Source organism: Vulpes lagopus, chromosome 3, assembly GCF_018345385.1.
Source record: "Vulpes lagopus strain Blue_001 chromosome 3, ASM1834538v1, whole genome shotgun sequence".
Lineage (NCBI taxonomy): Eukaryota > Metazoa > Chordata > Mammalia > Carnivora > Canidae > Vulpes > Vulpes lagopus.
Genome location: NC_054826.1, coordinates 39,255,634 through 39,399,812, shown reverse-complemented (window position 1 = coordinate 39,399,812; position 144,179 = coordinate 39,255,634). Strand labels below are relative to the sequence as shown.

Sequence of the window (144,179 nt, the reverse complement as noted above, 5' to 3'; positions counted from 1 at the left end):
TTTATTTTGCAATCAAACCATAATTTTTCCTGTATATAAAAGAATAATGTTATAAGGTAACACATAGCTATTTTCTGCCATTTTTATATTCTGGTTCTTTTTGATAAATGTGGAAGATAAAAGGACATTTGGCTAAATATCCTATTTCACATTGTAAAGTTGCTTATCAAATATTTCTTTATAAACTAACAAACATGATTGTGTGTTTGTTTATAATTTTTTAAATTAATTTTATTTATTCATGAAAGACACACAGAGAGGGAGAGAAGCAGAGACACAGGCAGAGGGAGAAACAGGCTCCATGCAGGAAGCCCAACATGGGACTAGATCCGGCGGTCTCCAGGATCATGCCCTGGGCTGAAGGTGGCGCTTAAACCACTGAGCCACTCAGGCTGCCCTGTTTGTGTGTGTTTAAAGAGTAGATTGTTCATGAATACTTTTCTTCCCTTAGGAAATTTTGGGTAGTAGTAAAAGCTTTGGAACAATTTTATAACTTTAATATGATGCCATTGGGTGAGTTAAGCTGAAGATTACAAAGTCGTTTGCTTTCTGTCAGTTGACCTTGACACCACAGTGTCCTATTCAAAGCTTCATGAAATCTTAATTTATGTAAAGAAGGGTCCTAAACAGCAAATTTAAGTGAATTCTGAATAAGGTTTTAATGTTAGTTAATATTGTATATGTAGAATACAGATCTCCAAATTCTTATTTCAGGGAAGACTTATTTCTTAAGAACTTTTGACTTTATTGAAGCAAAGTTTAAAAAACACTATTAAAACTTTGTTAGACAAAACAGGAGAACTAATGTTCTCAGTAAAAAAGATGTCATTATCTAGCTAACCAAAGGCTTATATTCACTAAATGTACTGAATTTTTTTCTAATGTACAATTTCTGTATTTCAATGACTTTTTATTAGTAAAATGAGCATTTCACTTATTAACACCTAAGTATACATTTTTTTTTCTTTTTTTCTTACACGGGTTGTTTTTCCTTCTGATCTATACTTATTTGGTAGCCTTGAAGAATAAAAGATGCCCTAAATCTTATAAGATCAAATTTGATAGTAAGGAGTTAGTTTTAATAATCAAACAAAAGTTAAATAAGATCTCAGTTATGTATCTTAAAATGAGACATAATTTTAGAAAATAATTTGAAGTACAATGAACTTAACAGAAAAGTTATAGGTAGCTTTGACAAGTGAAACTATAATTCCCCTGATTACCAAATGTCCAAACAGTTTCATTAAAGTAATCTATGAGCGCAATTAGAAGAGGATCTATGTGTGTATGCTTACATAGTCTATAGAAATAAAGCTTAAATGCCCCTTAAATACGAAATTCCATTCCTTGGATTTATTATGTTGCATTTATATCATTAGGTAATTTAACATATATTAAAATTTCCAATGTGACATTTTAACACTGGAGTTCCATAGGATGCTAGTTCTTATTTCCCAAGCTTAACAGGGGAGTTAACTTCCAGTGGAAAATTTCTCTATGGTAGAGAACATATTCTTTATTGCTCAGTATTGGCATATTTTACTAAATGTTCTAGATAAACATATAGCATTTATTCTGCATTCGATTAGTGTAACATTGGTTCTCATAAATCAAGTTTCTTCATCTATTCTTACTGATAACTTATTTGCTTTATTTCCTTCAAGTTACAGAAAGAAAAGAGTTATCTTCGGTTATGATTGTATATTGATCTATTTACCATTTCAGTTACAATGACTATGTATTATGTTAATAACACTTACCATGAGATGTATCTTCTTATATTTTTTAAGTGTACAACAAAATATTGTTAACAATAGACAAAGTGTTGTACAGATCTTTGGAACTTTTCATCTTTCATAATTGGAATTTTCCATTGGTTAGCAATTCCCTACTTCCCACTCCCCCCAGTTCTTGCCAACCACCATTCTATGCAGCTTTAATGAGCTTGACTATTTTAGGCACCTTGAGTGTAAGTGAAATCATATAGTATTTGTCCTTGACTGGCATATTTCAGTTACCATAATGTCTTTAATGTTTGTCCATATTTTTACATTATGTTAAGGGTTTCTTCTTTTTATTTTTATTTATTTTTTACTTTTAAATTTTGATTAGGGATTTCTTTTTAAAGGTTGAATAATATCCCATTGCACACATATACTATACTTCATTCATGTGTTGATGGACATTTAGGTTGTTTTCACATTTTGGCTGTTGTGAATTATGCTGCAGTGAACATTATAGTGCTATCGTGATCCCTGTTAATATCTCAGTGCAAATATTTATAGAAATAGATTCTAAAATTCATATGGAACCACAAAGGGTGCTAAAAATACAAAATAATTAAAGAAAATACAAAGCTGGAATCCACATTTCTCTACTTCAAAATATATTCAACAATATGGTACCAGAATAAAAAGCAACACAACAGACCAATGGAACAGAATAGAGAGGCCAGAGATAAGTCAACAATTATGATCAACTGATCTTAAATAAAAGTGCTGAAATTACACCATGATAAAAGGAAAGTCTTTTCAATAAACAGTGTCGTGACAACTGCAAAAGGTGCATACTAGAGGCAAAAAAAAAATGAAATTGGAACTTTATCTTGTACCATACACCACAGTCAACTCAAAATGGATTAAAGGCAGATATAAGACCTGAAACTGTGTAACTCCTAGAAGACAACATAGGGGGAAGTTCCAGGAAATTGGTCTTGGCAATGATTTCATAGAGATGACAACAAAAACAAAAATAGATACACGGAACTACATTAAACTAAGAAGCTTCTACACTGCAAAGGTATCAACATCAGTGTGAAAATGCATCGTATGGAATGGGAGAAAATATGTGCAAACTATATTTGGATAGGGGATTAATTTCTAAAATACATAAGAAACTCCTACAACAAAAGTGAACAAGAAAAGCCTTAACAATCCAAATTAAAAATGGGCTGAAGATTGGAATAGACATTTCTTCAAAGAAGACCTACAAAAAACCAGAAGTTATGTAAAATGATGCTCAATGCCACTGATCATCAGGGAAATGGAAATAAAACCCATAATGAAATATCACTTCACACCTGTTAGGATGGCTATTATCAAAAAACAAAAGACAGCAAGTATTGGCTAGAATGTGGATAAGTTGCAACTTTTGTACAGTGTTGGTGGAAGTGTAAAATGGTGCAGCCAATGTGGAAAACAGTATGGAGTTATGGAGTTTCCTCAACAAAAAAATAGAACTAGGATATGATCCAGCAATCCTACTTCTGAATATTTATCCAAAAAAAATGAGATCAAGATCTTGAGGGAATATTAGCACTTCAGTGTTACTGAAGAACTAATTAAATTTACTGTGTATATCTTAAGACTACATGATTATGTGCATATAAGTCTGGCATGGTTGTATTTGCCTGTGGAATTAATATCTTTTTTTCTAGTATGGAAAGTTCTTTATACTTATAAAATTTCTTAAATTCTAGTTCATCCGATGTTATAATAATTAAGCAACTCTCCAGCATTCAGTGCTTTAAAGATGATTTGATATTCTTCTGCCTTCCACTCTTTCAAAGTCCTGCTGTGGTCTGCTCCTTAGAATAATTTGTCCTTTCTTCTCCTACTCCATCTCTTTAAGATGGTCTCTAAGATTTCAAGAATTTTAATATAATATGCTCAAGTGTTGTTTTCTTTGGGTTTATTTTACTTAGGGTATCGAGAAACTCTTAGCTATGTGAGTTTTAGCTCCCCAGTTTTAGAAAATAGTAAGTCTTCAAATATTATCCAGAGCCATCCACTCTCCTTTCACTTATGGGTTTCCAATTTTAAAGTTTGTGGAATCTATGCTTATTTCAACATTAAAAAAGCACACGAGACATTTTCTTTATGTTCCAGAACATATTTACTTTCTTTCTTGTATTTTCCATCCTTTTCTTACCGAGCTTCAACTTTGACATTTTCTACAGCCTATCTTGCAATTTATTCTTTTTCTGACATGTAAATAACTATTAAAGTCATTAATTATATTTTAGTTTCATTATACTTATTCTTATAGCATCTCATTCTGACTCTTTTAGAAAGGTATACTCAGATGTAGTAGCATGGGCAACAAAAGCCACTCATTTTCATAAAATGGAAAGTAAAAATATTTATGCTGTCAGCTCTAAAGATCCAGTTACTTAAACTGGATTTAGTCAATTTAAAATGACTTTATTATCAACACAATATATTTTCCTTGAACTCTAGGGATGAATCATAGGCTAGAATTTAACATAATTCTAATGGCTAAAAGGTGAACTTCTCTGACTAACATAAGCTGGGGGTGGAAGGGCAGGCAAGGATATTGTTTTTTTCTTTTCACTGCTGTGTTCCCAGCACCCAGAGGAGTGCCTGGTATAGAATATGTGCTTTTTATTGTTTGAGTTGAATAAATGAATTCCTGAATCAAAGTGGAGGTAAATGAGCAACCCAGTTTGTTTCATTTTTTCACCATCTTGTAGAATAAGAGTTCAAATTAATCTTTGTGAGCCGCTAATCTAATTAATACAAATAGCAACATTAAAAAATATTATAAGGTATGTGTGGCCTTGATTCTGTAATTTTAATGAAATAAAATAGATTTTTTGATAAAGAATATTATCAGAGACAAAAATGGCATTTCTTAGTATTAAAAAGGATCCATTCATGTAGAAGACATAATGTTGAATATACATGTGCTTAATGAGATTTAAGCAATTATAAAACAATAAAAATTGATAAAAACAGTAGAAAATAGAAAAATAGACAATCATGGAGATTTTAATAGCATTTCTCAGTATATGATAAAATATATACACATCAAATATTCACAAGAATATTGAAGATTTGAGAAGTAACATCAACCAACTTCTGACATTTTAAAACACACCAAACGACTGTAGGATACATATGCCTTTCAAATACATAGGCAATATTCACCAATATAGACCAGCAATAAAACAAGTTTCAATGTATTTCAAGGGTAAAAATAAAACAGACCTTATTTTCTTGCCAAAATGGTATTAACTTAGAAATCATTAATAACTAATTAGCTTTCAAGGTCTCCGTGTATTTAGAAATCAAACAACGCACCACTAAATAATCTATGGTCATGTGAAGATATCACAATGGGCATTAATAGTTGTTTATTTATGCCCTAGATATTACTAAAACCATGCTATTGAACTGCTGTCAGTGAGGAGCAATAGATGTTTTTTCCAGGTCTTTCATTATTAAACAAACCCCAGCAACCTCAGATATGCATTTACATTTAAAAAAAAATATCTAAAAAATTTTAAAAGGACTGAGATTAAAATGAGCATTGCAAAGATCTAGGAGATAATATAAATTGCAAAAGCATGAATGAAAAGGGTGGCTGCCTGACTTGTAAATATCCTGGTCATCCCTACCTCAGTACCAACTGAAGGAGGTTTGCCTGACAGGGGTCTTTGACAGACACATTCCAGCTTCACAGTTTAGAACTACGCTGTGCAGGATAAGCATTACATATTGGTGGGCTCTCAGACTGATTTATAAGAAGAACACTGCATCACTAACAACATAAAATCTTCACAAAATGCATCGACATTAAATCCAGTAAGTGGATTCAAAATGTTTTTTTGGCAAAGAAACTTGTAGTTTGATTTGTATTATTGGAAAATAACAAGACTGTCCTATAGGTTAAAGACATTTCACACTGAGATTAATGTTCATTTATTGGCAGGATTAGTTTTCTTCCCTTCAATTAAATCAATAGATTTCATTTCTCTCTTATCTGCTTTGTTCACCAGGTCAGGCGTTTTGATATTCCAAGCCTCAGTCAAAGTACCACTTTTTTACAAACCCATTCCTGATTTTGCACAGGCACAATTGATGGTTATTTCCCATAAGTTAAATAAATGCTTTCCACTCTATATCACTTCACTAGATACAGACACTGGCAGTTGTATTATCATTTAAACCTCTCTACAACCCACATGACAGTATAGTGGTTTTAGCACACTCATTTTCCCAAGGAGGAAATGAAGCATATCTACTCATTTCCAATGAGCAATAAATATTAGAGATGGGATTTTAGACCAGATGGACCAAGTCCAGAAAGGATGCTCTTGTCCACACTGGATGCACCATCTACTCAACTGTACGTTATAAAAATATGTATACATACAGGGGTGCCTGTGTGGCTCAGTCTGTTAAACATTTGCCTTTGGCTCAGGTCATGTTCCCAGGATTCTGGGATTGAGCCCTGCCTCAGGTTCCCTACTCAGTGGAGAGTCTGCTTCTCCCTTTGCTTTTCCTCTTTGCTCATTCTCACTCTAATAAATAAATTGAATATTAAATATATATGTATACAGATATTATAACACAGAAGATAAATCAAGCCATGAAAAAGGTATATATTGTAATACTGGTTCTTCCTCCTACCACATCCATTTATCCAAAGATTCTCCAGGTCCTCTACATATTTGCCATCTGATTCTATAAATCTGTAATTCTTTGTGACCAAAACATCCTTTCTCACCTTGAGAGCCTCTTGCAATATCCATCTGATATTTTATTTCAGTCTTTCTCTCAGATGATCTATTATCTACGCATTAGCAACAACGGATCTTTTAAAATGTAAACTGTTTTATATTACCCTAACTTAAAAATTGTCAAAGGCTTTCCACTGGTCCTTGTGTAAGGTCTGATTCCGTTTCCTTTTCCAGCATCATCCCGTGCCACATTAATGCAATATTGTTCTAGAGTTCTGGCTTTCTCTCTTTTCCTCAAAAATTCTAAGATTCCTGCCTTGCCTCATACTCTGACTGCTGTTCTTTCAGCCTAAAACATGATCATGTTCAAACTGACCTACTCCTCCAACTCAGGGTCATATTCAAATCCACAAATGACTATCTCTTTTTCATCTTTCAAATTTAAACTTAGATACTATCTCTTCAAAGATGCTTTTATTGTTTTTCTGTATCAACTTCTGTATACAGTTTCTCAAGTAAACATATTAAACAGGCCAGCATTTGGGAGGCATCCTCTTACTCACCTGGTAGCCAGTACACAAGCATAGGGGCCACCCCCCACATGCCACCCCCTCCACCTGGAGCTTAGTGGTCAACTCAAGATTTCCCTCACCGATAGCTTTTTCCCAAGCCCCATTTCTGTGGTCTCTTAGCTGGCTCTGCAATTGTTGGTTAGCAACCTCAGGAATTTCCTAGATGAAATCTAAAATTAACTTCTAAACACAGAGCAGAGAGAGACCAGAGAAAGAGGTAGACCACTCCAAATTGGTAGATGGCAGGTTTAATAAGCAAGGGAACTTACATATGAGATTTGTCTTGGGCAGCCACAGATAGATCTCCACATTTGCCTGCTGGAATCTTAAAGTTTATATAGAGATCTTAATGAATTTTAATTATGTAACCATTCCAGGTGATCTCAACAACACCTTACTCCTTCAAAGGTACTTCCTTAAAATGGCTTCAGCTGTGGGAATGGAGGGCTGAAGTACCCTCCAAGGCCAGAGAGGGGAGGAGGAGCCCCCAGCTGCCTAGGTCCAGATCCGAGGTCAAATGAAAGTCACATCCTCTGCATCACAACATCCTCTTCCAATAGAATAGCGCTCCTGGGCATTTATCCCAGAAAAATGAAAACTTACATGTACTCAAAAACTTGTGCAAGATTGTCTTAGTAGTTTTATATAATAGTAAAAACTTGAAATTAATACAAATACTTTCAATAGGTGAATATTTAAACAAACTCTGGTACATCCATTACTTGGAATACAACTCAGTAAGAAAAAAGAATAAATAATTTGTGCTGAGTGAAAAAAAGACAATCTCAAAAGGTCAAATACTCTATGATTTCCTTTATATAATGTTCTCAAAATTCCGAAATTATATAGAAGAAAACAGAGTCATGACCATAGTTTAGGAAGAGTGGAGAAAAGGGTTGGGTGTAACTGTGAAAGGATAGTAAGAGATCTTTGTGTAGCTGAAATACTTTTGTGTCTTGATTATGATGGTGGTTACACAAATTACACATATGATAATATTACATACAACTGTATACACACATTGTAGTTATGTCAAATTCCTGGCTTTAATATTATACTATATATTAGGAAAAATGGGTGATAGGCACACAGGACCTCTCTGTGCTATTTTTCAACTTTCTGTATATCTATATTTATTTCAAAATAAAACATTAAAAAAGGAATTAAGGGGAGTATCTGAGAGACTCAGTCAGTTGAGTGTCCAACTCTTGATATCAGCTTAGGTCATGATCTCAGGGTCCTGGAATGAAGCCCCACATCCAGCTCCATGTTCAACAGGGAATCTGCTTGAGATATTCTCTCTCCCTCTCTCTCTGCACCTTTCTCCACTTGTGTGTGTGTGCACACACGTGCACACTCTCTCTCTAAATACTTCTTTAAAAAAAAGAAGTAAGGTACAGGTAGTAAATAAAAATGCTGAAATATTTACAATGCAAATTGACATTTAGGGGTAAAGGGCATGCTACTATGATTTGTGTAACCATCACAACTAAGACATCCAATGAGGATTTTTAGCAAAAACTTTCTAGCAAAATCAACAAAGAATTGCTCTTTCCAAAATTGGAGTTGTGCTGTCATATCTGCATGTAGGACTGGAGTAAAACCTCCAGTTTGAGTTTGAGTACCGTTATCTTCTCATGTGCATTTCATTTTAATAAATTTAAAAGGCCTACATTTTTCTCCCAGATGTTTGATTTTCTATATATGCCCAGTCACTAAAGTGAGCAATATCTAATTAAAGATGTTCCATAATACAGCCTTATTAAATTCAAATTTAGTATCACAAGACTCATTTAAGTTAATGAGGACTGTGTAATGGTTACTAGGTAGCAAAAAGATTGGGGGAAGAAAAAGATGATAGAATAGGACACATTATCAGACAAGAAAAAAAATGTAATTAAACTCTAGTATGCCAGAAAGTAGTTTAATACTATCTACCGTGTTTTTAGCTTCAAGTAAATTTTCAGTGATATGGAACAAAAATTTTAATATACCATTTTTCTAGTTCAGTAACGCTTCCATCTACACTTTTTTTTCCATCTACACTTTTAACCAAACATTCCCTGGATGTTTGAAACTTGGATTTCCCAGTACTTGATATTCAATAATCACTCAATCTTTAAATGGATAATCATATACTCATTCAGGACATCATGATTACTCCAAACAAAATTCAACATTCCTACAAAGCATCAGGAACAAAACTGTAAATAAGGAAGACTGGCCTCCGCCATCAAGGGGCTTGTGGTCTATGGGGAATGAGAGATAAAAAATTGTGCTTTTTATAAAAGTTACAATGCAGTGTTACAAGAACTATGATGGGGAAATACAGGGTACCACAGAAGCACATGGAAGGTCATTGGACAAAGGTTGGCAGTAGGAGAGGAGAGAAAGAGGTAAGTGGGCTGATATCAAAAGAGAAGTTTTCTATATGGAGAAAGTGGAGAAAATGTTTCAGGCTTCAAGAAGAGTATGCATGATGACCTAGAGGTAAAAACAAAAACAACAACAAACTGTTCATCAATGAATACTTATTGGAATGTTATAAAGAGAGGGGTGACGTCTGGTTGGTTTGGAGTTTAGAACAAATAATATCTATTGAGCTTTAGCTGGAGAAGTTAAGGTCAGCAACATGGAGTGGCATCAGAAGGCTATGGTAGTAATACATAGCAGTGAGAATGGCAAGAATTACTTGACTTTGTGAGAAGTTAGACATGAATCAAAGACATTAAGAATGTTTAAATATGAATGAAGAGGCTTAAAAGTTGTCAATGGTGTCCAAGACGTTCAAAGATGATGTGTTATGGTATCTGTTATGCCCTCTGCTTCAGTGGTCATAAGATTATTTGTGGAAAAAGAAGTAATATTAATCATATTTGGAAACAAACAAGTTAATAATTGTGTATGTGTATTTGAGTATGTGGGTACACACTCATACACATGGAGAAAGAGAAAGATAATTTTGTTGTTGACTCAATAGCATGTAGCTGGAAAATACAAAGCACAAATATGAGGACTATGGGAAGGTCTACAGAACAGCTTTGTTCTTATTTCTTCTTTCTAAATACCTTTATTTCCTCAATCCAAACTGGCAATAAGCCTGTGAATGTTCTCTGAGAACGTTCACTGACTATAGGTATGTGCACTCTGGACACAGAACAGAATGGAATTGCTAGAAAAGTTACTGTCCCAGGAGTAACCCTACACCAGGGAGGGGCCAAGTTGGTGAAAAAATCAATCAGCTCCTACATTGTTCAGTGAGATAATTCTAATATGCGCTCCACACAGCCTTTCAGAGCCTCATTTCCCTTTTTTAGTCATCTTTGGATCATATCTCAAATAAATTGCTTGCAACTAAATCCTTGCATTAGGTTCTGTTTCCTTCTTACTGTAACTTTGTGTATATTTTGCCTAATATTTTCTGTCAATTTTAAAACAACAGATTTTCTTGAATTAGAAAAACAAACAAGTATGTGTAGAGAGGATGCCAAAGTTAGGGTAATTTACTAGGTTTCTTATTTTAGAAGTGCCCTCATCTGCTGTGTAGTGAAAGTACAGTATCTTTAATAGGCAATATTTCTTTTGGTAGAGAATATTTGGTAGGTTGTTTGATTTTGTGATTCAATTTTGTTCTATAGGAGCTTTTTTTAATTCTAAATTTCTAGCAACATATATTTTTTTAGTGCTTTCATGTGTTTGTTTATAAACTGAGGAAACCCTGATGAAGTAAAGGGGTAGTTGTGGTAACTCAAGGTAAAGAGCCTAAGGTAAAGAGCCAGATGGACTTAAGACTCATCTGTAAGTTAATTAAGACACTTACCAATGTATAATTTAATTAGAGCAAATGTCTAATAGAAAAATATTTCTATCATCTTAGGGGAGACAAGGCATTTACTTCTTCGTTTTTCCTTCCACTTTTAAGATTATAACACCATGTATGTCCATTATGGGATTAGTAGAGCTGTGTGAGTTTTATATTCCAGGAGCCTGTGACTAACTTCATACTTACAAGAGTTGAACTCCTTGCTGAGGCTTGTAATTCATCTTATTCTGCAGATTAATTTCCAGTACCTGTTTTATTCATTCCCTTTAACACAAACTTCTAAGATATGTTAGAAGCACTACCCTTTCAAAAAGGTCATTTATTGTTCTGACCAATTTTGAGGCCCTTTCTGTTGATTGCCCTGTAGACTATGGTTGGATCCCGTGCTATCTTGGGTCTGTTATTATTTCCTCACTCTGGTGTGTCTTGTTCTCTTAGGGAGTGCCTTCACCTGTCTGTCATTATCACTGGGCCCCACTCAACATGGGCTCTATGAGAGAAGGCTGTGCCAAGCTTAGGAGTTTGTCTTCCACTTACACAGAAATTGAGAGCAGTAGTACCCTATATGCTCTGATTATACAGTATGAATGTTTCTTTTTTCTGTTTTAACAGATTTTAATGTAATTATATGCCATTATACTATGAACCTGAAAACCTACACTTAGGAATTTTGAAACTTAGCTTAAGGAACATAAATATTTGTTCATAGTCAACTTGGGATGTTAAAAAATGAGACAATTTCACCAGAAACAACAACGACAATAAAATCAGGTATCTTTTAGCATCAGAAATGAAAGCAATAGTAACAAGATAATTTTTCCAATTTCATTTGATTAGTAGAGTGGTAAAAAATAATTAGAGTGGTAGGAGAGGTCTGGGCAAAAAAATATCTTTGTGAACATTTTTGAATAATAAATAATGCCACTCGATGAAAGCCAGATTTCTCCCTTTACTAGCTGTGTAATCCCGGCAAGTTACTGAACTGTTTTAGTTGCATCATAAGTTATTTATAAATAAATTATATAAGTTCTAGCAAATCCTGAGAATGGTCCCAGTACATGGTAAGGGTTCAAAATATTGTAGTTATTATTATATATATAAAAATCTGAAATTAATTTTATTATTGAATTTCACTTAAGAATTTGAGTGACGTAATTTGCTTACTTAATTGGCTACTCAGGTTTCTACCATTTCTTTTGCCTGTGATACTTCCAGCACCATCTCTTAGTGCTTCAGAAAAATGGACTTGGTTATTGAAGCCAATATTCTTGAAGAGGCCTTTTGCATGTATCAACAGAACCAAAGGAATGTGTAGACTCTAAGATGTTATACATTAAAACAAAACAACTCCTCTCAAAGAAAAAAAAATCCACAAAGACTTTGCTGTTACATAGACAGGGAAAGCACAGAAAATGCATGTGTTCACTATGTTTTATAGCACTGTGAAAATGACTAGCTTCTGAGGCTTGCCAAGTTAAACCCAGCTGGGCCAAATATTGCTGGAGCTCCTCCTAATGGAGGTAACTGGATGGAGGTTAAACTAAGTAGTAAAAACTCCTCACTTCCTATTTGCAGTTAGTGAAATGGTTTAGAGCAAGACCAACATTTCTTTCGTAATATGAGAGAGAACATTTCCAGTTCTAATGAGTGAGGAAAACTATCCAGTTAATCCTCTGGATATAGGAACACAATTGCTTTTAATAGAAAGGCAGCTGACTGAATGTCATCTTAAGATAATCACAGTAAAAAAATAAAATAAAATAGATAATCACGGTATTTTTCTGAACTGCCTAAGACATCCCATAGCAATTCATGCATACAATATTCTTTTCAAAGTTAAAAAAATCTGTATTCAGAAATATACATTCAATTTAAACATAAAAGACTGTCCTATTAAATGTGATGTGGAACTCATATAAAACTTCAGGATTTCCTATCTTACTGCAGGTCAAATGCAGTATGCATGTTTCCACTTACTAACTCTGTAGAGGGGCAAGCACAGTCTTAAGTTGAACTATTTCTCTTCTAGATTGGCATCAGGGATGTTATTTAAGATTAGTGAAATGGCATATCTAGATTTCATCTTTATGGATAACAATTATTTATCCCCTTAATTCATTTAGATGCTTTTGTGTTTCTCCTTTTGAAAAAGAAAGTCATCTTTTTTTTTTTTTTAAAGAAAGAAATCTTGAAATACTTTCTAAAAAAATTGTTTTGGAGAGATAAAAAGAAGGGTGAACTACTACAATACTATGAAATATTCTTAAATGGAAGTTCCTGTCAGATGAGAGTAAAAAAGACATAAAAAAAAGTGACATTTACTTTATACCTAATGGAAAAGTAAGCATTTTATTCAAAATATGCTAATAACTATTTTCTTTTTTATGTACAAAAAAAATGCTCGAATAAGTCAGAAATCAAAAGGACCACTATCATTTAGGAACAAGGACTTTATCTGAGAAATTCTATTGAACTTTGTACAATGCTAATGCTTACATTTAACTATACTTCACCTTGGAAAGGATTTATCTGATTGTTCTAATTGAGAATAAGGTTTGCTTCTTAAGTGCAAAACATTTACCCATACAAAAGTAGAGGCCATCAATTTTCTCTTTAAGAATTATATCAATAATAAGGGGGTCCCTGGGTGGCTCAGTGGTTTGGCGCCTGGCCCAGGGCATGATCCTGGAGACCTGGGATTGAGTCCACAAAGAGCTTCCTGAATGGAGCCTGCTTCTCCCTCTGCCTGTGTCTCTGCCTCTCTCTGTGTGTGTGTGTCTCTCATGAGTAAATAAATAAAATCTTTAAAAAAATTCTATCAATAATAAGTAATAATTCTTGATTCTAGATCTAAGAAAGGCCAAACTACTGATACTAAGTTTTTAAATATCTACTTATTAATTTGAAAGAAAGATCTCCATGAACAAAATGTCAATGGATAGATATATCTCCCTTTTCCTTTTAAGCGAAGACAAATATTAATTAGATACTAATTGGATAGCAACCAAAAAATCTTTTTGACCATTGTGGATTGAATAACTATCAATGCTAAATATTAGGTTTAGTTATTAGGTCATTTAAATTTTAGAATTATAGGGGTACCTGAGTGCCTCAGTACCTTAAGTATCTGCCTTTGGCTCATTCATGCCCCCAGTGTCCTGGGATGAGCTCTGCAAGCCTGCTTCTCTCTCTGCATCTGCCATTCTCTTCACTTGTGCTCAATGGCTCTAACTTTCTGTCAAATAAATAAAATCTAAAAATAAATAATAAATTTTAGAATTATCAGATAACAGAAATATATCTGTTCCTTTAGGGCAGGGACCATTTCTTGCTATTCTGTGTGTATGGTTGGTGTCTGACACACAATGTACCTAACACACAATGTGATACATAAAATGACAAAATATGAGTCTTGATTCAGCAGATTTTTGAAAATGCATCACATATAGTAGACATTCGAGAATTTTTTTTTAATGAAATGCAAAATGTGCAAAAGACAAGTTTATGAGGTTATAGGTTGATTAAGAGAATTGATTATACCTGAAGATTTCATTTTCATTTTAAGTAATTCATCTTATTTTTCCCATTAAATTTCAGCCTAATTTCTGTTGTATTTAACTTTTTACGGAGCCTTAAAATAAAGAAAAAATCAATTTTAGGCATCTTATTGTGGAAATCAACAAATAGTACATTCCACTGATACCATTCTAATTGGACTTACTGGCTTCTTGAACAGAAAGCCAGTTCTCAAAAAGGTTCAGCAAGAGAGCCAAAGAATCTCTTTAGCTTTCCCATTAGCTAAAACTAATGCCTACAAGTGCTTAATCTACACTTTCAAAAACAAAACCAAAACAAAACAAAACATGTATGAAGCCAAATTCTGCTACTGACAAGCTCTATCACTTGACCGAGTTATGTAGCATCTATGGGTGTTGGTTTTTCCATAAATATTATGGGGAAAATAATATACATGCTTAGATATTTTGAGGATTAGTCTCTCTCCTTTCTCTTGCTTGGAAGAAAGTCTGGTAAATATAAGTGCTTTAAAAGTGTTTGTTAAATATAATAAAATATAACAATGAAATTAATTTAAATAAGTGACTATAAAGCATCAAGTAGAAACTAAATAGAAACTAGGCATTGTTATCTTCAAAATCTAATAATATCTCTATTCTCCTGTCTGATCACTCCTGTCCTTAGATTCTTGTAGTTTGTGCTAAACTACTTTTAGTTACTGTAAAATTTTAATTTTGTTCTCAATGCCTGGCCTTGCTTCCAGAATCTGAACAACCTTCTCCTCTCTGTCTTTTCCTCCTTCCTTACTACTGCTCTTTAACATCATCATAAACCATAATCATTATCATTATCAATTACTTAGTTTTTAACTTAATGCTCACTTTCTCTGGGAAGCCTTCTTTAGGTCATTTTAGATCAATATGGCGGCCCTCACTCCATGTTTTCTATACTGACCCACCAGTCTGTCCTGTAATTGATTGCCTGTTTGCTGGCCTGTCATTTCTCCTCATTTAAGCATATTTTATAAAAATGTTCCATCCCTGAGGCACCAATCACAATTTGACACATAGCACTTTTTTCTGTATGTGTATTAAGTAAATGGAATGCTTCTTTTTTAGTCTACTGAGAACAGGCTCCAGATCAGTGGCCTTTAAAAGATGGTCTGTGGAAATATTTTCTCAGCCAGTGAAAAAAAGTAAATAAGAAAATGTGGTCAGTTTTCATAGAGATAAGTGTAATTATTATTATTTTAAATTTCTGAGATATGCTTTTCTTATTCTAATGATAAAAACTATTCCTTTAGGGCACCTGGGTGACCCAGTACATTAAGCATCTGACTCTTGGTTTCAGCTCGGGTCACGATCTTGGGATCATGAGATCAAGCCCTGTGTCAGGCTCTGCACTCAGCATAGAGTCTACTTGAGATTCTCTTCCTCTGCTTCTGCCCATCCTACTTATGTACTCTCTCTCTAAAAAAAAATTAATAAATCTTTAAAAAAATTATGTCCTTAATTAAATGAAAGCAATAATAAATGGTTAGTTTATTTATATTCTTTTTACTTAGAAAATTAAAAACCTGGCAACTTCTACTACTGGGATCCCTGAAATGTACGGCCATCTAATATTCGATAAAGGAGGAAAGACTATCCATTGGAAGAAAGACAGTCTCTTCAATAAATGGTGCTGGGAAAATTGGACATCCACATGCAGAAGAATGAAACTGGACCACTCTCTTTCACCATACACAAAGATAAACTCAAAATGGATGAGAGATCTAAATGTGAGACAAGATTCCATCAAAATCCTAGAGGAGAACACAGGCAACACCCTTTTTGAACTTGGCCACAGTAACTTCTTGCAAGATACATCCACGAAGGCAAAAGAAACAAAAGCAAAAATGAACTATTTTTTAAAATTTATTTAACTAATACATGAGATGCAAAATTCTAGCGGAAATAGAATGAGGCATAAAAATAAGGACATAAGTAGATGACACAGAAAAGTAAGCATGAAAGAGGCTCTAAAAAGGATAATGATATATGGTATCTTTTTTTAAAAAAGATTTTATTTATTTATTCATGAGAGACACAGAGAGAGGCAGAGACATAGGCAGAGGGAGAAGCAGGCTCCCTATGGGGAGCCCAATGTGGGACCCCTGGGACCACTCTCTGAAGTGACGGCAGATGCTCAACCACTGAGCCACCCAGGTGTCCCTTTTTTTTATAATAATGCTTAGAATTAGTGATAATTTTTTTGTGATAGCCATGCATCTTGAGCTATCTATTGTAACCTACGTGAATATTCTATTTGTTGCACCTGTCCCCAAACTGAGGTTTCATAGACTAGAAGTCATAGTGCTTCTGCATTTCAGTGAAGCATTTGACAGATTTCTAAGAAATGTTATTGGACCAGGTATAGAAATATATCATAACTAATAATGTAGAGGGGTGGATCACAGCCTGAAAGTGATGAGGTATGTCAATGTCAAGTTGTAACGTGATGGCACTTTCTTTGGCTCTGGCACATTCAAAATTTTATTAATGACTTGGATGAGGACACTGATAGCTTACCAATCTAATTTTGAGGTGACAGATATTGTAAAGAAACAAAAATGATCAATTACAGTATCAGATACAAAGAAGTCCTTGAGAGGGCAAATAATTGTCCATTTTAAGAAGAAAAATATTAAGTGACAATACAAATGTATGCTTTTTTGCCAAAAGGAAATTCACAAAAGTTAGTTAGCCATTGAAATAAAGGTAGAAAAGACGTAGGGATTTGAATTCAATACAGGCCAATAGTAGAAAGTATTAAAATGTAGTTGTGATCTCCTTTGTAACAATAAATGGAAGGAGGAACACCTGGGTGGCTCAGTGGTTGAGCATCCTCCTCCAGCTCAGGTCATGATCCCTGGGTCCTGGGATCCAGTCCTGCATCAGGTTCCCCATGGGGAGCGGGATACACTCCCTGCCTGTGTCTCTGCCTCTTTCTATGGGTCTCTCATGAGTAAATAAATAAAATCTTTAATAAAATAATAAATGAAAGGATAAGGTCAACAGGAGGGAGAAAACAATTCTTGTTTTGGCTAGTGGATATTACATTCCAAGATAGTTTGATAAAGGCAATGTATCTATAGATGGGCTACCAAATGTTGAAAAGAAGTGACCTGAAAAAAGAGACAGTTCAGAAGAATTGTATCTATATCTTCAAATATTGATTTGGTATAACTATCATTCTGGGGAGTGTGTGTGTGTGTGTGTGTGTGTGTGTGTGTAGAAAGGTATCTATGAAGGAAAATGTTTTTTTATTTATTGTAAAAGTATTTCAGGTTATGTAATGTCAAAGTAAATGATTATAAAGACAGTCTATTACAACCAGAGGAAAGTAATAATGAAGTCATCTTCCTACAGTTGAAGGTCAGAAAAAAATCATATTTTAATTCCTCCAAGGAGACTGTTGAGAAATGCAATTGCTGTTCAAACTTATTTAAATATTGTGAGCTGCAAAATATACATCCATTTAATAAAACTACATTTGATTTTTGCAGATAAATAATGTCATAAGTGAAGGTGTAAGCCATATTTAGAGGACAATAAGTCTGATTTGAATACCTTTTATACATTTCTGCCTCTGAAGATACATTTTAATCATAATAACTAAGGAGAGCAAACAGTAGAGAGCTTAGAAAGTGATGTTATAAAATATGTTTGCATTTGGTTAGTGTTGACCGGAAAATTCAATCAGAGGACTAAAGGAAAAGGAGAAGTCTAAAACTCATATGTCACTCCAGATGACTTTTTTAACCCCAAATATTGCTTTTCCATCTTTTTCCTACTTACTGTAATAGGCCCATGGGACAAGATGAGTATACTGGTAAATCTGGAACTACGGTAGAAGGGGAATACCCTTTAACATGAATAAATTGACTTTCTTTCTCTATTTTTTTTTTACTACATTTCTTTTATTATGGATGTCTTACTTCATTGGTACAGCCTACAGGTAATGTGTCACCATGATAAATGCCACCTGCTTCTATCAGACAGTGCTGTCTGGTGAAATGAGGGCTCCATTACGAGCTGTAGTTCATTTCTGATTTTAACACAGATTGGTTGACTGACCTTGAATAAATTGGGTCATGTCAGCATATTGGAGCTTTTTGGCTGCATCCTTGCCTGCCTCATATATAATGAATGTATTGCATATGGTAGCCTTTCAATATGAATAATCAAAGTTATCACTAAAATAGTGACAATATTTCACTATTTTATAACCAGCATTGCTGATTTCCTAACTTCATCTCAATAGCTAGCTTCTTTATCAAGATTATAGGTATGTTTCTCTTTCTGTCTGTGATGTTATATATCTTCATTTAAATATTTTTGAATGTTTTTCTTTATTAATATATAATTGAAAAATAATATTATAGTATTGTAGAATACAGTGTGATGATCTGATTGCTATATATATCAATATATGTCTCTACATAAATGTATGTACGTACACACACTGGGAGGATTTCTCCTATTGAGTTAATTAACACATCCATCATCTTACAAATTTACATTTTTCATATTTTTTAGTGAAAACATTTAGTTCTACTGTCTTAGCAAATTTCAATTATGCAGTATAGTGTTATGTATGTTATATATCTTCCATTGTCTTTGGTAGAAGTTATTTGCGATGTTCAGCTTAGAATTTATTTCTGAACATGATTACACCAGTAACTTGTTCAGATACTATAGTTGCTTGAAAGACTTAAGTACAAATATTTTAGCCAGATGGTATTCAGCTTGACTTGTTTTTACACAAATTACCTATTATAATTTAAAAATATATATTTGAGATTGTCTCACATCAAGATCACATAGATATACTTCTTTTTTAATGATGATATATTCTTTAATTGTAGTAATGTACCATAATTTATTTACTCAATTCCATATTGATGGATATTCAGAATTTTACACTATTTTGTAATCATAAACTATGCTGCAAAGAATATTCTTGTATAGATGTGTGTGTGTGTGTGTGTATATATATATATATATATATATATATATATATACTTTAAAACATTAAGTGATTTTTAGACTGAACCTCTTAGAATCAATAAACCTGTAAAATGAAGAGGTTGAGAATGCTATAGTATAAGCATTTATTTTGACCAATAGATATGTTGCCATTCCATGAAATTCATGTTAAGAATAAAAATACTGCAATATTAAATATATTGAGGTCTGAGTGTACTATGTCTACTAGCTATTTATAAGACAGTAGGGGAAAAAAAAGTCTTCTACTTCTGGTTATTTTTATTTTCCCACGTCTTTGATCTTTCACCAAGTAAGAGATGAGCATTGATCAGTAGCACTGATTATATTGATACCTTACATTAAGGATGTATTTGATGTGATATGTGCATATTCCTGATATCTTTTACAGGCACCCAATTTTAGCAGTTGTATTGGAAGATAACCCTGAAGGTTGATGGTATTTAAATTACACTCTGCTACTTTTTCCTTTGAACAATTCAAAGGATAAGCCAATTGGAAGTTAAACAGCAATTTTACTTCATGAAATTTTTATAAAAAATACATATGATTTAACATAAATTGATGATAGAAAATGTTTTAACCTTATGTCTTTGCTTGGGGAGTGCAACTAAAATAGAAAATAATTTTCTTGCCATATTGATTCAACACTGCATTCTCCCATGCCCTCTTTTATTCACTTGACACCACACGTAGTTTATTTTAGATGATGTGATAACAATTCTTGAATGGTTTACATATGTGATAACAGTTTCTGAATCGTTTACCTATTCTGCATTTGGAAATTTTAATATGTTATTTTTCAATGTTCGTAATCAAGGATTAAAAATATGAGTGATCCTTTTTTGATTAAGGTTATTCTTTAGTGTGAATCAGAGTAAACACAGGCATGGTTAAGTGTAATTAGATTTAGTTACCAAGGAGAATGTGTGAAAACAAATAAATGAACAGAAATACATTTAGATATGAAATAGATATCCTGGAAATGCTGGTAGTATGTCACCTATTCTTCATGCATACAGGTTATAGTACCAACGAGCTAAAGAATTTCCATTGGCTGTCTTAAAATGGTATAGAGACCATGCCAATATAGAAAGTTGCATTTTATTTTATTTTCATCATTGTTTCTTGGAAGACATTTTTCTGTACTGCCTTAAATGCAGTTAACTAGTTACTTCTACATTTTGAAAAAAAGAAATATATTACAGATATTATTGTACTATTACACAAATAATTCACTATTTGCCTGGCATTTTTATGTGTCTTTTGGAAAGTATAGCTTTTAAGTTTTATATTTATTCCTAACCTTTCAACTGCTTTATTCTTAAGTCTCTAGTTGAAAGACACCACAAAAGGAGGACATTGTATGAATTTAGGAATTAATCTTAATTTTATTAAAGATAATGACCAAAAAAAAAAAAGAAAAAAAAGGTAATGACCATAATAAAAAATCTATATTTATTAAATATGCCCCTTGCTCCAAGAACAGTGCTAAGTGGTTTTATGAATGCCATTGGCCCACACTACAACACAAAAGATATGGTAAGATTATTCCCTCAATTTTTCACTAAAGGAGCTTTGAGCTATCAGGATTAAGTAACTTAAAAAGATCTTACCATTAGTAAATGGCAGAGTCAGTCTTAAGCTCAGGTCTGCCTAGAGACTTGGATATAGTTATAAGTAGAAGAAATGTATCAGGAATATGATGGAGCTTTTGTTTATAACAAATTATGGGATTGTGAGCACAGAAAGATACAGAGACTTTCAACAGCATTACTCATGGTTTCATTCTTAAGCTATAAGGGGTTCTTGTTTTTAAGTTGCCAAATATGACAGTATTTTAAATATATATACATTTCTCAGTCTAGAATAAGTAAGATTGAACACAATATAAATTAGATGTGTAATTATATTTAATGATGTTTAATTATTTCTAATTCTCCATAAAAGAAAACTAGAGATCAAGTAAAATGTATAGCATGATACTTTCTATTCAGCATGAGTGGGGAATGAGAGATGTATGAAATGAAATATGAAGTTTTGTTCCTGCTCTATTGACCTAGAACCTTTAAAGTCTCAGTTTATTAGGGAATATTTTAGCCAAATTATACCAATATTAATGGATTTTTACCAAAAGGTATATTCTGATATTTAATGCAATTAAGCAAATCTAATTCTATGATCAATATTATGATACCTGTCAAGAGAAAGTTATTTTCTGACACATTTTAACAATGAAGAGTTACTTAATTTAGTGAAGTTTATTTTGAATCTTGCTAACTGTAGTTCTTATGTTTTGTTTCTTTTCTGTTATTTGTATCATTATTCCAAAATGAAATTGATAGGACAATAGTCTGATAAGGAAACAAACCGCAGAGAAGTCATGTTGAAGTCATGTTTTGTCTGTAAAATTTATTCTTGTCCCAATACTTATTTTACCAAATAGTTTTAGAAATTGTAAGTTTCTGTTGATTGTTTCTATAAAGTTAATTTTTACTGTGTCAGTTAGTGTAACTTCTAAATGGTATTGAATTTTTTTTTTATTTATGTATGTCAAATTTTAACTGCCTGCAGTCCTAGTAACTCCATTCTTGGTTGATGTTCGTATGTTGTTACGTGGCTTATGAACTGAATAAATGATTTATGATTTCTATTTATTTCTTAGCTAATTTACAAAATTTTGAGCAAATTATTTCATTATTTCAGTATGGAACTGTGATTCAAATGGATAGATTATTATCACTGAGATAGTATTTTTTTATATATTTCTGATCACTTTGAATTCTATACTTGACATGTACATACTATTTTCAAAATGAAAAGCAAATGAATGATGAGATCAAAATGCCTTCATAGTAAAGAATGTCCTTATGACCAAATTATTGTAGGTAGAAAGGCAATGTCAAAACCTGGCTTTACTGGAAAAATGTATGCTGAAATGTTCAAAGTGAATCACCTCTGTCTGAATAATGCTAGTATAGGTGATTTTACTTTCTTCCTTTTGATAATCTGCATCCTATATTTCTGTAATACACATACATTACTTTTTCAAATGAGGAAAAGAAATGAAACAAAAAGCAAGCAATCAAGTAGAGACAAATGATATATGTATGGACTTAGAAAATCCTTCTGGGTGTTTTAGAAATGGCAGTCAATATGTCACAATTGCAGAGGCAGATTCAAGTTTTGAAGGAATCAGTAGCTACAGTGCACAAAGTTCCCAAAAATAGGTCATTCTGGAGCCTGGGAGTCCAGTTAAGGAGACTATCAGGACATGGAAGATGAGGAATAATGATTCCTTGAATTAAGCAGGCAGGGGGATGGGGAAAACTTAGCAGACCAATGAACAACTAGAATGGTTGAAAGAGTTAACATTGTAGAAATAAGAAATAAGAAATGCCCAAATGGAATGTCTCCCAATAGTCTTTCAGTGTCAAAAATAAACAAAAAATAAAATGAAAGAAATGGTCAATGTGTCAAAAATTCTGTAGAATAAATTCTTAGTATCTTTAGATACTTGATTTTGCATTGGAACAATCAAATTTCTCAAGAGAAAGGTTTTCCAACACGCTACCTGCGGTGGGCTGGAGGTGGGAGCTGAATTATAATTTCTTATTTATTACTCTAAACTACATTCTTTTTTAAAAAAAAATTATTTATTTATTCATGAGAGATAGAGAAAGAAGCAGAGACATAGGCAGAGGGAGAAGTAGGCTCCTCACAGGGAGCCTGATGCAGGAGTTGATTCCAAAACCCTGGGATCACACCCTGAGCCAAAGACAGATGCTCAACCACTGAGCCACGTAGGTGTCCCTCTAAACTACATTCTTAGAAGTGTGTTATGATATATGATTTACTCAAAATGTATCTAATCTAAGGATCAGTAAGAGAAAGGTTGTGGAAAAAAGTGCTGAACCTGGAGCAAGAAGCCCTGGATTCCATCCTGGCCCTATTCACTGACTACTTGTGTAGCTATGAAACATTGGATCATAATTGTGCTGTAAATTACAAAAATGAAGGAGGGCAAATGGTTCCAGGTTGACTTTTAAACATCTGTATTTTCTTCCGCTTTCACATTTTAGTGAATGTGCCTAAATCAAAAACTTGAGTGCAAATTACATACTCAGCAATGAAGACTAAATACTGTAAACTAACATTTATTTAGTGAATATTATGTCCTAGTTTTCTACGTGTCCCACTCTGCATGGACTGCTGTAACAAAATACCATAGACAAAAAAAAAATACCATAGACAAGATGGTTTAAACCATGGTAACTATTTCTCATAGTGCTGGAGGCTGGGAAGTCCAAGATCAGGGTACCAGCATGGTAGGGGTCTGGATGAAGGCCCTACTCCTGACTGGTAGATGGTAGTCTTTCCCTGTGTCCTCATGTGGTGGAAAGAGGGAGACAGAGACAGAGACAGAGACAGACAACAGCAGCCTTGCTTTCATGATGTCATGTAAACCTAATTATCTCTCAAAGGTCTCACCCTCAAATACCACCACATGGGGGATTAGGGCTTTAACATATAAGTTTTGGAAAGACAAAAACATTCAGTCCTAGGTCATCCAGCTAGGAAAATGTATACTCAGAAACGCAAATTACAGAACTCACATTCTTAACCACATTGCAGTATACAATTGTGATTAATTACATGCTGTAGCTACTCAGAAAAATAAGTTAAATCTCTATCTTTCACATTAAAGTTGTCTACAGTGTACTATTTTATTCTCTTCAACAATTGGCTAATTTCAGGGACTGGAATGTTCCTAGATATTGAATATGCCATGACTGTAAAATCTAATTCTTATACTAAGCTTTGTGTTTTTCTGAGATACCCAGGTAAATTTTTAAGAATAAAATTTTCCAAAAAATAATATATGTTATATTAGAACATGTAGCTCAAAAATGATAAATATCACCTCTAATGTGACCATGGAGGGAAAACCAAACCAAAGCACTGTAATTAATTGTGTGTTACAAAATAAAGAAAATGACATCCTAGTAGCTAACAAGCACTTAAACTGTTTATATTTTAGGAAATATCAACAAACATTTTTATTTTAAATCTATTTAGCAAATACTTGTTCTTGTTTCTGGCTGCATTCATTGTTTATTTTAGTGATGGAACTAAATGCTCTAAATCTCAGCTTCATGAGGGTCTGTACTAGGAAAACCTTTTGTTAAGAACAAATACTTTATTAGTTTCATTGCATTCTTTCTTTCTCTCCCTTTCTTTCTCTCTACCTCTCTCTCCCTTTCTCTCTTTTGCAAAGAACAATTTTTAATTTAATTTTATTAATTCCCAGATCATTTGGTCTGACAACTCAATTTTCCTCTATGGAAAATGTTGAAATTACATAATTTTATCCACCATCCACTGATATCTGGAAAATGTTCAGAAATACTTTATGATACAATTATAAAATGCTCTTTTAAAACATTATAACCAATAATAAAATCTGGGCTGCTAGGTTAAGAACTTGATGATATCTGAGCAAGGCGTAAAATAAACAGTTAAACTTCTTAAAAAAAGCATCTTATCTTCAGATGCTTGAGGATAGGCTCGTCATCTTTAAACCAGACCAGAGTATAGAGGAATTAAGCAAAATAAGAAAGTTATCAAAAAATAATGAAAGCAAAATCTTAGTAAAAGAATTTATATTAAATATGATGAAAGAACTAAACATTTACATTAATATTTAATAATATAAATTCGGTTTTTGTATCCATATCTGGTAAAACTACAAGGCTATGTATACGTGGATGAAAAATAAGTCTGTAAATGTAAAATAGGTTTGAAAACTATGCTGAAAATAAGACTTATTATTTTAGAGGTGGGACTATAAACATACTTGCTACTGGGGCTCACAAATATGATGAGCAAATGAATTAGCCCCAGTGTAAGAAAAACTGTTAATTTTATAGGCCTGTCCTCTGTTTTCTAACTTTTTATAAAGACATGAAGAAATATGATTTTAAGATAAAACTCCAGTATCTTGAACTTGTTCAACTAGAGTAATATAAACATCTGTGACTCAACACATGATTTACAAAATATGACATTATCCAATTTGCTTCAAATGTTTTTCAAAGAAAAAAGTGAAGATAAATGTTGAAAGAATTAAAATTCCCTGTGTAACTTTCCCAGATCAAATCAGGCATTGTTCTAAGACTTTACATATATTACATATATCAACTTATCTAATGTTAACATTTTTATGAAGTAGCTTTACTCATTATCCTCACTTTACAGATAAAGAATCAAAAGTTTATGATAAGTAGATCAGAAGGATTTGAACCCAGGCTATTTGACTATAGGTCATTGTTCACATAGCTCTCTGGGGTTAGCATACCCCCAAATATATAAGAGATTGTCCACAGCGGTTTTATCAATGAACACTCTCACATCCCAAGTATAGAGATCTCATGATTCTCCACATCTTTGTCTACAGCTGGTATTTTCAGACATTTTAATTTTTGTAAATCTGATTCTAGTGTATTATTACATTTCCCCAAATCCTGGTAAAGTTGAACATCTCATATGTGTATTAGCTATATAATGCTTCTCTAGTTTTTTCATCATTACATTTTAATGAACTATATTAAAGTATAGCTTAAAAACAATGAAAGTGTGCAGTTTCTACAAATTATGCAATAATTTGCCTGTTTAATCTCAATAAAGCTCATTTGCCATTAATCTCTCACTTTCTTGGACCTAGGCAAATACTAACCTTCTTTCTGTCACTCTCAATTAGATTTTTTTTTTCTAGAAATTACAGACTACTTATCCATATTCACTTGTTGGACATTCGGGTTGCTTCTCTCTCTTTTTTTTATCATTACAAATACAGTTTCTACAAATGTCATGTGCAAATTTTCACATGGACATGTTTTCATTTCTCTTGGGCAAATGCCTGGGACAGCAAGTGCAAGATCATATGGTGAGTCCACATCCTTCAATATTTTTAATTTTAGTGTCTTTGGTGGGTTTGTAGGGGTTGGTATTTGTTTTGGTTTGATTTTTTAAAAAAAGATTTGATTGACTGATTGATTGATTGAGTTAGAGCACACATGGGCAGGGAGGCAGAGGGAGTCTCCAGCAGACTCCCTGCTGAGTGCAGAGCCCAACGTGCGGCTGGATCTCTCAACCCTGAGATCAGAACCTGCGAGGAAATCAAGAGTCACACACTTAACTGACTGAGCACAGTTAAAACCTGTGTGGTTTTAATATGCATTTCCCTGATGACTAATGATGTCGAGCATCATTTCAACTCAGAGAGACTGCCATACTCCACTTAACAGGATCTTGCTGAAACATTAAGATATTGAACCTAGACAGAAAGCTGGTGTAATCACAGGGCTCACCTCATTTGCTTCCCTTTTTTCTCTGTGATCATGATCCTTCTTGTTTTTTAATGTTTGAATACTGTGGAGTTTTGTGTTATTCCAGTTTTCTAATTGTTTGCAATAAGAAAGTATGTTTGATCTTAGTTATTCCATTATAGCCAGAAGCTATTGTTCTTTTACAAAATAAATTCTATAAATATTATTTTTAAACAATTAGGAGTTAATGGAACTTAGTTTTGCTAATGAAAGTAGATTTAATTAAATTATATAGAGTTTAGGAGTTACTGGGTTTTTTCGTTATTTATATTGTTTTCTTTCCTTCTGGATTCTGGATTACATTGATTAATAACTACTTTAGTAAAGTTAATTTGGTGGTAAACTCCCACATTCTTTATAAGTCTGAAAATGTCTATTTTTTCTCACTTTAAAATGATAATTAAATACGTGCTAAATTCTAGTTTGTTGGGGTGTTTTTTTCAGCATTTTGAAGATAATAGTTGTTCTCTGTCTTCTTGTATTTATTTCTTCTGTTATCTTATTTGTCTTATCTTCTTAGGTTTTAATAGTTTTGTTAGCCTCAATAATCAGTAGATTGATAGCAGAGAGTAGAATGGCAGCTTTTTATAATATATATTATAACATATATCTCAACATTAAAAAAAGATAGTAGAGACTAAGAGGGGGAGAAAAGGAGAGGTTTACTGCCAGCTTGATCAATGAGATTCTTTTAAATTTGAAGAGTTCATTTGAATTGCAACGGTGTGCCAAAACTGCCCTTACAATCATATTCCTTTAATCAAGAGTAAGCTTCAGTTATGAGAATAGATCATTTTTTCCTCCTTTGGGGTCAACTTGTTACAGATGGAACAGCATGGTACTGTGTTTATAGTGAAATGGGTTTTTGAGCTGTGCAGGAGCTGAGGTGGTAATACATGGCATGATTACATTTAATTTATATTTCAATTCTGACTCTCTTGAGCCCTAGCTCTGCTTTCTCATTTTCCTCTTTTCGTGACAGTCATGCATAGGGTGATGACTACAGATTTTCATCAGTAACTCCCAAATCCCTACTGGAGTCAGTATGCTACAGCAACTTTCTCTTTAGAATGTTTTCCTTTCTTTTGTTTTGGAACTTTGGCAATTTTCTTTTTCTTTTGGTCACCTCCCTCTGTTCCAGAAACATAAAATTATCTGTAATTTGGGCTGCTGTTACACTAATGTAACAAATAATTCATTAATTAATATCAGATTCTATTAAAACATTAATATCCGTATCTTCCAATTAATTGCCATCAAAGTCCATGTGCAGAGTCAATTATTTCTTCCTCTCAGAAATGCGTAGGGGTGCCTGGTTGGCTCAGACAGTTAAGCGTCCAACTCTTGATTTCTGTTTGTGTTATGATCTCAGGGTCATGAGACCAGCTGTGTGTTGGGCTCAATGCTGGATGAGGAGCATGCATAAGGCTCTCTTTCCCTCTGCCCCTCCCTCCAAGCCCCTCAACCCAGTGCATGTGCACACCTGTGCTCTCTCTCTCTCTCAAAAAAAAGAAAAGAAAAGAAAAGAAAAGAAAAGAAAGAAAGAAAGAAAGAAAGAAGAAAGAAAGAAAAGAAGAAAAAAGGAAAAATGGGAAAAGAACATTGCTGTGTTTATTGTAGTTATGGAAGAGAGAGAAGCTGAAATTTGATCTTTTTACAAATGTAAATTTTTAGAATATTTATCTCAATTTTTCTTTCTTTTTTTTGTTTTTTTTTTAAGATTTTATTTATTCATGAGACACAGAGAGAGAGAGAGAGAGAGAGAGAGAAAGAAAGAGAGAGAGAGAGAGAAAGCCAGAGACACAGGCAGAGGGAGAAGCAGTCTCCATGCAGGGAGCCCGATGTGGGATTTGATCCCCCGTCTCCAGGATCACACCCTGGGTTGCAGGTGGCGCTAAACCGCTGCGCCATCAGGGCTGCCCTCAGACAAAGATTCTCATTTAAATGGAATGGTTATATTCTCCTTATGAACAAGTGTGCGTTTACTTATAATTGGGCAACAAACTATAAATGGTGGGATTAAAAATAATTATTGTAAATGATATGTAAAATGAAGAACAAGTTGGAAAAAATGTAGATATTGTGATGCACAGAATGTATACAAATGCCAAAATTTACTAAGCACCTCCTAAGCCAGAGGGTTTGCATTTAAGTCACATCAATAGATATTTGCTGGGTTCCTGCTTTGTTCCTGGAAATGTGCTAGCTGCTGTGATACATATAGCATCCTCTTGCCCTTTTCATTCTACAGGATTAATGTCTCTTGAACCAATTCTTTTCTCTCTATACCTCCTACTCTTCCTTTGTACAAATCTCCATCCATCCTCAGACCTGCGTACCTGCAGTCCCCAGGATGGTCCACCCCTATCCATTCTCACAACTTTCCTTGAATACAGACCTGTTTATCATTCTCCTGTATTAACTCTTCTGTATCACTGCACTGTCCTCAGTTTAGCATTCACATTTCCCATCATGATGTAGTAGGCATGTCTTGAGTTTTTTGTCTTCTATTCTTTATAACTCCTTTTGCCAACATAGCACCCCCCAACCATGCATATTTGTGATGGAAGAAACCACCCTCCCATTTCACAGTATTCTGTTCACAGAACTGCCAACTACAGTGTCTCTTTAAGGAGTAAATACACGACCGAAGCTAGATCAATCATAACCTTCCAAGAATTGAATCCACGTTGTGGCCAAAAGGACCTAAGGTAGTTGAAGCTGAGTTAAAGCAGTGACTGTGCTTTAAAGAAAATACTATGAATTCCTGCTACTGAGTTTCCTGAGAATCTCCTATTTCCTGTATTTCTTGGGATTTGGCTATATAGCTCCCCCATCAATTATGTGATTTACCCAGTTCAATAAGTTCCCTTATTATCTAAAACATTATCCACATATGGTTTAGATTGCTTTCAAGAGCACTTATTAATAGACCCCCTTCATGGACATTCAACACCATTTCTTGCAATGCTCCACCTTACATCTGAGACTGAAATCTCCATCCTCCATTAATTCATCAGCTTGTTTTTCCCATTGTTCTCACAAAGTGCCCCAGTTGTTTTTCATCTGACTAGATATTTACTCCCCATGCCCCCCACCCCCTTTATTTGTGGGAATGCTTATCTGTACTACTCTAGTTCCTACATATCTTCTAGAATTCAACTTGCATTTTCTCCAGAAACATTTATGTCACAGATGCTTCTGCTATATGCTCCTATACCCCATTTATCACTCTTTTCAGTTATTGCTTATCTGCTGTGAAAGAGGAAGTTCCATAAATGGAGAATCTGTGTCTATCTTCTTCATATTTTATTCATGGTGCCTAGGTCAGTGCCTACCACATAAAAGCAAATTAGCAAGTATTTGTTGAATAATGAGCAAAAGAATGAACATAAGAAAACTTATTTAATTCTACAAGACATTGTATAATCATGTTTCCCACTGAATATAATCAAGGTCCGGACAATGAGTTTTCTGGCTATTAAAAAAAGAGAAAGGGATTGAGAGAGGGGGAGAGAGAGAGAGAGAGAGAGAGAGAGAGAGAGAGAGAGATCTGTGATAGGTCAGGTTACCAGGGATGGATGCAGGAAGGACATAAGAACATTTTGGCCCTAGCATTGCAACCTTTGCATTCAAAATGGTACATGTGGGATGCGTGGGTGGCTCAGCATTTGAGTGTCTGTCTTTGGCTCAGGACGTGATCCCAGCATCCAGAATGGAGTCCCACATCGGACTCCCTGTGAGGAGCCTGCTTCTCCCTCTGCCTATGTCTCTGCTCTGTGTGTCTCTCATGAATAAATAAGTAAATCCTAAAAAAAAAAAAAAAAAGGTACTCGTGAAATCTGCCGCTTTTTGTGAGGTAGCATTTCAGCACCATGTAGATATGTTGACAAATAAGTTTTATCTCACATGTAAGTTTGGTTTTTAGTAGGATAATGAGGCCTCATCCAGTCTTGCTTGGCATGAATGAATATTGTGATTGATTAGTAATATCTGCCTTGGAAGAGGAATAAGAGTTTGAACAGGAGTGATAGGTATTTTCCATTCACATGCTGGTGTTATCCATTATCTTCTAGGTGCCTTTTTGAATTAAATGGTTCCAGGAATTTCCCAGCGAGATGTAGAAAATGTCAGTTTGAGAAATGTATTAAAGACTCATATAAAATGATAGAAACATAAAATTTTTAAGATGTGTCAAACATCGATTCATATTATAGGTTTAGAAGTCAATGGCTGGAGAGAAGAGGTCTTGCCCGTAAATGCCCACCAACTGGTTAGCAAGAAACTTACTTTTTCTATTTTTTGGTTTGGACTTTTCAGGCTACATAATTGAAATAAGGGAACTTATTGAATTGGGTAAATCACATAATTGATGGGGGAGCTATGTAGCCAAAACCCAAGAAATACAGGAATTAGGAGATTCCCAAGAAACTCAGTAGCAGGAAATCATGGCATTTTCTTTAAAGCACAGTCACTGCTTTAACTCAGCTTCAACTACCTTAGGTCCTTTTGGCCACAACGTGGATTCAATTCTTGGAAGGCTATGATTGATCTAGCTTCGGTCATGTATTTACTCCTTAAAGAGACACTGTAGTTAGCAGTTCTGTGAACAGAATACTGTGAAATGGGAGGGTGGTTTCTTCCATCACAAATACACATGGTTGGGTTTGTTTGTTTGTTGTCAAAGACTCTGAATTAATAAAAGTCACTTATTACTTGTGGTGACTTTACCAAATTACTTTAGTCCCTCCATTTTTAAATAAGAAAGATATAGTTAACCATTGGATCACACTATCCTATATGAAGGTATTAGCCAGTACTTGTCACATGATAAAAAATTAAGTGCTATTGGATATTCCTATTGTGACATTTTAGTTCTAACATAACATTCAAATGACTCAACTTCCAAATCTCTTAAAGAAATTTTGTGTCAGTTTTCAAGCCTTGATAAAATTAGCTGTATAAGGGAGTAGGCTCCCATGTCATAAATGGCAACCCATTCCATTGTGACTTTGTTTATAAGACCTTTCCCCCTACTTCATATAGTTACAGGGATAAAGACAGTCTAGAAAACTGTGGGCAAGTTGGGGATCATGGAAGAAAGTGAAGAGGAGAACTAGGGAATGGAGGGAAGTCTAGAGAAGGAAGAAACATGGAAGATAAACCAAAGTATCATGCATGGTATTTAAGCAAGGTTTTCTCTAATTCTTTCTTTTTTGTAATCTGGTGTTTCATTTTCAAGGTTAAGTTTTCCTTTTCTCAATATAAATTTTATGAATTATTACATTTTATTTACACAAGCAAAGGTGGTGACAGCAGCAAGCACAGCTTTGGAATTCTGCCCAACACTCTTAACTCAAAGTTATTATCATTAATAAAATAATGAGTGATAAGCAGAGCTAGAAAATACAATCTAGGCACTGAGCTGATTGCTTATTCACATTATCTCAGTTAATCACATACTTCTATGAGAACTGTCTTCATCTTTTTTTTTTTTAAGATTTTATTTATCTATTCATGAGAGACACACAGAGAGAGGCAGAGACATAGGCAGAAGGAGAAGCAGGCTCCCCATGGGGAGCCCAATGAGGGACCCCAGGACCTTGGCCTGAGCCAATTGCAGATGCTCAACCACTGAGCCACCTAGGTACCCCAAGAGCTGTCTATATTTTATGGATGAGGAAAATGAGGTTTGTAACTATTAAGGTGCCCAAAGTCACAAAAGTAACAACCAACTACAAAAACACAAAACATGAGTGTTTCTCAAGTCCATGCATTTAGCTGTTCTAGCAAACTAAATGAAGCACTCACCTCTCTCCTTTTTCTCTTTGTGATTTTCACACAATAGGTCACATCCTCCACCATCCCCACTCACATCAATATGAACAAAAGGCAGATCCTTGGGAAACCCTCCAGCCCCATCTGTCCTAGCTGGGTGTGCTCCAGGTGAACTGTTTGGTGGGGCCTACTCTGAACTCTGTGAAGCCTCTGCACCTGCTGTTGCCTCAGCTTGGAAGACTTTCCTGGATCTTGTTAGCTCATCACTTCTAAATCTTGGAAACCTTGCTTTGACCTCACAAGCTCTGAGTGAATGAATCAGGGAAGTTCTTCAACCCCTCAACCCCTGTGGCTGCTCAGTCCACTGCAGCAAATCCAGGGCTTTTGTACTTACCTTAATCACATTATGCCTGATATGGTATGAAACCATTGGTTAAATTTCCACTTTCTTCAAATAGATAATGAGGTGAGAACAGGAAATCAATTTCACTCATCCTTCTATGCTTAGTGCCTAGCACAGCAAATGGAACCTAATAGATGCTCCAAAAAGAGAATTGGATGATTTAATAATATAATATGTATTAATTATTAGCATATTATATATTAATATAATTCCTGAAAAATTCTATATGCTAAGCATTGTACTTATTTTTTTCCCTGCATTACCTCATTCGATTTTTCTAGTCAATCTGACATCTAAGTCATATTATTCTCACTCTAAATCAGGAAAACAAGACATAGAGAGGATATGGAATTTATCCTTGTTCACACAGATAGTGCCAGAGGAAATTTGAGTTTTGATCTTTCTAAAGTAGAATCTATACTCATAAGCACTGCACTTTATTAGATCCCTTCATGAATGAAAATAAATCAAACATCAAGCACATGATTTTAGAACATGATCTTACAATGCAAGTTTCCATTATTGCTCTCCTAGTTAAAAATAAAATAGCTTAAACAGCCCGTTTTTCATTATTCTCACAACACACTGCAGATGTCCCTGAATTGGCACCTTTGTCTTGTGTTCTCCCTCTGGTGATGGCTCCCTACTTTTGGTCTGTTTATACGGACACTATCTGTTTGGGGTGGCTGAAGTCACATTCTTTCCTAATTTTCTGAACTCCAGCTGATACACCTGCCTCTGAATGGACAGTGCATTTTACCCCTTTCATTCATTCTTTTTCTTGTGTTTCAATGAAATTCTGCTGAGGTTAGGAGTACAGTCTTTGGAGTCAATCAGGGTTGAGGTTGTGGGTAATTCAACAGCATAATAGCTTTACCTTTGGGGTAATGCTGACTTTAGATGTTAGATGCCTCCACTGTGGGTCACTTGGCCAGTGAAGTCTCAGGATCCAGGGATAGGCAGAGAGAGTGAGGCTGTGAAAACTGGGCATGTCAAATGGAGCCTGGAGCCTGGTGAAGAGAATAAGGAGAATAAGGAAGGGAAAACCTACCATTCAATGGGAGGAAATAAGACTTAGAAATTGATCTAAATCAAAAGTTCCACCATAGAGGTTGGAGAGGACTTTGGAGCAATTGAGGTATACCCTGTAAAGCAAATATTCCCAGGGAAGTTACATTTTTGGTTCTGGGAATTGTTCAAACAAATGCAGGAGATAATCCTCTCCAGGGCAGGGAAAGGTTAAAACCACACACCCTATCTATAATATCTATAGAAATCTTTGACCTTGTGGTTTTCTCTGCCCTTTTCTGCTTCTTACAAACATGTTTATTTGTTGTTATAATTTTGTTTTGCTTTTCCATAAGTTTGCATTTGTTTTTTATTCTTATGGATAAAAAAAAAAAGAGGACATTTGACCTCTCCTTAAAAGTAGGCCTCCTTGCTCCTGAGGATATTTGTATCAAATGAAGAATAGCCAAATTGAACAGGTGGGAGGAAATATTCACTCTTTCTCCTGTGTTATGTGAGGGTGCCCTGATCTCCAGGCCACCTGCATCCTTTAGCAGTCTTGATGAAAGAGCACAGGGCCTGGCAGTCTTGGAAGTTTTGTTCCCTGGTGCTGTCTGGACTGCCGTGGGCTGCTACCAGCCTTATGGTCTCCACACAATCTGTCATTTCTGCTTTGTCCCAATAACCTTTGGCAACAACAAAACAAAAAGGTACCTGAAAGTCAGGGAAGCTGATATAGTGAATTTGCTCAGACCTTTACTTTAAAAAATGCAGGTGTCATTGGCACCGCAAGAAGTCATTAGCTGTTGAGAAGGTTCATTTAGAATCAAGATCACCTATGGGCTTGTTATAATTCTAGACCAAAAAAACCATGTGGCCACCATCGTTGTTTTACATTTTACCCTCTTTTTTACCAGGTTCTGCAAATTGGAGGAAATATGTGAGGAGATAATAACTCAGAATGTATGTATGTATGAGTGTGTGTCTGTTTGCATCTTTTTTTATTTATTTATATCTGTATCAAGAGAGAGATACTTACATTACATATCATTCACATATATACATAGTTATTTTTTCCCCCCCAAAAAAGAGAGAAAGAGTTAAATACCTAGATTTATGAAGAAGGTACTATATCAGAGAGTCTGACCGCTCAGTTTCCATTGAGATGTGCAGTGTTATACGCTAGTGGCCTCTAAATGCCCACAAAGTCGAGAATAACATCAGTGAATGAAGCCAGGCATCTGTGCTGGGTGGTACAGAGCATACAAGAGGGTGGTGGGATTGTGAAGAACTGGAAGTTCTCTGTCTAATCTAAGGGGCATCAGACACTCACTTTTAGTTTACTGTTGCCTTGCAGGATGCAGGTTTATTGTTGGCAGATTTTCATATCTAATAAAACTGGAAAAAAGTGTATGTAAAATTTTAAATTCTTTTTTTTAAAGATTTTATTTTATTTATTCATGAGACATACACACACACACAGAGGCAGAGACACAGGTAGAGGGAGAAGCAGGCTCCATGCAGGGAGGCCGATACGGGACTCGATCCTCGGTCTCCAGGATCACACCCTAGGCTAAAGACAGCGCTAAACCGCTGAGCCACCCGGGCCGCCCAATTTTTAAATTCTTAAATTGTGAATGTGTATTTCTCCCATCCCAGCCTCACCCTTACTCATTATTCAACTGGCCCTTTTTCATTTATATTGGCAGTCTTTCTTTAGATGTCTAATTTTACAATAAACTCCAACCTGTACCTACTATTTTTCATATGTCCATTCTTCTCATATATTACTTGTTTAATAAAAAATGAATAAAACTAGAATATCAATATACATCCAAGCAGGAGATATATTGTTTAAATCTGTAAATAATTTAAAGACCTAATAATCTCATGGCTAGGTTTTCTAACTGTCCTTCCCTTTGGAAGAAATATGCTTTCTTTTCTTTCTTTCCTTTTTGTCTTTTTTTTCTTTTCCTAAAATATGTGGTGTGTGATAATTATTTTTTTTCCTGAAGCAATTCATATCTATTTGTCAACCCTACATGTTCCCCACACACCCTGGCTGTCTTATGAAAACCAATGTGGGATATATTGGTAGAATTGAAAGGACCTGAATTTTTAATTCAGACAAAGAAGCCTAACCAGTAGCATTTCAGTAACTGCAACAGTGTCTCATAAACTTAAAATTAATTCCGGCCTCTTATTTATAGTCTGTAATACCCACCAAGGTATGATCCCCACATACCTATCCACCCTCTCCTACAACTCCTACCCACAACACTTCAGAATATATATTTTATTTATCCTCTAGAATTTTTACCAGCTTCTCCTAGCCATACAACCTTCTGTCTGGCATAGATTAACAATTTCTGGCTTTTCCTTGTCAATTCATGTCTGAGACCATGTGTTGATCTCCCACAGAGACCAACTATAGGCATTATGTACACTGGTGAATGTTCTTTGTACTTATTATCTTAATGATTTCACTTTTTAAAACATTTATTTATTTATTTATTTATTTATTTATTTATTTATTTATTTGAGGGAGAGAGAAAAAGAGAGAAAGAAAGTGCACATACGTGCCCATGCATGAGTGGGGATGGGTGGGGGCGGAGGGAGAGAGAGAAGCAGACTCCCCACTGAGCAGGGAGCCTGAGACATAGGGCTTAATCCCAGGACCCCTGGGATCATAACCTGAGCCGAAGGCAGATGCTTAACTGACTAAGCCAGCCAGATGCCCCAGTGATTTCACTTTTAAAAGCTACTTTCTTTTTATTAAAGGTTTATTTATTTATTTTGAAAGACACAGACAGAGAGAGAGAGAGAGAGAGAGAGAGAGGCAGAGACGTAAGCAGAGGGAGAAGCAGGCTCCTCGCAGGGAGCCCGATGAAGGACTTGATCCCCAATGCCGGGATCATGACCTGAGCCAAAGGCAGGCGCCCAACCACTGAGCCACCCAGGTGTCCCTTAAAAGCTACTTTATTGAGGTATGACTGATATACAAAAATCTGTACATATTTAATGTATACAACCTGATGAGTTTGGTGATAAGTATGTACCTGTTAAATCATTGTCCCACTCAATGCCATAAACAATTTCATTATGCTGTGTGTAAATATCCAGTTAGGGTTTTTTTGTAAAGGAGAGAGGAAGGTTTGTGTTAGTTACATAAAACTTAACTATTTGCAAGACTATTTCAAATGTTTACTAAGACCATTCCCTTTCTGAAAGAAAAAAAGTACACTATATTTTTTTTGGCCATCGTGCCCTCTGCCTCTACCCTCTGTAAACTGAGTTTTCATGAGGAGAATGACACAGTAGTTTGTACTGATGAGTGTAATATTTATATTCTTACAAGTACAGTTTGAGTAATTATTTTCTTGCTAACACTATTGCTAGCATTGTGATTCTTACTTTTGACAGAACGTATAAAAGAATCATAAACCTCTATACGACTTGACAAGGAAGTGTAATTCAAATAAATAATCTTTTAATAGCTTGGCAGGCTTTAGGAGATAAGACCTGTGTTTTGACTAGAAACCCTTTTCTATGTGCTTTCAATGGGGCAGTAAGAGAATTTAGTAATATCCTAATGCCATCTAATAGAAAATACTGCTTACTGAGATATCTTATTATTTTTTAAGCCATCAAAATCATTTCCAGATACCCATGATTGCTAAATATAATTTGGGCCACTATTTGCATATTAATTTTGTTGTAGTTACATGAAACTTGTTGATACTTACAATAGAAGGATCTTCTCCCTAAACAAATGCCTGCAATAAAGCTTTAGTTGTCTCAGTAACACTGATACTACAATTGTTTAGATAATAACATGCAAATAGGACATTTTAGAAATAGCACTGACTGGGAAGTTGGAATCATACTTCAGATACCACCTCTACCATAAACTGCAAATTGGGTAATTCATGTCTCTGTGCTTTAGTGACATTGTCTATGAAATGAGGCTATTGGCCAGAATGTAGCTTTCAAATTTCATGTCCTGCATTTTCATTCTTAAAGTAAGTGGATCTAATTCCTGTTATTCAAATGTTTAAAAATAACCCATTAAAGTTTATATGTAATACTTTGGGGGGAGAGTTTCTTCTTCTTTTTCTTACAAGTTAGTGTTACTTCTATATGTTGACATTCTTATTCAGTACCATCCATGACATAGGATTTCAGTAAATGAAGGATTTTTTTTTTTTTTTAATGAAGGATTTTTGGATGATGACTAAAATGATTTGATTTTTTTTAAAAAAGGGGATGATGTGAATGTTAGTTTGGTCAAATGATACTATCTCCCTCTCAGTGAGACACAGTTTAAAGAGAAAACAATGCTTTTACTTATATTGTACCTTTATTAGGTTTTTAAATTTATCGTAAATAAAGCTTGTGTGCTTTTGGATTTAGGAGAATTATTTGATTTCAAATGGTGGCATAGGGAAGAGCTATTATATACCATTAAATAGGTTACTATACAATTATATATTACTGTGATAAAATCTTATAAATATACTATGGTTCATAGTCAACAGTTGTCAATACTTCTAGACTCAGAATCCCTTGTGTAATAGGTAATTAGTAAGTTTTTTAAATTGGAAGCTTTAACTCTGCCTTGTTTTGATAAATCTGTTCACTATCTAGATCACTGACACATGAGGAGGAACTTAATGACAAATCTACTTAAAAAATGTTGCTTAGAGAAAACATGTCTTCTTCTAGGTCTAGGAAAATCCATTTATGTTCTGGGTATTACTTTCCTAGGGCAACTGTAACTAATTTCCACAAACCTGATGACTTAAAACAACAGAAATTAAAAAAAAAAAAAAAAAAAAAAAAAAAACAGAAATTTATTTTCTCAAAGTTTTAGAGGCCAAAGTTAAAAGATTAAGGTATCAGCAGAGCCACATACCCTCTGAAGGCTTTAGAGAGAGAAGTCTTTCTTGTCTCTTCAAGCTTCTGGTAACTTCAAGAATTCCCTGTGGCTGCATCATTCTGCTCTCTGCCTCTGTCTTCACACGGCCTTCTCTTCTGTATATGCTATATCTTCTGTCTGTGTCAAATCCCCCTCCTTATGCTTTTCTTATAATGACATAAAAAGACTTGTCACTGAATATAAGACCAGATAATCTAGAATGACCTCATTTTGAGATCTTTAATTTAATTATGTCTGCAAAGACCGTTTTTCCAAAACAGGTCATATTCACAGGTTCTAGAGGTTAGGATGTGGACATATCTTTTTGGAGGTCATCATTCAACCGATTACATTTCCCCATATGTACGTTCGTAGAAAATCCTCTTTATTGTTCCTGGGAATGAGGCCCATGTGAACTCTGCTCAGTGGGGAACATGCCTCTCTCTCCCACTCCTGCCCTTCCTTTCCTAATCCACACCCCCACCTGTGCTTGCTCTCTCCCATTCTCTCTCAAATAAATAAATGAAATCTTAAAAAAAATCCTCTTTATTCTATTACCCTGCATGCCATGTTTGTGTTCTTAAAACAGAGTTGTTCCTAGGGCAGCACCAGTGTCAAGCACAGTTCCTGTTACATGTCGACTCATAACACATACCTGCTTAATGAATGGATTTCTTGAATACCCATAGCTTTCAACACCTTGATTGGATTAAACATTCTTTTGGTATCATTTCAGTTATATATCTCTCTTCTCTGTAAAGTTTAATAACTAAAGATTAAGACAGTACAGTGGGAAGTTCAACATAAAAGAACAAGTTTATATTTTTATTTCTTATTAAGATTCAAGAAATGTATACTATATAGTCTTGAATCCACTGTTAGCAGGGAACTTACCCATTATGGTTTCCAAAATATTTTTTATTTATAAAATAAAGGAGCTAATTTAGATGATAAGTCCATTTAAACTCATTAAAAGTGACCTACTTCTGATTTTGTTTCTAATCCTGGTTTGGCATTTTACAGCTATAAAACAACTGGTGAGTTCTAAAATCTTTCTAAGCCTCCGTTTTCTCATCCGTAAAATGAGAATTGTTATTAGTGCATCACAGCAATATGAAAATTAAAAGAAATGGTGTATCAAAATAATATAGTGCAATCCCTGACACTAAGAAAGCAATACATTATTGGGAACTAGTAATTAGTGATGACTATTCCTGTTACATAATACAATTTTTCTATGGAGTTTTGTTTAGGATCCATGGAATACACAGATATGATCGAACATCAAGATTTAACTTTATCCTGGGGCACTGGACAAAATTTGTTGAAAAGAAAAAGTCTTGGGCAGCCCAGGTGGCTCAGCGGTTTAGCGCCGTCTTCAGCCCACGGCCTGATCCTGGCAACCCGGGATCAAGTCCTACATCGGGCTCCCTGCAGGGAGCCTGCTTCTCCCTCTGCCTGTGTCTCTGCCTCTCTCTCTCTCTCTCTTTGTGTGTGTCTCTCATGAATAAATAAATAAAATCTTTTTAAAAGAAAAGAAAAGTCTCTTTTCTTTGGGTCACATATCATTTTAATCTTATCTGAATAATCTCTTACTCAAGAAGATTGTTTTTGAATGAAAAATGTTCCTGAGAATACTTCTTTACTGGGTACTACCTAAGGCTTGAATTTAAAAAACAGTTTTGGCACATTATTTCTGTTTCTTCTATTTTTACAGTGGCCATGAAGGGAAGAAGCAGAACTTAATGTGGACAGCTGACCTCCAAATATGTGGATTCAGTTTCCACATGTCAACTAATCAACTCCCAATGGTAATCTGTGCAGAAATAGGACTGCTGAGGAACAGAGAATCACCAATATTAATAAAACCAAATTTAAATGTTTAACCTTTTAGTACCTGAATAACTTTTTTGTTTTTGTTTTCTTCTGAATAACTTTGTTAAAGAGAAGTGCTCAATAGTATTTTGAAGAGACCCTTTATTGCACCCCTCACCCTGCACTCATTGTGAGGCCTGAAATTCTAATTCTATTCAGCAGTGTCATTTCATAACCTTCAATGTGGGGAAGATCTAGGCAGTCTTTCATTATTGTGTACATATTTGCTACCTTCTATAGATCATTTTGAACATAGATTGTACTTCATCTTTCAAGATTATACCCTTTTATAATAATTATAATATCCACAGACATTATTCTGCTCTCTGATCAGTTGCAAACTGCAGCTCATGGTCAAGTGAAGAGAGCTGAAAACAGCAGGAGCAAATGGCACTGAATGACTTAAAAACAGCTGAACTAGAATATAGAGAGAGGAATATAGTCTCGTTTGTAATGTCCGAAATTGAGTTTTCTCTTTAAAGGAAAATGCAATTTAATTTTCAAAAATATTTGAATTTTATTATGTAAGAAAAAAAATCCTCTGTTTTCACATGTTCATTGAATTTTATTTCTTCATTTTACTTGTACTCACTTTTCCATTTGTGGGTGGAATTTATTATAGTTCCTAGTTTTACATTGAATGAAATAAAATTTCTAAGATTTATTTCAATAAAATTTTGAATTCCTTGTCATTTACAGTAAAATGTATATACTTTCTGTAGTAAGGCCATCCTTTGTTGTTTAAATCCTCTTTTCCCTCCTTCCTTACCCCCAAATATTGTTACTTAAGTTTTTTTAAATAAAATTATTGAACCCACAAACATAGGCTGTGAGTAATGTGGATATCACATGCAAATAATAAAATAATAATCCAAATTTGCTTTTGAGCTCTTCTAGTAACTGTACCACCTCAAATATTTTTTAAAAGACTTTTTGTTTATTTATCTGAGAGAGAGAGGGAGAGAGAAAAAGAGAGAGAGAGAGACAGCATGAATAGGGGTAGGGTCAGAGGGAGAGAGAAGCAGACTCCCTGCTGAGTGGGGAGCCTGATGTGGTACTTGATCCCAGGATCCCAGGCTTAAAACCTGAGCTGAAGGCAGGCGCTTAACCAATTGGGCCACCCAAGTGCCCCTCACTTCAGTTTATTTCCAAGTCTAGATTTGCCCCTTAGATTTACTTTTTTAATAATTTCTATCTGTTTATTGAGATTCTCTATTTAATGTATCAGTGTCATAATACTCTTATGACTTGAATATACCTTTTTGATTCTTCAAACACACTGATTATACTGCTTTGAAGTCAGCCCACTCTGAATGCTTTATTTTCCTCACCTTCCTGTTAAATTTCCATTTCTGTTTCTTCTGGTCTTCTGTTTGCTCTTAGGGGGATTGTAATTTATGATTACCTTCAGTATTAGTCTTCCCATTCATTTGCTTATAAGATTGCTACTGTACTTTCTAATAGTATCCACAGGTATGGAACTTCTGCATACCTTGCCCTAAATTAAGTAAGGATCTCTTCAGGAGGGAAAGTGTTTGTTAACACAGCTTGTCCTTCACTGGTAACATTATTGCAAAACTGTGGATAAAAGATTCATGAGTGTAATTCCCCATGAAAATATAGCATACAAACATTCTTACAAAAGTTTCATTCCTATTTTGTTTTGAATAAAGACTCCTTACTTTGTTGCATGGCTTTCATTGATTTCTAGAGCCCTGAAATTGTTGTTTTAGAGAACCTGTCAAGTTTTATTTTATCTTGGGTAGGTGTATTTGCTCATGTCTTTACTCTGCCATTCTAGCATTGTTCACATTAATTATTATAATTCCTGTTTCTTGCATAAATAAGGCTCAGCAGGAGCTGCCCAATGGTCCCTGTCAATATTTAAAGTGAGATCTCTGACTTCAGGGGCTCTTTATGCTAAGGTGGATACCAAACTGCCCATATGAACACCCTAGTTATCTCTAGCTTCTTTCAGATGAACTTTCCTTTTGATATGAAATGACTAATTGTGTTGTTTGTAATATTTTATAAGATTATCATTTTTTCAAATAAGCATAGACCATTAGTCAAGGAAATCCAGCGTAAATTTTTTTTAAAAGATGAGTTTTGAAAGCATCAGTGTTATAATGAAGGCAATATTACTTACATAGTGTTTTAGGCAAATCAACAGTCTTATATAAATTTCTTTATAACTACACTGCTTATGGTAAGAACCAAAAAAGAAATATTATCCACAATTATACTTTGATGGACTATTGATGAAGAAATCATTCCATAATAAATGTGCCACATGTTGCAGTTAGAGAAATACAGGTAAATTACCAACCCAAACCAGAAAGAATCTTAATACTTTACAGCCCCATGCAGATATCGAACTTTTTTTTTTAGGATTTTATTTCTTTATTCATGAGAGACACAGAGAGAGAGGCAGAGACATAGGCAGACACGAAGCAGGAGCCCTGCAGGGAGCCCGATGTGGGGTTCCCAGGACCCAGGGATCACGACCTGAGTCAAAGGCAGATGCTCAACCACTGAGCCACCCAGGTGCCCCCCGAACTTCTCTTTAGACCACAAATGTTTTGTTGAAAAATAATGTGACTTTAGAACATGTAGAAAAACAGAATTGTTTCAAATACAGTTTTAAAGTTTGCTCACTAATAATGAGGAACACCTTCTCTTTCTCTATGAAATAATTCTTGCACCAAACACAATACAGCTGATTAATTAATGATTATCAAATGAATATATTAATCTGTATAGATTTTCTGAAAAAGACTTTCTCATCAGTTGAGTTAGCCAAAGTCAGCTGGCTCATATATTATATTTAACAAATACAATAGTTTCAAAAGTAGTGTTAAAAAGCATTTTTAGTTTTTGTTTTTGTTTCTTTTCTTTTTTTTTAACATTGGAATACATGCAACAATACATGGCCTCTTTCTCCACAAGGCACGAAATAGCTGCAGCTGAGGCTCAGGAGACAGTTTCTCACAGGCCTTAGCTCTTGCTTTAGTGTCATATTTGGTCTACATCATACACATATGTTATTTCTCTAGCAATAGACTTTGTGACTCTCTGAGTTAAGTGCTAATACATTACTATCATCTTTCAATGAAAGACCTGTCCCTCCTCATCATCAGCCATTCCCAACAATAGGATGCCTCCTACCTGAGTCATCTTTTAAAAACTCAGCTAACACTTTCATTTGAAGCTTACCCTTATACCACTTTCCAAGTTATAAATGCCCCATACCTTGTGCATTTATTGATAGATGTACATCTTGTTTAAAGTGTTGTAACTTCATGTTCACTTGGATTCTTTGTGAATTACAGCTTTCCAAGATCATCTTGTCATCTTCATTTCTATAATCTCAGTACCTACCATAGTAGCTGAGGGATTCTAAGAGTCTCGTATTAGATGGTAGTTCAATGGTTCACAATACATAGGGCCGGCATTATAACCTTGGGCCATTGACAAATGGTCCAGGACCACTTCAATTCTTCTTACAGTTCAAGTTTTATCTCGGACAGGATTAGTTTCTACAGATATAACTATGTAACTCATGAAGAGTGCCAAGTTAGCCCTGCCAATTGTCTCTTAGCATCCTCTACCTACATATTTATATTATTATCTTTTCCTGATTCTCTGTCTTCCTCCTCTATCATAATTGCAATTTCCTTAAGAAAAAAAGCCATGAAATATTTATGTCTACACCCCTATCATAGAGCACAATACTTAACACACAATAGAGACTTAGTGAATGTTATAAGAATTTAGTTTAATTAAATTAACATTTGGAGTTTATTTGACTGAAGTGTGGCTATAATGTAATTGAGTCAGATGCTTGTTCTTGTTGGTCACTCGAGTTGGAGATATTTTAAAAAACTCCAACGGAAGGTCTTAACAAACAGGTATAATGAAATTCAAACAGATGGTCAGCAATTATGCCAACTCCATTCTGATTTTGATTCCTAAGCTAATTACTATGGTGAGCCCCGACATGGATATATTTTGATAGCCAAAATTACCATCGTTCACTACATTCGTTTTTTGTGAGAGCCAAGAAATCAATGAACGTGGATCCAGCTAATTTATATGAGCAGTTTTATTTGGATTGGATATGCAATTTGGTTGGAGGATTTTAAAATGATTAATTTTGCTAAATCCTGAATCTTTTAAAAAATTTTTGAAGATTATTTGTAGAGACATAATTTATTTTGTTTTTGCCTGGCCACCATCTGACATGGAAAGATTTTGCCTCACATAGTCTCGTCTGTAGAAACCAGGTACAGTTTAATGTCTGTCATAGAAATCATTTTTTATTGTCTTTCAAATGATTATAAGTATTTTGTACTTTAATCTGACTTCCTGGTCATAGAAACACTGAGGAATATAATAGCTCCAGAGAAGCTTTTAAAATGACAATGCTCAGACTCCTCCCTCAAAACAAATGAGGTCTCTGCACAGTAGATCAGAAAGCAAATTTGCTGTTGACAAGATATTCTACTATCATTTCAGCATTTTGATTCTGTTCTATTTATGTTTTATAAATTTTGAGCTGAAGTTACCAGATACTGGGTGTTTAATAATTCCTCTTTTTAAAGTGATTAATTTAAAAATCATAGTTTAGGGTCATACTGTTGATACATCTTCAAAAATATTCTTGGTACTTTAGATCCTTACTAGCACTTGGCACCTTATGGTGCTCTACGTGAAAATGTTTAAAACAGGTCAATGGTAGGTCCTATTGATAGTATGAAAAGAGAGTCAAGCATTCCATTTGGTTATTGAATAATGTTAGCTTTATTATTATAATAGAATACAGTATGACATAAAATTAAGAGCTTTTGCTAAACTCTGTAAAGCAATACATGCATCTGCCATAAACAACCTCGATTCATGTTAGGTTTTATTGCCACTTCACTGCACTAAGGTGCAATAAACATTCAGTGTCATCTTTTAAAAAATGTTCCTGGGAGTAAACAGGAACTGTCCTCTATAAGAGTGTATCTTTATTTTCAAGGAAGACTTAACTAGTATTACATGGTTTAGCAAAGCACTGTAGAAAAGCTACATAGAATAATTGGTCTTTGATAAACTGTGCAATCAATTTATACAATAGAATACTATCACACATACTAACAAACTAAGAAATGATAGAAATGCAATCATTGCATAGCAAAAAGCAGACTAATAAGAAATATTCACATCTAGTGAGCAAAATACAGACCAAATGTTATCCATGAGGAGCCTGGAAGATAAAATGCTCTTTATAAACACATTAGGTTAACGCCGAAAAATAACAGATATAAACAGCAACACAGAAGTTAGAGCCATATTTTATTTTATTTTCTATACATGATATCTACACATGATACCAGAGGATGAAACGTCCTTGGTTCAGTCTTTATTGGCCTAGCTCATTGAATTTAGGCAGGACCAAATCAAACAATAAAGCACATTTAAAAAGAAAACCAGAGTTTGCTTAGGAAAACACAAACTGTGTTTTTTCCTACATCATTGGATAGCAGCTTTTTGAAAGAAACATTGCTCAAAACTTGGGTACGGATCCCAACAGACTTATTTGGCAATTATGCTGATAGGTTTATGCTGTAGTATTCTAAATGTGGTTAGACTATGACCTGTGGATTCTGGATGCTAATTTTAAACATCTCTGAAATTCTGTCAGACAAAAGGAGACTTCAAAAATACCTTCTGAATAAATATTCATCTCTAAAACATCTGGGAAGTAATGAAACAGACCAGAATTTTTATAGGGAGTATTAATGGACCTCTTGTAGTTAAAGCCCTTACATAGTATACCTACAAATATATTGCTACAGTATAAATGAAATATAATAATGTTACTCAATAAAAGCTATTTCCTGTACATTCTTTCATGTGTTTTTATATTTAATGCTACATATGGTACAACACTTATTGAGATAGTTGGTATCAGCAATTATAGCAATAATATACAACTGATTTTCTAGCTCCAACTAATGCTTTTCCATTTTCTTTCTATTTTACAAGAGCCTCAGATAGGGAAATGTGGCATGACTTGAGCAGAGAGCAACTGATTTACTACTGTACACCGGGTGATAGTTTGAAATTATAAGCTTTCTCTACAAAAGCAGACTTTATACCCATCTGTTTAAATTCCATCTGATTCCCACAGGCTGTTCTGTTTTTAATTCAGGCTCTAAAGGTATTTCCATAGCACTTTACAACATTCTAACAGCTAAGAGCGGTGAGTCCTACACAATATTTTAAGAACATAACTTTAAAAAAGTAAAAAATGTACAATCTCATGCTGTATATTTACATATATAATTTATATATTCTATATTTGTTTACTAGTCATAAATTTCAATCTAAAGCTTTTAATGTACTGTTATATAAAATAATACATTCAACAATTCTAGAGCTTGCAAAATATGTTTGCCCCTCTAAGAACATCTTTTTATAATGAGAATCAAGTGATTATTGGACCCATGTGCTATCTGGATATAGACAGGGTGGCAAAGAAAGTATTTTTTAAATTGTTTTATTTAATTTTTTTTTTTAGTTTTTAGTTTTTATTGAGTGTATGTCTGTTAAAATGATTCCTCATTGAATCTAGTGATAAAAGGTCAGATGAGGGTGAAGTAGCCTATTTAAAGCATTTGTCTCTTTTGGACTAAATGTGCTTAATGGTAAGGAACTGCACATTTGCGTATGCCATTTCCATGAATTTTAAAATAGCCTTTAACAACAGAGTAATGCATTAGCTATTTTTAAGAGGAGAAAAATTGGGGGTCTTCAGCTTTGGAAATGAAGTGTTAAAGCTATACATCAGTTTAAAAAACAAAACAAAATGTAAAGCACACTGAAGTTTGTGCAATAAAGACAATAGATTTTTAAAATTTCTTTCATTAAACATTTATAATTTATTCTTTGAAACACCTCCACATAAAAATATTTTTGACATATACAGTATCTTTTTTTAGAACATTTGGAAATATATATCTACAAATGACCTGGAGTTATAGAGTTAAGTTTTATTTTCCTTCTACTTTTCCCTACAGTCTGGACCTACTCACATACCTTTCCTCTCTCATTCTGTCTCCTTCTGTCGTGCTTTTTCTCTTTTGCTTCCTCTCAGAATCCTGTCTCTCAGCTATATGTTCTGCTTTGCTCTGGACTGCTGGACAGGGGTCTGTTGTTCTTCTATGAATTATGGAAATAAGGAAACCTTCAAATTCTTTAAGACAGAGGCAATAAAGCAGGTGGGAATCACTGCGTTGAGAACAGAAAGCAATTCCCAGTGCAGAGGACTGAACAACAGGATGTGAATAAAAGGACCTATTGATGTGGGGTAGGGGCTTTTAGCTGAGGCTCTCTGTTTAAATATGTAGCCCAATAGACCAAGTTAAAGATTCCAAATAGCAGCGGGAAAGCTATTCTTGACAGTCGGTCAATTTTGCTGACACTGTTAAAGGTTTTCTTGGGTTCTGGTGGTTTTGTTTCCGGCTTGACTTCTTTTGGTTCTATGGTTGCACTTTTAGCAATCGTGGCTAAGCCAGGGTCACCCCTGGCCAAATTAGGGGTGTAGCTGGTTGCTGTTGGAGCATAAGTGTTGTTTTTCTTAATGAGAGGATCTTTCACTTTCTTTGGCTGTAGAAGGAAAGAGTAAAAGCATTTCGTTCAGTAGACTGTGGGAAGGAAGTTTATAAGTTGCTAAGTAAAGTGACCTTTACTTTGAAATCCAAATCTATGCTTTATTTAAATTGTAAGAAATATAATGTATGGCTGTATTATTGAGACAAATTAAAAATGCAGACACAAATGCCCAGTTATAAGATTGACAAGTTAGGGCATCTAACCATACAGTGATTATAGCTAATAATAAATATGTATCCTGGACTTGAATCTTGCTAAGACCAAATCTCAAATGTTATCACCACAAAAAAGAAATGGTAACTATGTGACAGGATAGAGATGGTAATCCATACCATGGATGCTATGGTAGTAATCTCCATACCAATCCATACCATACCATGGATGCTATGGTAGTAATCTCTTCACAACATATAAGAATCATATCAACCACATTGTATATCTCAAACTCACACAATGTCATGTGTCACATATTTCAATAAAGCTGGAAAAGAAGGGCACAGTATTTTCCAGGATTTCCCATCAAGAGGTAATGTGATGTCAGTTTAGGAATCTATCCTCAAGAAGCTTTGTAGCCTCAGCCTTTACCCTCTAGAAACATGTTACTGCCACATGAAGAAGCCTGGACTAGAAAACTGGGAGACCAGAGACCAGCCAGTATCAGGCCCCAGATGAGTGAGAGGCCATTGTGGATGCCTCCCCCTGGTGGAGCCTCTAGTTGTCTGCAAGCATGTTAGTGAGCCATATCCTACTCATGGAAGTACCACCAGGTTGTTCCCAGACCCAAACGCCTGGTGGTTACTTTAGGGCACTAAGTTTTGGAGTGGTTTGTTTTGCAGCAATAAGTTGCTGAGTCAACTGTTATTTGCTCCTTCTCCTCATGTTGCAAGTGGATTGATAAAGCAGAGTTTTTTCAGGGTATCCTGAAGTCAATTTTTGTTCAATGTCAGCTGCTTGTCAGTGTTATTTGTGCAATGAGTCACAACTGCAGCATTTCTTGGGGTTTCTGTCATATAGAAATTTCTAAAAAATGAAGTGAATCATTGTTTACAACTATGTGGTCTGATACAATTGCCACCAGTCATTTGCAACTACTGAGGACTTCAAATGTGGCTAGTCTGAGATGTATATAAGTATAAAATATGTATAGGATTCTGAAGGCCTACTATAAAAAAAGAGAAAAAAGTAATATATCTCCTTAATAGTGTTTTTTTATTGTTTACATGTTGTAAGTATAATATTTTTGATATGTTGGTTAAAAGCATATTATTATCACTAAATTCTATACCTGAAATTAATATCATACTGTATGTTTACTAACTAGAAATTAAATAAAAACTTGAGAAAGAAAAAAAGAAAAAATCAGCTTCACTGGTTTGTACCTTTAAAACAAAGTTATTAGAAAATTTTAGATTACATATTGCTCACATATTTCTGCTGGACAGCACTAGCCTAGGAGGGTAGTTCTCATTCTTTTGTGCACACTACATCACTAGTTAAAATTTTTAAGAACAAATATTGGTCTTGGGTACAGCTATATTTTGAATTGGAATTCCTCAGAAGTAGAGCCTTGCTACTGATTACTGCAAAAGGGTATACAGAAATACTTATGAGCAGCTAAACTTGACCAACCAGGCTCAATGCTCTCTGAATAATTCATATTTTTATTGTTGAATCAGAATAAAATATTACTACCAGATCTGCTGCTTTTCACAAAGCACACTAGTCAGGAATTTTAACAGGTTAATTTCTTTATTATCCAGCCCTGTGACCTATCTGCTACCTTTTTCCCCCTCTCTGAATCCTTAAGAATTACATTAGGACAACAACAAAAAGCCCAGAATTTTTTCTTTCTGGTATTACATTATTAAAAGTAAGGTCAGTTACTCGAAGTGATCTTATAGTGAAGACAGATTTGGTTAAGTTTTATGAAGTTGACAGAAATTTGCATAATTATATGTAAAAAATAAAGCAAGAAAAAATGATTCTTTCAAACGTCAAAATTATACAGGTCAAAAATAGATATGGTTTACTAAGTCACACAAAGACTAATACCATATGATTTCACTTATATGTGGAACTAAAAAACAAAACAAATGAATAAATAAACACAAAGCAGAAACAGATCCATAAATACAGACAGCAAATTGTTGGCTGCCAGAGGGGAGGGCATGGAGGTAGATGGGCAAAATGGGTGAAGGGGAGTAAGAAATACAGGCAGGCTTCTGGTTATGGAATTAGTACATCATGGGAATAAAAGGCATAGGATGTGGAATAGAGTCAATGATATTGTAATAGCACCGTATGGTGGGTGACACATGTGGTGAGCACAGCATTAATGCATAGAGTTGTGGAATCACTACGTTGTACACCTGAAACGAATGTAACATTTTGTCTCAACTATACTGGAATAAAAAAAAATAGATAGGATTTATTTCAATGCAATTAAACTGCCAAATTGAACTTGTATTAGTCCATTTTCCTTTAACAAATAAGACTTCTAACATTACAGACTACATGAAAAAGCATACATGTCCTTTAGATAAAATGGTATGTACTCCATTGTTGAAGAGAGGCAGTAGGTTCCAATCTAACCAAAACTTGTTGAGTGACAGACATCCTGTTAGATAAATTGAAATGAATAATCTGCAGCAGGGATAATTCTTGGAGAAGAGTTTGTATTATTAATAGATTTCATTTCTCCCAGTGCCAAATTATGATAATACTCCAGTACTAAAGTTTCTCAAGTTAGGTGCCTTTATTTGCAAAATATGTTGAATAAAATATTGAGAAATATCTGGTTGGCTTATTTGGGAAAGAATACTTAATAATCTTCTTTAATCTTTGAGAATGTTGAGCTCCTCCATATTCTTTTAAAAAAACTGATATTTCTTCCAGCAGTTTACCATACGAGAATGGATCTTAAGCAGGCTCCTGAAGGCTCACTTGTTAATGTGATGCCTTACAAAAAAAAATTTTTTTTCAAGTTATACCATGTCAGAGATTGAAAATTTAACTCTCCTGAACACTCACCTGGTCATAGAAAGCATATTTTATTCATACTCTCTGAATGTCAACATGAGACCTGGATCACACTGTGCTCACACTCCCTATAATAAGTAAATCAAACCAGTAAAGCCCTGGGGAAGGTTTTTAGAGGCATAATTTACAGAAAATATTATCTTTCTCATTAGGATGATAGATATATATGAATTATTGATAAATAATATATGTGTATGATAATGATAATGATAAATAATATATGATACAACTCTACCTAACATCTATATTTTTATACTGAATAACATGGACTGTAGATTAATAGAGATCAGAGTATTTTCTTTGAGACATGAATACAGGGTCTGACCTGTATCACCTTCATTAGAGGTAAATACTCCAGAGATAAATATAAATTGAAAGGTGAGTTCAATCATACCTCAACCTAAATTCTATGCTTTCCAGACCAAATTCATCTAACGAGTTGCTAATAACTGATACTGATGAGAAAGAATCAGAAAGACACTGGCCTCTTGCAACAAAGAAAATATTAAGATAGAAAAGCAATTTTCCCCAATGTTGGCACATCACTTTCCACTTAAATATCAACCATGTTTAGATATCACCAATTCTGAAGCACTTTAGCAGACTATTTCAGTGATTCTAAGATATGCATTTAAAAATGTTCACATCTGGGGCAGCCCCGGTGGCGCGGCTGTTTGGCGCCGCCTGCAGCCTGGGGTGTGATCCTGGAGACCCGGGATCGAGTCCCCACATCGGGCTCCCTGCAGGGAGCCTGCTTCTCCCCCTGCCTGTGTCTCTGCCTCTCTGCCTCTCTGCCTCTCTCTCTCTGCGTCTATGAATAAATAACTAAAATCTTTAAAATAAATAAATAAATAAATAAATAAATAAATAAATTCACATCTATGACTCTGGGCTATGTCTTATAATTGGTAGTTTTATATGATGTCTTATAATTGGTCCTATGATTAACCATTCTCCATGTATGGTTCTTTGGGCTGTCCTTCTACTCTAGGACAAATGGAGACCATCAATGGCTAAAGTAAGTATCTGATAATCATTCTGTCCTCACTCTCTTACTCCTCTCTCCAAATGGTATGTGCAATCCCTTTGTCTTGTCTCTTCTCTCTATGGAACCTGAGCCAAGGTCCTGGTTTGCAAATTCAGATTTTTTTTTTTAAATACTTGGCAAGTATGTTTCAAGGCAAGTGAATTTTGAGAGCTTGGTTCAAGTTCTGTTGGCTGCCATAGTGCGTTCTACACAGAACTTTCTTTTGCTTTTTACTTGTGTAGGAGATTATCAGGGTGTTAGCTGATTCATCGGTGCCTGAGGGGTATATCTATAGGAGCTTTTACTTGGCAGCATATTTTCTTTCTTACTTTTGCATATATTAATGGCTCATCTTATAGTCAGTAACACACTATAAATTAGTTTAAATATGGTAGATGTTTCCACTGCAAAAGATTCTCTTTTTTAGTACATCCATAGAGCTATGAGGAAAACACCATTAAATTAATTTCTTTACTATAGACTCTTTCAGATTCTTAAATACCCTGTGACTGTGATATGCAGCATTATTCAAGTGTATTCAACCACAGAACTTTATTCTTTGAGACTATTTCATAAGACTAGTACTCCCAGGAATAGAATTTGGGAAAAAGCTGCTACAGAGTGATTCCTCCTAGATTATTTCTAGATGTTTTACAATCTCTGTGTCTCTGACTTTGACCTTCTTTCCATCATCCCAAGGCTCGCTTACATTTTGACATATTTTTCCTTCAAGCCACAGGAGTAGAAATATCCTCCACACATGTGCTTTAAAATACACTCTAAAATAGGTTCTAATTTAGGCAAGCAGTAATGAGCTTGACTTAATAATTTTCTACAATGAAGAATTTTTCTGTGACTTCCGTGTATGATCCTTAAAGCAAACCTCTAATTTGGAAAGGAAATATATTTCTTGTCCTTTACTTCACTGAAAATTGGTGATAATGCATTTTGTAAACTCAATTCAATTGAGACATTAGAGTAATAATATTTATGACCAAAGTGATTAGGCTCAGAAATCAACCAAAAGACAATGATTTTCAAGTTCAAATTATAATGGCATAACTTTATTTGCTCCTAATGTCAAGTTGATTAAAATTGTTCTCAGAGACCATAGGAAAGCATTTTTGAGTAGGAATGTTTATCTTCATCTCTCCTTTATCTCTTTCACTCTACTCTGTATATTGGCCCACTTAAACAACCTCTCTCTTGAGCCCTACCAAAATTACCCTAGCATACAGTCACTTACGATTTAAGAAACATAGAATCCTCATTACCTAGTCTCTGCATTCTTCATCCATCCCTTGAGGTCCAAACATGCCATCTCACAGGTTTAGTAAGACATACCGGTGATACATACCACAGGGGATATTAAAGTACTTACCTTTTCTGGAACCACGCTTTTGCCATCCCATGCATAACCTCTCTTGGTGAAATAATTGACTGTGGCAAACTCAATCAGAGCCGAGAAAACAAAGGCATAGCACACTGCAATGAACCAATCCATAGCAGTGGCATAAGCCACCTTAGGGAGGGAATTTCTGGCACTGATACTCAAAGTTGTCATGGTGAGCACAGTTGTTACTCCTGTAAAGAAAGAAATGAAGTAAGGTTCACACTACAAAATTTGATCACTGGAGGTCAGCCTACTTGTGCAAAGGGAAACCAGCAGGACCACAGATACACTGTGTTTTTTAGTTCATCCCATTTTGGTTTGGGATGGATGCGTTTGCATTTCACAGTGTGGTGGGATTGAGGGGGACCTCTTGGAGGGATAGATTGCTCTGCTATTGAGAAGCTGTTAATATTGTGAGTTCCTTTAAATGGGCACATTGAATAGGGTATCCTGAGCAGGAAAGGAAATTATACTATCTTATTGTCCCCAACTCTTTAAACAGAAAGCGTAGATCTTTACTGTCTCTGATAACACAAGAAATTGCTGGGTCCTCAGCTCTGTTTAATATTATATCTGTATATACTAAATGTATAAACCAAGAAGCCCATAGCTTCTTGTTAATCAATAATTGATAGGTAATTGAATTATTTTAGGATAATATTTTGTTATATATTCTTCTGCTTTTATACTATCTTTTCCCCCTAATTCTGACACAGCTCCTTTTTTGAAAGAACTCCTGAAATGTGTTGCATGTCACTTGCTTGAGGCCACATGGCACAGAAATGGCAAAACAAAAATTTGAGCACAAGCTTCTCTGATTCAAATGTCCATAAGCTTTCCCTTTCTCTGTTAATGCTGCCTCATCTGGCCCTATTCTGCGATTCCATCCCCAGTGATTAAAGTTATCAATATTCAAAGCAGTTTTCAAGTCAGTTGTTTTTAGATTATTTAGATTATTAGTATATGTATTGCATTATAATAGAATATTGTAATATACCTTGTAAGCCATTTGAAAATATATTAATTAATTCACCCAATAGGCTGCATAGTATGGAAGAACTTCTAACCTCTTCCAATGACTAGTCCCAACTTCACCATCTCCTAGCACTAATAGGTAAAAGCATTCTAAAGATGATAAATTATTGCTGTGGAAGATACTGTCATCTGATGTATCTAAAACTCTTATCTATAACTACCCTTTTTGATTAATTTTTAGAGAATCAGCAGTGTTACACAGCTGGTAGGTGGTTGATTTTTCTTTTTTTTTTTTTTTTTGTATTTATTTATGATAGTCACAGAGAGAGAGAGAGAGGCAGAGACACAGGCAGAGGGAGAAGCAGGCTCCATGCACCGGGAGCCCGACGTGGGATTCGATCCCCAGTCTCCAGGATCGCGCCCGGGGCCAAAGGCAGGCGCTAAACCGCTGCGCCACCCAGGGATCCCAGTGGTTGATTTTTCTAAGCTGCTTTAAACCATCCAATAGTCCCTAGTTTTCCATGAATTTTTAAGGTAGATGATCTTTTTAACTATGTTAGGAAGTGAGAAGATTAAGAACAAACACAAAGACTTTTGTTAAATCATATTTTTGAAACATGGTCACAGATGTAGGGAATAGACTTAAACTTTGGCAGTGTTACAGAAAGGTCTGGGGCATTATCTGTATTATACAACCAACAAATGGTTTAAGAAATATTGGCTGGTAAACAGCCCTTAAATTTACATATCAATATTAACTTGAGCAAAGAGCAAAGGTAATTAAATGTTGGTATTTGAGGAACAGAACAACCCAGTTTCAAATCCCAGCTCTGTAATTGCTGAATGACCTTGGGAAAATTGCCTCACAATTCTGAACTTCTGTTGGTTTTTCAAAAAATTATTTCTTTGTAAATTAATTTTAATAAGTCTAACTCAGAGGGCTATTATGAGTATTAAATAAAATGCTGTAATAAAGTGTTTAGCATTGAGCCTGATACCAAGAACAAAGTTAATGGCTATTATTATTGACAACTTCAGTCCTTGTTAATAAATCTCTGCTACAATGAATTCCTTTTTTTTTTTTTTTTTTTTTTCAAATTTTGGTTCATGTAGGCAACTGTCAGAAGTAATTTGGGAATGAGTGTTCTTAAACTAAATATATCCATAAATTAAAAGTAAGAATAGCATAAAGGGAAGAGAGAGAGAGAGAGAGAGAGAGAGAGAGAGTGTGTGTGTGTGTGTGTGTGTGTGTGTGTGTGTGTGATATCTTACAATTCCTGCTATAAGTACAGGGAAAAGAACAAAAATGTGTTGAGCTCATCAACTGAGTTCCAAGAACTCAACCTGACAATTTACATATTTTATTTTATTCTTCTCACTTAATCTTTTAAACAGTACTATTTTACTTGAATTGCCTTCTCATTATATAGGCAATTGAATCTTAGAAAAGTGAAGATTGAACCTAAAACGTGTATCTACCTGGCAGCAAAATTACATAATCACATTGCCTCTAAATGACAGAGCATGACCATCAAGAAGATGATGTTTGAAGACATAAGAGACTTCAGCTTTGTTGCATTCTGGATGCCTTATAATAAGGCATCTGTACAACTTTTTTTTCTTTTTCCCTTGTGTATTTTTTCTTTAAGTATATGTGACCCTCTCAGGCATCTAACGTAGCACAGAAGAATGTGCTGAGTTGAGACTAAAAACAATAGAAACATGTGCACTAAGTAAATGTTAAAAGGCCAAAGGCCTTGAGAAACTGTATTTGTGATTGTACTGAACGAAAAACATTAGAAATATATAACTTGAAACAAGGAAATATTTGCCACAATGGAGTTTACAGATATGTAGTTTATGTTCACCAAAAGGGCATGAGTTGGCTGAGATATCAGATTGTTGAAAATGTTAAGAGCAAGATTTTTAACTTATAAAACATTTCAAAATGCTTTAGATAATTTCCAAAAAGGAAAGGTAGGATTTATTAAGGGTAAGAAGAGAGGAAGAGTTAGCATTAAAAAAAAATCCTTTTCACTATAGTGCTATTATTCATTCCACAAAAATAAACATAAAACCTAAAATGTGCTCTCTATTTTTTTCAATTTCCAGTGAATAAAAGGTTCACACTGAATATGCATACAGAAACACGTATCTTGACAAGAGTTCAATCTTCAGTTCTAGCAAGTGTCTTCAACACTAGTAAATACTAACAAATGGTAATAAAAAAAGAGTTTGAAATGAACTACTTTTTTGCTCTGCAGCTGGGGTCATTCTGGATCTTCATATACCTGCGTTCCTAGACTACTTGGGAGAGCAAAGATGTGGTTTCCAACCTAGAAGCACTTTGCTAAGTGCCAGAAAAAACTATTTTCTGGGCATTTGCAGCAAAGTCTTGCTTTTTTCCCTGAGAAAACTGATTTTTCAGTTATCTGAAACAGTTGGCTGTTATTGAAGAATGATACCATAGGGATCTCTGCACATGATAATCCTCAGTTTAGATTATAAACTTAAGCTTTTTATTTGGTAGTAAAGAGTCTTAAACATAGCGTGGGCCTACTTGATATTTACATGCATCTATTTACATGCATTAAAAACAGCTTGCTATTTAAAGAAAGAGTTTTTAAAAATCACACCATAATGAAAATGAAATGGTAATTCTTTGAACCTTCTTTCTACTGTGCTAACTTCAGATTTTAACCCATGATTATTGTTTCATTCAATTTACAACATCACCAATATAACTTGTCCTCCAGACCCTTGCCTGCATGTCCTGATTGTCACTTACCAAAGACAGTCCTCGCTGGTACAGACTCTCTGTTGAGCCAGAACGAGACTTGGGAGAGAATGACTGTCATTATGCATGGCAGATATGTTTGAATAACAAAATAGCCAATCTTTCTCTTCAAGTGGAAATGAGTGGTCATAACAACATATTCTCCTAGAGAGTGAAACAGACAGTAAGGTGAGCAATTTGACCTTGAAAAGAAGTTATCTCCAGATTTTTCAAACAGCAGCAAAAACCTAGACTTAAGACATCCTTTCTCTATGTGACATTTGGTTCCTGAGGAGAAAAACATTTATCCAGGAAAGAACGGAGACATTATAAAAACACCAAAAAGGCTTCGAGGATGAGACTGAGGTGCCAGAGATCTCATGGATATTGCTGCATCCTTATCCTGGTACATCACACATTTATGAGACATAGCTGAGCATCTATTTACAGATTGGTTTTAATGACCAAGAAGGCATTTAATGTGCAAGATCCTGATGACACATACTAATGGATTAGAACAGACCAAATCTCCAGTTTACCACAGCGGAAGACATTCAGGCTATCTAATGAAGTAGCTTTGATGTCCAAGTTAGGGGAATTCCAGTTCTCAGACCACACTTCCTTTTAGCAGCTCTGTGACCCTGGGTAAGTTATTTAACTTAGCCTGATCTTTGGAATGAGGAGAGTGGGTTAGAACCTAGGGTTTCTCAAAATTTATTTTGAGGAATACCTTCATCAGAATCACTTGTGAAGGTTCTTCAGGTCCCACCTAGATACACAAACCACTCTTTAAGAGAGGCCAAGGAAAATCCACTTCAATATAGCTTTTGAACCTGTCCCAATTCCTAGCTTGGGTTAGGAAACAGTGGACTACCTGGGCATACTTCATGATCTTTGTATACATCAAAGTCTGATTTCATTTGGAGATCCAAAGTGATAGATATACAACCCGAATTATAGGAGTTTTCTTTTTTAAATTGATGTTATATTTCCTCAATTGTAAATCGTAGAAACTTTTAGCTTTATCCATTCTCAATATATATTTAGCTATCTGTGGGTGGGCAGGAGAGAAATGTGTATTCATACTAAGAAAACATCACTTTCTTTGGTATTCACCAAACTTTTTCCTTCCCTTCATCTAAAAAATTTCCCCACACAACCTGTGATTTATATCTCAGCCCATGGCCTGGCCATCTACTTTTAGCTACATATGGATAAAACTGTCCATGATCTCTAAATATCCCAACCTTCACTTTTCTGCAAAGTAATTGTAGAGGTTCCTGGTGTAGTTCTGCTTTCAGCTTTCTTCCTCATTTTTTCTTGACTCTAACCAGGAATTTCCCTTCTCACTCCTGCCCTATTTGTATATAGAGGGCTGCCAAATCAACAGCTCTAAGTGACATTGATTTCAAACCTGTACTCCCAAATATCTACTAGACATCTCAGAGATGCTGATTTCTCATTGACATCACCAACTAAGTATGTTCAAAAACTGACATTCATTAACCTTTCTCATAAAAAAATAATGAATAGTGTAGAGCTGTGCTGCTTTTCCACTTAAGAGTCCATCTCTAAATTCATGGTCCTCTCATCTGTCTGCTCACTCAGGCTAAAATCTTAGAATTAAACCTTGGATGTTAAGTCGGGCTTCTGAGGGAGAGAGAAAGGAATCAGTTGATCATTACAATTTTAATTTCTCCTTTGCAGTATCTCTGGCTATGCCTTATCTCATGGTCACTGCTCTTATCTCCTTTGTAGATTAACTGCCTTGTTTATTTCCAGTCACTTCCTCACGCCAGTTTCCCTAAATTTTGATGCCAGAGTAATCTTTTTAAAGCATACATAAAATCTTAAAATACCTTAATGCATTCCCATTATCTGCATTAAGGTTTCAAACCTCAGCACTATTGACATTTCAGGCCAGTTAATTGTTTGTTGTGGGGGCTGTCCCACATATTGTTGGATTTTTTACTTGACCTCTATCCATCAGATGCCACTAACAAACACTCTGTCCTTCCCCAGTGTGACCACAATGTCTCCAGTGTTACCTACTGACAAGTAAACTCTGTTACCTGGATTTAAGACTCTCCATGTCATAGCTGTAATATGCATTTCAGTATCATGTCTCATGTCTCACCACACATTTTCACATCTCAGTATCTTGACCTACAAAATTCTCTACTTGAAATCTATTATTAGTGACTATTTTGTTCATCTATGAATTGGGCTCAGTCCATGGTGGAATAGGAAGAAATGTCACATAGAAGCAAGTTTATTAGCCTTGGAAACAAATGGATTTGGGTTTAAAACTTAGATATGCTATTTTCTTTCTGGATAGCCTTGGGTAATTCACTTATAGTCTCTGATCCTCAGTTTCCTAATCTGTAAAATAGTGAGAAGTGTATTGTGGGGAGAATAAAGAATAAGGGCTCTACTTAAGATCATGCTGTATAGGAGTTTTAAAATAAATTTTAGTTCCTTTCTCCATTTTCTTCTCTTTTCCCTCCATTCAGAACTGGTAAAAGTATTGGTAAAAAAAAAAATGCATTGACTCTTTATAAGAGGAAATCATCCACACTCCCAAGTGTGTTTTCATTGCAAATTGTTAATAATGATAACAACTGTCATTTATTGATTGCTGGTAAGTAACTTCAAATTTATTTATACCTTCTGTTTACAGTTATAATAAAATCTCATACTTCTTATCTTAGCTAATTTACATGCTTATATCCCTCTCATCAAACTGAAAGCTAATTGAGAAGAGGGATAGTTCTTTGAATATAGCATGGTTTTACATATTTTAAGTATTCAACATCTGTGTGTGGTGAAAAGGGAGGCATTGAGGTTTAAGGACACTCACACAAATTAACATCCATGAGACTCTGTCTTTGGGAGGGTAAATACAATGTTTACTAATTTCTTTTCAGTTTCTATAGATACCTTGGGTGATGACTCCAAGGTCATCTGAAAGAAATAAGTGATTTAAATTTGAGAAAAATGTAGAAAGCCAATTTTCCCAGCATTACGAAAAGATACTCCTGTGGGGACATGGCCATGTTACATTTCACCCTCTCAGGAGTATGCATTATTATTTCTAACCATTCATTCAACTGTGGTTTACAAAATGTCATCAGCTGAAAGAAAAAATTCCATCTTTCATATAATGTCAGAAAGATGAGTGTCTATACATATTCCATTATCATCTTTTGTTGTTCACAATGTGACATTTGAGGAAGATTCTACAAAGAATATGATTTTGGAGGAGCTATTATTCGACATTTTGTTTGTTATATAAACCACTTCCTCACTAACAAATTAGAGAGAGAATAAGAGGACTTCAAATCTATTGAAATCATTTTCCTAAATTAAACAAAATCTAAGAAGTCTTGGCACAAAACATTTAAGTAAGGAAAAGAAAAGACAGCAAAATCAGAATCATGTTGTAATAGATTAAAAATAAAAGAAAAACACAACAAAAAAATCAATCTCCTATATTGAATAGAAAGAGTATCTCTAGACATCAAGTGCTCATGCACTAAGCATGTCAAATTCTTTTTCTCTAATTCAACAGTCTAGAATTGTAATTCAAATATCCTTGCATATCATGTAACCCTCAGGGAAGCTTGTAAATTAGATTTGACAATATTTCTGATACATTACCATACAAAATTAAGGAGAGAGAAAGAAAAGAAGCAGGGATATAATTGTATAAAGCAGCTTCAAGGATTTGTTTAGAACTGGCTTCCATTTACTTGAAGAATAAATACTTTGTTTAACTTTATTTGACTTCAGTTTCCTCATTTGTTCAATTAAAATGATATTGCTTTATTTAACTATTTCCTAGGATGCTGGGAGGATAAAATGAAATGATAGATATGAAAGTTATTTTTAAAAATTGAGTCACATGGAGATTGACAGTGTGAAGACAGAAACAATAGAAGTATATTTTCTTCAGCTCTAAAAAGCATCCATTCACTTCAACAAAGTTGTAGTGAATTAGGCCTCTGTAAACCTGTCACTTTACTTTCAAGTGTGCTTCTAGGCTGTTTTCTAAGGCTATATGTTTCCTAAGTTTCTACGCTACTTTTTAAATAGGAATAAGGAATCAAAAATTATCATTGAGGGAGAAATTGGTATTTTAATATCTGCATCAAAGAGTTATGGAATAAAAAATTAAAAATATGATTAGAGTTCTAGTCCACTTAGCCTCTCTAGACCCATTCCTTCATCTGAAATATGAATAGTTTGATCAGGTGACGATAGAGATCTTTTTTGCCCTACTTCCAACCCCCAGTTTTTATATTTCATGGCTACAATGATTTCTCTGAAGATCATGTGCTAAGCTTCATAAATGGGAGTCTTGAGGCTCCTTGGATGAATGTTAATCACCACTCTTGTCTCTGGTCAGAGAAAATGGGTGCCTTCCTCATTCATTTTGACCCCGCAGGGTCATCCTTAAATCAACTCATCCAGAGAAGACTATCTTTAAGAAAGAGGATCTTACAATTTCTCTTGGTTATTTGTCTAAGGATAAAAGTCATTCATAAAGAAGAAACATTCTTATTCAGCAAAGCTAACCTAAATTTCCTTAGATCAAATCTGTCTATTGATTTAGGTAAATATGAAGGTTTTATAGTCATCACCATGTACTTTAAAAAGGCATTACATATTATTATATTCTTATTGTTTTCTGGCCATATTATTATTATTATGCCTGATGACTAATTTAATTATTATATTTTTTGTAGAAGTCATATTTACATGCTCTTTCATCACTATTGTAATTTTTGCATGGGCACTCCTTAAAGAATTACTTAGGAAACATACTGTGGTGTAGTAGAATGAGATAGGTGGCCATGTCTGGTGTCCAGTTCCAAACTGCCTTTCCTGATACTTCAAGCAGAAATGACTTCTTCTTTATGCCATGTGGCTCCCTTGTACTAGCTCTGTTATTATTATTAATAGTAATTTCTAATATTTATTACATAATTTGTACATGTCAGACACTTTGCTAATAAGCAGGTTGCATGCATGTTTCTTATTTAAATCTCACAGTGGCTCATGAAATAGATTCTTTTATCATCCCCAAATAGTACAAGAGAAAGATGAACAGAGAGATGTCTTGCCAAAGGTCAGAGAGTTAATAAGTAGTAAAACCAGTATTTAAACCTTCACGGTATAATTCCAGAGTCCACACTTTTAAATCCATGCTATACCACATTATTGCATTTCACACATGTCTCTGTAGCCTGTTACTAGTTATATGGTTGAGAACACTCTGCAGCTAGATTACCCAGGTTCAAATTATAGCTCTGCCTCTGCCTATCTGTGTGATCTAGGAAAAACAGTTAAATCTCTCTGGCTTCAATTATGTTCCACCTGTAAAATGGATATAATAACATTAATACCTATATCCTGGGATTGTTGTATTATTAGAACAATGCCAAGTGTATGTTAGCTACTTATATCAATCAACTATGAGCTTCTTGAAGGCAGAAATTATATGTCCTTCATCTATCTTTCCTAGGCTCAATTGCAATATCAAACACAGTAAGTGAGCAAATGGTTGAAAGAATTAGTGAATAAACGAATGAATAACTTAGAATTGCACTGGATTTGCCAACTGACTGGACTCATTCTTCTATGTGCCTGTAAAGGTTTTTCTCTGCCAGGTGAGTAGGTGTATTCAAACTAAATCTCCAACTTATTGTTTTCCTCCAAATCTATGGTAGACACCAGGAAGGTTACTGGGGTTCTAATGTGTTTACACTGAATTTAAAAATCCAAGCATTGGATTGAATCTCATATTTCCTCCTGCTATGTCACCGAAGTGATCTAGAGGTATTTGACTTGAAGGAGATCACTGGTATGTAGTACATATGAATGTGTGTTTACATGTGAGTTGGCTTAGGCAAGTAGGGCAACCCCTTCTAAGAGGTGATCTGAATCGCTTCTCTCCCCACAGAGAATTTTCAGGTAGAAGTAGATGGTTTTTATCTAATCATTCTTCATGTGGTGGTCTTTCCTGCTATCAGTCCTACTGTTCTGACAGAAATACTTGATGCTTATTTACCTTAATATTTTTAGGGTTCCACATGGATATGTGAAACATGGGATTGAAGACCTTAAAAAGATCTTTGTTTCTTCCCATAGAAATCTACCAAAGTGGATTTTTGATGAGCTAAAGTAGACCCAGAGGGAGTATAGTTCAGTGTTTTATTTTGATATTGAACATGTACACCAACCTGAGCTCCTACATCTGAGAATTTGCTCACTATTTTCCTTACCTCCCTTTCCCCCCACCAATATCCATTTATAAGAATGATAAGAGAAAGCTCTTATTTGTACAGATAATGCTTGCTGCTTTAGCACAGAATGAGTACTTTTAACAGACCCAGCTTATGAGGTCCAGACAGTTTGATGATGGTGGGTTAGGCCACTGCCTCTCCTCCCGTAGCCCCATTTATGCCTGTATATCATTTATGAATAACTAGAATTTGTGTAGGCGACATCCTGATGAAACCAGAGAAGTCTCCAAGTTCATCAGACTTAGCCACTCACCTTGCAGACATGGAAACTGGTCATAAAGAGGGATGCAGTGACATGTCAAGGTCACTAGCACTAGAACTAGAGTAGAGCCACTTCTTCCTCTGAGTAACACTTGTGATTTGTATATAGTTCTAGTATTGAATGTATGCCACTGTGTTTGAGTTACTGTCGTTCTAATGGTAATGGAGAATTTCTTGAGGGAAAGATTATTTTCAATCTGCTGGGCCTAAAACAGTGATTATTTGGTTCCCAACAAGTACAGATTAACAACATGAAAGGCAACCCCTGAGGCAATCCCTCCTTGATTATCCTAGGCTGGATACATTTATTGTTTTATTCATTAATTCACAATATTTATTTAGTGCCTCTTCTGTTTCAGCTACTATAGTAAATAATAGGGATACAGAAGACAGATATGGTCTCTGCCCTCACAAAAATGTTAATCACAACACTTAACACCCATTTTGATAATTATAGTTCATGTGTTTGTCTTCCCTTAGACTTCAGATTCCATGACAGCAAGCTCTCTGCCTTGTCTGTCATTGACTGTCCAGTGCCTACCACAATATCCAGCTTATAATAGCATTTATTTTTGAAAGTGAACACTTCTCATTTTCGTTTGTTTTCCCACAAAACTCGTGAGGTAGAAAAGTTTTCAGTATTTTCCATGTTCTGGGATATCTTTAAGACTATAGCAATAACTACTACATTCCATTTTGCATGCTTACTATATGTAATATTCTACTTAGTGTATTATATTATCTTTAGTGAAAAAGTATAAAATCTCCACTTTTTAGAAGAGACAGTTTCCAACTGTAATCAGAAAAATGACTTTCCCAAAGTCACTAGACTTCTATGTGGCAGGACCAGGACTTGAGTGCACATCTTTCTCACTACAGAGCCTAAAACCTTCCCAGTATTCCACATGCATTTTTAATGTGGACAAAGCTGAGGAACAATCTTCTCCATTTTTCAAAACAAGAAACATAAGTATTTGAACTTTCAGAGTAGCCATGGTTGTGATAAAATAAGCAAAAGGCAGAGCCCATTAAGCAAGGATTTTCCAATAATCAGAATAAGATATATTGACCTATTACTTGGACTTTTTAGAATTACTGGGGTTCTGACATAAAACCTGAAATCTAAAGAAGAGAGTTTTCTGAAAAAAATAGCACTTCTACCCTTATTTATTACCAAATTGTATTTTTTTAGAAATTACCAAAATTAGTGAACTAATTTAATTTTATTATTATTATTTTTTTAATTCATGAGAGACAGAGAAAGAGGCAGAGACACAGGCAGAAGGAGAAGCAGGTTCTATGCAGGGAGCCCAATGTGAGACTCAGGACTCGATCCTGGGATCCCAGGCCTATGCCCTGAGCTGAAGACAGATGCCCAACCGCCGAGCCACGCAGGCATCCCTAATTTAAATTTTTAAAGACAGCTATAAAAACTGCTGACTTCTGTTAAGGCTTTAATGATTGAACATAATTAAAATTATTGAGATTGCAGAAGGGTTAAAATTCAACTTTTTATAATTTTCTAGCCCAATGATCACATTCCATTTAGTTGCAAAATGGATATTTACATAACTAAACTCTTATTTCTTGAAACAACTTCAAAAGTTTAAAATTTGGGGTCCAGCTGCCTAATAGCACTTGCTCCAGTTCTTAGTATTACATTGGTAAAATGGTTATAATACTAAGAAGAATGGCACCCCACTTTTTTCTAATGCCAAAGTGGAATGGTCAGTAATGTAATGATGTTTCTGTAGGATTTAGCTGTGGAAGATCCATAGCTGAGATACAAATGGATTTGTAGAAGGAATTAGTGTTTGGTATCTTATGTATAATGATCACTGCTACAAATTCACCAAGATTCACTGAATCATTGCAATAAGTCAGGCCTAGATGATATTAATAACTAACATTTATTAAGAATTTTTTTATATGTGCCAGAAACTCTCATAAGTATTCTTCATGGATTTAATTTATTCCTTCCAACAACCCTGCAAGGTGACCACAGTCAACAAGTAAGGTGGAAGTGTAAGAATTTAATACATACATTCTCCTCCAAAAGTTCACATTTATGAATACTCAGCTACCCTGATCTCATAGAACTGGTACCTTATTTTGCAAACAAAGAAACAGAGGCCAAAAGACATTAAATGATGAATCCAAGGGCATAAATCTATAGAGTTTACACTAATTCCTAGCTTATCTGGTTTCAAGGTTAGTGAAATTTTCTATCTGTGTTATTGAAGAACTTACTGAATTCTCACATTGTCACAAAAACTGTTTATATTTCTTCTGACATATCTGGAATAATCAAGTGGCACTAACCTGTACTAGACTGAACAATTCCAGAGTCTACTGTTTGTCCAAGAAGATCATACTGATTTAGGCGTGACCCATCTTCTGCTACAACAACTGAGCGTGCTGGCTCTCTGGTCCACTCATAAACAACTTCTGCTCTAGTATACGCATCTGAAAGGAAAGAAAGGAAAATGGTCCATGGGTCATGCTACTGCAAGTCTCCTAATTAGCTGATGAGTCCTACCAGTTTCATATTTTCAATTGCATGGCCAGGACAGGCAGGACCAAAAGCAGAGCCCATATTCCTTAATTTAGGAAAACTGAAACACATTTTCCTGATTTGTTCTGTCATCTGTTCACTCTTACAACAAATGGTTATTAAGCATCTACAAAAGACAAAGTACCTTGCTGAAAAAATACATAATAAACAAGTTTCCCTGATGTTGTGGAACATGCATGGCAGTAATGGGGACAGAAATAGACAAGCTAATAAACATATAATTTCAAGTAGCGTTAAATGAAACAAAGCCGTACACAATAGGTGAGGGGGTAGAAAATGAAAGACATGGACGTATTTTAGGCAAAGACTCAGAGAGGGTCACTGAGGAAATGACCATTTTATGCATGACAGAAATGAGAGTAGGCTATATAAGTCTTGGGGAAGAATCTGCTGGATAGGTGAACAAAAGTTTTTTTTCCTCTGGGCCTGATAGAAGCTTTATATGTTATAGAAAGAACAGGAATACCGATATGACTAAATCTGAACTACATGAGAAATGAAATAAGGTTAGAGGCAGTAGCATGGGTTCAGATTATGTTGGGTCAGGGGACGGTCATGATAAATGTGAAAAGTAACACTGGAAATTTTACTGAGCATCCATTTTTAAAAGAAGTCTGACTTTACTTCCTTTTAAATTAATTCTCCTTTCTATGGTATTTACTATTGTGACAATATGCTGATGAGATACACCATTTAGCTCATTACACTTCTCAATCATTTTCATTTACCATGTCACTTTTCACCCAGCCATCTTTCTACATGAGAAGTGAGGTCATAATCCTGATCTGTAATTCTGAAAGGTTGGGAGAAGAGGTGTAGAGAATGAGTGAGAAGGTGAGGAAGAAGATTCTATAGCTTTTCTGGTTTCTAGTCACAGAATACCATTATACATGGGGTAGAATGATAGTATATACTCTCCTTTGTTTAGATATAGAGTGATATTAAAAATGAAGAGAACAGCACTTAGTAAAAGCAGAAAGTTTCCAGGGTTATATCAGGCAGATATGATAGCAAAAGCTTCCTTTACTGTGAAAGCTTTACTCCTTGGCCAACTTCTGCATTAGGCACAGTAGACAGTGTCCAGGGTCCGCAATACTTCTAGGTGACCAAACAATGTTTTAATTTCATTTAAAATAAAAAAAGTGAACATAACTCAACTTGAATTCTATTCATCTTTATACCAACATAGTCATAAAATATAAAAGTTAAAAATATAAAATAAGAAACTAAAATATATATTTTAATATACATTTTTTAAGGAATTGTTCACAAAGGGAAGTTCCTAGAGCTTGTTAATATCATAATGTGTCCCTGTTTCAGCCAACACTTGCCCCAACGTAACCAAACTTGAGAGTTTTGTTTAAATCTTTATCCAAGCTGAAATATTATGAGATGTGAAGTTATGGTTGCATTTTTACACCCATGTGAAGCTTCCATAAGAAAGATGAGAGCCATGCCTCTCATTCTTGAACCAAAGCTTCTTCTTGCCTCTGGGATGAATTTTGCAGAAAAGTGTAGCCAGTCTTCTCCTGATTTTACAGTGTCTGGTCTACTCCAGCATCACTTTTGGACCAACATACAATCAGGTTATTTTTGTAATCAAATTTCTCCAGAAGTTCGAGAGAATATACTAGGAATTAACTTAGTGGTTATTACTTCTTTCATAAACATGTAAGATTGATAAATGAATGGTTTTAGAATTTGTTCTTATTGAATTTTACTTTTTAATCATGGCTGCCCTCATTGACTTTTTTTCATGGCAATAATCTTTTATGTATGTATGTATGTATGTATGTATGTATGTATTTATAGCTTTATTAAGGTATAATTGACAAATAAAATTATAAGACATTTAAAGTGTACAACATAATTTGATACACATATATAGTGAAATAATTCCTATTATTTGTTATGTGTCAAGTTAACACATCTCATTGACTTAAAATTTTGAATCATTTCAGCATTGCATTTGTTAAGAAGAAGAAATGCATTTATTAGCATCTAAAACATGATTTATTTTTAAAAATCCCCCAAAGAAGTGTAGAGCATAGTAGCTTGAGAAGAACCATATTGCTTACAATTTGCAGGTACCATATTCAGTAAAATATTTTTCCAATCATTATAAATTTTTCTTTTTTTAATGGAAGGGTCTTGACTAAGAAGACAGCCAAAGTTTATGGTAACATAGAATCACTGATTATTAACATGGAAGGATTTCAGAGGTCATATAATTTGTCTCATTTTACAGACGATAAACTGAACCACAGAAACAATGAGACTTATTTAAGGATTTAAATATTTAGATAGCTATTTAGTGGGGAAACTGAGGTAAGAGCATAGAATGATATTCATTCTACTCTACTGCTATTAATAAGGATTTTTCTAGGCAAAAACTGTATATTATATTCTCAAAATCCAAGCAGGGATACTTGATGGTCAAGTATTTAGGGATGAAACCAATTCTAGACCTTGTGTCATTTTGTAACAATTAAAACACTCTTGGTATTGTATTGCACCATCATTAACAACAGTGCCTGGACTCTACCTTTTCCTACCTCAGTGTTGCCAATGGGCTGCTAATATAGTTTTAGAGGAAAAAACTTGTTACCATCCACTTTTCACTTCATATAATTCAATGTCTCATACTTGTAATGTCTTAGAAACTCAATCGGGTATAAAATCTTCAATAAACACGAAACTATTGTAAAAGGGGAGATTACTCATTGTTCACGTCTCTTAGTGGAAATCTCCCAAAATGCAGAGCAGATCTACATGATTAAATAGGTAAGGGGATTAAGAAGTGCACTTGTGAAGAGCACCAGGTATTTTATGGATGACTACATTGTACACATGAAAATCATATTACACTGTATGCTAACTAGAATTTATTTATTTATTTTAAATAATTTATTTATTTGAGACACAGCACGCATACCGTGCACTTGAGCTGGAGAGGAGCAAAGGGAGAGGGAGAAGCAGTCTCCCTGCTGAGCAGAGAGTCCAACTTGGGGCTCAATTCCAGGACCCTGAGATTATGACCCGAGCTGAAGGCACAAGCTTAATGGACTGAGCCACCCAGGTGCCCCAACTACCTAACTGGAACTTAAACAAAAACTTTTTAAAAAGTTGGTGTTTTAAGATGTAGAAGACATATCTAAGGTATATCACAATAGGTGATATACCTTATTTCTTCATTTCAGTATCTAGAAAGTACTTTTTATGAAAACCTCCTTCATCTGAGACTATTCAGCATAAAGAAAATAAGGTTAAAAAGAGTCTTCAGCTACTTAGTCAAAATGTTGAGCTCAGATTTCAAATAAATCAGCAGATTACCCAAGAAAAAAATTAACAAGAAGACAGAAAGCTTTCGTTGGGCTTATAAAGAATTTGTGGTGAAATAACACTGGGAACATAGACTTGGTATCAGAAGAGTATCTGCTAATATAGATTATCACTTCACTTTTACGGTCCTTTATCTTTCCATTTGTATGAAGCAGGCGCACTAAATAATTTCTAAAGTTATTTATTACTCAAAATTCATTTAAATTTCTACTTATCACTCTCTCCTTATTTATAAGGCACTATGCTTGATAATCAGTAAGGAAACCATCACTTATCAAGTCCTTACAAGGTCTAACACTCGCCTAGATCTTATTGTCAGAATATCATTTGAATCTCTTATAATCAAAGTCTTATTTGTATTTTCCTCAAAAAGCAATTAAAAGATGTCAATTGAATCATGTATGTTGTCTTCTGGTTATTTGGCCTTATGAAGAGGGCTCTATCGCCAATAAGCAAAAAAGTGTGATATAACACTGACAATCAGGGTCTAATGGAAAGTAGTAAGGAAAACTTCTGTTTTTCTGAGGTTAGTTCTTATCAACATATGGATGAGGTTGCCTCATAAACATTTATTACAGTGTTTTACTAAACTATTACAAAATCCTGTAGCTTCTCTCTTGTTTATTTTCTTCCGTGATATTTTGGCAAGATGTTTGCTCAAAAACTGGGTCAAAGCATTTTTAGCCCACGTTTGCCTCAGTTTCTTAATTTAAGAAGTGTGCTAATTAGGCCAGGTCAGAGAACTAACTATACAATAAATCAACCCCCACTGCTTCCTCTCAAGCCAATGGCAGGCAATGGTAATTATTCATGGTGCTCTCCCACTGAGCTCAGATGCTTACTTTTTAATATCAAGCCTTCTCTGTTTGTTTAATTCCCCACAGGTCTTAAATCCTCTTTTCTGAGGCTTTTCTGAGATTTAAACATTAAAGGGACATTTAAAACCTGATTATTGTATATTTAATAAATATTTATTGAGTGTACATTATAGTAGGCTCTGTGCTAGGAAATGCTGAACAAAATAAGTTGTGCTCTAAATGGAGTTTACAGTCTCCAGACAATAAAAAAGTCAACCAACAAATAAAACTAGTAATTATTGTGTGATACATCTAAATTAAACATGTATTATAATCAGGAAGATGGGTGGCACTATATGTAAATTTAGATAAGGTCATTAGGGAAGGCCTACGAAGATGACATTTATGCTGAGAAGTGGAAAAGTAAAAGAAGCCAGTTACAGGAAGAATGAAGGGAAGAGTGACCCAAGTAGAGAAAAGAGCATGTATAAAGGCTCTGAGGTGGAAAACAGATTTTTATTTAGCTTCAGTTTTCTTATATGAGACACTATTTACTTTCTAATCACTATCCATTTCCTCCTTCCTAAAATACCTCCAATTTTCTTCAGACTGACAATGTGCCCAGTTAAGAATATTTCTTCCCAGTCCCATTTGCAGTCAGCATTGGCAATGGGACACATCTTTGATTATTAATGAGATGTGAGTAAATGCCTTCTAGGATTTTAGGGAAAGCTTTTATCTTTTTGATACAGGTGCTAGTTCCTTCTTCTTTGTCCACAATTCTTTATTTTGAAAGCAGATGCAACGGCTGGAGTTGCAGCAGCCATTTTGTGATCACGAAGATCTAGGGGCATTTTAGAACATCATCCTTGTTAAGATTCTGACTAACCAACAATCAACCAACAATCACCATCATTCATCTTGTATAGAAAATATAAACACTTCTTTTCAGCTAATTATACTCACTGCTTGAAAGCTATTCCTGACTAGTATGTTAAACAAGTAATTTGTTGTCCAAAACAAGGTTATATCTGAAGGTAAAAGGGGGCACTATTAGTAGTTACACCAGGATATTCAGCATAAATAAGTACTGCCTCAGGCAAAGTATAACGCACAATCTTCCCAAGTATAAGATCATTTTGTGGATGAGATGAACTAATACATATACAAATATTTAATATACTGCATCGCATATAAGTAACACATAATACATAATATTATTGTTAAAAATGGAAGTGGTAATCAGGAGAAAACATAGTAGTCCATAATATAGAATACACGTTCAATTGGGAAAAGAGTGGGGAGGAGGGAGTTATCACCAAAGGCCTGTTTGGCTGACAATTTTTGAAGTAGTTTGTCCTTGGGTTTCAGTATAGAATTAGATTTATAAATAAACTTGTCTCTCCATGACTAGTGCTGCTAGGAGCCTGAAGGCCCTTTGCTATTTTCTTTGCTTGCTATCTTCCTACACTACCACTATTTTTTTCTATGAATCATATCTTCACCAAAATAGTTACTTAGACTGTCTGTCTAGTGGGAACAGAAAGCTGGTTAGGTAGTCCAGGAGTTGACTCAGTCCTTATAAGTACCTCTTCTACAGGAAACCAGTAATACATTGCTCTCACACCCTTTATATATGCATACTAGTCAAAAGCAGAAGGGTAGAGAAAGACCAGAGCTGACTCTGCTGGTCACTCTTCTCTTGGCTCCTCTTATGTGTATCTATCTGCATATTTTCAAACAGCAGAAGCCCAGAGGGTTATCACAAAGTTTTCTAGGATACCTGCAAAAGCATTAATATGCACATGGAATTCATGGGATATCCTAACAAGTCGAGAACTTTTCTAAAGATTATGATTAGGGTAAATTCTCATCAGGGAATATTTTTTTAGGTGTAGGCTTCATTATTAAGAAACAATTATCATCCACTGCTGCCACCTACCAATATTTCCATCTGAAAAACAACCTGAAATATTCTTAAGGTCAAACAAATGTCAGCAATGATACAAAATAAGCACAATGATCTCCATTTATTGGCAGGGAGATATTATCTATGGGGTAAAAACATCTGTACTCTGCTTGTTTTTCTATGAATAAAGCTTTAACAAAAGTAGAATTTTTCCACTAATTAATTAAATCCATTCTTTCTCATTGAGGAGATAGGGAATAATCTCATTCTGAAATAACATTTCAAAATGGAATAAAAGATTATTACTTATACAAAGTATTTTTTAAAAGATTTTGTTTATTTATTTGAGAGAGAAGGGAAGAGAGAGCATTGGGGGAAGGGCAGAGGGAATAGCTGACTCCCTCCTGAGCAGGAAACCTGGCCCAGGCTCTATCCCAGGACCCAGAGATCAAAACCTGAGCTGAGGGACACCTGGGGGACTCAGGGCTGAGTGTCTGTCTTCAGCTCAGGAAGTGATCCTGGAGTCTCAGGATCGAGTCTCCCATCAGGCTCCCTGTATGGAGCCCGCTTCTCCCTCTGCCTGTCTCTGCCTCTCTCTCTCTGTGTCCCTCATGAATAAATAAATAAAATCTTAAAAAAAAAAAATCTAAGCTGAAGGCAGATGCTAAACACACTAAGCCATCCAGACATTCCTAGAAAGTGTTTGCAGCAAATCACTAAACTTTCTTCATGCTTTTTATCTGTCCCCCAACAGACTTTAATAATTGGAGGTTTCTTGCTTAAATACTTAGGTCTCTCAGGGATGCCTGGGTGGCTCAGTCAGTTAAGCATCCGACTATTAATTGTGCCTCAGGTCATGATCTCAGGGTCATGAGATTCAGCTCCACATAGGGCTCTGCACTCAGCACAGAATCTGCTTGTCCTTCTGCATCTGCTCCTCCCCCTGTGCACGCTCTTTCTCTCTCTCAAATAAATAAATAAATAAATAAATAAATAAATAAATAAAATCTTTAAAACTATTAAATAGAGAGGTCTCTTATAAGAATAAAGAAAAATTAAAATTACAAATTTACTCACAGCTTCCAAATTTTAGTGGGCAGGCATGGGCATCCATAGGAAAGTCCTCCAAATGCATTGGACACTCAGCTCTCACCGTCAGCCTTACCAATTAAGAAGACAGAGGATATAAACAAGAGCCCTATAGATTAAATACTTGGCTGATCAACCTGACTAGGTTGTCACTAACTCTAACAAATACATTAAGAAAAGCAAGAGAGGCAGGCACAAACTTCAGCACGATACTGAGCTGTTAACCAAAAGATCTAAAAAAATTATTTACAGCAATGACTAGATTCTATCCATTTATTTGTTTTGATAAAATAGGTGACACCAGATTTTGTATGATGGACAAGCATGTTTAATGTTTTCCAAGACAAGCATCATTACCTAATTCACCTAGACTCAGAAAATCTTTTGAGACTATAATTAGATGTAAGCAAATACTTGGATAAAGACTTGGCAGAGAAGAAGACATGGACAGCTAGGAAGAGAAGAGAATGTCTCCTCTCCTCAGTGCAGCTCTCCCCATCCCCTTCCCTAAAACAGCACCAAACAGCATAAAACAAAAAAGGAGTAGGTGAAAGAGAGTTTGTGGGTGATCCCACTATAATCCAACCATTTTGTTTTATATAGAAACCTGCTGCCTAATTGAAGCCAGGATTTTGCTGTGCTTCTTTCTAGTCCCTATTTTCATTTCTATTTACATTTGAAAAATGGTAAAGAAAATAATTCACTGAAATACATTTGATTTTGTTTGGTGGAATTGGGAATTTATGCCAAATTCATCATACAGTTTTTATAAAATATATTTATCCATATTATTAAGTAGCTGAAGAAATGGGGTAGGAATGCCTTTATAGCCAGTAAACTCATTAAGTGATTCCAATGCTGATTAAAGCAAATATGACATGTGTAAATTAATGACCAAACTTACATTTTAAAACCCAAATTTTAAGGAAAGTGATGATATATTAGCAAAGGAGGTGGTAAGTTTAGGAGATCGGCAATAACAGGCTAGTTATTGATGAAGAACACTGTACATATCAGAAAGTATGAATTGCTAAACTTCTCAGTAGATGCAAATCCTGCCCCAGAAAACTGATAGCTGAGAAGAATAAATACTGAACTTAGGCTCATAAACAGGTGTAGAAAAAAAAAAAACAAAAAAACAAAAAACAGGCATAGGGTGTTTTACAAGGGGCAAATACTTCAGGTTTCAATTATAAATAGATTTTACCCGGATGATCTGGAAAGGTCTCACTCAACATGTCTGTCCACTTTTTTATTTTTGCATGTGATTTGTCACTCTTTTAATTCTATTAGATGTTTACTAGTTGAGTCCAACACCTAAAGTAGCTCTTGCAGCGCTTTTTCTTTCTTTTTCATTTGGATATTTTTGTACAAAAAGGTAGAAATTCTGGCAGCTCTCTTCAAAAGCAAAGCATCCCTCTATTCCCACACTAAACAAAATCCACCGAGTCTAGGATTTTGCCTCCATTTTCTTTTCATGCCAAAGGAATAATTGGGCAGTCTGAATTACCAAGTACTGTCCAGATCTATAAAAACAACATTCTAACAAGTCACTTGGGTATGAAATAACTGCTTCCCTTAAGAATGAGTTCTGTACAATTTTAAATTTCTTCAAATTAGGAATATTTTAAACATTTTTTTTCTTTAAAAGTATTCACAACTTTTTTTGATTTGTGTTTCCTTCATTGAACTGTAAATGAATGAAAATATCTAGCTGCTAGGTTTTCCAATAATCTCAAAATGGAAGAAGTGTTTATAAAGCAGATATATATATATATGTATATATATTATATTTTTTCTTCAATTTAAGCAAAATTAAGAATATTTATATTCTCTAATAATATCTAACTAATAACATCATTATAAATTCGTATACTTCTCTAAATGTATACTTTCACATGAATCTATGGTTTTTAAGATGAACTGTTCTAATTTCGGGGGATTTTTTCCTCCTTTTTATGTAGAAACATTGTCAGATATATATCTTGAGATAGAGTCTAGAAATTTAATCTAGACCTTATTGGGATGCAGGAATTTTTTAGGTTAGTAGTAGGGGGAAGAAATTCTTCATACTGAACTAGCACAGGTTGGATAGATACTTGAGATATATTACTTAATATACATTATAAATTCCCCTCCCATTTTGTCTAATCATTTTACTTAATGCTTTAATACTTGCATAATACTTCAGTCAGTTTATTTTTCATACTGGAACAATTATTAAGGTTGAAAAACAAGGTAAACAGATAGCCAGATATTTCACCATGCCCCATCAACTTCATAAGCACATATATATGGTGACAAAAAAGTATAAAAAGAATCACAAATGGAAACACAGTCATCCTTACCTCATGGTGTACAACAAGGTACCATCCTCTGTGATCCTCAGGAGTTTGTTTGGCATGGTCATGTTGTGTGCCACAGACTTCTTTCCATTGTGAAAAAAGGTATCCGGAGTCCAGATTTTACTCGCCATTAGGTTATTTAACCGGAGAACTGTCATGGGTCCTTTAAATTTTAATCTTTCATCCTTCCAGCTTTGACGGAAAAATACATCTATTGTATATTCCTAGGTAATTTTGGAAAATGGCAAAGAGTTCACTGAGCTGTATTTTGCAATGCAAATGGCTTACACAGACAATGCATAATTTTTGTAACTTTAAAAGCAAAATAGGAGGTAGGTGATGTTTTTAGAAGTAAACTGTGGTGGTCTGTACATATTGGTGTCAGGTGAATCATTGGTTGGCATAATCATTTTTTAAAATATCTAAAATGCCTGAAATATTTCTTGATCAGAAAAATTCCACAATTATCTCTTCTGATATATGAAAATAAAATCATGCTCCAGTCCCTACACCTCTACTACACCAGCACTCAAAACAACAGGATACAGTACAAATAAAAACAAAACTCATGTTAGAGGTTACCACAGATAGGAAGATGTTTAAATTACATAATGACAGCTACAAAGGTAAATCATAGCATTTTGGGGGGCCTTTCCATAGTCTGAAAACCTCACAGTCAGTTTCAAATCATCCATGATTCTAATATTAGCATGACAGTTCCATCTCCTTTATGGCTAAGTAAAAAAAAAAAAAAATTACAGATAATGTATATGGACTTTCAGTTTTCCACAACAAAGAAGATTATGAAAATAATCTGTTTCACCGTCAATTGGGATCTTTGCCAAAAAAAAAAATTCAAAATATTCGAGTGTGTGTGTGTGTGTGTGTGTGTGTGTTGAGTATATGTGTATATAAGACACATGAGAAATGTGTGAAGCTCATCATCATTCACAGCCAGGGAATCTATTTATTTGAATAAACACAGAATTCCTTATGGCAATACCCAGAGACAAACATCTGCTAATCTGAAAACAAGCAATGTGACTTACTAGCTCCTAAAATTGAAAAGGGTAATATCCATCTTCCTTGCAGCACTTGCTACACTGACACTAAATTTGGAACTTAATGGTTTGAAATAAAGATTCCCACATTATCCATTAATCTTAGCATGCTCCAAACTGGAAGGAAGACTAACTTGAAAACATCATGCTACATTTTCTTAATCCCCTAAACCCTGATGCATTAGAAAGCTGTTCTTTTTTTTTTTTTTAATCTTATACATATCATCTTTAGAACATGCAGAATAAATAATGTCTGTGTCTAGGCATTTTGTGCATGAATTTAACTACCTGTCTTTTTCTCAGGCTTTAAGTAAGATTGGGTAAAGATTGAGTAAAAGTTTATCCTGGGATCCCTGGGTGGCGCAGCGGTTTGGCGCCTGCCTTTGGCCCAGGGCGCGATCCTGGAGACCCAGGATCGAATCCCACGTCGGGCTCCCGGTGCATGGAGCCTGCTTCTCCCTCTGCCTCTCTCTCTCTCTCTCTCTCTCTCTCTGTGTGTGTGACTATCATAAATAAATAAAAATTTATATTAAAAAAAAGAGTGAAAGTTTATCCTTTCTGCCACAAGTTTGGTATTACTGACCCCTTCTCATCAAGTAACTAATAGTTATTACTGGATAGTTTACAGTGCACCAGGCATAGTGCTAAATGTTGACTGAGATAGCAACAAGGAAGTGTAACATGATGCCAGTTTATTTTTGTGGGCAAGAGAAACTACCTTGTCTGTTGCTTAGGTTTTTCCATATCTGGAAGTGTGAGGTGAAATGGCACTGAGATACATGACGTTTAGACTTGGATGCTGTAAGGAAAACTTATGGAGTAGGATGGGCATACAATGGTTGTTTCCATGAGGAGAGAGATGGAGAGGGAGCCTATGGACTACACTGGGAAGTGATACAGACAAGCAGTGCTTGCCAGAGAAGCAAATGGGTGGATTTACCCTGAGCTGTGTATGTTCTTTTCTCTGGACGACAGGCTTATGAGATAGGGATATGATAATAAGGATATTTCTATTACTCAGGAATCAGTCGCATGAGCTCTATTTTCTGTCCAACTGAACTACTTTAGATTGTCAAACAGTAGCGGGAACAGTCACTTATAAATCAAGATGCCAAGTATGCCGAACTGACCATATTCTTATGAATCCAAAAATTTTATTTTGTTCATTTGTCTGCTTGCTCTAAGATTTTTGAAAATGAAATAAATGTTAAATATTTTAAAAACTTAAAATAGATTTATTACCAAATCTGTGATACAATATATCCAAAGTCAATGATTCCAAAAATTATGTCAACACTTGCCAAACTCCTCATGTTTATGTATTTGTCATGTTTACAACCAGCTTTACTTACCTGTGCTAATGGCAGACATTGAAATCCCCAAATTCACTTATGATATTCTCCCTTCAAATATTGTACTGGCCACACAAGCATGCACACACACACTGCAAAAGTAACTGGATAAGCTTTCGTATCCATGTTCCCTTCAGCTAGAAGTGGAAATGAAAACTGAAATAAAAACACTTGATAATGATCAGATCCTGTCTAACCAAGAGTGTAAATATTTGGTCTCCCATTTTATTAGAACAGCCCCTGCAACACTGCCATGGTAGCAGCAGGCGGCTCTCAGCATGACCTCACCCTCGGGGTCCTAGTTCACTAGACCAGATAGGCCAGAACTGCTTCTACAGAAAGCTGGAATAAGAAGGAGGATAGCAGAGCTGGAGCATAATGGTTAGGGATATAAGTTCTCAACCTGCTAACTGCTAACTTTGTTTGTCTGCCAAATGTGTGACTTTAGGTCATTTTCTTATCTTTCTAAATTCCAGTTTCCAATCTATAAAGCAGGGATCATGCAGTACTGATTTCATCTGTACTGCATATCTCTCTATTGTGAGAAATGAGTTAACAATGCAAGTGAAAAGCTTGCAAGAATGTCTGAAACATAGGCAGTTCTCAGTAAACATTAGAAGTGATTTGTCTCCCAATTTTTTTTTTATCAACACCAATTTATATCAGATTTCGATGTAGGTGGGAATGAGAAATGTGTTCTTTGGACAGTAGCAGCATAGGAAACCTCAGGAAAGTGAGGTGGTCATAACCAAGCAAAGCAAAATCAGAGGCAAAAAGAAAAGTCTCTACAGAAGACTGTCTGAATAAAGTTCAGAAGTGAAGAAGCTGTTCAAGGTTCAGCGTTCCAGCCCCTACCATTCTGGTGAGAAGTTTCTCCGTGTTACCCTGTTCAATAGAGTAGGTTGCTGGAGAATGTGAGTCTTACTCTGAATACTGGGACAAAACATCCGTCATGTTCCTAAGCAAATATTGTATTGAAGTGTTCCCACTTGCACCATCTATTACCATCTGTGTGTGTTTTGACTTTATACATTTTAAGCACCATGGAGAACATGGCTCTGTGACTGTGCTGCCTGGATATTTGTGTCAGAACCTAGTGCCCTGGGAATGTGCTGTTTGATTGCCAATTAATGGCTTTTAGAATAAAGTTAAAGAGTTGTCCTAATTTTGTTTTCTATTCCAGATGAAGTCAGATGCCTTGGGAGCTATGGAACCTCTAGGGACACACAGCCTGAGTTCAAGTTGCTACCTAGCTAGGTCACTTTCCTCCTCTGGAAAATGCGGAAGATAATAATGCCAAGGTAAAATGCACGGTACGAGCACTAGATGAAATATGATCTATAAACCTCTTAGCATGGTGCTTGACATATTGGAAGCATTCTTATGGTTATCTGTATTAGATATTCTATTAGTTCTCAGTTTAAAAATGACAAATATTTTCTTGTCTTGAAAAACAGCTTTGTCATTGGCCTTCTAATTTTGATAGACTCCAAATCATACTGCCATGTATGCATAATTCTCCCACAATGTGGTTTAAATGAGTAATCTTCTCAAATGAATTGGCCAGGTGTAATGTATGCTAGCCACTTGGCATGTCAGTTGTAAACCTGGCTAATTTGGTTCTCTGACAGAACAATTCAAGCATTATCTCATTCAAGAGTTTTAGGCAATAGGGAGCATTGTTCCTTCTTCCTATCTGATATTTGATCAAAAGCCATTTATGAAAAATAATTCACAATAACAATAGGGTTAGTCGTGTATCAAAAACCCTAACATACACCTTTAGTCCAAGACAAAAAAAAAAATCAGTGGTTCCTTAAATGACAATCTAAACCTATAACTCAAAGGTATGCCAAATATTTTCCAGAGAAAATATGCCTTTATTTGAGTGCTGCCCTGTAACAACTCCTATTGAGCATCTACTCTTTGTGAGGCATTATGAAAGATGCCAGAGATAGAGAATATTCATTTTAAATTATGATAATAATAATAATGAGGAGGAATACCATTATCAGTGTGTGATGTCTGTAATGCTTCATCCCCTCTCGATGTTTCCATTGATGAGAAGAGAGCTTCACCAGTGCAAAACTTCTGAATGCTCTCCAACCCCTCATACTCCTCTATTTAGGGAGGGGAGGAGGGAAGAATAATTTCATTTGATGGGTAAATTTGGAAGGAGAAACCAGTCTTGCCTATCTCAGCCTCTTCCTGCTGCACAAAAGACACAAATTCTGCTGTCTCTCCATGCTAGAAGTTTTATATGGACAGGCCCTGCCCTAACAGAGGGAGGCCTGTTGACTGGGTGGGTTAATCGGATTTTGATGTTTACTCTCTGGAAACTCACTTGTCTGCAGATACAAACCACTTTCTGCAGTACCATTATTAGTAGTAATAAAAATGATATGCTTACTTTCCAAATGCCTTATTCTACTGTCTTATTTCTCAAAAGGTTTGGAACTCAAGAAAGATGGTATTATTTATTGAGTCCCATATGACTTTCTGTTTTTAAAGACAATATCAACTCCTAAGCCTATCACTAAATAAGTGGTAATTCAATACTTACTATAAGCCAGCAATGCACTGATACTGTGAGGGATGTGAAACAAGTGTGTCTTTACATTTTTTGGCACCACTTTAGGAAAATAAGACATTTATATAAGAGAAATAAGTTTACAAGGTTGTGTTATCAATCAAGCCAAAAGTTGAGTTGTTATTTTACAATCATTAAATGTGACTAGACTGCAGAAAGGAAAACTTAATCTGTTATTGGATTAATAAAAAAAAAAAAAGTTTTCATTAAGCTTTTGGGTCTTGTGGAAATGTAGGCCTTTGTGGAAATGTAGGATTTAGATGGGTGGGAAATAGAGGGAATTTTCCATGGAGATTACACAGCATGAGACAGAGGTTCGGAGGCAAAAAGTATTTATTGAGCACTATCTAGAGACACTTAATTTACATAGCTCATTTAGAATTCCTATCTTACAAGGAGATCCTATTACAATATTATACCCGTTTTAGAGACTTTGATCCTTACATTTAAGTGATTTGCCCAAGGTCATGTTATTGGTAGTGTTGAGATGTGAATTCAGCCAGCCTGGATCCTAGACAATTTCAGCTCACCCCCAAGTGATATGGCCTCACCGAAAGCAGTACGTAAGGAAATGACTAAAGTAAATAAATAGCATTAGAAACAAGTAAGGATGAATGGTAACATCATCTGTGGACTGTATGGAATACAGGGAGAGGAGTTTAAATTTGACCTTAAATCTGACTGGGATCTATTAAGTGTTCTTAATTAGAAAAGTAGTGTGAGAGAATAATTTTGTAAGATGGAGTGTCAACATGGGAGAATCACAAGAGGTCCTTAGAGAGTGATCAGTTTAGCAAAAAATAATGTATAACACAATATTTCAAGAAAGTGTTCTACAGATCAACTGCTGTAATAAATTGCCAAAGGAATAAATTCATAATTATGGCTAATTTTTATATCTATTTCTTGCATAATGATAATGGTTAACATTCATTGAATCTTCCTATATGCTAAGAACTTTTAAATGATTTTCATGTATGAATTCATTTAATACTTGTGATAACCTCATGAGGTATTATCATCACTCCCATCTTACACATGAAGAAACTGAGGCAAAGAGATATTAAGGAACTTCCCCAACAATACACCCTTATGAACTCAAAAACTGGGATTATCAACCCAGGCAGCGTTCTGGTTCAGAAATCTGTATTCTTACCTACCACTCTCTTATGCTCTGCTGACTCTAATTTGCATAGCCGGTACATTTCATAACTTGTGTTAAGATTTAAGATATCTAATCATCCTCAGCCAGTATTTCCCAGTGTTTGACTCACAGAGTACTAGCTCTACAGAATGTCAATAGGTATCACATAAAAGGTTTTGGACAAATATGATTGGAAAACACTAGATTAAATGCAGTTAAACAGGTTTCCTTATTTCAGAATTTGGCAGAGCTTTTACTCTGCTGAAGTGGGTACACTTGTGAATTTCCGCACTTTGGCAATATTGGTCTAAATTGATATTTTCTGTAATTTTTATTGTCAGTCACTTGAACTACTATGATGTCAGAGGACTTTTATGTAAAGATGGTGTCAACAAAAAGACATTTCAAAAATAATATTCAATAAATATATCTTTGAAATATTTCATAATGATGTGTCTTCATGGCTTCTATGATTTTCTGATTATATAGGAGCTTGGCTGTTATGAGTTCACAAATATTACATAATATCTTCAGAGCTCTACTCTTTTACCAGTTCCCACAGATAGAAGAGAAATTCATGTTAATTTATTGGACTAAGAAAAGAAAGAATAGGTATGTATTAATTTTATTTTCATTCTTGGTAATAATTTAATGAATGTCTTTTGCAATGAAGTTGAACATTCCCCACCAGTGTGTTTTATTTTAACCATTTCTCTGTCTAATTCTGGTCAAGTATTCATTCATCTTTTATACTCACTTCCCCTGTTTAGCCAAGAATAATTCAGAAATCATGATGCTCATGGCTATTCTATAAAAAGTGCTGGCTATCTAGAGACCTAACATCTTTGAATCAACATGGCCTCCTAAATAAAATGTAAGGCAAATCAACTATTTGGCTTACAGAACATAAATCAAGGCAAAACAATCATTTCAGAGATGGAAAAAACGATGATTGCAGTGGTTGATATCATAAATAGGTTTGGTCTGGAAAGCAAGTGGGTATTTTCTATTATATAAATATTAATATTGGTATATATTACATAGTATACACACAGAAAGATACAAAGATATTGGCCTGCTATTTCAACTTACTCTCTAAATACTGGGTCTGTATTTTTCTTTCAAAAGTTAAAATGAGAAAATACACCAAGAAAACCAAAAATGCAGTGTCACTTACCATATCATGGTCTGAAACAGGTCCGAAACTGGTGACGAAGATGTCAGTCTTCACTTCAGTTACACGCTCTGATGAAGCAGGAAATTGGGACAGTGAATGTCTATCAACAGCCCTTATTAGATCTCACACCACATACTCACACCCAAATGGGAAATTTATTGGCTTTGATTAGCTATTTCTAAAATTGGTCCACTGTGTAGTCCTGATAATTTACTGCTTACACATGAAATTTCACAGTTAATATTTTTCAATGGAGAATGGAGCCCAAATATGTCACTTTGGGAGGCAGACTTTATGGAGAAGTCAGCTGCTGCTTAATGAATTCTTCAAGAATGAACACACTTTCCTAAATGATACCAAGCCATTTCACATTGTAATAAAAAAATGTTAGCATATGAGTGTGATTTAAGCTTAAATATTCTTACAGAGCTCATCAGATCCTCCAGGTATTTAGGATCTCTTGGGAAGTATATAGTATACTGAAACAAGCTTTATTAACTCTTTAAGGACTCAAGGGTATGTTTCGTAAATGATTGCTTTCTGGCACTAAATCATAACCGAATTATCCAAATTACTCCCTGAGAAAAATCTGACAACCTATATAAAGACTTTCAATTTTGAGGACAAGAATAAATATATTATGGCACAGAAAGAGTTCATTTAATAGATTCCATTTCAAGTTCAATGTGATTTTATTTTATTAGTCTCTGAGGCATATATATCAACCAATGAAACATATTCCTTGTAGTTGGGTGACAACTCAACACAGACATTTTCAAGGAAATTCAGTCATCCCTCCCCCCCCCCCAAAGAAAGAGAGAAAAATGTTGCTCTCATAAAAGGACACAATCTGCTTAGAAGTGACAATAAAAAAAGATGGCCCTGTAATTTTAAACTGTAGCTCTGAGAAATAATGGTCCAGTGTCTTAAGCAATTCATTTTATTTATCGGGACATTTATATCTCTGAGGTAGGACATTAAAAAGGTGATGTAATATATGCAATAATAAATTCTTTTGAAAATGAAGAATTTTATCTCTCAGGAATTCACTTTATAAACAGTTCACACCTTCGGTATGAATTTCTATCAAGAAGGTCATGTTATACACTATATAGAATGTGTAACACAAATGTTAATATAATTTGGTGGTAGAGATAATCCATTCAATAACCAATATACCATTTTTTGGCTTATTTTCCCTTTCTTTTCTTTTTTTCCTTCCTTCCTCTTTTTTTCTTTCTTTCTTTTTTTCTTTCTTTCTTTCAACAATTGCATTGCCTCCAACAATGCTTAAATGAGCCCCTTGACATAATTACCTGGGATTTACTCTTTAAAAACTTCAAAATGGAGGGTATAGCTTAAGACAAAGAAAATAGAGCTGTGTTTTTAAAACTCTCTTCCTTCCAAAGTCAGTGTTAATATTCTACAGCAACTGTATAACTTGAAAGGAGCCATCAGCAATGTCTCAGCTGGAGTAACAATTGGCCTCTTCTGGCTATCCCCATCCTCTCCCCTTCGGGAGTCATTTTCCCAGTACATACATTTCTCTCTCTCCCTCTCTCCTGAACTCTCTTTCCATATGTATTCTTTACTTGACTAATTCTTCTTAGTTACACAAATCTGTTATTTCTTAAGACTCAATCTAGAGTTCACATTTTATTAGAATGACAGGACTTTCAATTAAAACAATAATAAAAAGAAAATGCATGCCATCTATTTCAATAAGCTAGAATTTCTTTTATTAATTGAGCTTATTTTTGTCCTTTCTCTTTCAGTATTTTCCTTTCTAGTGCAAGCAAAGGAGCCATCACACTTGGACTTTCTTTGATATGATAAAATACGCGATTATTGCCATGAAAAAAGTACAAGAAGAAAGACATCACATAATAGAGAATTGGGCATATTTTCATCCTAATTTCTAGTGTCCCAAGTATGCTCCTTATTGGAAATAATTTTATTTCTTATTATTTATATAGATTAATTTAGTTCAATTAAAAGCACCCTAAATTATGTGTTCAAAGATAATTAATATCTATATTTTCTTTCTACATAAGTCTTGAAAGAGTTGGATCCTCCTGTTATTTTATTCACTTTTCTAAGTCATTGACTCACCTAATCCTGTTTCCAAGGTTGAAGTTTGATTCTCTGCAGATTATAACTATGGTGGACTTATGGTGAATATCTTATACATCTGAGTGACATCTACAGAACTAGAATTATTCTTTCATTTTTATGCAGGGATCTACTATTAAGTGCATGTTCATTTGGGAGATATGTATAAGTCCCTGTCTGCACACTTGCAAGTCTTGGCAGTGTGGGACAGCTTTCCTGAACTCTTTTATCACCATTTTCTATTTCTTGAGGGTGGGGAGGACATAACATCTGACCTTCAAGGTAACTCACCAAGGTAGCTAGCTTTACAAAAATTGGCTTTCCAGATGTTTTAGGAACAACCCATCTGTTTTTCTAGCATGATAAAGTGCTCAAAGAAGTGAGATACCCACTTTCCAAATTTATGGGCTATTTCCCTCTGCTGTTTTAAGATTGTTAGTAAATGATGATGCTATATAACTAACAAATTATAAAGACTAAAAAGCCTATTTATAAAGATGACTGTACCAATAAAATAGAATGTAAAACATGCTTAAGTTTATATACATTTATTGCCACACATAATTGTTAGTGTGCCATATAGAAAGATTAGGCATAAATGCAAAGCAGTTCACACAAATGGCTGTAATCACACTTTAAAAATCTATTTCTTGAATCCTTTATCTGTCCTTGCCCCTAAGTATATTTACCATACCAGTTCATCATCTCCAAGTGCTTCATCTTATTTTCTACTAGGTATCTCCCTCTAATAGTTCCCAAAAGTCACCATTGTAATATCCCAAGGACCTCACCCGAGTTCAGATGACCTTCTCACCATGCACTCTAATCATACAAGATGTCCTTAAAGAGTTTCTGATTTTTGCTCTCTCTTCACCCTGTTTCTCCTCTAAGGTTAAGGTGGCAAAATTTCCAAGTCCTTAAACTAAAGATCGCCTGGTGTGGGGGGTACGAGGGTGCAAGAGCACTGAAGGGACCACTCAACTACTGAATGGAAGAGGTGGGCCATGGTACCAAGAAGAGGAAGGAGTGCAGTGCAATGAGATTTAGGAAAACATCTGGAACTTGGGATAAGAAAATTAAAGAAAGGGAGTAACACTTTCTGTATTTTTCTCTCTAATATATTTTCCTTGCCACATATCCAGTTTTCTTTGATTTGTCATCAGCTGTTTGTGAGTGGCCAGTTTCCATTGCTGAAAAACTCTGCTTATTATGCATGCCTTTGGAAGATTCATGATGAAAATTAGCATGCCAATGTCTCTAAGAAAACATATTTTAAATAAATGTAATCAACTCTGTTTACCCCTGAATTTCCCAAACTTACCTGGGAATGCCACTCTAAAATATTACAACAGCTTATTGTAAATATAAGACTAATGTAATATATGTTTATTAAAAAAATGTTTTAACTTCATAGTATGTTTGGAAATTTCCAGAAAAAAATGAAAAAAAAAATTAAACCCTGTTGAATACCATCATTCACATAAATCCACCGCTAATATCTTGATGTATTCCTTTCCTTCTTTTTTTTTTTTCTATTCAAATAATTCTCAAACCACATTCTCATTCAGTTGAGTACAATTTCAGTGACAAGAAATAGGTTCCTTTGGCCAAAAGTGTGTCTTTCACTACAGCTCACCAGCAATTTCCTTAGTGATACGTGAAGTCATTCTGCTTTAGACAGAAGATTTATAACTCAGAACGCAAAGGTTCAAGACAGAGTACTGTTATGAATGTATTTTAGTCAAATTGTAAAAAGTGACATGGTTAACTTGCTCTTTCAGCAAAGAAATGATTATTTGAAATCAAGGCCTCTTTAGATCCAGGACCAGGCTTAAGCAGAAGATGTGCTCATACCTATGTACTTTGACAGATATCTAGGAGAATTCTTCAGGAATCTTCCTTTTACCAATTCTGGGAAAATTTAGTCATCTTTTACCCCCTCCTTTCTAATTTGAAATTCCCATAACCTCATGAAGGAGAAAAGTTTATGGATACATATACAAATTTTAGGAACTTATTTGTTATTTAAGGAACATTAGAACATTAAAATCCAAATCATGTGCTCTAGCACTGGACATTAAGACCTTAGTGTTATTAGAAATATCTAGAAAGTACTCAAGGCCTTTCTATGGATCACATGAAAGGTGAAGATACTTTTATGTCAAAATATTCTGTTTAAGAGCACACAACATGAGTCAGGAACTTTTAATGAAGTTCAGCTGGAATGATTTTACAGCTAGCCAAAGTTAAACATGAATGAACTCTTTCCGTAACTAGGAAATTGTCTGAAAATGGAAATCAATTAAAATAACTCAGTTGGAGGAAATGTTCAAAGGGCAAATTAATTGGAAAGTAATTTTTAAAGTATTTTCTTCACAATAATCCATCCCTGTCCATTGTAAAAAAATCAACAGTCTTTAAAATTTGTATAAATTTATATACATGTTTGAGTACCAGAGGGATAAACATGGAATAGTTGTGTAAAGTGAGATTATAATGATGGTGATGATTGTTGTTATAAAGATTTGGGATATCTTAAAATAGTACATCAATGTAAATAAAATTTTTGATGATAAATAAACCAATTAAAATCAATCTTTAAAGAAGCATATCCTTCAAATATATACTTTATATACAAATATAGATGCTTTATGTGCTTTATATGATTTATATATATTTATATGTTTTCTATATATACACAAATATATATGTATACGTACTTTATTATATACTCTATAGCTGCTATACAGTAGTAAATCTGTTTTTATCAGAGATTTCTTACAATGTTGATATCCTGCTGATAAGTATTGAAATAACAGATGTTTTGAAGTGATAATTCAAAAAGATGATTAGTGCTTGAGGCAGAAATGAGAAAAGCAGTACAGTATAGTAAGTAGTAAGCATATTGGATTAAAAGTCTAAACACTCAGATTTTAACTCTGATTCTCCTGGAAAACGAGCTGTGTGATTTTAGGTACAATCCTTTAATCTTCCTGAGCCTGTTTTCTTGCCTTTTTAGTGAAGAAATAATACCCATAGAATGACAACATCACACTGGAGTAAGGGTGGAATAAGGTTTGATGCCAAAAATACTTTGAGATATACTTGTTGGGTATATTAATTTAACCAACAAATGTTAATTATTGAGTGCTTTCTATGTGCCAGGCAGGCACTGTTTTAAGTAATAGTAATACACTGGTGAACAAAAGTGCAAATGTTCTTATTCTGTAGCACATCTTATAGTCTTAGGGAAAGTTATTTTAGATAGAATAGAAACATGAATAGGATAGATAAATAGAAAGATGATAAATTAGAAACACAGATTGGCAAATGATAGGAAGGTGACAGATATAATTACATATATAGTCATTTACAAACACATACACAAATTATACTAATGAACTTCAGGCCACTATAAATGCTCTGGAAAAATGTCTTTTTTCTGACTGAGACCTCAATGAGAAAAATTCAGGGATGACCACAAAGGGAAAGATAATTAAAAGAGGAGAGGAAAGAACAAGATCTGAGGTAAGAACAAATGTGTGATGTTTAAGAAACGGAAAGTCCAGGGGCACCTGGGTGGCTCAGTCAGTGAAGCATCTGCCTCTGGCTCAGGTCATGATCCCAGGGTCCTCAGATGGAGCCCTGCATCAGGCTCCCTGCTGAGCCAAGAGTCTGTTTCTTCCTCTCCTTCTGCTCCTCTGCCCACTTGTGCATGTTCTCTCTCTCTCTCTCTCTCTCTCTCTCTCTCAAATAAATAAAATCTTTAAAAAATAAAGGAATGGAAAGTCCAATAATGTATCTGGGGCCTGGTGATGCTGATAATCATGGTACAAGACGACACTCTGGATGCAAGTGGGGCCACACCTAAAGAACTTTGTGCATTTCACTAAGCAGTTGACCTTTATTCTAATGCAATAAGAAACCTCTGGGTAATGAAGTGAAATGATGTTACTTGCAGTTTAAGAAGATAGCTGATGCTGGGTGAATAATGCATTATAAGAGTGTAATAAAAAAATGGAAGAGGGAATCAACAGTGAAGAATTATAAGTGGTGTTTTATTAGGAATGCCTATCACAACAATTTATTTAATATGGTCAATACCATACAATTTATTTAATATGGTATTGACCATATCTTCACTGGAATTGCTGTCTACTGAGGAACTCAGAGTGATATTCACTAGGCCCTGTTCTGTGGATTTATAATTTAGAAAGGAGGTTTATTGCCTCCTTTAAGTTACTTTGTATCTATTAATTCACAGAGGCAGCCACTATATAGAGACTAAGCGGACTAACATTAGTCATCATAATAAAGTATATCTTAAAACCTCACTTGGAAATGGTCCTGCTTGGAAATTGAAAATGTTCTGGGATCCCTACATAACCATCAGTGTGTACTTCTGAATTGGACAATGTTTCAGCTCCCTGCCAATCTGCCTGGGGCAACATTTTTTGCTCCCTGTCCTTCACTTACATTCCCCAAATTCTTTAAAGTAGTTGGCAATTTGCCCTAGCTGATATATAAAGCAACTTAATTGTGGCAGTGTTCAGCTACTAAATCTGGATATGGGGTAAAAACCCACTTTTTGAGATATCTAATCAATCACTGATTCTTTTGTGTTTTCAGATTCCAAGTACTCAAATGATAAAAGCATCTACCAGGAAAAAAAAAAAAGGTAAATTTTACTGTGGCAGAGATTAATCTCATTTCCATTGAGAATTTCCATCCATCCCTCTTTATATTATAGCCAGTTTTTTATTGGGAGGGGGACCCTGTAGAAAAGAATATAATGGCTGTGTAAGAGGAATGTGGTCTATGTAAGTCTTGATCAAAACTGTATAACCTGTAATAGCTTTGAGGCATCATACTTCCTGTTTCCATTATAGCATTTTAGTTACAGGAGACTAATACTATAGCAATCTTTGGAGGAATATGGCATCGACTTAGAATTGTGTTTCTCCTAAGTTTTCCAAAATGGTAGAGTTTCTCATCTTATAAACACTACAACATTATTTTTCAAGTAAGGAGTTCAGATTTTATCTGAAAAACAACAACAAAAATCATTACAGAAAACATTTTTAAAAATATTCTACATTGGTTCTAGAATTAAGACAAGAAATGAGGGGCATCTGGGTGGTTAAGTGTCTCTTAAGTCAGTTAAGTGTCTTCCTTTTGCTCAGGTCATGATCCCAGGGTGCTGGGATCGAGCCCCACATTGGGCTCCCTGCTCAGCCAGGAGCCTGATTCTCCCTCTCCCATTGCCTACCACTCTGCCTACTTGTGCTCTCTTTCTCTCTCTCTCATTCAAATAAATAAAATCTTTTTTTTTTAGATGGGAAATGGAAACTATAAAAAGTTCAAAAGTAACTGCACAGAAAATAAACTGCAGTGTTTACTGATAATTTGGTCTTTATAACTTGAGCATAGTCTCTGTGGCTACATTTTACCTCAGGAACTTCTTGGCACTGATCAGTAGATGATTTATGTAGAACAGGAAAAAATGAGAGTAGAAAGTTTCTAAACATGCTACGACATTCCTCTGGGTATCTGGGTTGGATTCATTAGGCAAGCTGGTTTCAGGGGCTGACTTGAGATCTCAGCCAGTAAACATTAAAAGGTGTTCTCTGTTCATTTTAACAATTCCTCTTGGGTCTTTGGTAACTTCTTTTTCCCAAAGTCCAGCTGAACTATGGAATGTCTAAGTATAATATTTCTGTGGAAATGGATTACATGATGCCAAAGTCTGAGTATATGCTCCACACCTTGTATCAAAAGCACCAGATAAGGTTACAGCAAATTCAGAAAGAAGGATTCTCAAGACAAATTTCAAAAGCTAATATTAAAAGCCATGATCTGGTAAAGTAAATATAACACCACCACCACCCACCAACAAAAAATATTGGATGAACCTAACCTTTTAAAATTTTGGACATTGTTAGTAATTTAGAATCTTTTTATTCTATTCAAAGCCATCACATTGTCCTCTCAATATCTTATCCTCTGAATTTTTAATATTCTAGCTGTTTAATAGAAATATCAAATGTGTGTGTTCAAATCAGTTGAATATGAATAAAATGGTTGCCTCTGATCTTAACATCACCCAGGATACAAATAAAAATAATAAAATAATAAAAATAAATTAATTATGAATTAATAAGAATTTTTAAAATTACATGAATATCGAATACTTTATAATCTTGAGATAGAACAAAGCTGAATTTTGAAAAAGAATTAAATGATACTGTTTATTCCTAGTCACCTAACTTTACAAAGCTACAAAAAATTTTACAAAAGTTAATCTGCTTTTTTTCCGGAGCACCCAGTTTTCTACCTTTACTTATTTTGACGTTAAAAAAAAAAAAAAACCCATAATCAAAAATCCCAAGCTAACTCCCAAAGGAGTCAACACCACTTAGCCAGTCTCATGCATATCCAACCCAGTCACCTTGCTTAGCTGGAGATGTTTACATCTTAAAGCTGAGATCTCTTGCAATAATTGGCCTAAGAGAGGTCTAGAAAGTCTTATATAGTATAACAAGTCCAAAATTGGGAAAATCAGGAAGATAAGGAGAAAGTTTGCTTTGAAGTATAAACTGTTGGTTAAAATATTAAATATTTAAATTAAAAATATTATGTTAGTGCTAAAATACCTTGAGAGAAAACCACCATTATACTCCAGTTACAAATATTCACCTGATACGTGCATTTAAGTAAAATATGACACAAATAAATAAAAACCTTAAATCTATATAACTTATAGGAAAAAAATCATACCTAAATATCTATTAAAGATATATTAGGGATAAATAAAGTCCATTATCTACCTACATTCCTATCTACTCATTTACTTGTCTACTTCTCCTCCCATCCACCTGGGTTTGTCACATGATGGGTATGCATTCACTCTCCTTTACCATCTTCATCTCTATGGTTTGATGATAAAATCTTTGAGAAGCATTCATCATCCTATCTATTATTTATTGAGATTAAGTCTAAGGCAACATTTAGAAATTATAATAATATTTCCAGAAAGTACCATTAGCAGGGAGGGGGAGAGTAAAAAGTTCTGTAGTCCCCTGAAAATGTGGCTCAACCAAGATCTCATTTCTTTGGCACTATCCTATTTGGTTTCCATTTAAGAATGGCTTTACTGTAATCAGTTTTCCAAGGAGTGAAATAAAATTGTTTATAGAAGAAAATGTCTTTTGTAAGCAAGATGCTTAAGACGAAGCCTGTGAACAGGAGGAATGGCAAGCCCTCAGCCTGGTGGTATGTTCCAGACAATATACTGTACACATCAATCCGACTCACCCTGGGCTTTTGTCATATTATCAATAAAATGTAGCCTGTATATAAGGCTAAGAAAAAGGAATGTCACTGGAAGGGCATTACTTATCCTTAAAAACCTGAAATCTCCCTTCAGAATTAAGTTTGGAATCTGTGTTTACGGGTTGCTTTTGTTGCCCACCTAGAGTGCAGGGGGTATTAGTGTGATGGTGGCCAAAATTTGACCTCAATGGTTGCAGTTCAGGAGCTGTATCATTTAACTTTTCAGTAAGCTGGAGAAAATTTAGGCTTCTTTAGTATATTTTAATCACAGTCAATAAGCAGAAACCTTCAGAAAACGAATTGTCTCAGAATGTGCTTGGTTTGGTCCTGATTTAAAATGAGAAGAGGAATCCTGATTAATCAAGAACAGACACCTGAGCCTACTCATCTTTAGACCACAGATCCCGCCCCTTCACCATTTTCTATGTGTTGCTCTCCTTCACTTTTTCTATCCCTCTCACTTCCCTCTCCTTATTTTCACTGCTCCCCTTTTGCTCATCTTTCTTCTCTTTTTCTCTCTTATCCTGCCATTCTTTCTGGCTTTTACCTTTTTCCATCCCCCAAACACTTTATTCTTCTGTACTGGCCAGGTTTTAAGCAAGAGCCTTCTGAAAACATTCTTTAGTCCCTGGTTGCAAGGAAGAAGAGGGCTCTATACCTTGCTCTAAAAAAAAAAAAAAAAAAAAAAAAAAAAAAGATATTTTTAAATGAGAATGAATTCCACAATATTTCTGATGATTTTGTTTTGTATTTTCTGGCCACTGATTATTTCTTTTTTTTTTTTTTTTTTAATTTTTTATTTATTTATGATAGTCACAGAGAGAGAGAGAGGCAGAGACACAGGCGGAGGGAGAAGCAGGCTCCATGCACCGGGAGCCTGATGTGGGATTCGATCCCGGGTCTCCAGGATCGCGCCCCGGGCCAAAGGCAGGCGCCAAACCGCTGCGCCACCCAGGGATCCGCCACTGATTATTTCAATTCAAGTCTATTTAAAGGTTTCTTCATTACCTTTGTATTTAAAATACGAACATGGCCAAATCATTGTTCTCTTTCGTTCCTGAATAGAGTACATTACATCATTAGAATTCCACACATTGTATTCCTTCGTATCTTTTCTATCTCAAAAAAGAAAAAAAAAAAAGACAAAAAGTCTCTTCCCTGAATTTATGTTATCTTTTCATTTTTATCTTCTCAGGATTGCTCTCTAGGCTCTGAAAAGGTAGGTACACTTTTTAAATAGTGTAACAATATCTGCAAACTGGTTTCTATCATCTAGATGAACCAAGTTATATATGTTGTTTCTTAAGTTATTGTACCAAGCGTGTGTATCTCCAAAGAGTATTGCTATACCTTCAGGTGGCAGTGCGTTTTTCTGAAAAACAGGTCATGATGAATTTTCACATAGTCTCTTCCATTTGTCTAAGTTTATCACATTTCTATACCTTCTGAGAACATTCAGAATAAAATATCCCTGCATTCTTCAGAATGTTACTGTTTTTATAAAATTAGACATTTGTCATAATAGAGAAGAGAGTGAGCCCATTTCTCTTGCAAGAGAAGATTATATCAGTGGTCATGAAGCTACTAAGAAGAACCTTTTTCCTCTTATAAACTAATGATAATCTTTCAAGTGTTTGTTCTACATGGGTTTTCATCTATGAAAATGGGTGGGGGCAGCCTGGGTGGCTCAGCGGTTTAGCGCCGCCTTCAGCCCAGGGCCTGATCCTGAAGACCCAGGATTGAGTTCCACGTGAGGCTCCCTGCATGGAACCTGCTTGTCCATCTACCTGTGTCTCTGCCTCTCTCTCTATCTCTCATGAATAAATAAATAAAATATTTAAAATTAAAAAAAAAAAAGAAAATGGATGGATAAAAACACAAATGGATCATGTAACAACAACAAAACAAAGGTCCATTTCTGCCATGGAGATCTACTAAAATGTATGTCATACTTAGCAGAAATCTATAGTAAAGAAATGAAATGAAATAATTACAGAAAGATATTTATTCAATAATTTCAGCTATTACATCTGGAAAGCATGGTGGTAATATTTTTCTAATTTTGTAGCTGATTGTGTTTTTGAAAATATCTAAAAACTAATATTTTAAGGTATAGTTTTTTAAAGATGGAGAGATGTTCTCAAAATGCTCGTAAAAATATTGATGACTCTGGAGATATATGTAATAAACACATGCTAGTATATCCTTTAGGGCTAAAAGATACATTCCAAAAAAATTAACCGAAATTAAGTTAGTATTAAAACTTCCTCAGAACTCTCAAATTTATCAGATTTAATCATGGCATATTCCAGGATGACACATAAAATAGTAACAGACGTAAATATTTGAGCTACTTTTTAATTTATTTTGTCTATCATATCCTCAAAATCACTGTTTCCAGGAATCATGAATATCAGAAAAGTTGTCTTTAGTAAAGATTAAAGCACATCCACTCTTTTAAATTTTCTTGAGTACTTGAATTCTTGATTATCATAGCACACTATATCCATTTCAATTAAAAAGAATCCACTTTGACTACATTTGGCCAACTACTATTTCTGTTCTTTAGATACATGCCTATTTCTCTTACTTAGGGGGATTAAATAGATATTAAAAGTAGATTCTACCAAAATAGTAATGTTGCAGTTTGAATCAATGTTGATTCTGTTAACAGATCTAGCATTATCTCAATTCTTGAAAATTAGCCTTTCAACTCCTTCTTAGTCTAAGTATATATCCTCAAGTTCTGTGGCTCTCCAGGACTCAGGTGTGTATATGAGAAGGAGGTAAAATACTTCCTGTTTACACTATATTTGATTAAAAAGTTAACATACATATGTATTTAAGAATTATTACATATAATTAAATGTAAAGGACCAGTCAAACCCAATACTTATACTCCAAACAATACAACCATATAGCTGATCATTAAAGGTGTGTGTGTATGTGTGAGTGTGTGTGTTTAAAATTCTTTAACAAAATGAAAATTATGCATAGAGCTTAAAGAGCTCTATGTAAAATAATTAAATGTATTGCCCATTAGTACTTTAGAAAGTCTCACTTTTTAAAAGTTGTATCACTATCTTGTTTCTTCTTTTTGTACATTCCTTCCTTACCTGCAGTCTTTGCAATTTATTTCGAATTCTATGAATTAAGAATAATGTTTCTTAAGCCAATTTAGAAGTTTAGATGTACACAAACGTTATTGCAATATATCACATACATAATTATGCACTCCATTTTATGACCAATACATTCTGTTTCTTAAGATTTTTTTTTTTTCTTAGAATGTAGTGAAGGAATACTAGGTGGAATTCAAACCCAAAGGAATTTGTATAGTATGTCCAAGAATGAATGTTTGAAATTGACAAGAAAGGACACCTGGTAAGGCCTCTCACATATATTTGAGTTGTGTCTTTGACAAAGCAGTTCCTCTTAAACCTCTGAGACACTAATGGTGTTTGGCAGCCTCAAAACAGACCCACGGAAAAAAAAAAATAGACCCATGATCCACGTCATGTGATTACACTACCCAAAATATTTTTCAAAAAAAGACTAAATCCACGCTACTATTCAGTTTTAAAAACAAAATCTGGATTCTTAAGCTTCTTATTTTTTGTATTTATTTGCTATTGAAGAAGAGATGACTTTCTTAATATTGCAATTTAATTGCAATTTAAATATTGCTATTTAGTTATTTAGTTTAGTTTCTAACAAATGCTTCAGAGAAGATGCATCATTAGCTGTAGCTGGGAATCATAGATTCTCACCTTGGTTTCCTGTGAGACTTTAAACAATAATTTATTTCCTTGCTTCCCTTGTTTTAGTCTGAGATCAATATTTTGTTTTGGCTTCATTAATCTCTGTTTAACTAAATAAGATCAGTTGATTATCTTATTCAAAGTTTATTCAAATAAGTGAGTAATGTCTAGCACTATTTATTCTCACTGTTATAAATACTGTATTAGTAAGTGCTTTTTTCTTACTAAGTAGAAACCCATAGTGTAACTAATTAATTGGTATACAAAGAAAAATATATTTTTACTACAGAAATTAGGGTTTAAGTTCAAGTTCATGGTTAAAAAAAAATTACCATATATCTCATTCACCTTTTATCTCAGAGTTGGTGCTAATTTAATGAAAAATAGTGCATCAATATGTAATATTCTAAACATTAAAGTAAATGTTTAGAACATTAGGCTCAGAGATAATCTGCTTGAATTCAATGCAAACATAGCAATGCCAAATAAAGTAGATGTAGTCTTTGGGCTGGAAGGAAAAATATTACCTTCATTTTTTCTCTGGATAACCAAATCATTGCACAGAAAACATTATGACTCCCAGGTAAATGTAACACTTTTAATGTAATTATGAGAAGTTTATATCTACCTTTTACTCCATGTAGGTATGTGCACAGAAATACCATAATAAGTTGACTTAACACTGGTCAATCTATTAAAAATAGGATTGGTTCCTTAAACTACATGCTGCCATTCTTATTACTTTACCATTTAGACGGAAAACAAGGCTTCATTAGTAAAGATTTAATACTGTTCTCTAAAATAAAAACACAATAATGCGACTCACCTCCCAATCCTGGTCTTAGACGATTGTCATAACCATCTAGGAGTCGGTCCAAAATCCTGGTGAAGACAGTGGTATTGTCTTTAAGTTCATCTTGTAATGAGGGTTGTCCATAGCTAAAGAAAACATAATGGCAGGTGATAATCTAAATTATAAATTTCTATTAAAATCATTTTCCAAATAAAGCCTTCCCTAGATTTTCCTACTTTCTTTTCTATTGAATCTTAACTTGAAAATTCCTTCTGATAAAGTAAAAAAAAAAGTTATATTTTAATTTTTACTATTTTCTCCTATTTGTTCTCATAAGTGATAAACTCTTTATTCTAATATTTCTAACTATGGAAGGAAAATTACAGGAAATGAGTTCTGTCTCCTTATGTGTATAAATCTCAGAATGTATACGATGCTATAATGCATGTTTCCTCTGAGCAAGCAAGAATGTTAATGCATGCTAGGGAAAAAAAGCCTGGTAAACTTCTTCCCAAATAGAAAAAAGGGGTTTATGAGCTATCAAATTAATAGTTTTGCTTTCATTTAACATGTAGCATCATGCTTTTACCTACCAATGTACTCTTCCTTCATCTACTTTATATGTATTTGCCCTTTTGATATTTTTTCAGGATGTTTAGATGAGAAAAATACTTAAAACTTTTTTCTTAGGATAATTATAGTTTCAAATCGGTGTGTAATTTCCATTCCCCTTAAGGTTTATGAACCGATTTTTATAATGTGTCTATTCAAGCCTTTCATTAATCGAATTTTCGTCATTCCTATCTTTGAAATAAAAGATACCTTGAAAAAGAGATGTTCCAGTATTCTTAATTTATGGTTTACTAAACTGTAGTGTAGGATTAATATTTTGTTTAAGAAAACATAGCAATTTGTGAGCAGAGCTGGAACTACAAGGCCGTTTTCTTCAACTTTTAGTAAAACTTTAATTCTATTCTTCTATAATGGAGTAAATTGTGTCTACTTAAATCCTCCTACTTGCAAGTATAGTTTTAACCCTTACCATTACTATTCTTTGAGTTTTAACCACAGAGTGACCACAGTTCAAATACTGCATATTTCTTAAATCAATCACATTATCATTTATGGTCGTTGAATCATATTTTATGTAATGATTAGGATGACACCTCTAAAATCCTTTGAGAGAAGAGTTTTTTTTTTTATCTCTGAGTGGATCACACTCACTGATATATTTCAATGATAACTCCGACCTTGAATAAAAAAGAAATGAATACACAGTGTAAACTAAGAAACGCCACAAAAATATCACTTTTATACTCTCTACTTAATATGCTTTTGGCTTCAGTCATTTGTGTTTATATTACTGATCAATGTAAAAAAACAGTAACATCTGAAACCAGGATTCACTTATTTGCCAGGAACAAGAAATATAATGAAAGTATCATTGCAAAAACAAACACCATTTTTAAATTTTATCTTGGCAAAATTTAATGGCCATATTTCTGATAAAATTTCATTTAATAATTAAAGTTATTATAACTAAAAGCTCTTTATGATATTAAGCATATGAAATACACTTCTATGAAACAATTTTCTATTCTCCTAAGTTCAACATCAATACCATACAGATTGAGAGCTTTCTCTCCTTTGGGAAAACTAAACATTTCACTAGTTTTTGAAATCAAATTTTCACTAAGCTCTGTGTCTTCCAGGATGTTTCATTAGCGATACTAATAAAGCAAAAATAGTTGTCTGAATGCAATTATTTATCAAAACTAGTCACAAAACAAACTGCCATGCCTGCATCTTTCAAGGATATTGGAAGGTCATCTTGATAAAGGTGGAAAAGAAATGCTAGTACACTTTAAATTGTGAGGACGGCCTGATCAAGTAGTCTAAGGAAGAAAGCAGCAAAATAAGAAGGGGTAAAGATGAGATGGGGTGAGTGACAGAGCACAATTCGATTGTGGATATGATTTTTAGAATATGTAGGTACTAATTACCTTTTCCTGCATTTTCCGTGTGTTTAAGCTTATACCAAATTCAGGAAAAGCTTTCATCCCTGTTTTTAGCTTCTAAATGTCATTTCCACCAATTGCATGCATTGGAATATAAATGCCAAAAGAGACTTTTCCCTCCCTCCCTCCCTCCCTCCCTCCCTCCCTCCCTCCTCCCAGAAAACTAGTTCTGCTATCCCAACTGGAATAGTAATCTTTATTTCCTGTGATTTTCTAACCAGGTTATTCTTCATCTCCACTTCTAATTTATTATGTCCAGTTGTAACTGTCAGAGAATAACCCCGGGATAAAGATCAAGGTTGTTTATTACTCTTAAACACTTATGCCAATGTAAGGTTTCCTAAACTGAATATATAATTTGAAAAGAAATGTCAGTTACAGTACCTGATTTTGATTCCATATGAACCACTATATAATAAAACACTGTGCACTAACTCCATCTACAGGTCATTACAATAGTAACACTTCATATAATTTTTCAAAAGCAATGAAGAACATTTAACTCCTCAGATTAAGAGTACCTGGCAATAGTGAGTCCCCTCTTCATCTGGTAGTCATTATTTACCACACCCAATAGCAAAAAAATAAAAAGACAACTTCTCAATTAAAATAAATCCTCCTAAGTTCATTTCTTTCTAGACTATTCCTTCTTTCCACCTTAACTTGTTAAGAGTTCACTTTCCATTACATTTTGAAGAACCTTAGTTTTTATAATGTCTAAGACTTTCTTAAGGGCCATAGGAGTAGATCATGTAAGAAGCATAAGAGCAGATAAAGAAGAATATGAAATATTTGGTTATTTATACCATTTTTACTATAATATGTTTATATGTTTGATTTGACCATTAGCACATTTTTAATATGCTTAAGCATTTTATTAAATTTTTCTCATAACTTCTCTCCACAGTAGTCACACTTAAATAGAGAAGTTTGATTTTATGTGATGTTCTTAAGTATTTCTTCAGTATATTCTACCTCTATTGATTATACAAATAATGGTTTCAAAACACAATGTGCACACGCGTTTATAGAGACTTAGGACTTTCAGATTATAAATATTATTTTAAACTTTCCACTTTTACGCAGTCACAAGCTACTCTATGATCTTTACAGTTGCCTAGAAATGTTCTTGCTGGAAAATCAACTCACAGTACGCAGACATTAATTGGGGTAACTTTCTCTATGAATTAGGAAACCACATATTTTGTTCAGTTACAACTGAACAGTGAAAAGTTCAATTTAAGACTTAAATGTTGAATTAATATATTCCTTTAACAAAAGCGTGCTAAGTGTATTCTAATCATCATGCAAATAAGACGGCTATTTTTTTCATACTGCTCTTCTTTATTCTTAGTTGGGATTTTATTGCCGTTAAGTTTTTTGAATTCCCTTAGTCATGAATTCATCCAAAGACATTTTTCTTCCCCCTGAAAGAATAAATTGAAAGTTACAGAAATTCTCATGCAGATTTAAAATAAAGTGCCCCCACCTTCTTCCAATCAATGTGCTCAGAAGGAGGGTCCAGGCCCAAAGATAGTCAGAGAGACCCAGACTTTTCTTCATCGCGGGCTTGTGCAGCTGAAAAGTAGAACAAGTAGAGATCAATGTCTCTTGCAAGAAACATCAGGTTATAACCACTAGGGCTGACTGAGGCAGTTCAGATGAATGCTTTGAAGTCAGGAAATGACCTCACTGGGATATGACACCTCATTGGAAGCAATGGAAACCTGGACCATCCATTCTCCACTTTCCCTTCCATTTCTCCATTCAGCAATATATCAGTATCTTAATTTCTCCTGTAAAAGAATACAAGTTGAAATGCTTTCAGGTGACAGTATTGCGCAACAAAAAAAAACGTGAGTTTTTTTTCCTCTAGGTTGTATATTTCCAATATAGTTTGAATTACACTCTTCTTGTTTATCATCTGAAAATCTTGACCTTTCTGACTGGAGTTTCCATGCCTGAACTGTGCATTGCAATTTTTAAGCTGGTGTCTATAATGGGGTGAACGTGTTTTGGAGCTGAGATGGGGTAGGTTAATATGCTTCGATGACTAAATTCATTTTTGAATTCTGGATTTTCCTTGATTTCAGAAGCAACTGTATTTATCTTAAAAAAAAAAAAAAGCATAGGAAACACACTGTTGAATGCCAAAGTCGTGCTTATATTCTCTGTGATTGCTTTGTTAAACGTGCTCATTAATGCTTCTGTGGGGCTAAAGGACACACTTTATAGTCAAGCCATGTGCTGATCTCTCTCATACACACAAGCCACACTCACGTAAACGCATGCAAACATGCCCACACATGTCTTTTAAGCCCTCTTAAATTCTGCCAGGTTGCTGCTAGAAGGAAGATGTTTCATCTCAGACAGATGGAAGCTGGAGTGCCTTGCTTTGCATGAATACGGGAATCTTTTTTCCCTCTTAGGTAAAGTGCAATCAATCACCATCTGATTGTCGAATTTTAGACTTGATAGTGGGATGAGGAAGGAAAGGAAGAGTATGGAAAGCTTAGAGAATTCCACAAAATTATCATCTATTTGTGGGAACAATTTTTAAAGATCGGTGCACTACCTGGTTACGGAGAAGATATGGCAACACTTTTTAAATGTGCTATGATTAATGGCAATCACAGCATGAGAAATGCTGAAGGTAATTATTAGGACTTTTCTGAATCTATACTCCTTAGTACAGTGATTAATGGATTGCATGTCTTTTAAAGCATGTTTTTCATTATCCACTCTATGGTTTAATGTGGTATGCCTTTAAGTACATCTACACAAATGCTTTCCACACTCCTGGGGATCATTTATATCAGTAAAAACCATTACAGACAGACATGTAAGCAATGAAACATAATTAATGTGTTTAGAGTGAAATGGTCTAGATCTAGAGATAAGAGCTGTGAGCTTCATAGTTTTTACTTAATTTAGTCACTGGTTTTGGCATGAATGACAAGAGATATCAGACAAATATCAGTATGTTAAAAGATTGCATCTAAATTGCACAGTTAGAATTCACCCTTGCATTAATCTTCAGCATCTGTTATGAAGGAAAAACAACTTCTCTTACCCTATTAATAAGTATTGGTCTTTATAAAAAAAAAAAAAGAGGGGGTGATTCTTGAGGGGTAAATGGAATAAAACAAATTCCCGAGGCAAGGTACTATAGCTTTTTGTCCTCCTCTGGCATTTTAAAGAGAAAAACAAACCTATCATGGCACTTGAGTTGTTGAGTAAGAAAGTTTCTTGCAAATACAAACATAATAGTTTAAAAGAAATGCTAAGCTGCCTCCTTACCCTCTTCCACCTTCAACCTTTCCCCCATCAGACACACACCCTCCAAACACCCGTATCCCCTGCCACCCATGTCAGATGAGAAGTTGAGTTTTTCACGTTCAGAATCAGAGACCCCTACACCAGAGGGCATTTTAGCAGCGTCCACTGGAAATGAGAAAAGAGGCATTTCTGCAGCCAGACCGTGCGAGTGCCTTCCCTAGAAGGGAACATTGGGACGGGGCTTCCGTCCCAGCATCTTAACTTTAGACGATGCCCCCCAAAGCCCCTCCCCAGCTCATCCCAGCTCCCTCTTGAAAAAGAAAAAAAAAAAATCAAAACAACATGTCACCACCCACCCCGCGGAATAAATTCATATCTGCCTAAGAAAGGGGGAAAGAAAGGAAGAGATACGGGGTGGGGGGGGGGGGTAACGCTTCTATATCGCTGCGGTTTTCACCCTGAAAGAAAAACATTCGTTGTTTCTACCTGCTGCGGGATCAGCCTCTTGTCCTGTTCCCTCTTTCCCTTTTTCCCCCTCTAGCCTTCCTATCTCTCCGGCTGGGAAAAGCCACGTTCAAGCTGTGTGTGTAGCGGTCCGCAGCCGCGCTTACCTCGGGCCCCCTCTGGGCACAGGATCGCTCAAGACCCGGGAAAAGTGTGCGAGCGAGGATCGCGGAGAGCCGGCAGCAGCGCGGGGCGCGGGGCGCGGGGCGCGGGGCGCGGGGCGCGGGGCGCGGGGCGCGGGCCGGGCGCGCCGGGGCCCGGGGGCGTCCTCGCTCTCCCCTCGCTCACTCGGTCTGAGCCATCATGGGCTCTGCGTGCTCCTCTGCTGAAGATTTCACACCCGAATTTGCTTCCCGGTATCCGATCCGCAGCTATACAACAAAAGATTTCTCTTTACCAAGACAGTAGTAATACGTCCCAGGGCAAACCGGATGTGAAATAGGCGGTGACTTCATGCCAGAGAGATTTTATTTTAGAAAGGAAGGTGGTACCAGCCTCTGGATCTGGAGACCAATCCGCCCATTTTTTATATGCAGCACAATTTAACTTGCACCGCTCTGGCCCTAATCCCCTTCTCTCTGGCTGCAGACTCAAATCCTTCTACAATCTGCTGCAAGCTTTGCTTTGCTTTTTTTTTTTTTTTTTGGTGGGGAGTAGAAATGGGGGAGGAAAGGGGAGAAAGGGTTAGAGACATGAGGACTCCACTCAGAACCTTTTCACACTTTCAATTCATGAGCACTATTTTAAGGTGTGCCCCATTAAACAACAACAACAACAACAACACAACTGATCAGTATAACTAGCCCAGCTTTGATCAAACATCCAACCACTGCATGCATATGAATGGATGCAGGGAGCTGCAAGGTTGCACATGTGGAGAGCCACTGTCCTCTCGCCTGCCTCCCTCCCTCGCACGCACTCCCACACACATGTCTGAGTCCCTGTGTCTTGCAGAGTCACGAATGGTGAGGGATGGCGGGCAACAGTTCTGGCCAGTAGGGAACTGGCCGCCAGGTGTCCAGGCTTTCGCACTTTCACAGGTTGCGAGCGCTTTCCACCCCACCTTCGTCTGTGTCTTAGAGGACAGCAAGAAACGCGCTCCGGAGCCGGGTTTTTAATCTCTGGAGGCAACTGTTTGCCTGTTTATGTGATTAAAGGAGAAAACACGGTCCCCTTCAAATCAGAATCGCGCTAGGTTCCCAGGACGAGGAGTATTTAACTTGAAATAAATCACCCACATCATTTCTAGGTTTGAGAGTCATATCTCCATTTCCGGAATCATTCCCTTGACTCCAACTCCATCATTCTCCGGATTAGGAAAATGGGAGAGGGGGAGGAGAGAAGATTAACAAAAAGATTTTTAGAAGTCAGGCCCGAACCATCTTCTACCTTCCTACCACCCCCCCCCCGCCCCGCCCCACCCCCCGCCCTCTTCCATTACCCTCCCCAGTGGCTCTCCACCCACGAATAATTATACACTTAGGGAAGGAGGGTGTGTTTCAACATCAATCTAACTCAATTTCTAAGGAGCCAGGGGCGACTGTAGTTCTCCCTTCGGATTTTGTGAATGGGTGCTTGCAGCACAGAGGAGATGGGTGCTTTCTGAAACGACCTGAAGCTCTGGGAACTGTCCCTTCAGCACTTGCGCCAGACAACGTAGGAGGCGCTGAAAAGATAGGGTGCCTCCACGTAATGCTTCTGGTGAGTAAGGTCTGAACTTTGATGAGCTCCCTAGTCATTTTGCTCTGGAAGACTTCTAGCAGAGGAAACGTTGTGGGTAGGGGCGGAGCTTGGCAAAGTGAAGAAAAAAACCTAAATGGCCAGTCTATACCACTCACTGGTTTTTGATCCTACAAGCCTTCCTTGACCTTGTGCTGTAATGCAATCAGCTTACTTGGTTAAAACATAACAGGTGATTGAGATGATCAGGAATATAAAATTGAAGACCACTTTCAGAATCGGGCTTGATTATCATGAGTTTTGAAGGGAAATGTTACTGGGAAAATGATTCTAGGAGTAAATATTCAAGGAAGAGAGATTTGAAGATCATCTTATGTTGCCTACTCTGTTCAGATAGGACAAAGGTCAATGTATTCTTAAAGATTCCCACTGAGATCATCATAGCTTCCCTATATGACATTACTCAATTTTTATTTATTTATGTACTTATCCATTAATTCACTTATTTATTGAGTAGTTCTGAGAACAAAACTTACTTTATTAAGGTTTTATAACCCTGGCTTAACAATTAGAAAATATTGTTTTCTTACCTGACAATATAAAATGCAATTCCATAATTTTGTTTTCATTCAACAAAGACTGATAGTTCTAGAAATGTAATCTTTTCATCTTTTTTTTTTTTTTTTCCTCCTGGTAAAATTGTCACAGCTTCTTCTACTCTGCTCTGCCAATGGGAGTAACTTTATATCCTATACCTAATGCTATACAATCAAACCACTCTACTGATTATGTTATTTTTTTCAATCACAGTTACCGAAATGTTATTATTTGCACAATAATCTCTGAAAACAATGCCAATCACATCTTTCTTCAGATTAAAAGTGTTATGTGACTATCCAGCAGGACACAATTGCATGGCATTTCCATACATTTAAAACAATAAATATTTATAAATAATCACTGGGTTTATTTTAAAACTAGAGTGCACATATGGAAATAGAAATGTCTATGGTATGTTTCTCCATTTAAGAAAACAATGCAGTTTTTACTAGATGATATTTGTATGATTGGTTTTTGGACATATATGTTTTTAATAAATGATTTTAATAAATAAATTGTGGTCGTTTAGAACACTGCTAATTTGACTACTCCCAAAACAGCAACTGCAACTCTAAATTATCAGTTTGTTTATTATTTTCCATCAAGGTATCATTAACCAAGGAATAAATATAAGAAATAATATAAGAGATTAATGGTAAGGAAATAATTACTTTATATTTTCTCTTTATATTGAATCTTTTAGATAATCGGTGACAGACTTGTTTTTTCTTCCACCTAGGGGAATAAATCCTTTCAAAGTATGTGTGCATCTGATTGAAGTAAGTTCTTGAGATAGTAGTAACCATGATATTTAATATTCTTAAAGTGTTTACTTGGTGCCAAGTAATGTGCTAATAAATTTGTATAAGCCATTCAATTTAATTAACAAAACATGTCTGAGAGATAGTCTTAATATACCTGTTTTACACATCATTCAATTATGAATTAAGAGTGAGAGATTTGCCAAAGGTCACATAGGCAGTGAATGCTCATGCTAGAATGCAAACCCAGATCTTTTGACTTCAAAGCTTATTTTTTTTAACCACCCTTCTATATTACTTTTATTCTTTAATTACCATATAGTTGTAGGCTCATGTTAAAATCTGTTTTATTCATCTTACATCTATGAACAATCTCCATATCAGTTACATAAAACCTACCTCTGAACATTTTTAAAAATATTTGTTCAAGACAAGATTCTTTCTTTTGCTGGTCTAGTGCATCAAACTGCAACGCAGTATCAGGCTTACTTTAGTGTTTCAGAGGTTTCTGCAATTTCCCTCTTCTCTTATGAGGCTACTCCCTCAGAGGACCTCCAAACCATCACTGGTTCTGGGCAGAAGGGATTTGAGGTCAAACCTAGGACCACAGATCCTGGGGAGGCCTAATAGCTCTATTTCCAGTGTTGCAGTCTGGTACATTTTGCTTTTTCTGTCAATTTTAAATGGCAGGAAGCCCTGACCTAATTGAAGAAGTGGTACTGATTCTTTTCAACAGAAATGTTTTTACTTTCTCCAAATAAATGTAAACCAAATGAGGAAAAAAAAAAATAGCAAGAATGTTCTCATCAATTCAGTGTGGGTTTTTATCATTTACAAAATATAGGGTGAGGGAGAAGAGGCAAATAAAAATAATGAAATATCCAATAAGCTTCAATTGAAATCTAGAATAAAGTGTTTTTTTTAAATGTCTGTGCATGGTTTAGATATGTACTGAAAGTGCATTTTAACATGTATGAAACATGGTTATCAATCTGCAATAATAAATATATAGTTCTAGTTAAACATGATGCCACCTACATTTATGTATATATACATAGATATTAATATGGAATTTGTACACTCACTAAACTAGTCCTCCTTTTCTAATTTCTTTATATATAATACAGACCACCTTGCTAATGAATTATATGAACACATCCAGAGGCCTATCCCTTCTATTATAATTGTTATAAAAATAATAGCTCAGTGGGAAAAAGAACTGTTATTTAAGTAATAGTGTACTTTTTGTACACTATTTGTACACCTAGACACCTTTGTCATCTGGGTTACGTAGACCAATTCTTTTTCCCGTGCTGGAAGGCTAGTTTGACATCTTAGCATAGTGAGAGACAAGTTACGTATAATAAAAACAATCTAAATTTTCTCATATTTGAGTCATAAATGTTTGGTACTCTAAAGGGATTTAGCGATTGTCTGCCCCAATCAATTTAACAGATCACAAAGATTATGTAATTCTCCCAGTGATCTTTGTAGAAGTAGAACTCAGGTTAGCATGGCACAGTGATTATTGTACATGGATATATATCTGAAGCCATTGGTATCTAACAGCTTCATGACCACTGGTATATTGATGAACTTTTATGAACCTCATTTTCTGAAGTTTTAAAATAAAGTAATATTAGGGGCAGCTGGATGGTGCAGTAGGTAATGCGATCAACTCTCGATTTTGGCTCAGGTCCTGATCTCGGGGCTGTGAGATCAAGCCTGGCATGGAACCCCATGCTCAGCGTAGAGTTTGCTTCAGATTCCCATTCCCTCTCATTCTGTGCTTCCTGCTCATGCTTATTCTCTCTCTAAAATAAATAAATAAACAAACAAACAAACAAATAAATCTTTTAATAAATAACACTATAAATAAAAAATAAACAAGTGATATTATAAATAAAAATAAATAAGCAATATTATACATAAAAATAAAAATATTATAAATAAAATAAATAACATAAATTTAAAAAATAAGTAATATTACGTCATTAGCTGACTGTCGCATGATACAGGAAAACAATTGTGAATCCCATAGTCCTCTAGCATACACCTAGTAGGTATCCAATGAATGCCACTTTCCTTCTCCTTCTCTTATCTCAATACAAATTCAATGTTTTTCAAACACTATAGTACATTCTGTACAGCATATTCATGTAACTCACAATTATTATTCTATTGTTCACATTACACATTAGATTTAACCAAAACATAGAATTCCCAGTTATTAGACAAGATGCCACAGCAAGCTAGCCTACATGCTGGGCTTAATCCTAGGCCCATATGTTTATTTTGTTGTTTTGTTTTTTTTTAAAGAGTCATTTATTTATTCATGACAGACACACAGAGAGAGAGAGAGAGAGAGAGAGAGAGAGAGAGAGAGAGGCAAAAGCACAGGGAGAGGAAGAAGCAGGCTCCATGCATCGAGCCTGATGCGGAACTCGATCTTGGGACTCCAGGATCACACCCTGAGCTGAAGGCAGGCACTTTAACTGCTCAGCCACCCAGGTGTCCCTATATGCTTATTTTGAAGGTGTTCTGAGTAAAAGAATACTTCTCACTGTACCTGCCTTAGGCATTGAGGATTTTGCATAGACCCTAAACCAGGAAGATGTGAAGAGAATGCTCCAAGATAGAAGCAACCACAGCTTCTGCAGTCAGCCACAGACACCCTACCCCACTCCCACCCAATGTATATTTTACAGCATTCTCCTGTAAGAAAAACTCAACCAATACCCTTTAGGAATAAAACATATATATGAGAGCCAGACTCTTTTTAATTGTCACGCAAGGAGGACATTGTCCAATTTTCTTTTGTGGCAGTTTTCAGTTTTCCAGCAACTTAGATGTAACCCAGATTCATCCATTTTCTTTCTTTTTTTAAAAAATTTTTATTTATTTATTCATGAGAGACACACAGAGAGAGACAGGGACATAGGCAGAGGGAGAAGCAGGCTTCCTGCAGGGAGTCCGATGTGGGACTCGATCCCAGGACCCCAGGATCACAATCTGAGCCAAAGGCACACACTCAACCATTGAGCCACCCAGGTGCCCCAAGATTCACTCATTTTCTTTTAGTCTTTTCACAGATGTCAAATCTATCAACCCAAGCAGGAAAATGCAGATTTATTCAGAGTTCAGAGGAATGATAATAAGCTGATAGTTGAAATACATTATTTATTTTCAAATATCAAATATCAGTAATTTTTGAAACTTTCAGAAGATTTTAGACTCTGTAGATTCTTTTAGCAATGTGAAGATCGCAATGCAAGTCAGGAGGGAGGTAAGAAACTGAGCATAGTCTATTAAAATGCCACAACTCTAAATCAGATTTTTAAAAATGATATATTCTATATGACTTGAATTGAGGAAACATGCATTCTTTAATTTTATGGCAAAATTAAGCCATTCAGGATGTGTTTTCTTTGGTAAACTTCAAGTGTGTATATGTATAAATAGTCTCTGGGTAAACTCCTTTAATAAGGAGTATATTTGCCCTTATTTTTCTTTGTTAAGGTGAATATAATGAATAGATATTCAGTCAATATCAGTTAAGCGTCTAGCATGCAGAAGGGAAAAATAAAGATCTGAGTTAGAGCATCAATTTAGAAAGATTACTTATCAGAAATACTAAAAAAAAACAGTAGGCATATTGGTACCAAGAAATTGCATTTAGCTTATGCAGAATCTTCTGACATGATGAGGATACACCTAGTTTAGAATATTTGAAGATTTTAATGTGGCCTCATTATCCTATTGGGCAGCTGCATTTACATATTTGAAATCATAAAACACAAAAAGTGACACAAACATTAAAACAGCATTTAAAAAATAATTCATCATATTCTGAATGGCCATAGGATTTATGGAAAGGATATGAAATGGAAGGATTTACTATAACAAAGATCAAGAATTAAAACACTAATGCCCCATCTGTTCAGTAGCTCCCAATTCTTAATGTTTACAATAACTGCGTTCTGTGGAGTGAAATGAAAATGAGTTTATAGATATGGGTGAATTTTTTATTGTGATTGTTCATAAATATATCTCAAATTATCTAATGTCCTTGTGTTAAATGTAGAATATAGAACCAATTAGATTTTTTTTTTTACCATAACTTACAACTAAACAATCTTAACCTAACCCCTTTCCAAGTTCACTTATAATAACATTCACCATGCTTTCTCTTGGAGAAAACTCTACAACTTCCATTTTAGTTTTATACATGATCTTGAGCAGGGGTAGGGGGGGAACAAAGAGTTTTAAAGATGAATGACAATTGCTTTTGAATAATTTCATTTATGAAACAATCAGCCCATGTAAATCTCAGGAATGTAGACTGTCCCCCATGAGAACTGGAGATTTAGCTCAGAAAGCATTGCTCTGGATAGAGATACAATATCAAAAACCATATAGACCAATATCAACATAAAGGATCAAGATGACAACTGAAGTTAGATTTACTTGTTCTACTCTTCATCAGCTTTTAAGATGACAGCACATAATTGCCTTTGAAAGATGTAAAATGTGATTCTGAAAGCAATGGAGTGGGCTTACTGTTTGTCACTCTACTCACATTCAGTGTTAGAATTTCAACATAAAGTAGACCATTCTTAAATTTCATTTAAGATGAGAGAATGAATTCTAAAATGCCAATCCCCACCCTCCCCAAAGGAGATTATCTCCTATTTAGTAGCTTAAAGCATACCAGAAACTGTGTTTATTTTTCCTCACATAATCTTTGCCATTGCATTCTTGTAATAATGCTGTTTATAGACCGAAAACCTAGGTTCAAAAGAAGAGTGGACTTTCCTAGACTCACTTGGCTCACAATTCAGAGCCCTGATTTGAAACTGATGAAAACATTGATTTTGTGGCTTCCAAAAATTCATAATTATAAGGTAACTGAAGGTAAGTCCCTTCTTCGTAGGCTGGGAGTAAAACTGTCATGAGAGACTGATGAAAATATTTCTGATCACAGATTTGCAATTTGTGAAGAAATGTAATCATATGAATTAAAGTTTTAAAAATGTTTAGTACAGGGAAGCAGAATAACATATTTAAGAAAGTGGAATTTGGAGTCAGACCTTTTCTTTCTCTGTCAGTTACTGTTCAGCCACTTCTCTAAATTTGCTTCTTTTTTTGTAGTAGAGGATTAATAATTTCATTTTACATGGAATATTCATAATAGTTATAAAGTAGGTAATATTAAATCAAATTATTAAATTGTTGAAAAATTAAGATATTTTCAACAATTTGGTAGCTATGGTTATTACTAACACAATCTTTACTCTGTAACAATCTGTGATAACATATAACTTTCCCTAGAACATTTCTTAGCTTCTCAAATATTGATATTAAGTTTTTATACATGACAACCAATTAAGTTAAGGCTTTGCAGTTGGACCAACTCAGCCAAAATTTGTTAAATATCAGATTGACCATTTGATTTTTTTCATCATATAGTTATTGCCTGAAGCAAGAAAGCAATGGCTTTTACAAGGAAAGTGAATTCATTATTTCAGAGAAATTCGACCCAGCAGGTGGTAGAACATAAGACATAAAATGCTTAAGGCAGAAGCAACTGCAAGACTCAACCATGGTCCCACAACAGGAGGTGAAAAATTCTCTCTATCCAACTTCAGCTCAACTATTTTGCCAATAAGATGATGTAGGTTTAGTCAACATATAGAATGGCTTAATATTAAAATCAGATAAAAGGAGTAAGATATAAATGGGATGACAATTAATGAACAAATTAGAAGTTAGGGAAAAGTTACCACTCTTATCATGTCTTACTCATTTTTTTTTTTTTTAACAATTAGAGTAGATAGATACTCCTGAAGGAGCAAGCAGTTCAGAAATTCTAGAAGGGAACACTGAAAGATAAGTCATTTGTTGTGGATTTGGCAAGTTTTGAAATTAAAAAGTAAATTTTACTAGACCAAGAAAGGATCAGGGAAAATGCTTGCGGAGATTCATTTTTTTATACCATGCTTTTGTTTTTATTTATTTGTATGGGAATATTTTATTTTATCAGGGAGGTTCATTCCTGTAAAAGACCATTTGAATCATAACAGTGTTTTAGAATTCAAATTAAACCCAATTTTCAACCAGTATTGAATTGAAAATCATGCAGAGCATTTTGTTTGTTTTACAATTCTTTCTATAAGTTAATTTCGGTTAAAAGTATGTTTTTTTAAACTGCCAAAGTGGAATAAAAGCAGAACTTAGAAAAAGCTTTTGAAAAGCAGCTTCAGGAGCCTGCTATTCTGTTCTTCAATTTCATTATTAGTTCTGTGAACCATGTTAAAATATTATAGTTACTCTTTGGGTGACCTTGAGATACTTGATACCTCTAGGAAAACTAGCTATTTCAGGGATTGAACTGTCCTAAGTTAGTCTGACAGCCATATGTTTAAATCATGATTTCAGTGCCTGGAGAAATTTTTGTCAGGCTCCCAAGCAAGTCAGCGAATTCAGGAGAATTGCCTTTTGGCTTTGGAAAAACATAGTTGGGGAAGGTCAGTCAAGGTTCAGAAGCCTTTGTCACAGGCTTAAGGAGGATGCAAATACAAACCCTGTTCTCAGACAGAACAGCATCTATCTCCCATTTATACTTTCATGGAACCCCCCATATTACCAAAAAAAAAAAAAATTCCATTACAAAATGTGGCCACTTCTCCTTACACTTTTTGTTTGATTTAGTTGTGAGTAAAATATAAGAACAAAAGTAAATAAAAAACAAATAGAAGAAGGGCTAATATTTTCCACGAGAAGAGCTTGTGAATCACCAGAAAAATGTAAAAGAAAACCCAAGTATTTTAGGACTAAATCTATTTAAACTGTACAAGTAGTTCCTCTTCTGTAATGTATGGGAACAGGTAGAGAAAGTGTTTGCAATATTTGAAACTATAACTCCCTATTTAACCATTCTTTCCCTTTGAAAAATCATGCTAACTCTAAAGTTGCTAAACTTTTCTCTTTTGAAGCACAATAAGACATAAAGAGAAGTATAGTTCTCAGAGGTCAGCACATCAAATACCACACAAAAATGAAATTTTATACAAAAATCTTAACAAAAAGACTCCTGGGCAATAATAAGTAGTTATTTGTTTGTGCCATTTTTATTGAAAGAGGCCTCAGGAACCATCCTTTGTATAGATCCTTATTTTCATCTAGTTTTCAAATTCAAAACTGAATCTGAGATTTCCTCATTTAACAGCACAGTATATTAGACTCACCTGCTCAGGTCTACTACTTTCACTTTCTCATACCCATTTGCAAAATTCATGTCCATTATTATTACTGCCTTTGAATTTCCAGAATTTATTTCATACAAAATCTTTACAAATGTACTGAATAATCTAATCAGATTAGTTTTAGGGTTGTTTAAGTCAATTCAAAAGTTCCTCTGAGGAGTAAATAGGAACAAAATCATCAAAAAAAATTTTTGGAAAAAAAATCTTGGCATAGGGATCATTCTACCAGATATAAAAATGTACATGAAGAAACTATAGTAAATAAACTAAATAGTTCTGGCTCAGATGCAGATGGAAGCTTAATGTAGGATTATCTGTAAATGGCCCTAAAATTAGAGGCATCTTAAATGTCCAAAAATAGGGGAGAAATTGAATAAATTTTAGTATATTCATACCACAAAATTATATGTAGTACTTTAAAAAGTGGAGTAAATTTTGACCCAATCACATAGATACTTGCAGTGTATTGCTACATCAAAAAAGCAAACATATAAATATTATGATTATTGTTTTGCAAAATACATATAATAAGAAGATAAAATAAAGGTCTGAAATGGTACACATTTCAGATAATAGAGCTGTCAACAACTATCATACCTTTTTATTTTATCCTTTCCATATAATATAATTTTTTTGGTAGATATACCTTTTGTAAAATTTTTTTTATAAAACAATAACAAAATGAAAAAAAGAAAGGTGTATGATTTAGCTTCCTGGGCACAGGAGAAATAAAGCAGTGACTCTACTGCTCACTTAAAGCCCCAGAAGTCTGACTCTAGGTTTGTTGTTGTAATTATCACCTAGGAAGAGCTGGATTCTCAAAATTGCTGAGGTTTCATTCACTTGTCTTAGAGGTTGAAGAGGAAGTGGCAGCACAGTGCTAGAAATTCACACTCACTTTCTTCATCTCCCTAATTATATAGTGATCCAGGAGAAAAACTTCCCTTCAGAAATAAGATACTTAGTTCACAATCGTAGGCACTACTCCAAATTAAATGTTTATAGGTTTACTGTAAACTCAACAATAAATGATAAAAAAAGATAAAGGCTGTCAATCAACTAAATAGACATGCTTGAGTATAAAAGACTCCATGGTGCATGCTATAAATCCCGGATCATTTTACAATATTACCAGTTTGGAGACTTGGAGATTTACAGCCACTTGGGTTTTTTTCTTTTTTTTTTTTTTTTTTTTTTTTTTTGGTTTGGTTTCAGGCAGAATTCATTTTGTGCCTGCTGGATACCCTAGGGACCATATGTTTAAAAACGTTAGCATCACATTGTTGGGAACTAGAGCTCTTCACCTAGCTCTCTGCCTAGAGACCTTGGAACTCTTCACTAGTCACATAATTCTCACAGTTCTATTGTTAAATGAATCACTTCCTATCCCTTATGTTGAAACATGTGTAGGTTTGGCTGTGTGGTTTTGCACAACAGTTATGTAAGCAGATATCTCCAAACCCCTAAGTTAAGCATGCTCTTTTCTTTCATTTGAAAGATTCTCTCCCTACCCCCTGCCCCTGCCCCCTGCCACACACATAGCCTTAGCAAGAAGAGCAAGTTTTAAATAGTAAATTTAAATGACTTTTTTGTTTCACTCCTAAAAAAAGTAGCATCATAAGTTAGTGTTTATGGAAACATTAAAGAAACAGCCTCATGGTCAAGAGAGAAGTATAATTCTGCTTTGCATGTTTGTACAAAGAAAGAAAATCAATTCTCCCATATATGAATAGCACTGGACTTTGGGCATCTATTTTCTATGGATTGAAAACCTATCTTTCTTTCTTTTTTAAAAAGATTTATTTATTTAATTAGAGAGAGAGAGAGACAGAGAAGGGAAGGGCAGAGGGAGAGGGAGAGAATCCTCAAGCAGATTCCACACTGAGCATGGAGACTGGTATGGGGTCTCGTCCCAGGACCCTGAGATCATGAACTCAGCTGAAACCAAGAGTTGGGACATTCAACCACCCAGACACCCCAAAACCTAGCTTTCTATCTAAAGGATGATCAGTTATTAAAATATTTCTAAGTTTAAAACTCCTATCATTACATTGACTATTAAGCTGTGGTAGATGAGATTAGCATTTATTTATCACTTAGCTAAAATAGGTGTGCATTTCAGAAGAGTAGAAAAGCAAAGATAAATTTGACAGTCCTGTAGGGTGGGCGTGCATCAGTCTCCAGATTGGTTGTTAACAGGAGGATTCCCTTTTTTCTCTTGAGATCAAATGATATTAGATGTTGGCAGTAGGCGCTAACTAAGTGTCCAGTCTTGGATGAACATAAAGATGGCAGAGATGTTCTGTTCAAACTCAATGAAATAAAGGCCCAAGAGGAGTACAGCAGAGCAGTTTCAGGAAAACATGGGTCAAGCCCCAGCTCAGCTAATTACTGAACTGAGACAAGTTACTTAACTTTTTTGTATTTCTGATTTTTCACCTGAAAATTAGGAATAAGAGGCCTTTTTTCCCCTAAGAGTCCTAAATTAGGTAACTTAAAGGGCTTAGCATAGTACATGGAACATGAGAAATGCTCAACATGAGAAATGCTCAATGAACATTTTTTAATGTGACTGACATTATTTGTACTCATTAACATATCATCACTATAAAACCACCTTTCTGATACTCAGTTCCTAAATTTATGGATTGAGATCAATATTTCTTCTTTACAGTGAGGTTAGAAATCGATAAAGTAAACTGTACTATAGATACTATTACTGGAAACTCTGACATTATAATGTTTTTATTTAGGGAATACTACTATGTCACTATCATTGAGAATTCACAAAATAGCCATGTAAATGCCACACATCAGGGAACACATTCCCTCTTAATTCACTGTACAATTAGGATTTAATGGATGAAGTCAAGATTCCTAGAAAAAGTGAGGCCAATGTATATTACCATGAGCAATCATTATAATCTTTAGATAATCTTATCTTAAATACTGTACTTTAGAGTTACAGAGGTTTAAAAAATGCAGGTTATAGGAACACTGTTGTTAAATCAATCAGAATACACAATTACTTCTCCTTGGCTCCATGACTCTATGCATAGGTAAAAATATGTTGATGCTGCAGTTTACAAATTGCATAAGCCCTAGTCCTCTTCCCTGTGTCTTTTTGAATATGAAATTCTATGTGTCATATTGCAATAATTAAGCAAGAAAATTGCTTCCCATTGTATCAGCCCATATATCCCTTATGCATAAGGCAAAGAGCTTACCAAACATTTGCAAAAACTTGACAGTTCAGGTAGTGATGGCTAGGATTCTACTGGACTAAAAACTTCCCTCCCCTAATCCTGACCCTACAAATATAGACTGACTGTATTCCAAGCTATGATAGGTACTTTTACAACTCCAAAGTATTGCAGCCAGGCTGATTAGGGATAGTCTGGTTATTAAAATTCCAATATTAGTGATGAACGTGATGTAGTTCCTCTCACTACAGTCATGCTTTAACTTCTCCACTGAATTTAATATTTCTAAGTGCTTCAGAAGACATCCAACCCTCCATTCTCATTGGAAAGTGTGAGTTCACTACTTTGTCTAACATACTTAGGGAGATAGCTCCAAGAAGCAGTGGCAACCACTTCAACTATTAATGAGGCCGTCCTCACGGGAGTAAGATGGGATAGGGAATGCTGGTTTTGGAGCTGGAAAATCTGGATTTCCTTATTCACTAACATTAGACTATAGGTTACCTGAAAGCCAAGAATATTCAGAGTAAACAAATAGATTGGATAAGATATATATAAGGTAGAATTTTTTTTTTTTTTTTAAATACAATAACTTATTTATATAATAAATGTAATAAATATAATAACTCTGGATCAAGAAAAATGCACAGAAAGTAAAACAGAGTGATGGAAAAGTAACAAGGTGGGTCAGGGGTTGTTATTTAGATAAGGTCAGCAGCCAGAATGACCTGGAGGTGGGGGCTGTGTTCCAGGTGGAGGGAAGAGCAAGTACAGAGGCCCAAAGATGGGGCTGACGGCTGACAGTGTCCCAAAAGAAATCAGGTCGGTGTGGCTGGCCCGACTCTGGAGGGGGCAAAGGGAGGATAGAGCGAGACATAGAGGCCAGATTGTACAGACCACAGGAAAAGGGTGAATTCTATTCTGAGAATAATAGAAGCCTCTGAGTATATTAAGCAGGATGGTGACATAATCTAACTTGTATTTTTTTTCTTTCTTTTTTTTTCTTAATTTTTTTGGGGGAAAGAGAGCATGAGCAATGGGGGAGGGACAGAGGGAGAAGAGAGAGAGAATCCCAAGCAGTCTCCACACTCAGCTCAGAGCCGAGCCTGACTCTGGGCTCAGTCCCACCACCGTGAGATCATTGACTCGAGCTGAAACCAAGAGTCGATGCCCAGCCGACTGAGCCACCCAGGCATCCCTGATTTGTGTTTTCTAAAGATGCTTCTAAGTGTATATATAAGGTAGAAAGATGCTTTCTAAGATGCCTAAAGTGCTCTTCTAAGAGCAAAATAGACATTGGGTTGAATTGTGCATAATGGTTAGAGGGACTTCTTGGGAGGCAATTCTCTATTGTTTTCCAGCATTTCTGCATGTTATAAGCAGAGAAAATGATTGCTTTGTTCCAGATTATTTTTTCAAGGATGTTTTTGTAGCAAACAGTCCTAGATGGTAAAGATAACATTGCCCTAGAGCAAGGGGCAGGGAGTGTTTCTCATAATAAGAGATGTGGGCTCCTAAGGTGCCTGACTGGCTCAGTTGTTAGAGCATGCAACTCTTGATCTCATGGTCATGAGTTCAAGGTCCATGTTGAGCATGGACTCAATTCAGAATAAGTGAAATCAAATTAAATCAAATCTTAGAGAAAGAGAAATGTGGGCGACACTTGGGTGTCTCAGCTGGTTAAATGTCTGCCTTCAGCTCAGGTCATGATCCCAGGGTCCTGGGATGGAGCCCAGTATTGGGCTCCCTGCTCAGCGAGGAGTCTCTTCTCCCTCTCCCTCTGCCTCCTCCCTCAACTTGCTCTCTCTCAAGTAAATACATAAAATATTTTTAAAAAGAGAGATGTGGGTTCCCTAAGTTCCAGGTTCCTCTCCTGTGATGTGCCACGCTCTGTATGCAGGTGCCATCTGGCCCTCTTCATGTTGTCCTGTGGAAACTGGGTATGGAGGACTGATGCAAACATTATGCTGCTGGTTGTGCTTTGAATAATAAAGCCCTTTGTCTTTGACCCAGGTGTCTTATGTCTTCTGCATGCATCCAAAAAACTGCAGCAGAATAAAGTGTTAGCTTGCAAGTAGGGTAAAGTATTAGACATGTCATAGTTCTTGACAGAATATAGAGAAATAAAGGAATGCAGCATATAAAAGAACTCTAGAAGGGTAAAAGAGCAAACACTAGTCTGCAATTCCCTTCCTTCATGTTTAATAAAGGTTCACTTAGCATTAATTCATTTATTCATAAATTGAGCACCTTCCAATGGGCAGATATTATTCTAGGACCAGGAATACAGTACTGACTATGACTGACAATGCCTCTTCTCTCTTGCTGCATGACTAATAATTACCAGAGACAAATAAAAATAGGTGAACAAATACATTTTAAAATTTCAGATGGTCATTAAAGTTCTAAAGCCAAATGAAAAGGATAGAGGTATCCTTTTAAGGATTAGAGTTTAGTGATTCATCAGTTGCATATAACACCCAGAGCTCATTACATTAAGTAATGCTACCCCATCCCCCCTACCCCTACCGAAGGGAAGGCCTTCCTGAAGTGATAACATTTGGTATATGGTCTGTCATTTAGAATTTGAAGAAAGAACAGTCCAAGAGGATAGAGAAAAGGGGAGGGAAAGAAAGAAAGTGAGGAGAGAAAAAGGAGAAAGAGAGACAGAGAGCATGAGTAGAGACGAGGAAGCTTGAATAAGAGAAATAAAAGCAGTATTGCTGGAACATGAGTGATGAATGAGAGGAAAAGTGATACTGGATGATTTTAGCAATTTGCAGAGCCAGATCATATTGTAAATTATAGACGGCAGTAAGCAATCAGATGAGATAGATGCTGTTTTTTTGCCTTTGTGAAGTTAAATTGGCTCACTTTCTTCATTAGTTTTAAAAAGATGCAAAGTTTACTGATGTTATGAGTATTCAGAAAGAAAGGAATATATTTGTGCTGTGTAAGGCAGGTGTTTGGATTTACAGAAAAAAAATGGAAATAAGGGCTTTTGCCTAAAAACTTCTGGAGAACAGAGCTAAAGTATAGTTTCAATAAACTACTATTATTAATATTAAAAAACTAATACTTCTATTACTACTAAAAATAACAATATAAAGATAAGGAGAAGGATGAGGGAGACAAGAAAAATAGCAAATTATAAAGATAGTCATTGTTAAGAATTATGCTCAATGATTTACAAATTTTTTTTTTTTAACTTCAAAATTATGGTGCAAAATGCTTTACTGCTCCTTTCAAAAATGGAAATTCAAGCTCAGAAAGGAAGATTTCTTTGCCTGAAATTTTCCGGCTAGCCTATGCCTGGGCCAGGATTTGAACCTTGGAACTATCTGGCTCCAGAGCCAGGAACTTTGCAAAATATGCAGCCTGTATTCTAATGTAGCATCTCTATGCTGAAGATGTTCTTTCTTTATAAAGCAGGCAGCTTTGTCATCAGTTGATAGAGAATTGTAGTATCCCAGAGATTGTTAGGTTTAGTGATGGAACAAAATGATTGGTTGTTTTTATCTGCATTGTTTGAAAAGTCTGGCTTTATACAGAGGCTGAAATACAGCACATAACATTTTTTTTTTCCAGTGGATGCCATAGCAGACAACAGATGTACAATGTCTATACAATAAGATGGGCAAAAATGCCTAAATCGATCATCTAGCATGAGAATATAGCTGACCCATGCTTTATTCCAGGTGCTTCTAGACTTTGGTCCTTTGGAAGAAAAATGATGAGTTTCTGGAATATATCTCTAAAGAGAAAGGATTATTATCATCCTACAGAAAGTGTTTCATAAATGCATAAAGTCAAAGGTAAGGGAACAGAAAAAAATATCTGAACTAAAAAGACAGGTTTTGATCCAATAGAATAATAGAGTATAAATCCAATGATATCTGGAATTTACTTCTTAGGTAATTAGTAACTAATAACATGTTATAGTAGGGGGAAATGTCTGAAACAGATTATTTAGATGAGTGTTTTCAAAACTGTTGCAAAGAATGCATGTTTCTAGAAATACCAACATTTTATTAAATTAAGATTCCATTGTTTGGGAAGCCTCTAGCAAAATTTATCCAAATTTATTTTTCTTCATAACAGAAAGAACTCTTAGTTTTATTTGGGGTTGAAGGTAGAAGCCAATGGTTTGGTGGGCTCACTACTGGTGATTTTAAAACATGAGACTGGAAATTTAAAGCAAAGAAAGAGAAAAACAAGCTGCCAGATGGTCAGTTATTGAAATCAACCAAGCTCTCTAAAACAAAGGAATACCAGGAGAGGTGTCCTGGCTGTTTCTCTAGTCCCAAGGCTGGCAATGTGTTTATTGGAGATAGCCGTCTTTGAAGTGGATTCTCCTTTGAAATGAATGTCTCAGCAATCAAAGCTTTAGTCAGGTTGCATCACAAAAAGAAAAGCCAACTGTCGAAGCTTACACTACAAAAATTTTATAGATGAAACTTACTCTGTGGCACTGCCTCATCAACCCTGGTGTACCTACATCTTAAGTCTTTTTTGGGGGTGAAAATATAAACCCTCATGTGTTTAAACAATTGTGACTAGACCTCTGTTACTTACCAGCACTTGGGGACAATTCTTGATACACGCAAATATTGTACGTCTCTTTACAGGTTTACAGGCACATTTACTCATTAGAGACTGAAAATTAATGTTATAGATAATACATTCATAAATAAGACAACTATTAAGAAATTACCATTGTGCCAGACACTGCAAAATGCTGAGGATGTGGGAAACTAAAAGACAAAGTGATTGACTCTGAGTATGTCATGGCAATCTTTTCAAAAGAAGCTCACATAAGTTTTGAAGTGTGAAAAGAAGTTTTCTAAACAGAGAAGAAATGGAAATACAAGACTGGTAGGAAATGTGATAAATAAAAAGAGACCTCAGTATGTCCGAGAACTTCAGCATCTTTGATAACAACTGAGAAACAGAAGTAAATTGGTCTTTTGGGTGGCTACATGGTTCTGTGGCAGAATTACATATTTGGAGAGGCAGGCAAAAGCCAAACTATGCAAGGCTTTTTACTACGGCACTTAAGCATTATACCCTAGGCAATGTGGCACTATTAAGCAATTTTAGACAAGAAGAAACAAAATCAGTTTTGTGTTCTTGAGTGACCACTCTGGCCTTACTGTGAAGAATGGATAAGGGAGGCTGACTGGAAAGTGGCCAAGGTGGAGCATGAAACCAGATATAAGAAAGCTAAATTGGAGTCTACTCAAGAGGACATCAACCACCATAGTAGTAACTTTCTGATTGACTAGCAAAAGGCTACTAGTATTTATTCATGGAACAATGCTATTCCACAAACCTACCAACAGTCATATCACTCCTTTATCTCATAAAGAAATCCTGACTCCTCACCAATAGAAAGCTTATGTCTTAAAAAATGGATTCCATGAATTAATTTTTTTTAAAGTCCCATTTTCCAATTTATTAAACGAATAACTTTTTTTGAGAGAGACAGAGAGAGCACATGGGAAGGAGGGGCAGAGAGAGGGAGAAAGATTCTCTTTCCATACCCAGTGTGGAGCCTGATGCAAGGCTTGATCTCACAACCCCGAGATCATGACCTGAGCTGAAGTCAAGAGTTGGGCACTTGGGGTGCCTGGGTGGCTTAGTTGGTTAAGCAGCTGCTCTGGGTTTAGGTCATGATCCCAGGGTCCTGGGATTAAATCCCACATCGGGCTCCCTGCTCCCCCTACTTGCGTTCTCTCACTCTCTCTCTCTGTCAAAAAAAATAAATTAATAAAAAAAAAAAAAAGAGCTGGACACTTAACTAACTGAGCCATCCAGGTGCCGCAGGAACAACTTTTATTTAAAGAGCACTAAAGTGCAGATATGTCTTTGATCTACTCTGATTCTTCCAGTAACACTCAGCTCCATGCTGAATATGGTTTTGATTTCTTTGCCACTTTGCAGATATCTCACTATCCCAGGGTAAGAAAACACGGTCTGCTCATCTCTTCATATCTGCAGTCAAGGAGGTTTCCATTTTCCCAGAGCCCACCATTTCTGGCTCTGAGAAGATTTGAGAAATTGTCCACTGTGCTATTTAGCACTACACTTGCTTGGAGCATTGTGACTAAAGCCAGTATCATTTTCACTCTTAGTATCAATAGTAAGAGCCAATGACTGCACCATCAATAAAAACCTGCATAGTCCTGATGTCAGAGTCATTTCTATGGGAGACAATAACACCTTTAGGATTCTTTAGCATCCCTAAATGAAAACAACTACAACAAGGATGCCTGGGTGGCTCAGTTGATTAAGCATCTATCTCTGGTTCAGGTCATGATGCCAGAGTCCTGGGATTAAGCTCCACATTGGGCTCCCTGCTCAGCAGGGAGTCTGCTTCTCCCTTCCCTAGTCCCCCTGCTTATGCTCTCTCTTTCAAATAAATAAATAAATAAATAAATAAAATCTTTTTAAAAAACCCAACAGAACAAAAATTACAACACTGCATATCCAACTTCATGAGTTCTTGTAAACAACCTCTACCACACCAAATCCTGAAGAGACTCTGAGCTTTTGAACAATCCCGTGTCTAAAGTATAGAGTATTTACTTTGTCCTTTGTGGAAGAGCTGTAAAATATTTCTGAATGAGATTCATAGATTACTGTCTTTTGTAATCTATGTTGGAGGTTGGTTATCTTCTTTATTGTGGTTTTGCTGTCATTTCTATCTCATCCACAACTCTTATCACCTCCATGCTGCCAACTAGATTTCAGGGAGGAACTGGTCAGTGTGTGAAGAATTAGAACTCAAGTTCCTCCATGCTGCTTTTGCCCACAATATATATTCCTTTACAAAGACTCCTGATTCTGATTTCATTCCTTTAGGAATTTTTTTTTCTTTCAAACACATGAAATCAATCATCTCATGAAAAGAATGTATCCAAGAAACTTAACTCAAAAGAATTTTTGACAGAAAGCATCACTACCCCAACAGATAATGTCAGAGGCTGAGTATCCAGATTGAGAGGCGGGGGGAATTGTGTGACTGTGTTGCATACCCAGTATGCTTAATAAATATTTTACTTAGAAAGTACTTAGATGAACTAGAAATACATTACATGAAAGCAGCCTACTTATAGAAAAGTATAAAAGCATATTTTTGTTAATTTTTATTTGGACTTCATCTAGTTCCCAAAGAAAAGTAGGAGTAGCTAATGGTATACACTACTTTTGCTTTATTAATTGTTCTACTGAAAGTTTTGCTGATGTCCTTGAGTACAAATTCGAAGGAAAGGACATTGTTACACATAGTACTTCATCCTTTACTCAAATTAAATTCAACTTTTTAGTTCTGTAAAAACAATATATTCAATGAAATGAAAAGGCAGTATAGTTTCAGAATTAGGAAGAGAGTCATGTGGCTCAGTCTTTGTTTTTCACAAATGGAGAGGAAAACATTGAACTAAAAATCATGGTAGTGAACCTTTAAAGTGCTTACAGAGCAAATCTTTGCAAGAATTATAGACATGTCCTCATGTCTAGAAAACATCCTGACTACAGCCTTATAAAATTAGTAAGAATCATGAAATCTCACAGATCCTGAGAACAGTTTATAGTATGATGATCTTAAAGAGCATTTAATCCAATGCTTGAACATCACAATAAGGAAACAAACATTCCAGAGCACTAAAGTGACTTTTGCAATGTCACATAGTAGTAATAGGGGCTATCTGGAGCTTTTTGAAACCTACTTCTAAATTATTACTGTGTGGTAGGCTCCCAGGCAATTTATTCTATGGGGAAAGCCTTGGGCTAGGACACAGGTTTTCTCCCTTCCACAAAGTAGATAAATGCGTGTGTGATTTAGGACACATCAATTTCCTGAATTTTTGTTAGAAGGTACAATCCTAATTTTTGAAAATCTAACAAAAAACACCTAAAGTAACAGCATCTGAGCCAGTGTCAGAGATCACAGACTGAAAGGTCCCTTGTTTAGAAACTAAATATAGACATAATTCGAATGAGATTTTCAAAACTAGGGAGAACACTTTATGTAATTCTCTTAAGGTAGGGAAACAGAACACCTTATTTTAAATAATAAAAAAGCTCTTTATTATATTCAGTTGAGGCTCCACCAGTTAAAAGATTAAAGAAACTTCCTTAGGTTTCTGGAAATAACTTAGTAACCCAGTTTCATAAGATCCCATCACACCACAGCATGATGCATGTTTGAGAGCTCTTCGATATAAAAGTTTAGACTAGGGAAAAAGAAGAACCATCAAGTGGAGGGAAAGTATCCTATTTTTTTGGAGTTTTACCTTTAGTAATTAAATTAATCAAATAGATATTTTTTACTTTCCTTCCATAAAATACACATTTAAAGGCTATTCAAATATAAATTGCTCTCAAAATCATGCTAATTGACTCTCTGGTAATTCAAGAGATGATTTCCTGATGAAGAAAATAATGATGAGCTCTCAAGGGAATGTAAGGAAGTTTGATTTTTAAGAGTAGTCCCACTTAAATTTTTTTCAAGTTATAAATAAGAAGAAACACTTTAGAATGGAAGCTTGAGAAAGGTTCCTGAAAGGGATAGTAATGGTGATAATTCATTGTCTCTAAACCTCAAGATAAAAAGGAGGGAAACCTCCAAATTACAACGTTTTTAAGTTGAGTAAGAGGACAAACTGTCAGATAATAGGATGAAGCCATGTGTCCCACTTAGCTTCACAGTTAAGGTTTTCTCAAAATGTAAACACTTTGTAATTGTTCATATTCCATTATTGTATGTGAAAGAGAAAGACCATTTTCCACCTCTGTGCTGCAAAAGAAAAGCTTAAAATTTATAGAGCAGAGAAATAGAAATGTCCCTGGAATCTAGAAGCCTGGTAGTGTCATTGGTTGCCCCATCTGCCTTCTTTGCTGCAGAACCTCCATTTGTTTGGATATTCACTCTCACGTGGTTCAGGAAAAAGAGAAGAGGACAATAATTATGATAGGTCTCAAACCCCTTGGTTGTGATTGATTAGGTATGAATTTGTGACCCAATCCTGACCAAAGGGATAGAGAGGTAAATCTATCAATGTAGCTTTACAAAAAAGCAAACAAATGAAATGATGCAAGATTGGAAATATCTCTTTTTTCACTAGCTACGGCCATATGTCAAGATGATAACACAAAACTGCTATAAACATCTCACAATCAGAAGTAAAAACATTTCCAACTCACCAAAGGTAACAGAGGACTAATGTACTGAGCACCTGGGTCCATGATGATATTTCTGACTTGCAAAACCATTTCTGGAATCAACCTTCAGCTAAGCACTGAGAGCCAATTTTCCATGGGTCTCTGGCATTTCAGCACATCTTGCAAGCAGCGGTACTGACTGCCTTTGCTTGTGACTACACTTTCAAGGATGTTTGTATAATGAAGAAGCTTGTAAGATAGAGATAGTGTCTGCTCTACTAATAGAGCCAGTTTGTTTAGTTTTCGGTATGATAAAGTTAATGTTTACCTTCAAGACAAAGAGTAGGCAAGCCTATTAAAAAAAGATTAACTTTAGAGTTCTTCTCCAGTAATGCAACCCACTTTATAGGCAGGGATTTCCTGGCTCTTTTAATTTCCATGTGGAAATGGGACTCATGGAATCAGCAAAAATTGATACTCTGGCTGTTGTTACTGTTGTGAGTAATAAAGCCTTTGTTTCTGACCCAGAGTTTTGTGTTCATGCGCACTCATGCAACTGTTACAGGCTAATTATTTTAGCTCATAGGTAAAGTAATATTTCAGACCATTCACAGTGATTGACACTAAAATTCCTATTATGTGAGGTAATATATATCCCCATAATTAATCTCCTTTTAATGGGATATTCTACTATTTATGGCTAAAATCATCCACTGAGATATTGTCACAAAACTGTATATTTTTGGAAGAGAAGAGCAAAATATTCTCTAGGTGTATGCTTCATATTCTCGTAAAGTCAGTGGTATGATATAGTGAAATTTGAAGAACTGAATGCTTCTGAGATTGTAGGAAACTATTTGATCCTTTAGCCTAAGTGTCCTTTTTTGTTAAATGGTGACAGTAAATATGCACTACCTACATATATGCTCTCATATAAGGACCATGCTTTTCAGAAAATATAGTTGTTTTTACTGAATTTTAAAAAATCATACAATTTTACATGCATATTCTCTAGATACAGATCTAGAACTGTTGATATAATTAGTACCACAATACAACATTTTTATTATAACACCAGGGTTTATAAATGGCAGATGTCTTAAATTCTATCATAAACACCTTTAATTTAACATAATTTGGGGGTGGTGTGTAGAACTGCAAAGAAATATTTCAGGCACAAGTATAGAATCATTTCTTTTCTTTTTTTTAAGATGTATTTATTTATTTTAGAGAGAGAGAAACAGTATGAGTTGGGGGAACGTCAGAGGGAGAGGATCTTAAGCAGAGTTTGCACTGAGCATGGAGCCCAACATGGCACTCTATCCAACAGTCCCAAGATTATGACTGAGCCAAAACCAAGAGTTAGATGCTTGAGGGACTGAGCTACCCAGGAGCCCCTAGAATCATTTAGATAACTCAATTTTAAATATGTAACCCATGGAGCAACCAGAAAGAGTTGTTTCTTCCTTCTTTTCCTTTCTCTTTTCATGTGGGTGCAGTACAGGATTTCTTTAATGAATCTTTTGTGAAGTACCTATCAGTGGACAGAGATGTCGCTAAAAATTCTTTACCAGTTTTTCTTTCCTTCCTCTTCCCTTTGTAGAGGAGAACATAAGGCAAATGGATGGTCAGGGATGCTGAGCAGACTAGAAAATGTGATAACCAATAATGGGAGTAATGAGATGACAGAAAAGATGGCTGGCATGGCTACAGTTCAGTTACGTTGAGCAAATAAGTAAACATATTGAGAAAGAGGCCTCTGGATGCAAGAGAAGATATTAATTATCAAAGAAAGGTAAAATGATGGAAAGAAACATGAGATGTACTAAAATTAAAGATTTTGGTATAGACTTATGATTTTGTAACATATATGCACCATTACATGTACAGTAGTTGTAGTTGTATATGTATTCACATACATATACTTCCAGCTCTGCCCACTAATAAGGCAATGATACTCCTGTAACAAGAAGTACAGTGAGTTCTAAGATAGTGGTTTTCTAAATGCTGACCTCACTAAAAGGAACCAGGGCTTCTTAAAGTATTAACTTTTCCTAGGACTAGGACAGGGAGAGTAGGAGATGAGCTTTGTATATCGTATTGTGCCTGAAATTAAGGTAATGCTCAATGAATGTTGAAGACATCTCTAAAGCACATAGAAGCCAGTTGAATGATTTTGGTATCAAAATAAGAAGCAATAACAATGGGTTGCAATCCATTGAATAAGTTAAGAATCCATGATATTATACTAAGTGGGTGAATAAATGAATAGAATTATTGGTTCTATTACATATTCTATTATAGATGGATTTTATGTATATAAATGTATATTCTATTAGAGTTATATACAAGTGTCTCATGAGGTCATGCACCTAGAAGTGTGCAACATTTGGCAGGAATTCTTGCCAAAAGTACATGAGCTTAGTCAGGAAGGAAAATTAGCACATGGACCCAGGTTGAAGGTCATGCTATATAGAATGGAAGGCCTGCTCCCTTTAAACTTGTCAAAGACAAAAAAGACAGCAAAACACTGAGGGACTGAATCAGGATGGAAGAATCAGAAAAGACCTAACAATTAAAAGCCACATGGTGTCCTGGATAGGAACCAGAATCAGAACCAGAATGGGAAAGTTGTTACTGTTGGGGCAACTGACAAAATCTGAATGGCAATTTGGGCTTAAATGATCTTATTGTACTAATTTTAAATTCCTGATTTGGAAGCTTATATGATTGTTATTCAAGAAAGTATGGTTGTTTGGAGAACAGAAACATTGTATTGTTTGGAGTGAGGGGACACTATGTCCACATCTTACTCTTGAAACTTCAGAAAGAGATAAAAGATTATGGCTACAAATTCATAAACAGAGAGAGATCAATTGAGAGACAAAACAAATTTGGCAAAATTTAACAACTGGAAGATCTAGTAGATACATACATACTAATATTGAAGCATACATAACTATTAGGAAAAATGGAATTATTTTCATTAAAATTAAGGTGGGTATGAATATATCATTTATTAGTCTAACAAATATTCGGATTCTGCATTGTTTGCCCCATTATTTTGGGTGCAAGATTTACAGAGGGAACAAGAAAAACAATCTAGACTCCAGGAATTCATATAACCATGGAGGTCTGTCATTTATGCTATTTTTAGATATTCCAGTGGCCTTGTGGAAGGAGGTGAGGAAATGTGAGCAGAAAATTATAATATTCAACAGAATAATAAATATATCCACTGAAGCCTATACTTTTTAACAAATGTACTAATTTCTGGGATCTTGAATCTAGAAGGTATGTCATTGCCATTATTGTTACCAGTGTTATGAATAGAGATTGCTTTTTTTTTTTTTTAATTTTTCAAGGACCTTTGCAAGTATGATCTTGTTTGTCAGGGCTGAAAGCAGTCTAGTAGTACGCTGCATCCTCAAATAATAAATACTGTATTTCTTTCCTTCCATCTCTCCATTTCAAAGGTCAGCAGCATTCTGAATAAAAGAGTAAAGACCAAAAACCCCTATAAATTGTGGTGGAGGCCCTCAGTGGAAACATTATTTTTAAAGTGCTTAAATCAAAACAATAAAGAAGGTGATTACTATAATATATCAACACATTTCTTCCAAATTCAATTTTTTAGACAATAAAACTTCTATTGATTTTAATTTATTCTTTGTTTTGTTCTGTATCTAAGTACAGACTTCCAAAACCACAAAAATTATTAAAATTCTTAAGAATGTTTGCAATCTCACTAAGGATCTATGTGGAGGTTCCTCAAAGAGTTAAAAATAGACCTGCCCTACGACCCAGCAATTGCACTGTTGGGGATTTACCCCAAAGATTCAGATGCAGTGAAACGTCGGGACACCTGCACCCCGATGTTTCTATCAGCAATGGCCACAATAGCCAAACTGTGGAAGGAGGATCTATGTTTTATTTCCCTTTGGTTAAGTGGCAATACTTTTTGCCACTGGAGTTTGACAACTGATTAATAAGAATTATCCTGGTTTCCTTATTGCATATTGTGAATTTACTTTATTTCTACGTTAATAGTAGTTATTCAGAACATCTGCATATATAAAAAAGTAGATTTCAACCTAGAACATATTTGTTTAATGGCTGAACTATCTCAAACCCAATGCTACTATACACATGAAGCATAAAACGAATGAAAAGTAATCCCTCAACAGGAAACTCATTTTGGTAATTGTAAGAATCTAGTCAAGAAATTAATTAATATATTCATAAATAAGGGGTCAAGAAAATTTAGAAAAAAGTGTGACTCTCTAATTAAGGAAGTACCAGGGATAGCTTTCTGGGGAAGAAAACAAACCAAGGTTTTAAAAATAAATAGAAGTTTATTAGACCAAAAACTGAAAGTACCAAAGACATAGAAGTATAGGACAAATAATAGAATCTGATGAATATATTTGCTACTGCCTCAGCACAGAATATGGATGCCTGTAAAATGGTTGAGCAGGATTCTTGTAAATCTGAGAATGGAGAGGAATATAGGGGCCAGATCATGAAGAACTTTAAATGCCTGTATTTTATCATGTAAAATAAAAGAAAATGGGGAGCTGATAAAGAACATTATATGGAAGAATCAAATGGTCCCAGAAAAAAAAATTAAAGAAAATCACACTTAACAATTTTATAGTATACAGGAATAAAATACATATTAACAATAGAAATTATATAAGTCATTGTTACACACTGAATATTTTGCATATGAAATTATCTCTAGTTCAATATTCCATTCATATTAGAGTTGCCATCTGTATGGTAGGATCCCATTCCATGTGAGACTGCTCATGCTGCTTCAGAGGGCAAGCAGCTGGACAGGAAAACGGAGATATATTTGGTGTTCAGAGACTTGGGGTGTAATCATTAACTTCAGTGGCACCATGTGCCTAGTGCTGTGTAAAATCCTTTTTCCCCATCCTATAAATCCAAAGGCAGCATGTGGGGTGTGAAAGTATATGTGCATGCATGTATATTTTGCCTATTCCTAGTTCATTCGCACAATAGCTAGAGTGACTATTTAAAAACTCGAATCAGTTCATCTTACTCCTCTAGTATAAAACTTTCAGTAGATTCCTACTGTACTTCGAATAAAATGTGAATTCCTTTACATAACCTATAGCACCATGCAGTATCTATATCTTGCCTACTTCTCAAACACTCTCCTTGTCATTCACTAATTTCCGACCATGCTGGTTGTTTTTCAGCCTGTAGACTAAACTGTGCTCTTCCCTAAAATATGGGGTTTTGAATTTACTGATTCTTTTGCACAAGATGTCCTCCCTTCTAGCGACTGTTCTATGCTTCATTTTAGAGATTAAAAGCCACTTGGCTCTGAAAGGCAAATCCATATGCTTCAAACTAATATTACATAATGTTGCTTTTCATGGCCATGGTGACATTAAATGTTGGAAACAGGATGGAAACAATTGGCACAATTGGATGTCCACAGGGCTTGGAACCAAATCTATAGTTAAGATTCCAGTTGTACAATTTACGAACTGTAACTGTTTGGATAAATTCCTTAACAATCTCCTAGCTTCATTCATTCAATTTTGCATTCACAAATTCATTCATTTGTTCATGCAGGCCCTGTTCTAGATGGTGCGGATTAAGCAGCGACCAAGACAGATAATACCTCTGCATTTTTTAAGCTTCCACTGATGATGGACAGACAGACAGACTGCAGACAGACTGCAGACAATAATACATGATATGACTCAAGCAGTGTCTTTTTTCTACAACTTGACCAATAAAGTCTTTCTTAGGAAGATTTTAACAAAGTGACAAATGTTATATAGTTAAATTAGACAGACTGTCAGCAAGCACCAATCCAGAAACAATACTGGAATGCTTCAGGATTAAAATTTATAGACAATGAGACCATTTTACAAGGTTGCTGTTCTAGGAATTAAGTGAAGTGTAAGATATGCAGCATAGTGTGTGAAACCTGATCAGTACCAATAAATGTTAGTTTCCCTCCTTGTACTCCCTGGGATTAGTGAGGACTAAGAAAAAGACAAAATCACACTGATGTTGGCCAACACTGTTATTTCTTGCAAACTTATATCCTTCCTCTCAGAAAAAAAGTTCTTTCTTTCCAAATTATTGATAATATTTCTAATAGGATATTGATAGGTATTTCTAACAACAAGAATTTCCCAGTAATATAAAGTAAAAAAAAAAGGACAAATTTAATTCAAATTAATTTTAGTATGAGTCTGTGATCCATCATTTGCTAGTTATGTGATTTTTGTTTAAAACACCTCATCTTTTTGAGGTATAATTTTCTTACCTATAATAGACTTTCAATCATAAAGTTAACATGTGCCTATAATGTTACAGCCTGCTTAAGTATGTTACATGTGCTAACATATATTCTTCATAACCACTTCCTGATGCATTCACATGATTACTAATACCACTGTACAGATGAGGAATCTGAGGTACAGATGAGTAACTTGTCCAAAGTCACATCACATGAGTATAAGAATATTTTAAAAAAATATTTGAAACTAGTCTACATATGATGAGTGAAATATTAATGTTTGTCATTATAAGCTATTGAGATTTTGTGATTGTTCATTATAACACAGCTGTTGTGCTGTCAAGTTTTAATAGACTTGTATGTTATAACTCTAGAGAGCTACTCTATAAGCATTCTCAAACATATTTTATTTAACACGTTCAATGTAACAATTACTATGTATAGGCAATGTTCCAGAAACTTTATAATTATTAATTAATTCTCATGCCAACACAAAGAGAAAAGTACCACTTACTATGGTATTTATGGACAATGGTACTATGTAATATATTTCCACTTAGTAGCTAAGGGAACTTAATAGCTAAGTCACAGAACAATCAACCTGCCCAAGTTCACGTAGCTATGATGTGGAAGAGGCTTTTTTAAAATTTATTTTTATTTTTTTTTATTGGAGTTCAATTTGCCAACATATAGCATAACACCCAGTGCTCATCCCATCAAGTGTCCACCTCAGTGCCCATCACCCAGTTACCCCCACCCCTCTGCCCACCTCCCTTTCTACCACCCCTTGTTTGTTTCCCAGAGTTAGGAGTCTCTCATGTTCTGTCTCCCTTTCTGATATTTCCCACTCATTTTTTCTTTTCTTTTCATGGAAGAGGCTTTTAAATGAGGGAACTTGATTATGTGCTCCTGACCACTGTGCTATGATGACTTTCATGTATTTGATAGCATGCTCCACAAACCTTGTACTAGTTCTTTGCAGAATTCATGTGGCTAATTTCTGAATGTTGGAAATATGGTTCTCTTCAGTAAAGAAGGATCTCAGACAAAGTGACAGTCTCTGGAGGACTACCATGAGCTTTGTAGGTGCTGGTTAGGCTATTAATTCTTCCCTTGAATAAGAAGGATGTCATGTAGTATTTTTCTTATTATTCAACAATAATCTTTATCTTCCTTCTTTTAAGTGTTGTGTAGTCAAAACATTTGGATGACTAAAAATTTAAATGATGCTACCTAATGTTTTTGTCATAATTTAAATATAGCTCTCAACTCTTGTTCCTGAAATTATTTCACTAGCATTTGTAAATGTATGTTGCATTAAGGTGCAGAAAGTGAATGTCTTTTACTTTTCTTACTTTGAAAGTTCAGAGCTATTGGATTGCTTTAAAAACATTATCTATTGGCAAATTATGTGTATTAGCGTGGTACCACATGAGTGAGAAAACTTCAAATTTTGCATAATGCTGACCAAATAATACAAAACTCTGCAATTTATATGTACATATATTTTTAGCTTTCATAAGTATATCACTGTGACATAACAATACAGAGTATGTATTTTAGAAATAGTCTGAATTCTGATTTTCTCCCTTAGGGTCTTCCTATAGCTTCCAACCACTTGTTGAGACTAGTATCATAGGATTAATGCCTTGAAAAGTATTGTCAGTATTTCATCCCATGTCACTATCTACACAAAAAAACATTTAAAAAAAGAAAAATGTTTGCCCTCCATGTTGTACCTTCTAGTGTCTCTTCACATGATCCTTCTTTAATGGGCATTTGAGAATATTTTAGAGAAAGAAGAATAAGTGTCACTCTAAATATGTCAACATCTTTCAAATTTTTTAAACCACAGTCGACTGTAAGTTTCTCCAATTATGATAATTGTTGTCTTTGCATAAAGGTCAGTGGAAGGTTTTTCTTGAAAGTGGTAAGGAACATTCTTACACTCCAGGTTTTTATATTTTATAGTTTTTATATTTATATAGTTTAACCATACCATTTACTTATTAAGGATCACGTGAGCTTGTTCACCCATTCCATCCCACTCTTCCTAGAAACACTTGGTGCACATGCTAGCATTATAATAGTTTTCTTTAAAAGAACTTTATTTTTTTGGTTCACAGCAGATTTGAGAGGAAGGTACAGAGATTTCTCAAATATCCCCTACTCCCACATAGGCACAATCATCCCCTATTTTCAACATTCTCCACCAGAGTGGTACATTTGTTACAATTGTTGAACCTACATTGACACATCATTATCAATCAAAGTTCATATGTAACATTTTCAGATGGGTCTTTTTTTCCCTCTTAATAGTATGCCTTTAAATTTCCTCCGAGTCTTTTAATGGCTGATAGCTCTTATCTCTTTAGCACTGAATAATGTTCCATTGTCTGGATGCACCAAGTTTATTCATCCATTTACTTGCTGTAAGACATCTTGGTTGCTTCCAAGTTTTGGTAACTATGAATGAAGCTGCTGTAAACATTCATGTGCAGAATTTTATGTGGATGTAAGTTTTCACCTCTTCTGGGTAAGTACCCAGGAGCATGATTGCTGGATCCTATGATAAGAGATTTAGTTTTGCAACCTACCATCAAACTGTCTTCCAAAGTGGCTGTGCCATTTTATATTCCCACTCTTTACAGTGTCTTTTGCAGAGCTGAAAATTTTAATTTTAATAAAGTCCAACTTACTATTTTTTCATATATCATGCCTTTGGTGTGATATCTAAAAAAGTCACTGCCATACCCAAGGCCATCTATGTTTTCTTCTATGTTATCTTCTAGGAGTTTTATACTTTTGTGCTTTCAAATTAGATGTTATCTGGCAGCCCCGGTGGCGTAGCGGTTTGGCGCCACCTGCAGCCTGGGGTGTGATCCTGAGGACCTGGGATCGAGTCCCACATCAGGCTCCCTGCATGGAGCCTGCTTCTCCCTCTGCCTCTCTCTCTGTCTCTATGAATAAATAAGTAAAATCTTCAAAAAAAAAATAGATCTGTTATCTACTTTGAGGTAATTTTCATAAAGAGTGTAAGGTTCGTGTCTGTGTTCTTTTTTTTTTTTTTTTTGCATGTAGGTTCCAAGTTATCTCAGCACCATTTTTTGAAAAGATTAACTTTTCTCCACTGTTTTGCTTGTTCCTTTGTCAAAGATCGGTTAACTATATTTATGTAGATCTGTTTTTGGGTTCTATATTCTGTTTTATTGATCTATTCTTTTGCCAATATTATGCTGTCTTGATTACTGCTGATTTATAGTTAAGTCATGAGGTTGGGGAATGTCAGTTCTCCAACTTTGTTCTTTAATATTGTGTTGGCTATTCTAGGTCTTTTGCCTCTTTTCATAAACTTTAGAATCAGTTTGTCGAGATCTACAAAATAACTTACTGAGATTTTCATTGGGATTGCATTGGTCCATGCTACTATTATGATTAATAAATTTTTTAGTTTTCTAAGTACTATTTCTATACTGAAGTGTTAAACAAACATCTTTAGGTTTTGTTTTAATCTACACCTAAGGACAGGAGTGCCATCTGCTGAATTATTGCTCACCTTTCCTAGCTTCCCTAGGTTAAGATGTGAAGACATCAAACCCCTAGATTAAGATGTGAAGACTTCATGTGATACTTAAGGGTCCCATAAGCCTCAAAGGCATAATGGGTTGCTGGCACTTTTTAGTGTACAAATAAGTTACTAAATTTGTCATCTTTAATAAATGTTTCATTAAATTGTAACTTTTTAATTATTTAATTATTTTGTGCTTTTTTTTTTTTTTCTTCTTCTTCTTCTTTTTTTTTTTTACAAGGCATCCTCAGGAACTTTCTATCTGGTTCTAAATTACATAGAAGGAAATAAAAAAATCTACCAAGGAGTGTTTTCAGAAATCACTTGTTTAAGTTTCATTGTTTTTTTTTTTTTTGCCTATTTTAAAATTATGGTTGTTTTTCTAAATGGATGCAACACATACTAAACCTAACATAGTGAAAATTTAAGTAATTGAAACATGGAAAAAATAAAATGATAATCTTACTGTTCAAGTATGTCTGCCATTAATATTTTATTTCTCATTCTCTCAACTTTGTATTTAATAGAAAAATAAATATGACACAAAGAAATTAATAATTTTCCTCTTCATTAATGTCATAAAATAATGAACACTTTTGGAAATCCATATTCAAGGTAATAAACAGTGTGTTAATCTGGCACTACAGTTAATTCAATGTCCCATAAATGAGATGGATTTACATGTGAGGCAGGCAGCAATTTAACAAAAGATTTTATTTATTTAATCTTTTCATAATGCTTCTGGATTTCAAGCATGCTTTCACCAGAACTAGAATCTTTTAAAAATTTAGTTACTATCATTTATATTCCAGATTGATAACTTTTTTCAGGTATGTAAATTGATTTGATTAGTAAGCCCTGCCCTTTAATATTTTTCAAATGGCATTTTCAATTCAGTTTAACAGGTAAGTTTTAACTGCTTGCCGAGGAAGAAGATGCACATTATTAAGTATAGAACATTGTCCTTTTTTGTATGCTTATTACATTGTGAATAAGGCAAGATACACAGACACAGACACACAGGCACATACAAAGTAGTGACATAATATGACATTGCTTAGACTTGGTGAAAATAAATAAGTCAAACAGAAATCTGATTGTTCCCTCCATCTATAGAAATACATGCTATGCGTTTCTGAGATCAGAAATGGGAATTTTCTTGTCTGGAGTCAGTGATAATGTCTAAAGAAGAGCCATTATCCACATGGTTTCCAGGCCTGAAGTACTATACTTCACATTGTGTCCTCATGTGGAATAATGAGAGACAGAAAAAGTAATTTTGCAATATGTAGACTGATTACTTAAGGAGCAAGGCTGAAACTGGATTTAGAAAGAAATTGATGAAAATGAAGGAAGGATGCCAGGTGCATATAGTAAAGCACCCCCTATATGTACTGCATCACACTCTGCACCTTCTCTTCAGTGTATGTGGTCAACAATATTTGTTGAATGATTAATGAGTCAGGTTTAACATTTTCTTGATGACTAGGAAGAAAAGCTGGCATTATCAATGGATATTATTTACATTGAGCTGATGAAGTTTTACTCTAAAATACATGTGCCTATAAAATATGAATACTCTCAGCTCCTAGTAACATGGGTAAATGTAAATTCAAGATTCAAAGGCTATTTATCTGCAGGCTGTTGAATGTGGACTTTTGAACTGAAAAGGTGATTTAAATGATGTTTAATTTTATGATTATTTTTCCAGTTTTAAGTAAATCATACTTAAATGACATGTTTTTTTCCTAATGAAGCTACTATGCAGAGAGGAAAGTGAGGATAAAATCAGAAATGGGACCCAAATCAAGGAGGTATACATTATAACTTATGCCCTCCTGAGGAAACTTTCTCAGCTTTATTCTTATCATAGGAGACTTAAAGGATTTAAAGAATTTCCTAATTTCGTTGGAAATAGTTTCTCACAATCTCTAAATAAATTAGTCCCCTTCAGTATTGCTCAGATATGCTATTTCTGTGATGGTCACATTTTTTAAAGCATTAGAAGAAACTAAGAAAATACAGAATCATAAGTTTAAATTCATTTAGTTAAGGAAAACTGCTTGTAGATCGTTTAAACCATCTTCTTTCCTGAAGCAGATTTTTAACATACAATCTTATCTAAAAGTTTTCCGTATTTTATCACACAGCAATTCCAAGACTACTTTAATTATCAAGAGATTGATAGAAAGATGTGTCATTTAAAAGTAAAGAAAGATTCTAGGATGAAAATAATATTTGACAGTAAGAAACAGTTAATAAATGAGGTCAGAATTCTGCATTACATTTAGCTAGCTCTGTAAGTTTGGGCACATCCCCTTCTTTTCTCCGAACCTGTTTCCTGATCATTAAAACAAAGATACAGAAATAGAAGTGATCTATAAAATCTCTTCTACCTTTCATGTCCAAGTACTTTAGCTTAAACCCGACTTATTTATTAGATTATTAGAAATAATCTACCCGACTTTGGAAAAAAAAATCCCATCACTTGCAGTTTTTGCCACCCACCTTCCCAGTCTGCAGTCCTTGGGTCAGAATTCACTAGCACAGCCCATGGATCACCCCTGAGTAAAGGCACACATAGTCCCCTTATGTGATAAGTTGTTTCCATGACGGCCAAGACTTATGGATACTTATGACCACTTGTGCACCTCACAGTGATAGGGTCCTAGTAGAGAGGGCAATACTGTGAAGCACCACCCAGCTCCCAAGTGTCAGGGTATCACCACACACTACCAGGATTGTCAAATCGTTACCTCCCATAGATTGTAGGTTGCTTGAGGACTGAGACCATGTTTTATTCTTCTTGTGAAACACAAAGCCTAGTTCGGTGTTTTGTACATACTGAATGAATAAATGAAGGGTGAATTAAATGTGTTAGTCTTTATTGAGCAATTAATTCCTAGTTAGGTTTAACGTGGAAAACAAACTCATCGATCAGGTTTGATTGCTAATGTCTCTTTGAAAACAAATCCTATGAAGCTAGATTCTCTGCCAGTGAATACAGGTGTATAAACACAGGTAGGAGGGAAGGGGCTAAAGGAAAAAAAAAAAAAAAGTCATGAAATCTGAAACTACAATGTTGTTATTTTTTTCAGGATGTAATTTGTTTTTCTCTTTTCGGTTTCAGGTGTTTTGAGTTAGTGAATGAAACTAAGTAAAACTCTGGTACTTTCTTTTGGATCTTTTTAAAATGTAAAGAAGAAAAATCCTCTTTTGTTATTGGGAAAATACTTTGAGAGCCAAAATATAACTTGCAAAACTGAAATTTTAAAAGATTTCAGGAACTGATGCCCAAATCAATGATAAATTATTCATTTTAAAATTCATGCAGCCTATTTAATTTTTAAATCATTGTCTAAATATGGAATTATAATATAAGTATTTAGACAAAAATCCTCATTGTCACTTTTATTAGAGTCTCGGTTTATGTGCAGTTTACTAAATCTAAGCATGTAGTTAAATTCATCCATGAATAATTTTCTGCATTAACAGCATTCACTCAACATATTTGTACATATTCCTTTTTAAAATTTTTATGTATTTATTTATTCATGAGAGACACACACATAGAGAAAGGTAGAGACATAGGAAGGGGGAGAAACAGGCTTTCTGCTGGGAGCCTGATGCAGGACTTGATCTGGATCACAGGATCACGCCTTGAGCTGAAGGCAGACACTCAACCACTGAGCCACCCAGGCATCCCTGTATATATTCCTATTACGTGTAAGACAGTGTCCTAGGTGCTGGTTAGTAAAAGTAAAAAAGTAGCCCAAAGCACTTTCATCCTAGTGGAAAGAGATCACATAAACAATATAAAAATTCTATACTTGGTTAAAAGGTATTAAGTGTTAAAGAGAAAAATAAAGCAAAAAAGGAGTATAGGAAATATGGATATGAAGGTGACATTTTAAGTAGAGAGACCATAGAAGACTCACTGAGCAGATGATAGCTGAGCAACATCTTGAAGTAAGTGAGGGAGAAAGTCCTGTGGTGGAAGAAATGTTCCAGACAGAAGGAACAGCAGGGGCAAAGTTACAACACACAATGCCCATGTGTTGAAGATGCTAAGGTGCCTTATGAAAAATGAGTGACTTAAAAAATAACTTTACGAATTATTTACAAATAAAAAATCTTCAGAAAGGATGAATACCCACCATTTTCTTAGACGTGGATGGAACTAGAGGGTATTAAACTGAGTGAAGTAAGTCAGTCAGAGAAGGACAATCATCACATGGTTTCACTCTTATGGGGAATATAAGAAATAGTGAAAGGTATTATAAGGGAAAGGAGGAGAACTGAGTGGGGAAATTAGAGAGGGAGACAAACCATGAGAGACTTCTACCTCTGGGAAATGAATAAAGGGTTGCAGAAGGGGAGGTGGGCTGGGTGGTTGGAGTAACTGGGTGATGGGCACTGAGGAGGGCACTTGATGGATGAGCACTGGGTGTTATACTATATGTTGGCAAATTGAACTTCAATAAAAACAAATTTAAAAAAAAAGAAAAAGTCTTTCCCTAAAAGTTCTCACACATGGCACAAATATAAAATCAATAAGTCATGTGTCTATTCCTATATTTTATATCAGAATATTGCAGGAACAGAAAACAGGTACTTTCTAATCATAATCATAGCTGGGATTATGCCCATAGAACATACCTTCAATACAAAGGCTTATAAATCAGATCAAGGACTAAGAAGTTTTTTTTGCCTCAACTTTCCTCTCCCTCTGTCTATAGGGTGTAAAATAATGTGTCTGCATTAACCTATATAGAACCAAGCCACAGAAAACACATGTGATTCTGTATTTTTTTCCTGACATTGCTCCAAAGATAGTGTTCCTGCTTGAAAAATAAAGCAGATCATTATGATGCCATCTGTATAATACAAGCAAGCAAAAATCCTATTAGAATGAGTTGCTGAGATAACTTAGCCAAGGCACTGCATCCACAGTTTCCCTGTCCATTGCACAACTAAGTAATGCTAGATCTTTCTTTCCTCTCTCTGCCTCTTCTCATTATAATGGCCCTGTACACAATAAATTATTGATGCGGAATCCAGATGATTAAACATACCCAAAGGGACTACCAGATCACTCTGCTCTGGGAAGTCCAAAGTTGCAGCCCCCTCACAGGCTCTCAGTGGACTCCACCTTTGTGTTGCCTATAGACTGCACCCCCTCACTTTTGCTTGGCTCTCTCAGGTAGACATCTAAAATTCCCTGAAAATTCATTCAGAATGTAATGATGAAGAACACCTTCAAAGAGTATCTCTCCTAAGGGAAGAAGTCTGAAAGATAGAGTCTACTTTCTAGTCAGCTGTCAGAAAGGCTGACTTTCTCACCTGGTCTGTTATTTTCTGTCACCTGGGCATTCTCTAAAACAAGCCAGGCTCCTGGATAAAAGGAACAAAAAGTATTAACCCAGCTCACTGTTCTTTCTTATGGTTTATTATCAGAAACACTTAAACATAGGAGCAGAGGATGTCAGTGTCTGCTAGGAAAGACACAGATAAGATATTTATCCATAAATAAGTATATGGGTTCACAATATGATGCGATGGCATAAAAACATTTAAAAATGATCTTTGGAAAAACTTAGATTGACAAGAGAAAATTTCCAAGGTATAAGAGTAAAGAAAACATGCTATAATGTGGTATGTTTTTATAAATAGGTGTACTCATGCATCTGCATACAAATACTTATATAGGAGTGTATAAATATATAGACAAATATACATGTATAAAAGAAATAAAATATTATCTTTAGTGGTAAAATTATAGGCAACTTTTGGAGTATTTTTATATTGTTCTGCATTTTCCAAATGTATATAGTTCATTGGCAGATTAACTATATAAAGATTCCACACAAAAAGACAAACATTTAAACAAGAAAAGCCTGTTGGAACTAATAAGTAAATCAGTGAAGTTGTAGGATACAAAATTAACACACAAAAGTCAGTTGTGTTTCTGTACACTAACAACCAATGTGAAAAGAAAACTAAGGAAATTATTCATTTACATTAATTAGCATCAAAAAGAGCAAAAAATTTGGGAATGAACTTAATCAAGGAGGTGAAAGACTTGAGCACTGAAAACTACAAAACAATGATGAAGGCGATTAAACACACACACACAAAACAGAAGGACATCCCTTGTTCATGGACTGGAAGAATTAGTTTTTTTTTTTTTTTTTTTTTAGTTTCCACATTCCCCAAAGTGACTTGTAGATTCAGTGCACTCCTTATCAAAATCCTAATGGCACTTTTTTTTTTTTTACAGAAATAGAAAAAATTCTAAATTTCATATAGAATCATAAAAGACCTTGAATTGCTAAGGCAATTTTAATCAAGAAGAATAAAGTTAGAGATATCATACACCCTAGTTTCAAAGATATTGCAAAGCTACAGTAATTAAAGCAGTATAGTTATAGCATAAAAACAAACATATAGACTTCTAAACATATAGACCAGAAAAAACCTGCACTTAGCTGAACTTTGAAAAGGTTGTCAACTACACACAATAGAAAAAAGATATTCCCTTCAATGTGGTGTTGAGAAAACAGGATATCCATATGCAAAAGATTGAGACTAGATCCTTACCTCACAGCATATACAAAGTGAACTCAAAATGTGTTAAAGATTAAACATAAAATCTGATAGAATAAAGCTCTTCGAAGAAAACTTAGGGAAAAACTCCTTGATTCTGGATTGGGTAATGATTTCTTGAATATGACATCAAAAGCACAGGCAACAAAAGCAAAAATAGACAAGTGGGATTACATAAAAATAAACGGTTCTGTGAAGCAAAGAAAACAACAAAATGAAAAAGCAACCTACAGAATGGGAAAAAATATTTGCAGACCATATACTGCAAAAGGAATTAATATGAAATCTATAAATATGAAACTCCTCAATACCATAACAAAAAACAAATAACCCCATTAAAAATGAGAAAAGGATCTAAACAGATATTTATCCAAAGAAGATATACAAATGGCCAATAGATAAATCACTAATCATCATGGAAATACAAATTAAAACCACAATGAGATACCACTTCACACCTATTAGGATGAATATTTTCAGAAAAACAAAACAAAAACAAAGGCTATTAAGTGTTGCTAAGGATGTGGAGAAAAAAGAATCCTCATACACTCTTGCTAGGAATGTAAATTGGTAGAGCCATTATGGAAAATAATATGGTAGTTCTTCAAAAACTTAAAAATAGAATTACCTTTTTTTTTTTTTTAAATTTTTTTTTAATTTTTATTTATTTATGATAGTCACAGAGAGAGAGAGAGAGGCAGAGACACAGGCAGAGGGAGAAGCAGGCTCCATGCACTGGGAGCCCGATGTGGGATTCGATCCCGGGTCTCCAGGATCGCGCCCTGGGCCAAAGGCAGGCGCCAAACCGCTGCGCCACCCAGGGATCCCTAGAATTACCTTTTGATCCTAGAAATCCCAATTCTGGGTATATATCTAAAGGAATTAGGATCTTGAAGAGATATCTGCATCCTCTCTTTATTGTAGCATAATCAAAACAACAAGATATGTAAACCTAAATGTCCATAGTGGGTGAATGGATAAGAAAAATGTCCTATATACATACAGTGGAATATTATTAAGCCTTAAAAGAAAAGGAACTCATACCATTTGTGACAACATGGGTGGATTTGGAGGATATGGTGCTAAGTGAAATAAGCCAGACAAAGAAAGACAACTGCTGCATAATCTCATTTATATATGGAATTTAAAGAGTCAAACTCAAAGAAGTATAGAATAGAATTAATAGATCTAAGAGTATAGATCTTATTTTAAGCATTCTAACTACAAAAGGAAAAATAGGGGGATGCCTAGAGGAAACTTTTGGAAGTGATGGATTAAGTTTATGGCATTGATCCTGATAATGTTTTCACAGGTGTATATTTATCTTCAAACACATCAAGTTGTAGAAATTAAATATTTACAGCTTTTTGTATGTTAATCATACCTCACTAGAACAGTTAAGATTGTAGTATATTCACAATTTAAATTTTATAATCAGGGAAAATGATCTTTTCTTTTCTTTTCTTTTAAATGATCTTTTCAAATGATATATTGTGTTATCATCCGCATTATTGTTTTGCTTTTGTCCTCAACAGAGAACAAAATGTGTATGTTAAATAAGAAAACATCTCTTAAAAGGCATAAATTCCTCACGGGGGAGAAAAAAAT

The 144,179-nt window shown here is 34.9% G+C and overlaps 1 protein-coding gene across 1 annotated transcript; it reads right to left on the bottom strand.

Annotated features, from left to right (window-relative positions):
- Nucleotides 1-47,751: 47,751 nt before the first annotated feature.
- Nucleotides 47,752-103,610, bottom strand: GABRA1 (gamma-aminobutyric acid type A receptor subunit alpha1). The gene is made up of 10 exons (XM_041747223.1): nt 103,542-103,610; nt 101,141-101,229; nt 97,667-97,779; nt 83,636-83,703; nt 76,315-76,535; nt 73,955-74,037; nt 66,577-66,720; nt 57,698-57,850; nt 53,923-54,125; nt 47,752-48,469 (listed from the first exon to the last, which is right to left on the bottom strand). Exons 2-10 carry the CDS (start codon nt 101,212-101,214, stop codon nt 48,158-48,160), a joined length of 1,371 nt encoding a protein of 456 aa, XP_041603157.1. The 5' UTR covers nt 101,215-101,229; nt 103,542-103,610; the 3' UTR covers nt 47,752-48,157.
- Between the last annotated feature and the right edge of the window lie 40,569 nt (nt 103,611-144,179).

What these genes read in the sequence shown, in the direction of transcription:
- GABRA1 (XM_041747223.1), bottom strand. Translation starts at nt 101,214, where the DNA reads ATGAAGAAAAGTCTGGGTCTCTCTGACTATCTTTGGGCCTGGACCCTC. An exon ending in ACCAGCGAGGACTGTCTTTG is followed by an intron (nt 54,126 to 57,697) that starts GTAAGTGACAAT and finishes CTTTCTTTACAG; the next exon opens with GAGTAACAACTGTGCTCACC. An exon ending in AAAGCGTGGTTCCAGAAAAG is followed by an intron (nt 48,470 to 53,922) that starts GTAAGTACTTTA and finishes TTCCTTCTACAG; the next exon opens with CCAAAGAAAGTGAAAGATCC.